Source organism: Lissotriton helveticus, chromosome 3_1, assembly GCF_964261635.1.
Source record: "Lissotriton helveticus chromosome 3_1, aLisHel1.1, whole genome shotgun sequence".
NCBI classification, from domain to species: Eukaryota; Metazoa; Chordata; class Amphibia; order Caudata; family Salamandridae; genus Lissotriton; species Lissotriton helveticus.
This window is the reverse complement of record NC_136061.1, coordinates 1,784,687,482-1,784,831,660: the sequence shown is the minus strand read 5'-3', so window position 1 is coordinate 1,784,831,660 and position 144,179 is coordinate 1,784,687,482.

Genomic DNA, 144,179 nt, shown 5'->3' with positions numbered 1-144,179 from the left:
ACGTCGGCTTATGGCGTTATAAACGGCTAAGTTTTGGTGTTTCCTCGGCCGCTGAGGTGTTCCAGAATGCGATCAAAGAAACTCTTTCTGGGCTTGCCGGTGTCATCAATTTGAGCGACGACATCCTCGTTTTTTCTAAAACACTCGAGGAACACCATGCGCATCTCAGGGCTACCCTCCAGCGCCTAACAGATCACGGCCTTACCCTGCACCGGGCCAAGTGCTCCTTTTACCAGGAGTCAGTGGAATTTTTTGGATATGTATTTTCCCGAGATGGACTGCGTGTCGACCCAAAGAAAGCGGAAGCCATACGATCTGCGCCTCGCCCCACGTCGGCCACGGAAGTCAGGAGTTTCCTTGGGATGGCAACGTATTGCGGTCGGTTTATCCCTAACTTAGCCTCCATTGCCGAACCCATGCGCGCTTTGACCAAAGCCGGCCAACCTTGGACGTGGTCAGCGAAAGAAGATGGAGCGTTCACAGCAATCAAGGATGCCCTGATTGATGATAAAGTAATGGCCTACTTTCGCACTCATCGCCGCACGGAAGTTGTAGTGGATGCAAGCCCGGTCGGACTTGGCGCAGTGCTCATGCAAGAGACAAAGGGCCACGAATGGGTTCCCACTGCCTACGCTAGTCGTGCCCTCACGGTGACTGAAATGCGTTACGCACAGATTGAGCGTGAAGCCTTAGCGATAAAATGGGCCTGTCACCATTTTCACTTGTACCTATTTGGCCATGAATTCAAGGTTGTCACGGACCACAAGCCATTAGTGCCCCTTTTTGCAGGAACGAATAGGCTTGCCCCTCCAAGGATAGAACGGTGGGCCGTCCAATTACAAACGTATCGTTTCGAAGTTATCTACCGACCAGGAGCAGACAACCCAGCGGATTTTCTGTCTCGGCACCCAAAGGTCACGTTCCCCACAACGGATCACGAGGACACGGAAGAGGTGGAGGAATTTGTGAAAATGCTGACGCAAGATGCTTGCCCAGAGGCTCTCACACTCGAAGACATAGGGAAGGTCACTGAGGAAGATGAGTGCCTTCGCCGAGCTAAGGCAACGCTGGCAGACCGGAGCTGGAAGCATTTCCTGGATGGAGCAAGCGCCCTCACAGCCGAGGAGAAGTCTTTTTGTCAACAGATCTGGCAGGCTCAAAGCGAGCTCAGTGAAGGGCCCCATGGAATAGTACTGCGTGGCACTGCCATTGTGATTCCCACAAGCCTGCAGAAAGAAGTGGTGCGGCTCGCGCATCAGGGCCATCAGGGGGTGTCAAAAACCAAAGCACGACTGCGCAGCAAGGTACGGTTCCCAGGAATGGATGCTGCAGTAGAAGAAGAGGTGCGTAACTGCCATTCGCGCAACATCACAGGCCAAGACCCTGCCCCACACCCGGTCATCATGGAGGAACCATGTACAGAACCATGGACAAAGTTGAGTATTGACTTTGGGTCCTTCCCAGATGGGAGACACACTTTGGTGATAATAGACTCGCACTCACGTTTCCCTGTGGTCGAAGTGGTGCCATCCACCGCGTTTGCCCATGTCAAGATAGCGCTGGACCGTACGTTTGCCAGGATGGGCCTGCCCGCCGAAATAAGGTCAGACAATGGCCCACCTTTTCAAGGGAAGGAATTCCAGGCGTATCTAGCAGCACGGAGCATTCGTCACAGGAAAATCACGCCGCAATGGCCTCAGGCAAATGGAGAGGTCGAGAGGTTCATGCGCACGCTGAACAAAGCCCTGCAGATTGGGGTTGAGAAAGGGGAAGCAGCAGAAGAGTGTGTGTCGAAGTTTCTGAGTGCGTACCGTCAGACGCCCCATTGCACCACCAAATTTGCACCAGCGCACCTACTGTTTAGAAAGGTTCCAAGAGACTGCGTACCGATAGGGCCCTCCTGGCACCCGCCAACACTGGACAAGAATGCTACCCAGTTAAGAAGGCAACGAACCAATGAAAGAGTAAGCCGGTCAAGGAAGGCGAGACCCAGGTCCCTGGTAGTTGGTGACAAGGTAGTTTTGAAGAATCGATACCGCAACTGGAAATATCTCACAGCGTATGAACCTGAGTTGTGGGAGGTCGTAAACGTTCGTGGCACCATGGTGTCCGCCACCAGAGACAACAGAGCTGTGACACGGAACGTATCCTGGTTTAAGCGTGTCACAAGAAGTCAAGAACTTGATGGACCCGCGTCTGCGGGCGTGGATTACGAGATGGAAGATCAGGCCCCAAGTGAGACACTGCCAAGTCAACCAAGGGAGGACACCTCACTAGCAAAATCAGGACCGGAAACGACCATGAGTAGTGAAGGCGCAACCGGCGCAGCTGGGAGTTCGGAGGAGTGTGTTGGAGAGGGGGAAGGTGCCGAGGTCCAGCGGAATCAGAGGTACAACCTCCGACCCAATCCAACTCCCAGCCAACGACTGAAGGACTATGCCTGGACACTGGGTCCTGGACAGCCGCCCCCATGAGATGGACTATAGATCTATGAGTTTGGAGGGATGTACTGACGGAGCCACCCGGCCTGTCCACACATGCACGCATGCACACACGTAAACACGCATGCACGCATTCATACACCCTGAGGGCGAGCTTGCCCGCAGGGTATCAATAAATGGGCGCGAGACCGCTCGAGGTCTTCGGCCCGTAACTACAGTTAGTGTCAGTGTGACGTTATTCACAGAGTGAAGACTAGGCCCCACTCTGTGGCATAGGCGTTCCCTTTTCCCTGTACCACAACAGTACACTGGCAAAACGGGAACGCCTGGTCACCCTACTTAAATACCCAATTTGGCCCAAGCTCGAAACTGTGCCTAGCATAGTGAGCAGGCCGACTTGTATAATGAGACCCTCGGGGGAGCAGAGCGGCAAGCAGTCTCCCCCGGGGGTTTTCAGCAGAGGGAGAGCGGGAGCGCCATTTTTGCGCGACGGCTGGGTGTCAGGAGAATTGTTGTTGCCAGGTGTTACGAGGCTGAATTCGGAGCCATGGTTTCGCAAGAAGTGCTTCAAGAGGCGCTCCGTGTCATTGCTGCTGCTGGAAGCAGTGACATACTCGACGGTGCTGGGGAGGCTCTATTAACCCCTGCCAGGCCTCCAATGAGGAATGCTTCTAGAGGAGTTCGGCGTGCTGTTGAAGCCTGCCGGCCCTCACTGAACATGCGTAGAGGTGTGCGGAGGGCGCGCTCTGCTGAAACATGGCGCCTAGTGTCTGGGAGAGGAGGCCAGCTGTCACGAAGGCAGGCACACGTGCTGACACGGTCTCCAGCTGTGAGGAGGGGGTGCAGCTGGTGTGCGGGACAGATGGGTGAGTCAGCTGAGCGCCTAGACAGGAGGACGGCGCTGGCTGTAGGAAGGGCTCAAGGGCAGCTGGGGGTGGAAAAAGGCAGAATCCCAGGTCAAACAGGATTACTTTAGAAGCCATCCCAGACTCATTGGATGATCATTCAAGTACACTAGAAGTCATTTTCACATCATCAGACATTATCAAGCTCTTGAAGTCATCAGCAGAGCTGAGAAAAGTGAGCCTGATGATTTGAGGATGACTTGAAAATGAGTATCTGATGACGCCACAAGATGTGATTATTCCTGATGAACAGAGGATAAGCAGTTGATGACTTCTCAAGATGAGATGGTTCCTGATGATTTGAGGATGCTTTAAAGATGACTATCTCTTTACTTCATAGGCACTCACAAAATTAAACTGGGCCTGGTTTTTTGAGGAGGGCTTGCTTATTACTTTCTCTGAATTGGTTTAATTTTTGTTACAAAAAATAAAGCCTTATAGATAATTTCAGAATTATTTGTTTATTAGTGAACAACGAATACTGTTTAGATATTTCCCAATAGGAAAGGGCACAGGTCCATACCAGGGCCAGTTTTTAGTGTACCTCAGAGGGTACAGAGCTTACCTGGTAGTGCAGTGGAAGGGCAAGAGGGAACTGCTATGCTTTCAGCTTCTGAGAAGCTTCCTGCTAGGGTGTTAGTTGATTATTCCAGCGGCAGCGAAGATGAGGTACATGATACAGCGCCTACATCAGAATTGGTTGCTAAGAGGGCGGGTAAACTGCCACTTCACAGGACAGGCAGGATAATGCCCCGGAGAGGTCAGAGGAATGGGAGGGTGACACTGCCCAGCAGGAGGCTATGGGTTTTCAACAGGACCCAGATCAAGAGAGTTATGCAGAATTCATGCGGGCTAATAGTTTGGAAAATACTCGTTTTACCAGAGAATACTTATTCCCTACAGCCCGAAAGGCGCCTGCAGGTTTTGGTTATGATGTTGGGGAGGCTGGAGACTGCCTAGATGGCCAATGGGTATGGGTGGAACATACAAAAATGGGGAGCTGACATCAAAGCACAGACTTTAGGAGAAACACCAGAGACAGTTCTTGTGCTAGAGGGAGGCAAGAAGACGTTATCCGGAGCAAAGAGTCTGTCTATGGTAAGAACATGAAGAAGACAGGCATTGAGGGAGCACATAGCAGAGCGGCTGCTGCGAGCAGTAGTTTTAATGTTGAATCTTCAGCGGATTCATCACAGGCGGGCAGGCTTTTAGAGCGGGGGCCTGCTTTGGACTGGAATACTTACGATGGAGGAGTGGGGGACGGCGAACGTCCAGGATGGAGTCAACAAATGATTTATTCACAACGAGAGGAGCTCAAAGATTTTGATGAGGACGGGGATTTGGAAGGGAGGGAATTTGGGGAAGTTGTTTGGAGGAAAGGGAAGTCATATCACGCAAGCAGCAGTATAAGGGGAGGGGGAGTGGGGCAACCATGTCTGCTAAATCATTACAGGTTTCACCAGATGAAGCGACACCCGTGGAACAGGAGAATCTTGAGCGGATATCTCACACCGAATTCCAGAGGAGAGAAGAACAGCTAACAAAGGGTAAGCAGGACTGGTGGGGGGCATGGAATGTCATTTCTGTTAAAGGTAAAGGATCTGAATCACGGCAGACGCCGCACGACACATTGGTGCACCCTCACGAGGTACGTTCAGCACAAAGTGGGAGGCTTGAGGTTGATGGTCAAGGTAAACAGCAGGACTTGCCTAAAGAGGGAGCTACTCTGCCGAAGAGACTACCATATATGGGTTTAGCGATGCCTTTAGGCTCCCATTTGAGTGAAAAAACAAAACAAAAGATATGGCAGCATGAGTATGTTGACGTTTTTCGTTTACTGCATCGTGACGTCCAGGCAAAAGAAGGCACCAAAGAAGAAGAAATGGAGTTAGCTAGGCGACCCAGAGTGCCCTTTAGTATAGATAACTGGACATTGGCATTTTTAATATTTGCCAGTATTTATTGTGAGAGATATCCAGAGAGGGCGGTGTCTCTATTTAAGTAAATGGATATAGTGCGGAAAGCCCACATGCATTTTGGCGGTTTTTCTTGGTTAAATTACGACGAGGAGTTTAGGGCAAGGATGAGTATTGTTGGGGATAAACACTGGGGCGACATTGACGCTGAGCTATGGCTTCAATGGATGTCCTCCTCCCACACTCCAGCAACTTCACATACAGCAGTGGTCTGCCGGTGACGTACCGGCCCTTTCTGGGGCGCGCCGCCCAGGGAGGGGGGGCGTTGGCCAGGGGATACACAAGTGGCACTGGGGCATGTTGGAATTACAACAGGGGGTACTGTATCAGACCCTAATGCTGTTTCAAACATGAGTGCTCACAATGTGGGGGTAAGCACGCACTCCCTCAATGTTTTACACCCGCACCGGGAGGGATGGGGCACAGGTTTCAAGAGCAAGGACATTCAGCAAGGGGCAGAGGGGCACCTATTCCTCCTTTATCAAAAAGCTTTTACTCCAATTAAATGGGAACTGTTTGTTCAATGGTTGAATGTTTACCCGGATGCGGAGGCATCAGCAAAATTGTACTGGGGATTCCGGGAGGGTTTCAGAATTAGTTACCAAGGTCCGAGGGTTAAAAGATGGGCAGATAACCTGCGGTCGGCAAAGGAGTTCCCAGAGGTAGTCAGGCAAAAATTGCTCGAGGAAGTGAGTTTAGGCAGGGTGGCATGCCCCTTTTGTCAGATACCGTTTGAAAATTTGATCATTTCACCGTTAGGGGTCATCCCCAAGAAAAAAACAGGTGAATACAGGACGATGGCCAGAGGGTGGGTCCATTAACGACTTAATTGCTGACGAGGACACTTCAGTGTCGTATAGTACTGTAGACGAGGAATTGAAAATGGTTAAAGGTCTGGGACAAGGGGCAGAACTTGCCAAATGTGACATCCAATCGGCATTCAGGTTGATTCCAATCCACCCTGCAGACTTTGAATTAATGGGAATGCAATTCGATGGATACTTCTTTTTTGACAAGGTGCTGCCAATGGGCTGCGCTGTGTCGTGTGCCCTTTTTGAATTATTTAGCTCTTTTTTACAATTGGTTTTTGAACAGCTATGTAGTGCAGGACGAGTTTGTCATTATTTAGATGACTTTTTATTCATGGGCACGGCATCGTCTGGAGATTGTAAGTCAGCATTATCAGCATTTGAGAATATCGCTGCTGACTTAGGCGTCCCCTTAGCGGCAGATAAAACGGACGGCCCAGCTACAAAGATTTCCTTCTTGGGCATAGAAATTGATACGACGGCTCCCACATGACAAGTTAGTGGAGATTAGAACATGTATCACAGAGGCATTACAGGTGGAAAAATTACAATTGCGGCAGGTACACCGTTTAGTTGGGTATTTAAACTTTGCCTGCCAGGTAGTCAGAGCAGGCCGAACTTTCTGCAGACAGCTAGGGATGTCCATGTCAGGTGCCATTCTGCCACACCACAGAATTAGGTTGACAAAGGGCATTAAAGAAGATTTGCGAATTTGGCTCTTATTTTTGGAAGAGTTTGATGGAGTGTCATTATATTTCATTGAGGAAAGCATGACGTGGCAGGTGCAAATTTATTCAGACGCATCAGGTGCACACGGATTTGGCATTTTTTGGGGCGGGCGTTGGTGCGCGGAAGACTGGCCAGATTCATGGAAAGCACAAGGCCGTAGCATTGCGTTCCTCGAACTCTTCCCATTGTTAGTGGCACTGACGGTGTGGGGATCTGAACTGAGCAATAGAACGATATTGTTTCACGTGGACAATATGGCAGTGGTCAACCTGGTGAATAGACAGAGAGCTAAAGACCTGAGGGTTTTGGGTTTATTGAGGGAATTCATGTTATTGATTCTCAGATTCAACATTGTGTTCAAAGCAAAACATATCCCGGGAGTAAATAACACAATTGCTGATGCGCTTTCTCGTTCCCAGTGGGAAAGATTTCGCTTGCTGGCCCCTGGAGCGGCAATCTCGAAAACGCCTATCTCTCACAGCGTCTGGGCCCTAGGGAAATGAGAAACGTCCAGTTGGTGGAACACTCTATAGCGCCTGCCACCTAACGGACTTACAGGCTTGCGTGGCAAGAATTACTAAGTTACGGCATGAATTTCAACACTGTACCGCATGATGCCGAGATCATTCCTTTTGTGCTGGATTTTGTGTTAGAGTTGATGACAAAGGTTTTTCCCATGCGACGATTGCAGGGAAGCTAGCGGGGGGTTCTTTTTATGGGAGGTTGTACTGGGGTTGACAATGACCCAATTGACAGTGTTTTAGCCAAAAAGATGTTAAAGGGTCTGCAGAGGGAACATCCCAGGTCAGAGAAGGCACGAGCCCCCATATCCTTTGAGTTGCTGCAGCAATTACTGTTGAAGCTGCCAGAAGTTTGTTATGATTTCCAGTAAGGGTGGGCGGCCAGCTACGCTCCGTGCACGGAGTGCCGTCTCCTACGCATTTTGCGTAGCGGGCGTAGCCAGGCGGCACTACGCGCGCTCCGCAGACGGTGCGTAGCCGGCTGCCACCCGCCTCCCTCCCGCCCTCCCTAAATATTTAAATAAAATGATAGAAAGCTTTTAAAAACACTTACCTTGTCTGCCGCGTCCCCGGGGCTCCCTCTCGCCGTCGCTGGATTCGCGCCGCCATTTAGGATACTAATGCGCATGCGCGGGCGGCCGCGCATGCGCATTTCTCATGAGAAATGCGCATGCGCGGGCACCCGCGCATGCGCATTAGTATCTGAAATGGCGGCGGCACGAATCCAGGGACGGCGAGAGGGAGCCCCGGGGACGCGGCGGACAAGGTAAGTGTTTTTAAAAGCTTTCTATCCTTTTATTTAAATATTTAGGGAGGGCGGGAGGGAGGCGGGCGGCGCGTAGTGGGGCTACGCGGAGTGCGCGGGTGGGCGTAGTTTTGCGCCCACTTCGTGTAGGTCCGCGGAGCCCCACTCCGCACACTACGCCCAGGGTTAATTTCCAGGCAGTTAGGTTGTTTCGTTTATGCATGAGTTGGTTATTCTTTGGGGCGTTTCGAATCTCAGAATTATTAGGTTTAAGGGCTGAGGCTGGTTTAGACAGCAAAAAAGTTTTTCTAGAAGATGACAGGTTAAGGATATGGTTAAAGAAATCAAAAACTGATCAGTTGGGGTTGGGTGCCTGGGTTCACCTAAAGGAAATTAATGTTGTAGGATGTTGTCCGGTGGGGGAATGGAGGATTTTCAAGTTTTCAAAAGAATTTTATGAAGGCCCGATCTTTGTTCACAAGTCACAAGAAAAAATGACAAGCCATCAGCTGCTGGCTGTACTGAGAAAGGCGTTGCTATTGTTGGGTCAGGACCCCTCCAGGTTTGCAACACACTCTTTTAGAATAGGGGCAGCGTCAGAAGCAGCAAAATTGGGTTTAGGTTGGGGGACAATAAAAAGAATAGGCAGATGGCGTTCAAGTTGTTGTGCGAGATATGTCAAGAACTAAAAAAAAAAAAAAAGAGCAATCTGTGCACTTAACATTTTTTTATGTGGTTCTATTTTGTTTGTTCTAATGCAGTTTTTTCTCTTGTATAGGTGACATTCGGGGATTGAGTCCTAGAAAAAAGCAAATATGGATAATAGGTCACTCGATCGTCAAGTGGGCTGTGATTTTTGCCGACCACCAGATTTATGGAAGAAACCTGGGCATTCCCACCGACGAACTTGAACTTTACTGGTGCGGTAAAGGGGGCATGCGGTGGGACACTTTGTTTCCTTTGCTCACGCGCATTCGTTATGACAGAGGTGGCCCCGAAATGTTGATACTCCACTTAGGAGAAAATGATTTAGTTTCCTTATCTGGTCTCAGTTTAATACACAAAAGCAGTTGGATTTAGCGGTAATACAAAATAATTGGTTAGGGACACGACTGGTCTGGACAGAATTTGTTTTCAGGAAGCACTGGAGGAATGCTCGAAATCAACTTGCCATGGAAAAAGCAAGAAAGAAACTTAATAGGGCAATGACATTTTTTTGTGTAAGTATGGGTATGTTGACATTAGCGCATGACAACATCACAGGCAGAGAAGGCCATTTATTCAGAGAGGATGGAGTTCATTTGACTCAATTGGGAATGGCTTACTATATTCTGGAGATACGAGATATGTTATCCAAAGAATTAAATGTGGATTTGTGGGTATCACCAGGAACTATAGATCACTGACCAGTTGCAACTCACATGAACATTTTATAGGATTTGGTGGGGTCAGGAAAAATCTGTAGTTTTTCCTGAGTGGCGGAAGAGGGGGAGGTCAATGTCTAGAGCGGACATTGATCGTCCTTCACGAGAGAGGGTGCGGGGAGGATCAGGATGGGGAAAAAGGAAAAGAAGAAGAAAGTAAGTTGAAATCTTTGGGATATGGGGTGAGTTAATAAAAAATGGAATTTATGAAAGGTTTTGGTTAAACAGTTACAAAGAAATAAGTTGAAATGAAATTAGACGGTTTTGGCATTACTTTCTAAATTGTATGGTTTCGGAAAATATATAATTAATATGTGATATTGAGTTTTGGATATTAAAATATAATTGCCTGATCTTTTAAATAAAAGTGGCCTTTTCTGCTAAAGTGGTGTTGTTTATTCTCTTGGTCTGTATCATTTTGGGCGATGAGACCCTCGGGGGAGCAGAGCGGCAAGCGGTCTCCCCCGGGGCATTTCGCCCGATTGGGATAGTCCAAGGGCTCTCGTTGGGCAGCGGGGCGGCAACGCGCGAAGGTTCCAGAGGCAGAGGGAGAGCAGGACCGCCATTTTAGCGCGACGGCTGGGTGTCAGGAGAATTGTTGTTGCAAGGCCCACCCACTCAGCCTATAAAAAAAACAAAAAAGAGAGGAACTTGTTGTTTACAATGCCACAATAGGACAGGCAATTTTTGTTATCCAAATTGTTGTTTTTAATAGCGGAAGAGGGGGAGGTCAATGTCTAGAGCGGACATTGATCGTCCTTCACGAGAGAGGGTGCGGGGAGGGTCAGGATGGGGAAAAAGGAAAGGAAGAAGGAAGTAAGTTGAAATCTTTGGGATATGGGGTGAGTTAATAAAAAAATGAATTTATGAAAGGTTTTGGTTAAACAGTTACAAAGAAATAAGTTGAAATGAAATTAGACGGTTTTGGCATAACTTTATAAATTGTATGGTTTCAGAAAATATATAATAAACATGTGATATTGAGTTTTGGATATTAAAATATAAATGCCTGATCTTATAAATAAAAGTGGCCTTTTCTGCTAAAGTGGTGTTGTTTATTCTCTTGGTCTGTATCATTTTGGGCGATGCCGTTTCTGTCATTGAATCCAGATATATGCTACAAGTCACTTCGTACCTACCCCAAATCAGCATTAATTGCTTGTAAATGGTTGTATGTTGAAGTGCTAAATAAGCATTACGTTACCGGTCTTCAGCCTACCGCACTGGCTACAGTGGCACTGGCAGCATGATCAAAGGGGAGAGGAAGGCGAAGGAAGCAATTCCACAGCACGGCCAGCCTGGCTCATAGCTGTGGCCATCTGGATCGGAATTGTTGGGGAAAGCACAGGGAGAAAAGAGCGAAGCATGACTCCGGGGGCACCCTCCAGCCACCCTGGAGTACCCCCGCGAGAACCCATGGATAGTTTGCCCCCCGCTTCCGTAATGCTCCCCTCCCTCGGCATCCGCGGCCTGCACGGGATGGAACCATGAGGCCGGCCTCACTGGGGGTTACACCAGGGAGGTAGGGGCAACTAGAAAGGCACAGAGCTAGTCCCTCGGTCGTGCTGGAAGCTACCGTCCGGCAATTAAATTAGGGGGGCGGGGGTGGAGATGCCACGAGGCTAGCTAATAAATTGCTGCCCTCAGAACGAGCCCACGCGGTCATTAGCTGTCTCGCCAGCAACAGTGGCGACCCTAGGGCCCGAGGGGGGCCGGGTTATGGACTGTCCTACAACTCTTTAGGAGCCTGGCAGAAGGAAACCCCACTCCCCATTCACCACTAAGGCAAAGGCCCAATTGAAGTATGTGGGCGTCTAAACACCCAGCATGCCGATCCGCATACCAACTCCGTCCACAACAGGACAGACACCGCGCACAATGCCCCGGGAAACGGGGCCAACCCCAGCGACCCCACAAACCTCTAATCACTCCCGGGACCATGCACATGGGGAACTCAAGGGGTGCAGGGCAGGGGCTAAGAGCACGCGAGCCTGAACTGCATGCGCTCCTGATAACATCAAATTGCGTGCGCGGTTCAAATTTCATAGATACCAACAGAAACGATGTGGGCCTGTGCTGGCCTTCTGCACCCAAATCGACAACCACGTGCCTGCATTGAACCGTGTCAGTCACGCAAGACATTTCAGAACCTGTCGTTCCTGATCCTGACCAGGTCACAGGTCCTGACATTCAGCTCTCTTGCCCCGCCCGGGACATGACATACTCTGGTGGCCACAGCTTCTGGCCCGCAACTGCTGCCACTCTGACCAGGGCAGTCTCCACCCCCATACTTTAGGGACCATTGAAATGTGCCCCCTTCAGTGGATGCGGACACGGGCATACTACCTGTGTACACGGACACGAGTCGCCATGCAGAATCACCCGCTCCACACCACAGTGTCTTGACGCCGCTCCTGCTGCTCCGCAGACGGCGCACATCAAAGGAGTATGCTGAACAAAGGGAATGGATAACCACGCCCACCGTACCCACAGAGCAATCCGACATACGAAAGTCACCGGGCCAGGTAGACACAAGGTCTCCAGCGGGGAACAAATAGACAATCCGATGGACCTACCCTACGCCGAATCACATGACCTAGCCCGGGTCCGGAGATGTCCACCCCACTACCCCGACCAAGGTGCCGGTAAATCCTGCCATGCTGCCCCACTCCAGTGCAGCGACCAAACCCCTTTAAACCCACCGGGCAAACGGGGATAGCTGGGAGAGGGCGGGCGGGTGCATCGTTGTGGGTGATCGTGCGTGAAGCCCCAAACAGGGTCAATGGCACCCTTAAAGAGAGGGGGGGCTCACTATCAAGCGCACTGAAAGCGACTCCGGACCTGATGAGCAACCGAAACAGCGAGACGGGCAGTGGTCGACCAATGTATTGAGACAGGCAGCAGTCAAGAGGCTGCTCAGTGGGTGGGGGAAGGCATATGTACACCTGTCCTCCGCCTCCCATGACCGGAACTGATGCAGCTAGCTGACCCCCCGGTCCCTGGATCTGGGAGCCTAGACTGCTGCCTCCTGTGCCTTCCTGTGGCACTAAGGCGGCCGCCCTGTTGGAGGGTCCCCTTCGTGGCCCCCCGGGCAGCCTTGGCAGTAGTTCAGCCTGGGACCAGCATGCGGCGATCACCGGGACTACCCACGCTGCAGTCACAAGTGTCTGTCACAATGATTCCAGACCACTGGGGCGGCAGAGAGGCCAGGCCGTAGAGGGGCCAAGAGGCGGAGGTGCCCGCGGGGGAGAGCTTCACCCAAGAGGTGCCACAGTGCCTCTCCCTTTGGATCAGCAGGGAAGGTAAGATTGTGGAAGATTTGTCGAGGTGAGACAGTGACTTCAGATAATATTATTACTCTCCGGGTTACAGCCCGTTCGGTCAGTGAAACTAAACTGGTCAGGTCAGACGTGAAACAAAGTACTGGGTGGGCGGTGTGGTTGGGGCAAGCGCGTAACGGCTGAATGTGGTACGTACAGTTGATTCGTGGGTTGGCGCACATCGAGGCCCTGCACTGTGCCCCCTCTTCCCAGCACTAATTGTGAGGTTAAAGGCAAAAGCAGTAAATCTCGCCCCGTGTGGAGGTGGATCTTGTTTGCGTGGCTGACTCTGCTGCCCCCCCTCTCTAAGGCAGATAGAGCAGTCTGCAGCCCACGGGGTAATGAGAGGCCGGGCAGTGGAAGATGGTGTGCAGGCCAGAGCTGCCAACTTGCGAGCTGCCGATAGAAAGAAATAATGTGGCCTTACGGTCAGAGCTGCCTTTGGTTTCGCGTGAACCAGGCTTGACCCACGGCGTTGGGCTTAGACCACCGGGGCAAATCACGTAACCCCCAGGGGTTAACAAACAGAAATGAATCCCCTCCCCTCACCCCTCTGTATAACGCTGGTGGGGCGCTTGTCTCACCAGCTGAGGTTTCGAGGCGACAGGGCTAATTACTAGGGGTCAGGGCCCCTAGGGTGACCAACCGCCCGTACATTGTACGGACAGTCCGTAATTTCGGCCATCTGTCTGTTGTCCGTGAAGCATTCTTTAACAGACGCCATTTGTCCGTAATTTTAACCGGGCACGGGTCGCACCTCCCTAAAGCCAGCACAACTTCCACTCACCTACCTTCTTGACTTGACATGACGCATTCGGGGCTGTTTGAATCTGAATAGACGCCCCTGCTCTTGAAGCTGCAGCCCCCACCCCTCACACCTCCAGCCCTTGATGAACTGTTAAGAGGTGCTTGAAGGTGACTGAGAGGGAGGGGCTGCAGCGTCAGGAATAGGGGGCATCTATTCAGATGCAAAGAGCCCTGAATGCGTCATGTTTCTGCAATTTGTGTGAGACATTCCCTTTCTGCCCAGGGCCCCAAACAACCTACAACTGGTCTGGATTACACCGAGGCTGCACGTGGTTCTCTTCACAGCACAGAGCTTAATTACTGTCACTAAATTGTAAACAAACCTTGATTCTTCAAACATGAAGTCTTTAATGTAATAAAAATAAAGAAATGGCACAATCGCACCCACACTGATTAATAAAGTAAGGAGGACAATCAGTTAAATCAGTTCTCTTGGAGTATCTCCTTTAAGTACTGTACATCACAGTGGGGGATAGCAAAAGTAACATTTTGGAAAGAGAGACTGACTTCTCATTGTCTTGTCCAGGAGGGGGTGAGGAGCCCTACCCCACCCTGGAAGAGACCAAGATGATACTAGAATACCGAATGCCCAACCCTGTGCCCACCCTGGTGGATCCTGGTCCCCCTCCTGCCCCCCCCTCCCCGGGACACTTCTGTTCTGAACAAAAGCGCTTTCAGTTTGCTCAGTTTAATGAAATCTGTTTTCAAAGTAGGTATTGAAGGCCAAGTTGAAGTTTGGGAGTTACTTTGTCTGGGTGGGAAAAGACATTTCCACAGGAAGTTACTCAGTTTGAAACAGTAAGGACATACGGTATGCCAGCTCACATTCCGAAGGAGTGCATGTTATATGGGAGCAGAAAACTGCTGTTAGAAAGCTGTGTGCATGTTGGTCTGATTGTGGGAGTTGGCATGCTTTTAAGAAAGCATGCAAGATTAGGGGCTGTAAGCTTCGAAGCTTTCTGAAGTTGGACATTCTTGCATAGTAATGAATGACTGCCATTGTGGTCGCACTTTTCACCTGTGAGAAAAACCTCTGTATCCTCTTTAAGACAGCGATCTGTAAATGGAAGAAACCACTGCTCGTGAACAAAAATGCTATGTTATATAATCATAAACAACATGACAAACAACTTTTACACCTAGCAGACACAATAACACTACGTACTGTGGGAACCGTGGCTAGCCATGTACACAAACCATGTCATGGCACCTCTGCTACACAATGCAGAATGCAGGGAGAGATGAGAGCAAAGTATGTGCGAAGGTGGCAAGTGATTCTTGATTATAAAAGTATACAATGCAAAGTGTTGAGGGGATGCGCCAGGAAACCTCTCGGTGTCAGTGAGATAAATATAAGTATCCCCTAAGATAAGATTAGATAAGATAAGATGTGTCAGACAGACTTGAGTATGCAAAGCACAGACATGTACATGTCAACATACACTGATGGTCTATTGAGTGAAGTGGACAGTGGACGCAACCATGATAGTACAGTCAGTAGCGAAGATTACGAAAACATAGCGCATAAGTGCCCCTCGCCCCCCCAAATGTTTAGCGTAGTGGGCTGGCTCGGCCTACGCAAGGCTAGCGTAGGGGTATGAATAAAAGGCACATTTCTCTGGGTGTGGTTCTGTTCCGGAATGGCAAACGTGTCTGCCAGGCTTAAACTGCCACGAGGTTGACGCCGTGAGCGAAGGTGGCTGCGTGAATGATGCTCTCAGCCTGCTGGTACTCGGATACCGCCATGGTTGCTATAATGCATATATGCCACACAGTTCAACTTTTGACACCGCCGTATGTGAAAGAGGGACCAGTACGTACCGGCGGAAGCTCTTGGGCCGAGGTCTGCGAGCTTGGAAGGCTCCTGAGATCAACACTGGCTACCGCGACACAGGCATACAGTTCCCAGCTTGAGGCCCAGCACAGTGGAGTGCTCTATATACTACTAACACAGTAGTCAAACAGGTACCAACAGTGGAACGGTGTCTTGATCCCACAATGGACGATGTTAGAACTGCAACCAACTCTAGGTGCCAACAGTGGAATAGTGTCGCTTAAGGGGACTTTTTCAAGGCTGTTAACAAAAAACCATACAGAAAAACAAGTTTGGATACAGTTACAGGGAAGAGTTGTAACACCAAATATTTGGTATATTGTATTATCTGCCTGTGCAAGAATATATATGTAGGTAGTACAATTAGACCTGTAAAAGAGAGGATACAGGAGCACATACTGGGCCATTAGAAATGTCAATACCAGTTATCCCCTTGCAGCACATTTCAATGCAACACCTGGTTCTGCTGTGCTGTCAGGTGTCAAATTTCATGGACTCGAAACCATTGAAGACAATCCGAGGGGGGGGGGGATAAAGTCCTACGCCTACAAAACCTGGAGGACTCCTGGATCTGTAAATTGCGAACGGTGGAACAAGGCCTTACTATCAATAAGGAAATGTTTGTATTTCTCAAAGATTAGACTGATAAGTGAGCAAGCTGTGTTTCCTTATATGTGGATAAAATCTTTGTTGGGAGTAATGCGAACTAGAATCTTTTGCTATGATAAGGACATGATGCTATTCGCTGTTGTTGTTGATGTACTGTATTATATATGAGGAAAGCTCTGCTATTAATGATTATGAAAATTGTAATGTACTACCTTCATTCTGCCGCTTCATTGCAGCTTTCCAGACTATGATAACATTGATTGTTGCCATAAGTTTGCTTTATATGTCAAATGGATATCATTGTGCTGAAAATGTGTGACATTGATTTTGTATATACACCTTATGCTGTGCTATTTCTGTTGTCAATCAATCAATCAATCAATCAGCAAATTTGTATAGCGCGCTACTCACCCGCTAGGGTCTCAAGGCGCTGGGGGGAGGGGGAGTCGCTACTGCTCGAACAGCCAGGTCTTGAGTTGTTTCCTGAAGGAGAGATGGTCCTGGGTCAGCCGTAGGTGGGTGGGGAGGGAGTTCCATGTCTTGGCCGCCAGGTAGGAGAAGGATCTTCCTCCGGCGGTGGTTCTGCGAATTCGTGGGACGGTGGCGAGGGCGAGGCTTGCGGATCGGAGCTGGCGGGTGGGTGTGTAGAATGCGAGGCGGCTGTTGAGGTATTTGGGGCCCATGTGGTGGAGAGCCTTGTGTGCGTGGGTGAGGAGTCTGAACGTGATCCTCTTTTTGATGGGGACCCAGTGCAGGTCTCTCAGATGGGCAGAGATATGGCTGTGACGGGGGATGTCCAGGATGAGTCATGCAGAAGCGTTCTGTATGCGCTGGAGTCTTTTCTGGAGTTTGGCTGTGTTTCCAACATAGAGGGTGTTCCCGTAGTCCAGTCGGCTGGTGACGAGGGCCTGGGTGACCGTCTTCCTTGTTTTGGTGGGGATCCACTGGAAGATCTTTCGGAGCATGCGCAGGGTGTTGAAACAGGATGACGAGACGGCGTTGACTTGCTTGGTCATCGTGAGGGAGGAGTCCAAGATGAAGCCCAGGTTGCGTGCATCGTCCGTTTGGCTTGGGGGCGGTGCCCAGGGCAGGGGGCCACCAGGAGTTGACCCAGGCAGAGGGGGATGGTCCCAGATGAGGACTTCTGTCTTGTCTGAGTTTAGTTTCAGACGGCTGAGCTTCATCCATTCCACGACGTCTTTCATCCCTTCCTGGAGGCTGGCTCTGGCGGTGGCGGGGTCGTTGGAGAGGGAGAGGATCAGCTGGGTGTCGTCAGCGTAGGAGATGATGTTAAGGTTATGTTGGTGTGCGATGGCTGCAAGGGGATCATGTAGACGTTGAAGAGGGTGGGGCTGAGCGAGGATCCTTGCGGAACGCCGTAGATGACTTCGGTGGCCGCAGATGACTTCGGTGGCCGTGGATCGGAACGGGGGGAGGCGGACTCTCTGGGTTCTTCCGGCAAGAAGCGAGAAACGAGGTGATCCACTCCAAGGCCGTTCCTTGGATTCCGATGTTGCTGAGGCGCTGTACCAGGGTGCGGTGACGAAGGCTGCTGAGAGGTCCAGGAGGATGAGGGCAGCTGTTTCCCCGTTGTCGAGCAGGGACCTGATGTCGTCATTAGCTGCGATGAGGGTGGTCTCGGTGCTGTGGTTTGCTCAGAAACCGGACTGCGAGGGGTCGAGGAATCCGTTTGTCTCAAGGAAGGCGGTGAGTTGTTTGTTGACAGTCTACTCGATGACTTTGGCAGGAAAAGGGAGGAGCGAGATGGGGCGGAAGCTCTTGAGGTCCGCGGGGTCTGTGGTGGGTTTCTTCAGGAGGGCGCTGAGCTCGGCATGTTTCCAGGTCTCCGGGAAGGTGGCGGATGCGAAGGAGCTGTAATGATGTCTCGGAGTTGGGGTGCGATGATGGAGTCGGCTTTGTTGAAGATGTGGTGTGGACAGTGGTTGGCATGGGGAGCCGGAGTGGATGGCGTTCATCGTGTGGGTGGTGTCTTCGGTGCTGACCGGGATCCAGGTGCAGAGGGTGGTGGTGGGGGGGCGCTGGTTCAGTGGTTGGGTGCGTGGTCTGTGCGCCGAAGCTGTTGTGTATGTCGGCGATTTTGCGGTGAAAGAACGAGGCGAGTCAGTCGCAGAGGTCTTGCGAGGGTGTGATGTCGTTGTTGCAGGCGTTGGGGTTGGAGAGCTCTTTAACGATGCTGAAGAGTTCCTTGCTGTTGTGGGTGTTGTTGTCCAGACGTTCTTTGAATGTTGTCCTTTTGGTGGTGCGGATCAGCTGGTGGTGTTTGCGGGTGGCGTTCTTGAGGGCTGCCATGTTGGCTGGTCGTGGCGCCAGGCTTTCTCGAGGGTGCGGCAGGTTTTCTTGGAGTTTTTGAGGTCGTTGGTGAACCACGAGGCTTTCTTGCTGCCGGGTCTGCTGGGAGGTTTCTTCAGTGGCGCCAGGTCATCGGCGCAGTTGGTGAGCCACTGTGTGAGGTTACGGGCTGCTTTGTTGGGGTCCCTTGTGTTGGTGGGAGGGTTCTGGCTGAGGGTGGTGGTGAGTTGGTCGGCGGTGATCTTGCTCCAGCTTCTGTGGGGAACCTGTTTTGGGTGGTGGTGGGTCGTGGTTCTCCTGCAGTTGAAATGGATGCAGCTGTGATCTGTCCAGTGTAGTCCGGTGGAGTGGCTGAAGGAGATGTGCTTTCTGGAGGAGAAGATGGGGTCTAGCGTGTGGCCGGCGTAGTGGGTGAGGGTGTTCACCAGTTGCTTGTGTCCGAGGTTGGCGAGGCTGTCCAGCAGGGCAGCGGTGTTGCTGTCATTGTTGTTCTCCAGGTGGATGTTGAGGTCCCCTAGGAGGATGTAGTCTGAGGAGGTTTGGGCGTGCTGGCTGACAAAGTCTGCGATGGCTTTGCTGAATTGTGTGCGTGGTCCCGGGGGTCTGTAGATGAGAGTGCCTCTGAGGGTGATCTTGGGGTCGGTGTGTATCGAAAGTGAAGGTGCTCGGCGGCGGTGAGGGTGTCGTCAGAGTTGGTCGTGATTCGGATAGTGTTTCTGTGGACGATGGCGATGCCTCCTCCGGTTTGGTTGACGCGGTCCCTCCGGGTGATCTTGTAGCCATCGGGATGGCTATGGCGATGTCAGGGGCTGAGGAGGCGTTCATCCAGGTTTCTGTGAGGAAGGCGACGTCTGGTGATGTTGTGTCGAGGAGGTTCCAGAGTTTGATGGCGTGTCTGTGGACGGAGCGGGTGTTGAGCAGGATGCACTTGAGGTGAGTGTTGCTGGTGCCTGGCTTGGCGGGAGCGGTACAGGTTCAGTGGCAGGTGAATTTGCAGGCTTGGCAGGTGAAGGGTCCGTGGGTGCTTTTCGGGATGGCTCGGTAGCAGCTGGGGTTCCGGCCAGCGTTGAGTGCATGGAGGGTGGCGGCATCGTAAGTCCATCGTGTGGGCTGGCATCGTCGGGGGCCAGGGGTCCTGGCGCTGGGCGCGGTCCAGGCGCGACGGGCGCAGAGGGGCTTGCCTTTGGCGCACCTTCGACTCGCCAGCGGCTGCCCGCTGCGCGGCCGCTTCGTGGTCTGCATAAGAGTGTTGACGGGAGGGAGGAGCAGCTGGGTGGCAGGAGCGGGGCGGCGAATGGGGTGCCAGGGGGGCGCGGCCGCAGGGAGGCAGCGGCGGGAAAAGTGCGGCAAAGGAGGCAGCAGGAGACCGGGGTGAGCAGGCGGCAGCGGCGTGGGGGCGACCTAACCTGAAGGCAGGGTCAGAGGTTATACACTTTCTTTTCATTTGTGGGATACATGTGCCCCTTAGATTACAAAGTGACTAAGTAGAGAGTACCTACTTGTAGTGAGCACTGTTCCTACTTGAAAACATTGAGTTTTCCAACAATGTGACAGAAAGACTGCTAATCACTTTATACAAATAGTAAACAATATGAAGATTTCATATACTCTTTTTTAATTTTTCAAACAGAGCACTTACTTCCAAAATATAAACATAGATACAAAATATTTGTGTATCCTGATATACACATATACTAGATGTAGATCAGTATGTCTGCCATTAGAACAAATACAATATTTACATATTCATAAACCATTAGGAAGGTATTGTACAACAATGTTCATGTATCAATATAGGTTGATTTTATGAAGATGCGATGCCCAATGCATTTCGGGACCAGAAGGTACCCTTCTTCAGGGGCGATGTCCTAGAATATACAAAAAGCTTATCAGTACTATCAAAATGACATATTGTTTATTTTAACATGATTACTACTATCTGAAACTTAGAGACACTTGTGCTCTTGATAAATACTGCTGCTGCTGTTGCGATCATAGATTAGTGAGAACTTTGTGGGCACTTTCAAGGTCTCACACAGCACAGGACACTTGTTTTTTATTTTATCAATGTGTCCTTGTGTATCGAGTAATAAGTTAGTTGTGACTATGTAAGGTAATGTCTTTTGGGATATCAGTGCAAATGCGACGGAGTATTAACTACTAGCCCCGTGTTTAACTTCTGGGTTATTCAACCATAGAAAAGCAAGATAGTGACTAGGTCGGGTGTTAGATATAAGTTTATTTGACATCTTTTTTCTTGAATGACCAGTCATGAACTTTTTAAATTTTTATGACTACAGAAAAGATGGTGTAACTTGCTGGCTTTCATCATGGCTTACTACAACTATGTGGATTAAGTGGATTTACAGATGCCATTAGACTTCTCGTGTTTGAGGTGACTACCTACCAGTTTTTCCTCTTTTGTTCTTGATCACAGTGTTGTTCAACAAAGGGTATCTTACGTGCTCTAGGGATACTCAGTATTTAACGTATCACGATTTTAATATACTTAACTTTGGGGATGTATAGCTTTGTTCATACTGTTGCTCTTGTTCGCTTAGCGAATACTCACTAACTCTAGTCGATCTACTTATGATCAAGACTATGATTTATGGACTTTATAACGTTTGGAAAATACATTTTTTGACTGCCTGCTTTGCAGTTTGAACTTGTGAATGTGCTGTGCTCTGCTATTTGATTTATGTTTATGTTATATGCATGGAATCTTATGATCGGACATTGAATGATATTGTGGGTGGCACGATATCGGCTTTAAGCACGCTGTATTGTACACAAATTAATTAAACTTTTTTGCAAACACGACAGAGGTGCTGGCCGTCCTCTTATAAACCACTGCCACCTTTTTTTTCACGCATCATTGCAAGTATCTTAGCTAACCCTGGGTGAAGCACTACGCTACGCTCGCGTAGTTTGCGAAGCTTGCGCTACTTCGCACTACGCGAATTGCACGTAGCACAGTGCAAACACGCGTAGCGTACTGCAGCGATCATTTTTTGCTTGCTCGCAGTTCTCAACGGCAAGTTGGCGACCGTGAGCGAGCAAAATGACATCCCGGCAAGGCTTTTTCCTCGTTCGCGATCAGCAACATCAAGTTGCCGATCACGAGCGTGGAAAACAAACCTCCCGGCGAGATTCTCAACGCGGGGAGGTCAGGTTTCTCATTGCGAGTGGTCGCAAATGCTAAAAAAAAACTACCAGTCTGCGTTGAGCAAGCTAATGCTCAAGTAGAAATCTACTCGAGCGACAGAAAACGACCGCTTGCACCGTGCAAGATGCGGTTTGCACTGATTGCACAATGCGGACAATCAGTGCAAACAGCATATTACACAGTGCACTACGCAGTTCGCGTAGCTATGCATAGCTCGCGTAGTGCGAAGTGCACTTTGCGTAGCTATGCGTAGCGCTACTACGTGAACTACGGCCAGGGTTAATCTTAGCCTCTTTGACTCTGGAATTCCATAATCAGCTCTGACCCATTAAAAGGGGAATACCTCCTCTATGTCAAAGATATGACCCAGGACGTGGCACTCCGAGTGGCGCCTTCGTGTAAAGCTGACGTCCCCCCATCCAAGGCCCAAACTCTGGGTTATCGAACAGTGGGGTCAAGGTCACTTGGCATTACCCTGGATAAGAACTTGTCAATGCAGGACCACATCAAGAACTCTGCAAAAAGTGCGCTTTACTCTCTAAAACACCTCAAGAAAATTAAACTGTCCATTCCTCAAGATGACTTCATGACAATTGTACAATGCCTAGCCCTTTCTAAACTGGACTATGGAAACGCCATCCTAACAGGGTCACCAAAATCTCATCTAGCCCCACTAAGGTCAGTCCTTAACATGGCAGCTCGACTCAAAACTGGTGTAAAAAGATTTGAACACATCTCACCCAGTGCCGGTCCTTCTCGGGCAACGTACACAGGATGTGGAACACCCTCCCTATTGACCTGAGATGCAACCCCTCCTTCTCTTGCTTAAAAAAGGACCTGAAAATCCTTCTCCTCAGCTAATACTTTACCGACCAAGTCAAACAACCTAGGCATGAATAACTTAATTGTCTCCCCGCTCACTCTGATCTTCAAGGATGGTGATTTAAGGACTGTGTAAACCACCTGTGTCATTCTCCTCTCACTGGATACATAAGTATTTGGTCTTTGCTTTTATCTTTATGCATCCCTATGTCCTGCGATGTTATGCAATTTTCCTTTGTGCATGTAAAGCGCTCTGATAACCTCGGGTCTAGCTAGCACTATATAAAACTTAATAAATAAATAAATGAAGGGGAAGGGAAAGGTAGTCAGGCTGTTTTTAGTGTTAGTCTGGTCCCATGCTGCCATTGTTGTTTGTGTGATGGGAGACAGGAATGGGTTCTGAGGTCTGTGTGACTTCTTAACAAAGGGAACCTTTTGCAGCGATGTACCAGCCACCACCCTGTCTGATTTGGCACTGCTCCATTCCACTAGGTATCTCAGTTGTGCTGCATAATAGTACAATTGAAGGTCAGATATCCTCAGCCCTCCCTCACTTGATAGCAGAAAGCTGAGGACTTTTTTCATCCTCGGTTTACGGCCTTGCGGATGAATAGCAGGATCTCTGTCTGTATCTTATGAATCAAACTGGGGGGTGGCTGCAAGGGAAAAGTCTGAAATAGATATAGGATTTTGGGGAAAACCATCAATTTGATTGTGGCTATTCTATAAAGCCATCAGATTGGATGGTGTTTCCACCTTTGGATATCGGAGCAAATTTGTTTGTGCAGACTGTGGTAATTAATGGCAGCGGTGGCCTGTGTTGTGGATGCTAATTGAATTCCCAGATAGGAACCAGTGTTGTGTGACCACTGTATATGGTGCTGGCTTTGGAGTTGTTCCACCATTTGGGGTGGAAGGGAAAGGTTGACTGGAACTGATTTCACTACATTCACCTAAAACTCTGAAGCCCTGGCAAAGGATTCCAATTCCATGAGCAAAGCATCTAGGGAGGTGTCAGGATTGTCCAATGTTACCAAGACATTGCCTGCATAGAGATTGATGGTGTGTTTGCCCCCCCCCCGAATTTCACGCTGGTAATGTGTGGGCTTATTTGTAGGCCTGGGTGTAAATTTTGTTCCACTGGCGGAATTTCTGATATTTTGACAATTTCACGTTCCACGGACAGTGCGGAAATGTCAAAACCTTCGCAATCTGCCGCAAAACTGAAGCATTTTCTTGTTGGCGCTTTAAAAATGCGTTCTCGTGCGCGTGGTAGTTACTTACCGGGTCCCTGCGTTCGCTGACGAGTTTTCCTCTCCGTTCGTATGCGTCACGAGATGTGGGATTGTAGGTAGCCGGTCGCGCTATCCCACGAGAGTTTGCGATCGCGAACACGTAATTCGACCCGTAACAGGGAATAAGCATCGCAAACAAGATGGCCGCACCCATTAGTGACCGCATGGGCAAGTTAGAGATAAATTCCCCCTGAGAGCACACAAAAACACATCGCGAATGGGCAGGAAAAGCAATCTCCGCTTCTTCATAAAAGTTCCGCCTGCTCGCGGAGATTTTGATAAATTGTGCGATAATTTGCTAAAGTCATTTTTTCAAATTCCGCCCACCCCTACTTATTTGCACTCTTTGTGCTAGTGGCTCTATGTATAGAGCGAAGATGAAGGGCGATAAGGGGCACCCTTGGCTTGTGCTTCTAACAATTTGAAAGGGGCCGATTGATCCTAACCGCGGCCGTGGGGAGGCGATAGCAGTTTAAAATCTGCGTTTTCATCTTTTCCCCTAGGCCAAAGTGTGCCAACACTTGTTCGAGGTAACACCGATGGACCCTGTCAAAGGCCTTTTCGGCATCTATGGTCAATAGCATGAATTTTCCAGGGGACAGGGAGGCGTTCTCTATGAGGTGAAGAACTCTCTTGGTGTTACCGCTAGTCCGTCTTTGCGGTATGAAGCCCACTTGGTCGAGATCGACCAGGGTGGGCATGTATGTGCTCAGCCTGTGGGCTAGTGTTCCTGTAAATAATTTCAGCTCTTTATTTAGAAGTGATATGGGTCAAAATTAACTGCAGCGAGTTTTGTCTTTTCCCTGGCTTAGGCATGACTAAGATTGCGGCTTCTACCATTGAAGTTGGGAGCACTCCCGGCTCTAGGAATGTATTAAAGAGCTGAGTCAGGAGGGGTGCCAACACCAGACAGAATGTGTTATAGAAAGCTGTAGTGAAGCTGTCTTGTCCAGGGGATTTTGCTAGTTTTTACTGGGAGATCGCAGCGATAACCCCCTCTATGCGAATGTCACCTTCTAGTTGCTTGGTCTGGTTCAGGGTCAGTGTGATGGACTGCACGACTAATAAATAGCTACTCCTGAAAGGCGCTAACTTTTGCAGTATCCTCCAATACTGGTTTCCCTGATGAGTCATGTATCATTTGGACCCCTTGCCTCTGTCAGCTCTCATGCAGTTTATGTGCTAGGAGGCACCCACACCTGTCACCAACTACATAAAAGGATTGACGCAGTCAAAGGGCTGCGTATTCTGCTTGATCCTGATCGATCGCCGCTAGTTGGGATCACAAGGCCGAGAGTTGGCACCAAATTCTGGGAGCCCCTGTCTTCTGATGAATTTGCTCTAATTCCTGTATTTGCCGGACAATGTCTTTCCTTTTTTTCATCTGACTTGCGTTATCGGCAGCCGATATAATCTCCCCCAGAATAACTGCATTGAGTGTCTCCCAGTGTGCTGCTGTACATGTTTTAGGAGTGTCGTTGTGTAGGTGATAGTCTTCAATAGCTTTCCAAATTTGTGTCTTTAGATCTGGGCGTTGCAGGAGTGTGTCTCTTAGGTGCCACTGTCTAAGGGGGTGTTGCATATGGGGAGTGACAGTGTGACCACCACTGCGGAATGGTCTGATAGTGATGCTGTGAGTATCTCTGTGTCTGCTACGAGTGCGTAAACGGCCCTGGATCCGATAAGATAGCTAAGCCTGGCGGATGTCTAGTGAGTATTAAAGAAAAAGGAGTATTCCCTTGATTGGGGGTGGAATGCTCTCCAAAAGTCTAACAGACCTAGGTCTCTTAACCAGGCTTGTCCCTCTGAGGACAGGGCACCTGTCTGTCCATAACATTGAGCTGACCTGTCTAAAATGTTATCAAATACTAAGCTAAGGTCTCCCATTGTAGTATTTTACGTTCTTCCGTGGCTGTAGCCCCTGTCAGTGCCAAGTGAATAAATTTCTTCTGTCCCTCATTGGGTGCGTAGATCGAGCCTACAAACGGAGTCTGGCCCCCAATATGAATTTGTGAGAAAGAAGCCTCCCTTTACAGTGGCGGCTTGCAGAGGGAGTGCTGCAGGTGGTGAGGCGGGCAGTGGAGGGGCAGGGTCGGGGGTAGTCAAGTCAGACATGTGACGGCAAGGAGTAAAGTAAGTAAATAAATAAATAAAACTATTTATCTTGTGCTTGCTGCCTCTCCGAGTTGGCAATGCAGAGAGCGCAAGGTAATTAGTTTTATTTATTTATTTACTTGCTTTACTCCTTGCCGTCATATGTCTGACTCCACTACCCCCTCACCCTGCCCCTCCCCGACCACCTACGCCTCAGCACTCCATTTGCAAGCCGTCGCTGTCCCTTTAGTTTCTGCCTTCTTTTGGCCCACTTTGCCTTTAAAGGTTTGGGACACTAAATTAGTCACCCCTGACGTCTTCATAGTGCATGAAGAAAAGAGTTGTATGGGGGACATACGCCTCTTGAGCCTATGGCAGTCCCGAGCAAGAAGGTGAGTTTCCTGCAGGAGAAAGATGTTGGCCTTTGTATTTTCTAGATATGATAGTATTGCGCTTCGTTTTACCAGGTTATTGAGTCCCCTCACATTAAGTGTGAGGATTTTAAGGTGGGTGGGGTACATTGCTAATGGTGGATAAGGTGCCTAGTGTAGGAGCCTTGGGTGCAAGCTGCTGTAACTGCTCTCCACCTCTTCGCATGGAGGATCCATATACCCCTATGAGGCACCTTGTAATGTAATGGTACAGTGAATAAAGGGCCCCAAAAGCAACCCTTGCCAACTTTAGCAAAAAATGAACTAAATTAACTAGTAAGGTATTCAAAAATAATCCTTCAGCCATTCGTGGCCGCCAGGAAGTAAGTTTGGGCTCCATAATGTGGCAAAGCTCTCGACTCCTGCTCTGCCCGCCACCCACCCTCGGTTTCTGTGTGAGGTATATGTCTGTTTAGTATGCTCATGGGTCCTTTGACTTTGCTAGAGCAGCAGAGATAGAGTCCAGTGCTTCTTGCTGTCCTTTTGCTATCTCCGCTTGTTCTGGTCTTCTTGGGGTTCGTCTACGACCCTGGTGCTGCCATTGTGTTTGCTGCCCCCCCTCGAGCAAGGGGCGAGGCCCTTTCTTCTCTGTTCTCCTCGGGCAGATCTCTTCCAAGCAGCTGACAGGCCTCAGAGGGAGATCGCAGCTGCCAGAGCTTGCCTTCCCTGCGGAAAATAAGCCTGAATGGGTGACCCCAAGAATATGGAATAGCTTGTTTGCAGAGGTGGAAGGTAACCGGGCAAAAGTCTCTTTGTTTTTGTAGTGTCGGTGAGGCAAGATCTTAGTACAGCGTCAGGGTTTGGTATATTAATGTAATGGGGTGCATAGACCGAGCCTTACACAGTATTTCCTCTTTGCTTTGAAGTCCTGCACACAGATCAGGATGTCTGCCGGGGGGCCTTATCAGAACAGGACGGACTTACTCTGGGTGCTTTGTCTAGTTTGAGCTCAATACTGGGGGATTACTGAGCACATGATTGAAAAAGTCCTGAGTGAAGGCAAAGATGTCTCCTCCCCCTGGCCTTTGCCTTCACACCCCGGATCCGAAAATTATTTCTGCGGGACCGATTTTCAAGGTCTTCTAGGGGCGATTGCAGTTCTATCTGCTGGTCCTAGAAGCAAATAACTTCCTGCTGCAGAGCTCTTTAATTCCACGTCCTCACCTTTGCCCTCCAGAGCCGCAACTCGTTCCCACAGTGCATCCACGTCTCTCCTGGTTTCTTTGATTTCCAGGGTAAGGTCTCTCTTAACTGTCTGTAAGTCCTCGTGGAGTGTTGTGAAGAGCGACTCTAGAAATGCAGGTGTCACTGCTTCCTCCACTGTTCCCTAAGTCTGTGTGTGAGATGTCTCCTCTATTGTCATGCCCTGCACCGTTGCCAGAGGGGTGCGTGAGCATGTCCTTAAGCGATCGGTCTTTATTTATGCGGGTGGAGGACATTATCAATCCCTGATGGTTGTGGTTACTTTTGTCATCTGAACTGGGGGCCCCAGGGTCATCTTCTGAGGTCAACTTTCCTGCCTGTGTTATGTCCAGTTGCGAGCGTGTGCGGGGGCCTCAGGATTTGCTGTGTCCAACCCCTGAAGGGCCTCAGATCCTGGCCTGCCCCATGCCCCAAATTTCGGGCCCCCAGGTTCTGTCTGCTCAATCGGCCGGCGGCTGCCCTGCATTCTGTAGTTGCTGTGTCTACCCCCGGGCGCTCAGGTATGCTGTATGTAAGGGCACTCTAGGCTTGCGTCTTCACTGTCGGCGGGCCGTGGGTTATATACGCTAGCTAGTTGATAGCGGTTTTGGTTAGGCCCGACTCATGCTTCAGTTCCCTCATCTTTCCAAGCCGCCCCCTCTCAAGGTTCTGGCCCACTGTCAGCAACTTCACCGAGTGTGGCCCTATCGTCACCTCATCCCATTTCAGGCTTCTTGGGGAGTCTGCCTTTCTTGGCTGGTGGTCAAGTTGAGGGCTCAGCGCAAGGGTCTACTCCCCCCAACGGATTATGAGGATGTCTTGCCTCTGGAGCGCTGGTAGCTGCGCTCGGTGCTGCGGCGGCCATGCATTTGTCTCCTTTCCTCTTGTCTATATCTGCCTAGGCCCATGAACCCAGGGGTGCATCCATTTGTGCCTTACTGTCTCTGCAAAGGGGACCCCTCACTTTGCCGCAAAAATGTGGCATGGGTGTTGCTGTCAGGCCGGCAGAGTGCTGGAGTGACAGAGCCAAGCGTCCTACCTTGCCGCCATGTTGGCCCCTCCACAACCTCATAGCATGTATAAAGAAATACACCATTAAACAACAAAATAGTGATTCCTTCGTGCAAGAAGAGCTGGCAGAAGAGGTCACTACTATGTTTTTAAGAAGAACCCTCACTCACCAACCTAGTTGGTGACATGCATCATCATTAGGTTCCCACTAGAGAGGCCGAGTGCCCCTCTGGTGTGCTACAACACCTGATTACAGCGGAGTGGGTTTTTTGGTTTTGGGAAGTACAAACACGTGCTGGTACAAATGTTAAAATTGACTTTACTTGTCCTAAAAAAGATTTATTCGTGGAGAAGTAAAGCAAGATTAAAAAATGATGAGGTAGATGTATAAAACGGGTTAAATTGGCCAGTCACATAACAAAGTGATCATAAAGAACGTGGTCTACATGTTTGAGCCTACTCATGCCAATAGCGAGGCTTTCTTCAGGACCAATGTCACTGTGGTATGCATGCGCTAAAGTGCACCCTAACCTGTGACATCAAATTCCGCACAACTCACGGTTTAGGAAGCCCTTAGGTTTTCTAAAAGCTCCATGACTCTGTAAGAAAAAACACACAAAGAGACAAACATGCCATATTGTAGATTATGTACAGGCAAGGAATTCAAGTGCCACGATGTGGGTGACTGTGCTCATGCTGCCATGTGTGCTCTTCTCTGTATACCCATAAGGTGTGCAAATGTAACCTCTGGTGGTGGTGAAGAACTAAGTGCGTCTGCATGAGGAGTAGGGACCTTCCAACTTCAGCAATCGGAAACCAACATAACATGATTTGCCCAGATGGGACTGGGTGGAGGTGAAAATTTATAGTTTGCTTTGTTCTTTAACAATTAGACGTTTTTTATCTTGGAAATCTATATCATTTTTTCCTATTGACTCCGGAGATCATATTGATGTCTGTAATCACGATATCACTGGACTCTGAAATGCAAATCAAAAGTAGGAATTCAATAGCCACCACCACATTCAACAATTATAATTATATAATTATTTTTTGTTAATATTCCCACCAATAACCATAGGAGAAAATAAAATTATGAGAAGGTTTACTGCACTCCCGCAAAATACACCGGTGATCCTCCTTATGTTGAATTTAGGCATCAAACGCATAGAGCATAGGGCTACTTGGATGACCCTTTCGTATTGGATCAGAATATGGACCACAGAGGAATTGCACGTCTACAGGCATGCTTTACGAGAACTGATTAGCCTGTGCACTTTAGTTACGTTTCCTTGCTTGGACCATATTCATAGATGGTTGTTGGACTTGGGTCTGAGCAGGTACTGGAAATATCTGGACTTGCTTACCCCTGATTCCAAAATGGAATGTAAAACCATCTTTTGGAACTTCAATGAGCTGATTGCTACAACAAACTTTAGTTATGGAACACTCACAACTCCGTTCCTGAGCCTTAAAATTAGCCCTTCCTTCGAACCTTTTTTAGATGAGGTGGAACCTTTGCTTGCTAAAATGCTGTATCTAAAATGTAGATACGGCACACTCCAAAGCAAGACATGTATATCCAGGTGGGGGCCAAAGAGTGCCGAGGTAGAAGACTGTATATGCACAGAGTGTTCCCTGGGAAGAGATGAGGATATTGCTCATATTTTATTTTTTTGTAAATTATATGAAATTCCCAGAAACAAATTGATTAAACCCTTGGGTAGGAACCTCTGTATCAGGAAATATATTGAGATGCTGCACATTCTCAGGACGGATACCTCGAGACTGGTTGTATTTGGAATAAGTAGGTTTCTATTGGCTGCCAACTTTATTACAATAAAACGAGGTTTAAGGTTTTGATAAGCATCATATTTGTCAAACTGTGATGCACAGGTTTTTTATAAGGAATGTAATTTTATATTATTGAATTTGTATACAAAGGTAGTAAATATACTTTTTTAGATGATTTGTTAACAATCACTTACTTTTTATGGAAACTGAAATTGTAACCCTAAATATTGGGCTTAATTGTTGTAAATGAGATAAGATTCCTGGTTCTTTTTAATGCTAACATTTATCTCGTGTTGCGAAATTATAACATTGCACTTTAGGTGTTCCTTGCTAGGCACTGTGCACTTTAAAATGTTTCCCTCTGCTTCTAAAAAAAGTGAGTTTTTAGATACTGTTTTTAAGCTGGAAGAAGAAATTGTTTTGTTCTTATATACATTTTCTTTTTGTTCTTCTTCGTTTAAAAAAATAATGTTTTGTTTTACTTTTTCTTTGATGATTCTGTGAATTGAATAAAGATGCTCCAACACTAAATATTCTCACCAATATTCGTGATGACGTTGGTAGTCACATCTTCCCAACGATGGCATATGAGGGGTGCACTGGCATTCGCGTTGTTGTTGCAAATGTCATGCACGAAAAAAAATTGGGACACATTACTTCTGTCACTAACACCCCCATTTCTCAAACATGGGGTCAAAGTACCTCTACTCTGACCCCTTATGTTATCTATTTCAGAAAGTTTCAGCCCCGGGAACCATTCCTGTTCAATAAAAATGGCAGGCGCGACTTTCTGTTCAGGTTCCATCCAGCCACTCAGAGTATTGCCATTAGCGTGTGCATTCGAGAGTAATCGCAAAACCGTAGTGAAATATCCCTGGCAAGGGATTTCACTATGATTTTCAGCTTATCTTTCTCAAAAACTACTGAACAGATTTACACCAAATAGGCAAAGGTACTTACTTGACCCAATATCTACCTTACCGCCAAATTTGGTGTAAGTCCGTTCAGTAGTTCTGGCTGTCGTTGTGGCTAAATTTTCCTATGGGAATTCAAAAATCACATCTGCATCCTTATTTCACTCCCCAAATTCTTGGTACCCTCTGCATGTTTCACCCCAAATTTTCCATTTCAACCAGAACCTACCATGACACTTTTTGGGGAAAATGTAATGAATAAAGGTTAAACAACGCCAAAGTTAGATGCAAGTCAAAATTTGCTTTTCCTGTGGAAACTAGGTCCTAACTATAACTAGGAAATATATATATATATATATATATATATATATATATATATATATATATATATATATATATATATATATATATATATATGATTTACCAATCCAAATTCCAAACTGACTGATATAAGGAAGGCACTGACTCCATGAATTTGACTCAAGAAAGAGTGTTTATTCCAACATGCTGCACAGACGCGTTTCGGCGGAAGCCTCCGCCTTGATCACTTACTCTGCTGATAGTGACGCCTGTATATATACTAAATCACATGCTGACACATCTATATCTTGACTGGTTGTCCGTTGCCATCGTTACCATGAGTCATAGCATATACCATTGATAGACATAGAAGAGTTTTTTCAAGAATTTTTTTCCCTTTTTAACAAAAACATTTCCATGTTGCTACCACATACCATGTTAGTTACTGTGAAAAGTAGTCAAAGAAAAAAAAAAAAAAGAAAAAAGAGAGAAGAGAAGAAAAGAAATGCATTTAGATAAATAATTCTTCATTACATCTATGGATTCGAAATGCATTTCATACTATTAACCATATCTTGCAATTTCTATAAACACAGTATTGTCTCGCACAACACTACACAATTAAGTTCATTGTGCAGGCTGCAGATATGAATCACCACCGTCATTTTTGTACAACTATACATCGTCTCCCAGTGGAGTAGGTGATCTCATTTTTCTTAGCAATACTCTCATATTCACTTACTGTTACCATGTCTATCACATATATTTATGACATATTATTGTTGGCTATGTATCCGAAAAAATTCAAATAATAACATATATAGTGCAAATGTATATACAATAATTATTGGACAGAGTTGTACATGGAATGGAATTTGTTGAGTGGGAGAAGTTTTAACCACTGGACTATAGATGTACATATATATATATATTTTTGGACAAATGGAGCAGCACATCCAGGATTTTATAAAGCTACTTTATTGAAGCTTTCACCCCACCAACGCGTTTCAGCCTCAACAGGCTTTGTTCACGGTCAGTAAGTCCTTCAACTCTTTTCACATTTATACTAGCCCATTTTAGCCATTATGAGGCATTATGGGATACGTAGTTTCACATATTTTCAAAAAGGTTAATTAACAAAAAGAAAGACTGGTGTTATTCACATTTAAACTATCTTAGGTGCATATTCAATTCATATGGGCATTTTAAACAGTTCATGAGGGATTAGTTCCCAGTCGGTTTTTGATGGTGATTGGGTATAGTACCCTGTAGAGTTCAGATATACTCAGCTGGTGTCTCTTAACAGTCACTCCAAATGTATGTGGAGGTCTTCCCCAAAGTTCATTCCTCTTGGCATTTTGGTACGAAAACGGATGATTAGCCGCGACTCCATCTGTCTCAGTTTTCTAACTGTGTCACCGCCTCTTTCCGTTTTCGTGAGCATTTTGAGTCCATAAAATCTCATGGTTTTCCAATCACCGTTCTGGCAAGCATTGATGTGTTTTGCTGTAGCGTAGAGCATGTTTTTGTTTTTCACTGCTCTAATATGTTCCAACATTCGTTTCTTCAACATGCAGGTCGTGCTGCCTATGTACTTGCTGCCACATTTACACTCGATCACATACACCACATTTTTGGATGTGCATGTGATGTGTTGGTCAATCTGCATCATCTTGCCATTGGGTTCTTCAACTGATTTCTTACTCATGCCAATCTTACAGGCCTTACAACTAGAGCAAGGCTTGAATCCTTTCCGTTGATGTGTTAGCCAGTCAGTTTGTAACTTGGCTTGAAAGTGGCTTTTCACCAAACAATCCTGAAGAGATCTGTTTTTTTTGTAGGTTATTTGTGGTTGTTTGCCTACTAGCTCTCCTATATCTGGATCCCCAGACACAAGATGCCAATATTTCTTCATTTTGTTGGCGATCACTCCACTTTCCTTATTGTATGTGGTTACAAATCTCGGCGGGTCATTTTCCACTGCTTTCTTCGGTTTTTCAGATGGCAAATTAGAGTCCACCTTGTTCCGCAAGAAGACAGCAACCAACAGTGTGCTACATGGCACAAGCTTTCACCCACAAGCACTGATAAAGAGCATCCCGTATGGGGAATATATCAGACTGAAAAGAAATTGCTCTATGCCGGACGATGCTGAAACAAAAATCAATGAAAGCATGATGAGATTCAAGTCACGAGGATATCACGATCGAGTCCTACAAAACTGTAAAAAGAAGGTTGACCAAAAAACAAGAACGGAACTACTTGTGGAAAAACCGAAGAAAGCAGTGGAAAATGACCCGCCGAGATTTGTAACCACATACAATAAGGAAAGTGGAGTGATCGCCAACAAAATGAAGAAATATTGGCATCTTGTGTCTGGGGATCCAGATATAGGAGAGCTAGTAGGCAAACAACCACAAATAACCTACAAAAAAAACAGATCTCTTCAGGATTGTTTGGTGAAAAGCCACTTTCAAGCCAAGTTACAAACTGACTGGCTAACACATCAACGGAAAGGATTCAAGCCTTGCTCTAGTTGTAAGGCCTGTAAGATTGGCATGAGTAAGAAATCAGTTGAAGAACCCAATGGCAAGATGATGCAGATTGACCAACACATCACATGCACATCCAAAAATGTGGTGTATGTGATCGAGTGTAAATGTGGCAGCAAGTACATAGGCAGCACGACCTGCATGTTGAAGAAACGAATGTTGGAACATATTAGAGCAGTGAAAAACAAAAACATGCTCTACGCTACAGCAAAACACATCAATGCTTGCCAGAACGGTGATTGGAAAACCATGAGATTTTATGGACTCAAAATGCTCACGAAAACGGAAAGAGGCGGTGACACAGTTAGAAAACTGAGACAGATGGAGTCGCGGCTAATCATCCGTTTTCGTACCAAAATGCCAAGAGGAATGAACTTTGGGGAAGACCTCCACATACATTTGGAGTGACTGTTAAGAGACACCAGCTGAGTATATCTGAACTCTACAGGGTACTATACCCAATCACCATCAAAAACCGACTGGGAACTAATCCCTCATGAACTGTTTAAAATGCCCATATGAATTGAATATGCACCTAAGATAGTTTAAATGTGAATAACACCAGTCTTTCTTTTTGTTAATTAACCTTTTTGAAAATATGTGAAACTACGTATCCCATAATGCCTCATAATGGCTAAAATGGGCTAGTATAAATGTGAAAAGAGTTGAAGGACTTACTGACCGTGAACAAAGCCTGTTGAGGCTGAAACGCGTTGGTGGGGTGAAAGCTTCAATAAAGTAGCTTTATAAAATCCTGGATGTGCTGCTCCATTTGTCCAAAAATAATAATTGGGTCTGGATCCGACCCCTGAGCAAGCACACGCTGTGGAGCGCTCTCTAACTCCTGCTGGATCACATTGTTTTTGGATATATATATATATATGCAACAGAATCCTTCCCAAAAGAAAAGGCGGAGGCCACATCGGGGACAAATGGAAAACTCTTTAATCACCAACTGCCACAGAGGGCGAATGCATTTCGGCGTCTTGCCTTCGTCAGCGCATTGTGAAATAACGGCAAGGGAAATGTCCACACCTTTAAATGTCCTGCTGCTGTTTGATTGGCTACGGTTGATCCTCCCCCGTAGGGCTTCTCCTAATATAGATCGCACAGTCGGTGCAAAGACTACGGGACCCAGAATGCAACAATTGAATTCGGGATCCCCAGGCGATGATAACAGAAGGAATTACCAGAATACAGGTCGGCATGTAACATTAACCCTTGTCCCATCTGTTGTAGATCCAGGAGTCTCCTTGTGTCCCCTACCGCATCAACCACTCTGCCCAGGATTTCAGTCCGTGGGGGCATGCAGCAAATCGACTAGCCCATCGCAAGGCACAATGTCCTCAACACCGTTTCTCTCCATCCCAGACGTCATGGTGGGCCAAACAGAGTCAATATCTTGACTGAAACAAAATGCCGAAGCGTTGTCAGGAGCAGTAAGGCCACTTGAAAATGCGGGGGCCTCCCAACACGCCTCCTGCATGTGTGAAAATATGCAACAGAATCCTTCCCAAAAGAAAAGGCAGAGGCCACATCGGGTACAAATGGAAAACTCTCTAATCACTAACTGCCACAGAAGGCGAATGCATTTCGGCGCCTTGCCTTCGTCAGCGCCATGTGAAATAACAGGAAGGGAAATGTCCACACCTTTAAATGTCCTGCTGCTGTTGGATTGGCTACGGCTGATCCTCCCCCGTAGGGCTTCGCTTAATGTAGATCGCACAGTCGGTGCAAAGACTATGGGACCCAGAATGCAACAATTCAATTTGGGATCCCCAGGCGATGATAACAGAAGGAATTACCAGAATACAGGTCGGCATGTAACATTAACCCTTGTCCCATCTGTTGTAGACCCAGGAGTCTCCTTGTGTCCCCTACCGCATCACCCACTCTGCCCAGGATTTCTGTCCGCGGGGGCATGCGGCAATCCGACTAGCCCATCGCAAGGCACAATGTCCTCAACACCGTTTCTCTCCATCCCAGACGTCATGGTGGGCCAAACAGAGTCAATATCTTGACTGAAACAAATTGCTGAAACGTTGTCAGGAACAGTAAAGCCACTTGAAAATGCGGGGGCCTCCCAACCCGCCTCCTGTAGGCGTGAAAATATGCAACAGAATCCTTCCCAAAAGAAAAGGTGGAGGCCACATCGGGGACAAATGGAAAACTCTTTAATCACCAACTGCCACAGAGGGCGAATGCATTTCAGCGTCTTGCCTTCGTCAGCGCCATGGGAAATAACGGGAAGGGAAATGTCCACACCTTTAAATGTCCTGCTGCTGTTGGATTGGCTACGGCTGATCCTTCCCCGTAGGGCTTCGCCTAATGTAGATCGCACAGTCGGTGCAAAGACTACGGGACCCAGAATGCAACAATTCAATTCGGATCCCCAGGAGATGATAACAGAAGGAATTGCCAGAATACAGGTCGGCATGTAACATTAACCCTTGTCCCATCTGCTGTAGACCCAGGAGTCTCCTTGTGCCCCCTACCGCATCAACCACTCTGCCCAGGATTTCGGTACGCAGGGGCATGCGGCAATCCGACTAGCCCATCGCAAGGCACAATGTCCTCAAAACTGTTTCTCTTCATCCCAGACGTCATGGAGGGCCAAACAGAGTCAATATCTTGACTGAAACAAATTGCCGAAGCGCTGTCAGGAACAGTAAGGCCACTTGAAAATGCGGGGGCTTCCCAACACGCCTCCTGCAGGCGTGAAAATATACAACAGAATCCTTCCCAAAAGAAAATGCAGAAGCCACATCGGGGACTAATGGAAAACTCTTTAATCACCAACTGCCACAGAGGGTGAATGCATTTCGGCGTCTTGCCTTCATCAGCGCCATGTGAAATAACGGGTAGGGAAATGTCCACACCGTTAAGTCATAATTCGGCCATAAACATTAATGACTAACAGATAAAGCCCCAATCCCACACAGTGGGAAATCACAAAGCGGCCCTCAGGGTCAGCCTTCAGCAGTGTCAGAGCCAATTTCGATTTAGGGTTAACCCAGGTCAACACGCCCCTGGAGTGTGTCGTGAAGCCTGCAGACGCTATATTGCCCAACAAACCCCTACTAAGCAACATCCTACTCGTGAGTGGCAAGTGCGTCTCCTGTAGGAGGGCCAAGTCTACCTGGTGTCTCTGCAAATAGCTCAGCACCTTCCGGAGCTTACGATAATCATTAAGGCGTGAGGGCTCGGAGCATAACAGGAGAATCACATTTAGCCGATTCAGGCATGCTAGCCATCAGTCTCATACATGTGCAGCTTAAATAACACGTAATCCTTCGGTCCCAGGACAGGCAGAGTGCGCAAACAATGAAACAGCAACCCCCCCCCCCCTCCCCACTTCGTACAACTGGCAATAGCCAAACAGTCCCACCTCCCTCCCGCAGCAGACCACCCCCAACCTGGCCATGCCGGACCCACGCCCACCCCTCCCCGCTCAATTCCCTTCCGTCAACTTTCCGAACCCCAAAGAGTCACATGGGAGCATTGTGCGCGGGGGCCGAGGTTACCATGCCACCAGTAATCTGTGCTAGCGAGCACTAAGTCGTGGTCGCCCCGCATGCCTCCCGCAGTGGTTTATCTCTTGCACCAGCAAAGCTAGAGGTGCAGGCAGCAAACGAAACTCTCCTTTGACCAGCAATGCATGAAGTCGCAAGAAGCCGCGAATACGCATAAAGACGCCATGCAGGTAGACGGCGATGGTGTGGCAGATACTGATATCAAAACTATGCTGTTGGCTATGGAGAGGGGCCTTCAAACCAGCATGTCAAATTTGGGCTCGAAGATTGACGCTCTTACCTACAATATGGACAGGATGGCGGAAAGGATTAATAAACACGCAGAGAGGCTGGATGTGTCTGAAAGGAGATTGACGGAGGTTGAAGAGGCGAAAACGGAACTGGACACAGATCATAAAAAAATCGAACAATTGATGCAGGTTCTTCAGGATAAGACTGAGGACTTCGAATTCCAATCGAAGCTCATGTTAGATGTGAAGGACATCTAACATGAGCTTCGATTGGAATTCCATAGAGCATATTATCAAACCCATTATCGCCACTTTAGCGACACTTTCCTGCCGATCAAGTGGCAATAATTTTGTCGCCCAGGCTTGATATTATGGCCCAGACTGCGTAGTGTACAGCAGCTTCTCTGTAAAATCTATAATTACCTCAGAGCAATGACAACATATAGGATACAACAATCTGACAAACAGATCCACAACCTTATTAGGCCACTTTTGAGTCACTTTTAACATGGGTAAAGTGATGCAAGGAGCTAGTAAATCTATGTCTGACATTTCAAGAAAATATCTCAACTCCAGACTCTGCGACACAGTTTAAATATTGTTTTCTCTCTTTCTTTCTCTCTCACTCTATGCGAAATCATTTATCTTTCTCTCTTAAACTTATAGAAACTGCTGTCTGCTTGTACGTGTAGAAGAATTGTTCAAAAGAAGTTGTGAACTCTACTTTCTTATGTGTTTGACCGCAAGGTTTATTCAACGGTAAGCACAGAGGCCTAGATCTACAAAGCCTTCATAGCAAAGAATTAGAAATAAGTCGGCATAACGGGCATCAGTAACGCAGTAGGCACTTCCATATAGACACCACTTGAACGCAGCACTATAACAAGTGAAATGTACCAGGTACACTACACTCGCAAAACTGTAGTGTAACCTTTATTTCTGAAAAGAGAGAGGGCCATATTATCAAGCCTTGGCAACAAAATTATCGACACTTTATCAGCAGTGGTGTGACGGTCCACAATAAAAATAATGTTGAAATACTATAGTAAGATATTCAAGACTAGGATTGAAAACTACTGAGTTCTAACTAACAGATATAATAAAAACAACGGTGAAAAACTACTAAAATGGCGGTGGACGGAGTACGTAATCAACGTTTGGCGCCTCGGCAAAACCTTTCAAATCAATATTTAAAAAATAAGATTATTAATACTGTACAAAAGTACAGCAGTGGATGACACACACGAACCGGGAAAAGAAAGCGACAGATTTACTACCTGAAATAAAGAAAGGTTTGCTTGTTGAACTTGAAGAAAAAGAAAACATGGGCTTCGAAACGACGCTGCGCATGCGTAGAGAGTACAACTGCTACACAAAAAAAAGGAAAGTTTTACATACTATCATAAAAATGAAGGAGCATATTATCAACAAAAGGCAATACATTATCGCTGCTTTTATCAACAGGAAACTGCCGATAAAGCGGCGATAATGTGCTTAATAATAGGCCCTTGTAACTCCCAGTACAAGCCCAGGTTCTGGTGTTAACCTGGGCTGCTATGGTTATTTACAAAGGCATATTATCAAGCCGATAAAAGCGACGATAATGAATCACCTTTTGTTGATAATATGGTCCATTGCTCTTTTTTTGACCAGTAAACTTAGGTTCATATTATCAAGGACCGGTGTTAAAATGATCACGTTTTATTGGCAGGAAACTGCCGATAAAACGGCAATAATGAGCTTGATAATACGGCCTTTGGTATTTCCCATAGAAGCCCATGTTAACACCAGAACATAGGCTTCTATGGGAATTAACAAGGATGTATTATCAAGCCCGGTGCTGGAAGGTCATTTTACAAATCACTACCTCAGAAAGATGCCGTTCCCCGTGACGTGTACGGGGAGAGAGAGAGAGAGAGCTCAAAACATATTTTTTTTTAAAAAGGATCCGAGGGGTGCCGCTCACCGAGACTGCGGGGAGTAGGATCGTAACCCCCCCCGCATACTAATAATTAAAACCAGAGGAGTGCCGTTCCCCAGTGCTCGGGCACCTTACAAGCCCCCATTATGCAAAAAAATTGCCCCTGTAATTTGCCCCCCCGGAACATAATGAATAAAACAAACTACTAGTTTTTTCCCACCTTTTTCACCTCGTACAAGTACTGCACGAGTACCCCGCCATTTAAAAAAATATATATAAAATTGAGCCTAAAGATCCATGTACCACCCCCTGACCAAGACTATAGGGTCAGATTGTTTCTACCCTGCCCCCTTTCCTTATTTCTCAACTTTGTTTTACAGTTTTCTTGTGACTCTGCTCTCCCGACAAACAAGATGGCTGCCAATACTTCCTGGTTTGGAGTATTGACAGCCAATCAGCATGCAGCTCTTGCTCGTAATTGTACGTATTTCCATACGCGTACACCACAATTTTCCTTTAAAAAACATAAAAATAAAAAATAGAGCCTAAACATCCATGTACGACCCCCCTGAGCAAGCCTAGAGGGTCAGAATGTTTCTAGCCTACCCCCTTCCCTTATTCCACAACTTTGTTTTACTATTGTCTTGTGACTCGGTTCTAGCGAGGCACAAGATGGCCGCCAACACTTCCTGGTTTCAAGTGTTGACAGACAGTTCACAGCCATGCAGCTCGCGCTTGTAATTGAACAGATTTCCGTACGCGTGCTGAACTCCGTCTCTAGATATCGCTATGATTTTACTTGCAATTTTCTCAGAAACTACTGAACGGATTTACAACATTTAACAAAAAGCACAATCTGCGAACAGAACTCTACCTCTGCGCCAAATTTCGTGTAATTCTGTTCAGCCATTCGGGCTGTAGCCCTACCTAAAGGTCCCTATGGACAATTGAATGGGGAAAACATGTTTTCAAACCCCCCTTTTTTCTTGGCCCGACTTGACGAATCACCCCCAAACTTTCATGGAAGGAGCGTAACCGAGCAGGCCATTTTCTTGGAGAAACTCACAAAGATTCGTCCACCGGCACCAAAGTTATTCCAAATAGATTGTTGTGGATTTCCTATGGAAACTAGGTCCTAACTATAACTACCTACTGGCGACCGCCAGTAGGTAATATATATATATATATGTGTACATTTTGCTGCAATAAAGGTTCTCCGATGTGCTCCCCCTAAGTGGCCTCAGACTTTCTTTTTGGGAAAGATTCTTGGACATATTTCGCACTACGAGCCAGCACAGTGCTACTGGGGCCCCTGCACACAAGTCGGCTTGATCTTCACTGGCAGTGTTGTACTTCGGTGCAACTTTTCTTCAAATCCGAGGTATCGGAATAGATTAAGCCCACCACTACAAACGGGAGGAATAGAAGCGGTGTTGGGGTCACTGAACTCTGCATTGGGCTCGGCGCACTGTCGCACTTGCCCCCGCGGATAACCATACCTGAATGTGGTGGTTTGCAGTTATGGGGGATGCAAGGAGTACTTTTGCTGTGGCAGGCAGTGCGGGACTTGAGGAGTAAGCTGCCTGACAGTCCTGCTATTTCCCACAAAGACATGGCGATCCTGGCATACTACTGCATGCTGGGACCAGTAGTTCCTCATCATAATGGAGAACCTGAGCAGGTGACACTGATTACGGCTTGGGGGAGGAGCTAACTGTAACATATATTTGAACTGAGTGGGGCAGTACTGTTTGAGCGGCGCATCCATCTCCTGTGCTACATGCTGGGCGCTGAGGAGGACACACAGCCGAAATGCATACGCCCACCCACGCCTTTACATTTTGCTGCAACAAAGTTTCTCCAATGTGCTCCCCCTAAGTGGCCTCAGACTTTCTTTTTGGGAAAGATTCTTGGACATATATATATATATATATATATATATATATATATATATATATATATATATATATATATATATATATATATATATATATATATATATATGTATGTATGTATATATATATATATATATATATATATATATATATATATATATATATATATATATATATTACCTAGTTATAGTTAGGACCTATTTTCCATAGCAAATCCGCAACATTCTATTCCCAATAACTTTGGCGCCAATTGACCAATCTTTGCGAAATTTTCAAAACTTATGGCCCGCTCCGGTCCGCTCCTGTCCTGAAAGTTTCACGGTGATTTGTCAAGCGGGGCCAAGAAAAAAAGGGGGTCCAAAACATGTTTTGCCCATGCAATTTCCCATAGGAAACTTTAGCCGCAGCTACAGCCCGAACTGCTGAACAGAATTACAGCAAATTTGGAAAAGAGGTAGCCCTTGGTTCAGAAAGATGCCTTTTTTTAAATCTTGTAAATCCGTTCAGTAGTTGTTAAGAAATTCAAAAGTAAAAACATATATATATCTAGGGCTGCGGATCCTCACAAGCATGAGCTTTATGCTAATTGGCTGTCAACACTCCAAACCAGGAAGTGTTGGCAGCCATCTAACCAAGGCACAAGAAAGCAGAGAAAAAAACATGCAAAACGCAAAAAGGGGGCAGGGTAGAAACACCCTGACCCTCTAGGCCTGTTTAGGTTTTTTTTTTAAATAGCGTGATGCGCATAGGATCCGCGCATCCACCCGCAGAAAAAAAACAAAGCGGGGGCTTCCGCACTTCGTTGTTAATTAGCCCACGGGGGGCCAAGTCCCGGGGCAATTTGTTTAATGTAATGGGGGGCCCAGAGGGGCTCCCCAGCCGTGGGTACCGCCACCCCTGGGGCTTTTCAGAACTATATGGGAGGGCATCCAAGCCCCCCAAAGCCCCTGCGATTGCCACCGCCATGGCTTGATAGTTAATCATGGCTGTTCCCGGCTCCGGGCTGAGTAAGAGCGGGGCAGCGCGCTAGGCGGTTACAATGTAACTATTACAATCCTCTGTGCTGGTGCTGTAATTTCATGCGTTTGACAAACACAGTTGCAATTAATTACGGGGGAGGGGGGCCGCCCTCACCAGGATGCTGTAACTGGCGGACAGAGCCACTGGCTATAATCTGGATGTGACGCTAACTTGGTCAGGTCTTGCCGTCAGTCTGCGTCACGTCCGGAGGAAGTAGTGTAAGCGAGCACACACCGTGAGGCAGAAGTGGCGGGCCACTCAAATCGAGTGGGAGTCCTCACCGGCGAGGGCTCAGTGTCAGTGAACATGACCCTGAGTGAAATGTCACTGGCAGCATCGCGGTGACAATCAAGTATGGGTGAATTTTGCGAATTCGCGGCACGTGAATTCGTGCAAAAACTTACTCGCGGTCCGCAAAATCTGCGAATTTTTGCGAGATTTCAGATTATTTATTTTTGCGTGTTCGCAGGATTTTTTTCAGCGCCACTACCGCGAAGTTACCCATGCGGTCGTACATGGGTGCGGCCATCTTTTTTTCAGTGTTCGCGTTGCGTATTTACATTTCCGGGCGCTAGTTGCATGCTCGCGTTGTGCATTTCCTACTTGCGGGGCTCGATTGCGTGTTCGCGTCTGTTTTTGCGTACTCGCGGGGGTAATGTCGCGCGAACATACCCACATGGTTGCAATGGGCGCGGCCATCTTGTTTTTCAATCATTGCTATGGTTCTGGCTAGCTTTTTCTATCCAGCTTTATTCTTTGTAATCCTTTGTTTGTTTGAACTTTTTTTTGATCTTTTTGACTCATTATCTATCTCTCCACTTTTCTACATCTATATTATGTTTTTTTCAACTTTTTGTTACTTTAATAACTACTTTTTTTTAGCTCTCTCTTTTCTATTATTTACTTTTTTTTCCCTATTCTTTCCTATTTTTCCTTTATTCGACACAGGACCATGGCAAAGGGAGCCGGCAAGTCAAAGGGGAAGAGTTCCGCACCCCGTAGCCGGATCCCTTGTGGGCGGTTAAGAGAGGAGTCAGTAAGTCCTAGGGAGATCTTTAGCGCGGTGGAGGTGGCCACACTGGTCTTCTTTGTACAGCGCCACCTCCCCAAGACCGTCGCGGCAGGCGGCAGGCCCGGTACCAGGTATGGCCTCCGGGAGCGTCGCCAGCGATGGGGTAAGGTGTGCCGGGCCATGTATCGGGAGTCTGGGGTCCGGCGCACCTACAACCAGGTGACGCAACGGTGGTCCGACATCCTGGACCTGGAACAAGACCTGCCCGACCTGCTTGGCGTCGAGATCCCTGGGCTTGGTCACTCCTAGTTTCTAAATAACTACTTTGTTTTCTTCTGCTCTGTTATATTGCAAATATAATTTTTTTCCGAAGAGCAAGAATGCTGCCGATTACATTGCAGGTAAATTTTGTTTCAAAAGCTTCTGTGATTGCAGGTGCCCGCCTGCTCAGTCAGTGGCGGTGCTACTATGCTTACTTGTTTTCAATTTTGTGCTCATTTGGCTTAAATGATTATGTATGAGTGTACTTTACAGAACTGCGTAATGCTAGAGAGACTAGAGACTCAAGTCCAGACCTTCCTTTGTACTCCTGCCACAAAGAAGAAATAGTGGTGGTGGATTGATAGGTTGAGTATAATATGACTTGTTATTTAGTAGGACATTTTTTAGTGGTCTGCAATCATGACGGACTGTGTCTGTCACTTCGCGTGCTGCTGAGTGCTTCCAGTCCTAGTAGAACCTTTTTGTAGTTGGTTTAGTGAGTATAACTTTCCAAGTAGACTGTCCGCGAATCCAGCAATACTAATATCCTAGTCGACCACACCAGATAGGTCAATAAATTTAGTACAATTGTTGTTTATTGTTTTTTTAAATGTTTGATTTCGTTGACAACAATCATCCATGTTTGTGTCTTTCTTTCATGTACATCAGCTCCTCCCAGTGGCAAGAGGACAGAGGTGGCTGTGGCGTCGCCGGCGGAGCAAGAAGGCCAGGATCGGTCCGCCGTGGGCTCTTCTGCCGGCCCCAGTAAGTTTTCCTGTTAATATTAATAATTATACTTCCCTAACTTTTACAGCACCTATTTAATCCAAACGTTCATCATAATTCTATTTTTTCCTAAATCGTCTTTGATCTTCTTCTAGACTGTTTCTAAATCCTTATCCTGCGTAGTGGCGGGCAGTGGTAAGCTATTATATTCCTTACTTATTGAGATTGCAGCGTAGGCTCGCTGCAGGGGTGTATATGTTGTACAGTACAAGTACACTTTAATGTTAAGAAGACTTACAAATTTAGACCTAAGTTTTTGTCAACCAGGCAGAAGACAGTCCCCCTTGACTTCGCATTAACAATAGCATTAGCGGCGGGAGTTGACGAGTAACCAATGGCCTCCTCTAAATTTGACTTCAACTCAGCTGTGAAAGTTTTATCGAGAAGCCAAGTCAGATCAGAGAATAACTTTATGGATGGATGAACGAAAAGGTAAAGAAGGGGGTAAGGAAGGACGAGCGACTTAAATTAATAACTGGCAAAGAATGATACATGTTTTTGAATTCAGGCACAGGTGGCTGGGAATCTGATGCGTGGCCGGTTGAAGGCTGAAGCAAGGATGGGTGGAAGGAGAAAGAAAAGAGGACTGCCTGGGTGGGTGAAACAGAAACTGTATGTGTGCGCAGTATATCCTTTGGTTCAAATTCAAATGCAAGTCAAGCATGGATTCATGGCTGGCGGTTTACAAAATAAAATAAAAAGGTTGTTTTTCAGTGAGAAAAAGTAAGGTTTGTCCAGTTGAGACATTAAGATGAATGATTGACATTTACTTTGAATGGATGGATGCCTGGATGGTATCTTCCTCATAGATAGCATACGTGTATGTAGACAGAGTAGACGGTCACTGGATGAAAAGTTTACTTTGAAGAGCATGTAACACCGCACATCCGTGCCAGAGTAGCAAAGCCAAGGAAAGTAGAAGTTGTAATTTTTCAGAATACTCCCTTGACTAACAGTAGTTTACAAGCACAGCATATTTGTGTATCTATATCGTATAGTTCACATTATCAAGTCAAGTCACAACTCACAAGTGCCTTCCTATGGTGATTACGGGGACCACTCACTACCTCTGTTAATAATTTTTTTACAACTCTGTCATTCATGTGTGGCCTATCGGTGTTCCCTCAATCAATAAAAACAAAGCACCTAAAGTCATCCCTTATATAAGCAAATATCATGTGAAGGGATAGATGATCATAATATGCATCTTCTTCATTTTCCTTTAGTAGTAGTCAGGGGCAGGGCAGGGTGAAAGTTAAATTAATTGAGCAGTAGCCCTTGTAACAGAGTATGGCCAGTGACACCCGTAATAGAAAAGTAAGAGCTTCACCACTTGCATGTACTGGACTGGTGACAGTAACGCAAGTCTGCGTCATCATGGCTTGCGTCTGTTTTTCTTGGGTGCAAGCTGACTGCACCGGCATTATGCCGACTTCCACAAGTTTACATACTAATTTCGCTAAACAAGAGAGAAGAAGAAGACTGGAGTACTGTCTGAGTCTAATGTAGTGAGTCCATATAGTGCTAGTTGAATTCCTGAAACTCGCACTAATGTTAGAGCAGAGGCAGACAAAGTGGGAGGTTAGATAGATACATGCCACAAATGTTATGTACTGTGCTTGCAAGTTGCTAGTGCTACTGTGACACAACTTTCTGCTGAATTATTTTGTGTTAATCTTAAAGAGTATTGGCTACAGTATGTTTTTCTTTCTTCATATAGATACTCCTTCTAAACTAACAAGGAAAGAGTTGGCTATCCGGGCCTGGCAACGGACGCTGGAGGCAATTGTCACCGAATATCGGCGGCTGGTGGCTCAGGAGGAGGAGCATCCTCCTCCGCTGACCTGGGTCATACAGCCAGTGCAATACTCCAGTGATACGGCGCCGTGGTCCAGCAGCCACCCGCCACAGCCAAGCACCGAAAACAACAGCTGCCCCCCACAGTACCTGCAAGGCGCGTATGCACCGATTGACCCTGCGAGTGGCCTACCTTGAGCAGGAGGTAGTGAGGCAGAAAGCCCGGCTCAAGGACCTCCGGAGAGAGCTGTCCCTTGCCCCTTTTTTAAAGACTTTTGAGGGGGTGCGAATTGGGCGTTGGGGTTTTTGGACTTTTGGGGATATTTGATTTCATGGACATTCGTTGGGGTTAGGAAGGATAGTTTATTTTTGTTAGGGTCAAAATAATTAGGGGCAGATTTATGAAGGTTCTGCGCCGCCGGTGCGTCACTTTATTTGACGCAACGGCGGCGCAAACAATGCGCCCCATTTACAACTTGATGCATCTAGGAGATGCGTCACGTTGTAAAGCCCTGCGCCATAAGGAGGCGTTCCTGCGCAGGGGGGGCGTTCCTGCGCAGGAACGCCTCCTAAAAGTGGCTGAGTGAAATCTATGAGATTTCACTCAGTCACTTTCAGGACAATGCTGCGTCAAAACCCTGCGCCTGCTTGAAGCAGGCATAGGTCTTGACGCAGCATTGTGGAGATGGGTCACCCGGAGCAGTGCTGGAGCTGTGTCGCGCTTGCGACGCAGCTCCAGCAATGCGCCACCTTTACGGCACAGATGCGTCACGCATCTGTGCCGTTTTTGCCCCATGGTGCACCGCATTGTAAATGCGGCGCACCATGGGTGGCGGAGCAGCGGCGCAGGATGACTGGCGCATCCCTGGGGATGCGCCAGTCATCCTAAATCTGCCCCTTAGTTATTTTCCACTTAAACATAGCATACATGTTTTTACTGTTTTGTGGGGGAGGCGGGGGGGTTAACTGTACGTTTGTTTTCCTGAAACCTAACTGGCTGCTTGATTCAAATTGTCTAAGTAATCGCCCAAATTTGTACAAAAGTGCCACTGACAGAGTTAGTGAATTCAATCCTACTACTTTACTAGTACTGCAGTCAAACTCTCCTCTCCTCCTACTCCATTATTCTTCCTCCTCAAAAATGCTTATCTTACCTGTGATTCGTGTTTAAAAATAGGACTAGGCACAGGGCTGGCTGCATGGCAAATGGCGATTAAGGTTGGCTATGGAATCCTGGGCGGATGAAATGTCATAGTTGTGGTGGTAGTAGTAGTGGTACACACTGGCAGTAGCAGCATATGAAAAAAAGGATTGAAACATTGAGTTGCCTGAGAGGAGCATTAGAACAGTACAATAGATAGTACAGTACACAAGAACAGTGCCATAAATTGTAGCCTAAGCAATGCTAAAGTATTCCATCAAAAGTTAACTACTAGTTGCATGGAGTATGGCTACTACAAGAAATAGTACTGAAGGACACAGCAGCGTAAGCATTAGTCACGTGTAGGAGGAGGATGTTGTTGATGATGAATCCACTCGATGGCGCACATGAAATTCTGATTTGATTTGCAAATATTCATGGGTGTGTGTCAAGCAGAATAAGAATATATCCTCGGCTTCCTTGACCTGCCTTGAAATTGATTTTCTGTTGCTTTTGACCTTATCCTCCCCAGCAAGTGGGTGGAATTATTGTTGTCATTTAGTCACACCTCAATGAAAACCACATAGCCTGGGGAAAGAGGGTTAGGGTTTGAAAATTGGATGGGAATGGGGGGTTTTGGGAAAGTTTTGTGGAGAGAGAATGAAAAACACAGCATGGACAAACAACAAATGAAGAAAAACAAATCTTTGGATATGAAGATATCCATAACTCTTTAAAGGGACATAAAGGAAGTACATACATGAAGTTGTTTGCTAAATGGATGGTTAGGTTATTGAAAAGTAGTACTTATTACAACTTACTAACTATGAATTAACAATTTGACAGTACAGGGCTGCAGTAATTACGAAATTTCACTTGCCTATCTGCCCTCAGAGAGAATAAACACTTATTAGTACACTAAATTCGTTTTAAAAATAGCAAAGTAACTTATCAAATAGCTGTAGGGATGGATTTGAAGCAGAGAGCAAACGCACAGAGTCGCACTCATAGAAGTTCACAACAATAACATTATTTAAAAGATAAGGAGAAGTGAAGAGGATACTGTAACTGTATGTTGTAGTTGTCCTGTTCAATTTGGGAAGTTGCATGCATCCAGCCATTCCTCTTATTCACGGTACTCCTCCATTCCATCTGACGCTCTGTCGATCAATCTTGGTGACCCGACACACTGTCCACTGCCTGCCTGGCGGATGCGGAATTGCGGATTGCAATGATAAGCCTGAGTTAATGTTTTTCCCATCCCACAGGGTAAAAGCCAGCCTGTAATTGTCGATGGAAAAATAGGACGGGATATTAAAACACCCCGGAGGAAAAATAAAAGGTACGGCGTGTAGTGCAAAAATAACACTTTCACATTCAGAGGTGACAGTATTACATACAAGCATCATTTCTAAAGTGCGTACTCTGAGTCTCCTTTTCAAGGATAATAATTAGCACACAGCAGGCCAGGGCCATGCAGACGGTCAAGGCAGGCACCATTGAGTGAACCAACCTCCACGTAGCATACCTCTTTGACACAGACACGCAAAGCAGATCTAATTTTAAACAGGAAGCCACATAGCCGCAATTTTACATGAACCGCTGTCTGAACTCTGGCATAACAACACTACACTGGCTCGACCACTCCATACCACGACTAGACAGACATGTAGTTCTGCTGTGGTTGTTGTTGACTTGTTTACCTGTTTGCTACTCACGAAATGGCCATAGTTCTTCCATAAACCAACGATGATGATCCATCCATCCCAGTGAGTGACTGTAAAGATATTATGTAACTTTGATCATCAAGACTCATCATTATCATCATGGTATTGTGGCAATTTCAATTTTGTTCATGCAGTCACAATCTACACACAGTGAGTCCAAGGAAATTTTCCATATTAAAAAATGCTACGTAGCGGCCCCTGCAGTACAAGTACAATTTGCATTAAACAATGTAAAAACAGTAGACTTGAGTTACATTTAGTGTGTAAATTCATTTCATGCACAACAAAGAAAACAACAATTGCTTTCATCAGAACCAGACAGCCAGTGTTGTCCACGGCATGCCATCTCATCATTCATTACCTGTTCCACTTTTTGTCAGCATCTTTATTCTTAAGTGAAGGGCCACAGGGCAGCCTCTCGTGTCAATTTCAGAAGTAACAGTCAGCATAGCGACAGTTTCTTGATTATGCGTAATCCGGCCATCTGCCGTGAGGGAAACAAATTGATAGGGGGAGTCTGGAGGAGGAGGATAGAGGAGCATGACTGAGTTGTGAACTTGTGAACTTCAGGAATGAAGACAGCGTCACCTTCAATATGGAAATAAGACAAAGACAGTGCTGCTGATGGATTTGTTGTGATTAGAGCTGTGTTGTGCTAAAAGTTGCAAAACAAAGAAAGACAAACAGAAATAAAAGTGAATAAGGATAAAAAAAGAAGTAATTATTTCAAGCCTAGGTGTCAGGGAAGTAGAGCTCATCCTCAAACTCTGTGAATTAAACCTGGAGTAGGTTAGCTAACAGAGAAGAACTTCCGTCACCTAAGTCGGTGTCCTCTTCTTCCTGCGTGGATTCACGTATTTTGTAATCTGGTGGTATGAAGTGCTGATTCATCTTGATCAGTGTTAATCCCTCCACATTTTTGGGCGAGAGGCGGGTCCTTTTTGAAGTTACAATGGCACCAGCAGCACTGAAAACACGTTCAGAAGAAACACTTGCGAGTGGGCAAGCCAAATAATTTATAGCCAGCTTGGTGATTAGTGGCCATTGAGGCCTTTTCCCATACCAATACATCAATGGGTTCTGATCAAAGAAGACCTCTGTTGGGTCATCCAGATAGGCCTGCACCATCCACTCAAGGTCCTCCATGGTTGCTCCACTTTGTGTACCATCTGTTGCCTTTGCATCAACACTGGAACGAGCAAACCCATGATGAGTTATCCAATCCGCTTCCGACAATATCATGGCTGGGCCTGGTGCAGGTGATGATGATGATACGGTTGCTGCTGTCAGTAACGGCTGTGAGGGAAAGTGACTGCCTTCATCCACAGAAGTGGACCTTGACGCCGGATGGCCTGCTGCTTCAGTAGTACTTGTGGTGGTTCCTTCAATTTCCTGCCGCTCTTTTTCGAACCGAGTGGCTGGCAGAGCTAGCCAATGTTTGTACTTGGAAACATCTGCTTCATCAAAAGGAATTCATGTATTGCTGGCCAGTGCCTATTTGTACCGTGGATCCAGAATAGTGGCACAAATGTAATGTTGTTCGGAATGTATTGCTTTAAGCCTTTCATTGTCAACTAGGCGGCTTAATAAGCTCTTCGTCAACTGATATGCGTCTTGTTTTTCAGCATCAACTCGGAACGTTGAAGACACCGCCTTCAGTTGGTGCTCTAGCATGCGCAACAATGGGGTAGCTTTGCCCAAAGTACAGTCCTCCCTGCTGACTTCACGCGTGAACACCTCAAAAGGACGAAACATGTCTGTCAGGCTTTTAACTAGGTCCCATTCATTCTCCTCTAACCGCATGTCTTTCATAGAAGCACCACGCACGTTAAAGACATACTCATTGAATACCAAGTACTGCTCAAACAGACGCTCAAGCATGTAGAAGGTTGAGTTCCAATGTGTTGCCACCTCCTGGATGAGTCCTCTGACTGACACTCTACGATCACGTTGAATGATCCTCAGCTGATTCCGGGCCTTAAAAGAATGGCTGAAATGTGTGCAGATTCTTCGGCAGGTGGTCAGTAACTTGCTGACTGTGGGTTTTTTTCAAGAAATCTTGAAAAACAATGTTAATACTGTGCGCCAAACACGGCACTCTGAAATAGCCACCATCAGACATGGCCTTAACTATATTACTGCCATTATCTGTGGAAACATAACCCATCATGCGCTTTCTTGGATGCAGCCATTCAAAGACCTTACTGTTAAACTCCTCCAAAATGTTTACTGCAGTATGAGATTTCTCCATGGCTACTGTTGCATGTTTCCGAGTAGCTTGAAAAAGTGTGACACTGTCAACACCTATTGCCATCTTCTCTCTAACCCCCGCAAAAGAGACCCAGTGTGCAGTGATGCACATGTAATCAAGGACTTGGCAACTGGTCCACATGTCTGTTGTCAGGTGGATAGTGTGAACAGCACTCTTCTGCAAAGCTGCCCCAATCACGTCCAGCACATCGTGATGTAGTGCTGGAACCGGACCGGCTAAGAACCTTCGATTTAGGGCAGACTGTTGCCACAAATTGTCGAAAACCCACCCCTTCCACGAAAGAAAAAGGGAGAAGGTCCAGCGCCAAGATTTTAGCCAGCATTGCATTATACAGACGTGCTATTGGGTGGTTGCGTACAAATGGCGCCTCCAACCAAAACATACTTTTAATGGTAGTCTGGACCATTTTCATATGTGATGATGATCCAGACTTCTTCAACACAGTTAGGCTCACTGATGTACTTTTTCACATTGGTGTCTCTATCAGACTCTTACTGTGCCTCCTAGATGTTGCTGGGGTAGAGGGTGTGGGCGCTACCACTGCAGTGCTGCTGCCAGGGGTACTGTGTGTACCAGAAAAAATGTCTCTCACTTCTTCACCTCCCCCCTGCACGATCAGCTCCTCGTAATCAGATGCAATATCAATGGATACATTTGGATTTGTACTTTTGGCTTTCTGGTTGTTACTTAGGTGCGCCTTCCACTGGATAATGTGGTGTTTTTGGAGATGACCTCTCTGGCCTCCTGTACCATAGTTGGTACCAAGCTTACCCCGACTAACTACTTGTTTACAAATCAAACAAATGACTAGGTTTTCCGCCTTTTTGCTAATACTAAAGAAGTCCCAAACTGGGGAGTTGAGATTTCCGGTGGTGCTGGAGGTGCTACTTTCAATGCCAGATGAAGTGGAGGATTGGAGTGGCGAAATTTGACTCTGTTGTGCACTTACAGCACCGCTACTTGAGGTAATGGAGGTCGAGCTGGATGGAGGTCCCTGCTGGCCCTTCTGATGAGAAAATATTGACACCGTAGGTCATGTTGGTGTAGTAGTTACCTGTGTTGGTGGTGGTACCAGTGGTGCCACGCCGCATACATCCTGCACAGCAGCATTTCGGGATAGGGTAAAAATGTCTGGCTGCTGCATGCCCGCTGGGGCTGTAGTGACGACTCTGATGACTGGGTCCTCATCATCAGACTATTCATCAGCAGCAGAATACACCACTTCTACTCTTCTTCATCATCACCCATAAGTGAAAGCCTTGCGGGAACCTTCCTTTTACCTAGCTTTGTCGGCTCATGGCGTGCCTCCCTCTCAGATTGCATTGGTGGGTGCCAATCAAGATCTAGATCATCAGAAGGAAGGGGGCTTGAAGAAGAAGTTGTACTAGCCCTCCTTGACCTTTTCCTTGCTGGGTATCTGGAAGACAATACATCATCAGGAGGAGTGTTTTGCTCGGCTGATACCTCCCCATGAATCTCGATTTCCTGATGTGCCCCAACTTCTGGAGGAACAAGCATTGTGGGCAGTTGTGCCTCTCCTTGCACCTCTCCATGTGCCTCTACATGCGCCTCTACATGCGCTCTCCATGCGCCTCTATTTGCGCCTCTACTTGCGCCTCTACTTGCGCCTCTCCATGCGCCTCTCCATGAGTCTCTCCTTGCGCCTCTCCTTGCGCTTCTCCTTGCGCCACTCCTTGCGCCTCTCCTTGCGCCTCTCCATGTTGCACCTGTGGTTGTTGGTGCGGATGTGGTTGAACACTCGTCAGATGAGTTACACCCTGCTTTGATTGGATGCTACTTTTTAATGAGTCAACGCCAACATCACTGGTCGATGGTGAAAGAGCCTTTAAGTGGCTGCTTCTGCGGCACTCATGGGCTTGGGCCTAACTTGGCGTGGTGGCAGTGAGACCAATGAAGTGGAGGTGCTGCTCCCAGGTTGGTCCCCGGCGGACACCGTTGCTGCAGGCGTAGTGTTTTTTTCCCAAAAAAGTGTCTGTCGGCACACCAGTCTCCTTGGTAAGTGGTGCCACTTGCTTCTTCTGCTCCTTCCCACTGGCAACTTTCTTGGTAGAGGAGCTACGGCCACCTTTCTTTAGGCCCATCTTCTTCAGATGTCAGAACAGCAGGACGCAGTTGCACGATGATGATGAGGATGATTCCTGGTTCTCAGTCTTTGTGCACCTAAAAGCAAAGGAAGCCAGAGGAACATCAGTTAAATAAATGTTGCATATGTCGTGCTTCAATTAATATTTGCAACTAGGCATTTATTATTATTAACACAACACAACCAAAAATGAAACGACCCAAAATAAAAGTTGCAATTCTAATCCAAAATGGATGTTTAAATTAATAGAAGAGAGACCACACAGAGATAGTTGTTCCATGCACTACTGAGTAAACGTGGGCATAATGGATGAAAGCAAGGCAGACTGGGTGCAGGCCTATGGCACAAAGCCCACTGCATGGCTTCAAAATGGCACCTAGACCCGCACCCACATGTCCAGGCCCTGGACCAGGCATGTAAATGGCCCCCACACACATGGCCAGGCCCTGGACCAGGCCCCAACAATACCCAAAAAATCGAAAAACACACAAAAATCACCACAATCCAATGCCATCCATGCCCTAAATTATGTTTAAATTCAAGAGACCCCACAGAAAGACTTGGCCCATGCACCACTGAGTATCCCTGGTCATAATGGATGAAAGCAAGGCAGACTGGGTGCAGGCCTATGGCACAAAGCACACTGCCTGGCTTCAAAATGGCCCCTAGACCCCCACCCACATGGCCAGGCCCTGGACCAGGCATCAAAATGGCCCCCACCCACAGGGCCAGGCCCTGGACCAGGCCCCAACAACACCCAAAAAATCGTAATACACACAAAAATCACCCCAATCCAATGCCATCCATGCCCTAAATGATGTTTAAATTCAAGAGACCCCATAGAAAGACATGGCCCATGCACCACTGAGGACCCCTCGGCATAATGGATGAAAAGAAGGCAGACTAGGTGCAGGCCTATGGCACAAAGCATATTGCCTGGCTTCAAAATGGCCCCTAGACCCCCACACACATGGCAAGGCCCTGGACCAGGCATCAAAATGGCCCCACCCACATGGCCAGGCCCTGGACCAGGCCCCAACAACACCCAAAAAAATCGAAATACACACAAAAATCACCCCAATCCAATGCCATCCATGCCCTAAATGATGTTTCAATTCAAGAGACCACACAGAAAGACTTGGCCCATGCACCTCCGAGTACCCCTGGGCATAATGGACGAAAGCAAGGCAGACTGGGTGCAGGCCTATGGCACAAAGCACACCGCCTGGCTTCAAAATGTCCCCTAGACCCCCACCCACATGGCCAGGCTCTGGACCAGGCCTCAAAATCACCCCCACCCACATGGCCAGGCCCTGGACCAGGCCCCAACAACACCCAAAAAATCGAAATACACACAAAAATCACCCCAATCCAATGCCATCCATGCCCTAAATGATGTTTAACCCCTTCGCTGCTAGGCCTTTTCCCCTCCTGTGCTAAGCCTTTTTTTGGCGATTTGGGGTAGTGCGCGCTTAGGCCCCTGTAACTTTTTGACCACATAAGGTATCCACGCCAAATTTGTGTCCTTTTTTCCAACATCATGTGGATTCTAAAGGTGCCCAGGGTTTGTGGATTCCCTTGGAGGGGTCCCAGAAATTAGACAAAATACAGTAAAAAATTAGTTTTTTCAGAAAAATGGGAAAATGGGTTGCAAATGAAATTCTCTGAGTTTTTCCCTGCAAATGTTATCAAAAAAGGGTTTGTGGGGCTGAAATCACCATTTTTCCAGCTTTTAGGGAATGACAGTCTTTTGTCAGAGAACCAACATTTTTCACACAGTTTTGGCATTTTTCTGGGACATTGCCTATTTTTGCTATTTTTAGTGCTTTCAACCTCCTTCCAGTTAATGGTAGAAATGAGTTTGAAAACAATAATGGATCCTGGAAAGCTATACATTTTAGAAAGTTAGACATAATTCTGAATTCAGAAAGGGGTCTTTTGTCTAAATCCATGAAGGTTTCTTTACAGAAACTAACAGTTAAATATTTGAAAAATTGAAAATTAGTTGAAAAAAACAGCCTTTTAACTCAACGTTTTCACCTGTAACTTCTTGTAATTTTGATAGCTCTTTGAAAGCAATATACTGTTACATCCGTTAGACCTTCCTGGTTGTGGTGATATACAGGACTTGTAGTTTCGCCAAGAACCCGACGAACCCAGAACCAAAAACTGAGCAGCAACTTGCAATGGCATTTTATTATGTGCCGGGTATAGAGCAATTATTCTGGGAAAATGTATACATGGAAAAATTGGTATGAAAGACACCTATGTATTTCTGAATTGGGTACAAATTATAGAGTTTAGAAACAGTATATATTTCCACATTTTCAAAATTTGGAATACTCATACTAGCATGAGAATTATTGGTCATTTTTCAAAATGATTTTTTTTTACACAATGTCTTTCATTTTGAAGGGAGAAATGCGTGAAAACTCAATAGGTAATAACAGTAAATTTACAAATCTGAATTACCCTAAGTCCCCCGATAAAAACGGTACCTCACTTGTGTGGGTAGGCCTTGTGCCTGCAACAGGAAACGGGGCAAAATGCAACGTGGTCATACCTCAATTTCGCAGTTAAAAATTTACCCTTTTTTTGCAAAGTGCCTAGCTGTAGTTTTTGCACCCTTGCTCTGCCGGCACCTAGAGAAACCTAGCAAGCCTTTACATTTTTGAAAAGTAGACACCCTGGGGAATCCATGTTGGGGTGACTTGACTGCCTCCCACCAGGTTCTGTTATCCAGAATTCCTTGCAAACCTAAAAAAGTGTACAAAAAACACATTTTATCCACATTTCTGTGGTGGAAATTTCTGGAATCTGCGTGGATCCACAAATTTCCTTACATCCTGCGTTCCCCAAAGTCTTCCGAGAAAAATGGTACCCCACTTGTGTGGGTCGGCCTAGTGCCTGCGACAGGAAACGGCGCAAAACGCAACGTGGTCACACCTCAATTTCGCAGGGAAAAATGTCCATGTTTTGGCAAAGTGAATAGCTGTAGTTTTTTAACCCTAGGTCTGCCGGCACTTAGGGAAACATAGCAAACCTATGCATTTTTGAAAACTAGACACCCAGGGAATTCAGGATGGGGTGACCCGACTGCCTCCCACCAAGTTCTGTTACACAGAATCCCTTCCAAACCTAACAAATTGACAAAAAAAACGCATTTATCTCACATTTCTGTGTTGGAAAGATCTGGAATCTGCGTGGATCAACAAATTTCCACCCGCCCTGGGTTCCCCAAAGTCTTCTGAGAAAAATGGTACCTCACTTGTGTGGGTCTGCCTAGTGCCCGCGACAGTAAACGGTGCAAAATGCAACGTGGTCTCACCTCAATTTCGCAATGAAAAATGGGCCTTTTTTGGCAAAGTGCCTACCTGTCGTTTTTTAACCCTAGCTCTGACGGACCCTAGGGAAACCTAGCAAACCTATACATTTTTTAAAACTATACACCCAGGGGAATTCAGGATGGGGTGACTTCCTCCCACCAGGTTCTGTTAACCCGGAATCCCTTGCAAACCTAAAAAATTGAAAAGAAAACACATTTTCCTCACATTTCTGTGGTGGAAAGTTCTGGAATATGCGTGGATCAACAAATTTCCACCCACCCCGCGTTTCCCCAGGTCTCCCAATAAAAATGGTACCTCACTTGCGTGGGTGGCTCACAGACCCGCAACAGGCAAGGGCCCAAAACCTAATGAGGCGACATCAAAATTAGCTATCACAAACCAACCTGGTTTTGTGACGGGGTTTCCATGAGTTTTTGGCCCGGTGCTCGGCCGCCATCTAGGGAAAGCTACCGAACCTACACATATCTGGAAACTAGACACCCAGGGGAGTCCAGCGAGGTATGGCTTGCGTGAGTCCCTCATCATTCTCCTACCCAGAATCCACTGCAAACCTCAAATGTTGTAAAACAAATCGCTTTTTTCTCACATTTCTGTGTGGTACAGTTGTGGAATCTGCGTGGATCCTCAAATTTTCTTCCACCCAGCGTTCCCCCAGGTCTCCGGATGAAAATGGGACCTCAATTGCGTGGGTGAGTCAAGGACCCGCAGCAGGCAAGGTCCCAAAACCTAATGAGGCGACATCAAAATTAGCTATCACAAACCATCTTGGTTTTGCAAGGGGAGTCCCATGAGTTTTTGGCCCGGGGCTCGGCGGCCATCTAGGGAAACCTACCTAGCCCACACATTTCTAGACACCCGCGGGAGTCCAGCGAGGTATGGCTTGCATGGGTCCCTCATCATTCTTCTACCCAGAATCCACTGCAAACCTCAAATTTCGCACAAACAATAGCTTTTTTCTCACATTTCTGTGTGGTACAGTTGTGGAATCTGCGTGGATCCTCAAATTTCCTCTGTCCCAGCGTACCCCCAGGTCTCCCGATAAAAATGGTACCTCACTTGCGTGGGTAGGCATAGTGGCTGCAAAAGGCCCAAATCATACGGTGGAGACCTAAAAATGACCTGTAGCAAAACTACCTTATTTTTAGAGGGGGGGCACCTGTGTTTTTTGCCCCAGGCTCAGGGGCCATATTGGGAAACTACCAAACCCAAACAGTTCTGAAAATTAGACACCCGGGTGAGTCCAGCGAGGTATGGCATGCGAGGGTCCCCCAACGTTTTCCTACCCATAATTCCCTGCAAACCTTCAAATTAGGTAAAAAAAACACTTTTCCATAAATGTTTGCGTGGGATCTCTGTGCCGGCACAAATGTCCTACCACCCAGTCTTACACTTGTTCACCCGAGTAAAATGATACCTCACTTGTGTGGGTGGGCCAAAGGCCTGTGTCTAGGATGACCCCATAACAGTGGTATTTACAAGAGAGCACCACGAATTCTAAACACTACAATTTCTAAAAAATAAATTTTTAGCCAGGTATCATTTTACTCGGGAGAACAAGGGGAACACTGGGTGGTAGGACATTTGTGCCGGCACGGAGATCCCACGCAAAAATGTATGCAAAAGTGGTTTTTGTACCTAATTTTAAGGTTTGTAGGGAATTCTGGGTAGGAAAACGTTGGGGGACCTACGCATGCCATACCTCGCTGGACTCCCCTGGGTGTCTAGTTTTCAGAACTGTTTGGGTTTTATAGTTTCCCAAATGGCCGCCGAGCCCGGGGCAAAAAACTCAGGTGCCCCCCCCTAAAAATAAGGTAGTTTTGCTATAGGTAATTTTTAAGTCTCCACCGTACGATTTGGGCCTTTTCGAGTTGCAGCCACTATGCCTACCCACGCAAGGGAGGTACCATTTTTATCGGGAGACCTGGGGGAACGCTGGGTGGGAGGAAATTTGAGGATCCACTCAGATTTCACAACTTTACCACAAAGAAATGTGAGAAAAAAGCGAATTTGTTTGCGAAATTTGAGGTTTGCAGTGGAATCTGGGTAGGAGAATGATGAGGGACCCACGCACGCCATACCTCGCTGGACTCCCCCGGGTGTCTAGTTTCCAGAAATGTGTGGTTTAGGTAGGTTTCCCTAGATGGCTGCCGAGCCCCGGGCCAAAAACTCATGGGAAATCCCTTGCAAAACCAGGTTGGTTTGTGATAGCTAACTTTGATGTCGCCTCATTAGGTTTTGGGCCCTTGCCTGTTGCGGGTCCTTGAGCCCCGCACGCAAGTGAGGTACCATTTTTATCGGGAGACCTGGGGAAAGCTGGGTGGGAGGAAATTTGAGGATACACGCAGATTCCACAACTTTACCACACAGAAATGTGAGAAAAAAGCATTTTCTTTGCCAAATTTGAGGTTTGCAGTGGATTCTGGGTAAGAGAATGATGAGGGACCCATGCAAGCCATACCTCGCTAGACTCCCCCGGGTGTCTAGTTTCCAGAAATGTGTGAGTTAGGTAGGTTTCCCTAGATGGACGCCGAGCCCCGGGCCAAAAACTCATGGGAACCCCCTTGCAAAACCAAGTTGGTTTGTGATAGCTAATTTTGATGTCGCCTCATTAGGTTTTGGGCCCTTGCCAGTTGCGGGTCCTTGAGCCACCCACGCAAGTGAGGTATCATTTTCATCGGGAGACCTGGGGGAACACTGGGTGGTAGGAAATTCATGTGAGCCCGGTGATGCCACACATTCCCACACAAAAATGTGTGAAAACACTAATTTTTTCAGCTAAAATTGAGGTTTGCAAGGGATTCTGGGTAAGGAAACGTTGAGGGATCCACACAAGCCATACATCCTTGAAAGCCCTCGGATGTCTACTTTTCAGAAATGTATGGGTTTGGTAGGGTTCCCTAGATGGCCATCGAGCACAGGCCAAATACCCAGGTGACCCCACTTGCACCCCCAAATTGTTTTGACCTAGTTATGTTTTCAGTTCTATAGCGTGAGCTTTTTGGCACAATATTACATGGAAATTGTGACAGACATTGTCAAGTTTGCAGGACATTGTGGATGAAAAAATAACTTGATATTCACAAGAGAGACATCACCATGTACTCCCATGGGTTAACAATAATATCTACATTTAGGAGGTTATTCTTAGATGAAATGTACACCTTGACAGCGAGACTCAAAAGACAAAGATTCCAACACAGCTATCACTTTTTCAAACACAGACATATACTGGTTGGATTTGGCACGTGGGCGAGTGATGGTTCAGTACCTTTAATTTAATTAACAAGAGATTTCACAAAAATTAAATGCACTGTCAATTACATGGACAAAAAAACTGAACCAATGACTCGCAGCTCGTGTGCTGTAAAGCCACGACAAGGCACCAACCGTTTTACAGGCCATTCACGCACCTTTCCAACCTGATACACACAATACTGTTCACAAAACCAAGACATTAAATCATTTACAAAAAGGGACAAAGTGCAACCTGCTTCAAAAAGACAAAAAAGACAATTATTAATGCACAGCCATCTACTCCTCAAGCACCCACACATACTGGTTGGATTTGGCACGAGGGTGAGTGATGATTCAGTATATACACTTGTATTAGCAAGTCATTTCACAAAAGTGAAATGCACTGTTAATAATTGAAAGGACAAGAAAATGAACCATTGACTCACAGCTCGTGAGCTGTAAAGCCACGACAAGGCACTAACCTCTTTACAGGCCATTCATACACCTTTCATATGTGTGACACATACAAAACATTCACACCGCCAGCCGCGGGCCCATCACATTACAACACTCACAGCGGCAGACAGCTCCATTCAAGGGCCCATCACTTTCACACGCCCACATTCCAGACACAGCAACTACACAAACTGATGGATTGTGCGGAGTGGCACTCAAATAGCAATGTGTGTAGTGACCACCAGCAAGTCTCTACTCACACACCGCCAGCCGAGAACCAATCCACGCACACCACCATCCATGCACCAGTCCACGCACACCGCCAGCCAAGCACCAAACCATGCACACCACAAGCCAAGCACCAATCCATGCACTTCGCCATCCAAGTGCCATTCCACGCACACCGCCAGCCAAGCGCCAGTCCACGCACACCACCAGCCAAGCACCACTCCACGCACACCGCCAGCCAAGCACCACTCCACACACACCTCCAACCAAGTGCCACTGCACGCACACCACCAGCCAAGCACCAGCCTACGCACACCGCCATCACATTATGAATTTTTTTTTTACAAAACAAACACAAACAAATTGAAAATAGATACAAATCTAGAAACACAAAATCTGTAACTAAATACATTGCACAAATACCAACCTTAAAACAGAATACAAATTTCAAAAAACACAGACCAGGCAGCTCATTTTACCACTCATGGATACTCCCAAAACTTCTTTTTGTCAAAGATATTTTAATTGATTTTTTGAAAACAACTCACGGCACAGTCCGCCCATGTTCCCACACAGGGGCGACCAGATCAAAAGCCTTCAGGCAAAGCAAACTGAGAAAGAGCCCAAAGATCTAGGTTCACGTATCCCGGTCCCAATGCACAGATCCATTGACAGGTTACAACTTCAAAGAGTAACAGGTGCGCCATTAAGTCTCTCTCAGCATCAATGTCAATAGCAGAGTACTGGGCTCCTACGGCCCTGGTGAGGAATTTGTGCGCAAATGGGTCCATCATGGGATAGAGGCTATTGTTCTTAAGCGGATAGGGATCGCCCCTTGAGGCTCAAAAGGGAGACATGAGAGAAGAAACACTAATAGCAACCATGAGGTAAACAGAGAAACTGAACTCCCTCCAAACCCCCCCCCCACTACCCCCCTCTCCCTCCCCTCCCGGTGGTGGCGTTGTCCCTGATTAGAGTCGTAGATGTAAGATTACTTAGAGTTGGAAGAGATGTAGAGCCCGAACTGTGGGGGGACAAACCGCTGAGGGCAGCCCGCGGGACAGGAAGGTGACCAGTGGACCCCACCTAAATTCAAAGTTCTTGAAGTCCTCTCGGAAGATGTCCGACATACACTCCATACTGAGTAGCTTCCAGAGGCGGGAGTGCCACAGGGACATCGCCAGGGCTTCTTTTTTCTTCCAAGTCGCCGCGATAGTGATTTTGGCAGCCCCTATACAGAGCCACATAATTCTCTTGTCTGCCCTGGTTTGATGTTCCAGCATAGGGTCTCGGACCCCTAAAAGAGTCTCAGCCATGGAGTTCGGTATAGGGTAGCCCAGTAAGTCCTTCACCTGCGCTAGAATTTCTTCCCAAAAGGGTCTAATAGAGGGACAGTCCCACCAAATGTGTTGAAAGTCGCCCAGGAGTCCACACCCTCACCAACACCTATCCAATGTCCCTGAGAAGATTCGAGCCAATTTAGAGGGGTACAGGTACCAATCAGTCATCGTCTTTAAGTGTGCTTCCCGAAGATCAGCAGATTGATTAAATTTGAAAATATCGGACCATAGATGCGACCACTCTTCCTCAGTAATGTCTCGTTGGGCCAGCCCCTCCCACAGTGTCATGTATCGCGGCCGCGGGGACGCTATGGAGGAAAGCAGGAGCTTGTAGAGGAAGGAGATGGCACCCTTCATGCTTGAAGATTTAACCAGGAAGGCTTCAAACTTGGTGAGGGATCGAGTCGCCCCATCCCGTATCTGGGGACCTAGGGCCCAGTGGTGCATCTGAGTGTAGTGGAAGTGTTCGGAGTCTCCTATCACATAGTCTCTCTTGCAATTGTCAAATGTGAGGGGGTCATAATTGTTAAACAGGTGGGTCAAGGCCAGACAGCCGCCCTCCCTCCAGGTATCAAATGGCCCTTCTCGGAGTGCAGGGGGGAAAGCCGGGTTGAAATGGATAGGGGTAAAGGGCGAAGGAAAGGAAGACCAGCCTTCCAGTGTCGCCACCGAGTCCCAGACCGTCAAAGTGGTACGAGTCGGGGTGCTAAGGTAGGCGTTCTTGGGCCTGTCCTGCTTCGAACGCCAGATAAGGTCCCAGATCGTTCTGCCCGCCACACTACGGTCCATATGGAGCCAGTGCTTCTCGGATTCCTTCTGGGACCATTCAACAAGAATTCTAAGCTGGGCTGCCCTATAGTAAAGCTGCATGTCAGGAAGACCAGCTACCCCCTCCTTCTGAGGACGTCGAAGCACATGGTAAGGGAGGCGCGCTCGCCCTCCTTGCCAAATAAAGCGCAGGATCATTGTTTTCACCTTACCAAAGAATTCCCTGTCCATCTCTATGGGAAGTGACTGGAACAAGTATAACAATCTGGGAAGGAGGGTCATCTTTACGGCGTGGATACGCCCTAACCAAGAGAGGAAAAGTGGCTTCCACCTCGTGAGCTCAGCTTGGATGCGAGTCAGAATAGGAGGGAAGTTGGCCTCGTACAATTGCTCCACCCTAGGCGTAAGCTGCACTCCCAGGTATTGTAGCGAAGAGGGCGCCCATGCCAGGGGTGACAGTGTTTTGAGGTGACAGGCCTCCATCGGGGAGAGAGTAATATTGAGTATGTAGGATTTAGTCAGATTAACTTTGAAGCCGGCCACTTTTTCAAAACGGCTCAGTTCTGTCCGTAGGTGCAGGAGAGATGTTCTTGGATTGGATAGGGACAAGAGGACATCGTCCGCGAAGAGTGATATTTTATGGGATTCACTTGTGAACGGCAGGCCCTCAATTCCTGGGTGTTCCCTGACGGCGATAGCCAAAGGCTCTATACTAAGGGCAAACAGCAAGGGGGATAGGGGACACCCTTGCCTAGTGCCCCGGGAATGATAGAAGGGAGCAGACTGGACGCCATTCACTGAGACTCTAGATCTCGGGAGTTTATAATTGGCTTGGAGCATTTGTATAAATGAAACACCGGTGTCCAGAGTTGGCCTGCAACTTTGCATTTACACTTCGGAACTTTGAAAAGCACACCCGCTTTGAGAATACTGCATTTACCATGATGCTCTTGGGGTATACCCGCTGGAATGGTGGAGTAGCGTGCGACCTATGGACCTTTTAAATGTGGGGGAGAAGCCGAACGCCTGAAGCGTGGCCATAAGGAACTTCCAATCAACACGATCGAAGTCTTTTTCCGCATCGAGCCCGACAAGGATGGCAGGGATTTTAAATCTGTTAGCTTTTTCAATGAGATGAATGATGCGCCGTGTGTTGTCGTGTGTTTGCCGTCCCGCTATAAAACCTGACTGGTCTGGGTGGATAATGAGTGGCATAAGGCCGTGTAGTCGTGTTGCTAGGATCGAAGAGTAGAGCTTGGCGTCGATGTTTAAAAGAGCAATAGGCCTGTAGGAGGCACAGAGCGTTGGGTCTTTCCCCACCTTAGGGATCACCGATATCACCGCTTCAGCCATAGATATCACCGCGTCCCCATCGGAGGCCATTTGGTTGAACAGCCGGACCAGGTGGCGACCAAGGTCGGCTGCAAAAGTTTTATAAAAAAGTGCAGTGTATCCATCGGTGCCCGGTGCCTTGTGGGGTTTCAAAGCTTTGATAGCGGAAAGCACCTCTTCTATTGTGATCGGGCCGTTAATTCATCATTCCAGGCCTGGGAGACCTGTGGAATAGGCAGGTGACGAAGAAAGTCTCGCTGAGCGTCAGGGACTAAAACTTCTGCAGAGTACAGCGCTTTATAAAAGTTCCCGAACAGATTAGCTTTGTCTTCGTCTGTGTGGGATAGCGCCCCAGAGGGGTCCCGGATACCACCTACGTACTCCCGTTCTCGTTTGTCGTGCAGTTGCCTCGCTAGGTGTTTCCCTATTTTATTGCCTTGAGTGTAGGATAGGTTCCTTAGTTTAAGGAGAGTGAATTCAGCTCGGTTATTATAAATAGCCCGCAGCTTGCCTCTGATGGCTGTGAGGCTGCGAAATGTCTGTCAGGTGGTTGTAAGTTTGTGGGCCTGTTCGACAGACGTCAGTTCCTCCTCTAACAGTTCCCTTTCCTTTGCTCTTTGCTTGTTTAGGGCGGAGTTCAGCACCATGCACTTGCCCCGGAGCACAGCTTTAAGGGTGTCCCAATAATTATATTCAGAGGTGTCTTCCGGTTTATTTAGCTCATAAAAGTCCCTTACCGTCTACCGAAGGAGGGTACACGATTCCTTGTCCCGTGCTAAGGATGCTGCGAAATACCACCGGGCCGGTGAGGGGGCATTACCAAGCCAGGTCATGCAGATTGAGTACAAGCCATGGTCGGACAAGGAGATGGGGAATTTCTTAGCCTCCCTTAGCCAGCCCTGTAGAGACTGGCTGGCGAAGATGTAATCGAGCCGAGAGTAGGGGTGGTGTATGTGGGAGAAAAAGGAGTAGTCTTTGGTGTGTGGGTAGAGGGCGCGCCAGGTGTCCAGCAGTCCCATGTCGTGAATGAGCCCCTGAGTGTCAGAATGGAAGGAGCCCAGGCCAGAGCGGTTAGTGTGCGTGCTGTCGAGGGAGGGGTGCCAAACCAAGTTGAAATCCCCCAGTAGGAATAGAGGGCCCTCAGCAAAGTCCGTCACTTTACCCAAGAGAGTGTGTAGGAAGTCCTTCTGGCCACCGTTGGGGGCGTAAATCGTAACAAAGGTGCACAGCTTCCCCTTAAGCCACCCCTTGACCATCAGCCATCAACCTCTTTGTCATTAAGTATGCCCATTGGTTGAAAGTGAGTGGAAGATCGAAATAGGAGTGCCACCCCCTTGTGCTTGGAAGGAGCGGAGGACTTATAAATAAGCGGGTACGTTTTATGTTTCAGGCGGAAGTCCTCAGTTTTCATTAGGTGAGTTTCTTGAAGTCCAAGTATGTCTATATGGTGGTCTAAGATGTACTTCCAGACTTTCTGCCTCTTCTGGGGGGAGTTGAGCCCCCTAACATTCCAGGTACCTATTGTAATAGGCATTGCAACAAGGAACCCAGGTTATCTATGTGGAATTGGGTACACAGGCCCTCAGGCACACATCTCACGTCGTGACTCCCCACCTCTCCCCAGGGGCCGACCATCCAGAGCTATATCCGTCCACCCCCTCGTGCTGCAGTGAAAGGCTCTGCGACTCCCCAGCCAGTCCATCTTCCCCCATCATTCTGCCCATGTGGATCATCCCGCACAGATGAAAGTGGGCTGCCACCACCGGTTCCCCCCCTCCCTCTTCCCCTGAACTAGAAAACCTCTCCCCACTACCCCCCAACTCTCTCACCCACCCCACAATCCCCCCCAGAACTGTCCCTCAAAACTTTCCCTGTAGTCATGGAAGTTCAACGTGGAGGAGCGCGGCAACAATAGCCCCCATGGCCCCCCGGCCCCTCCCCCCTCTTGCGAATTTGATGCATTAAATCAACCCCCAAACCTCATTCCGTCAGTCCGAGCTCGTCGTGTCTTTAACCACCTCCAGGATAGCCGCAGCCTGTTCTAGGGCTACTGTTTCAGGGTCTGGTTTGAGGCCTTTCTTGGGGTGGCATCATCTCCTTACTTGCTGCCATCCATCAGCTTGCGATGAGGAGGGACCCTCGTATCGCCGCCTCTGCGACAGTCCTCCAGGCGGCTCATCCTCCTCTGCGTCGATGCCCAGCAAGGTGCAAGTGTCACGGAAGGATCTCATCTGGTGCAGGGCACCCTACCATTTGAAGATTATTCGAAAAGGGTGGCCCCATGAATATGGTATCCCTTTCTCTTGGAGAAAGGTCGTGACAGTTCGGAAGGATTTCCGCTTCTGTAGCGTGATGGCCGAGAGGTCCTGAAATAAGGCCACCGAATGGCCTTGGAAGTTGAGATGTTGCTTCAGACGCGCCTCCCTCAGGATACGTTCTTTCAACAGGAAATCGAGAAGGAAAGCCAGAATGTCTGGTGGAGGGGCAGGGGCCCGTCTGGTCAGACCCACTCTGTGCGCCCGGTCTATGCGGACCTCGAAGTCGACTGGTCCCCCAAGGATCTCCCTGAAGAGCTCTTGTAGGTAGTATGACACGCTGTTCCCCTCGGCTTTTAAAGGAACTCCCCGCACGCGGATGTTGTTCCTTCGGGAACGTTTTTCAAGGTTCTCCGCGTGCGCCTGAAGGTCTACCTGCTGTTCCCAGAGCTGGAGTACCTCTTGCCGCAAGAATTCGACCTCTTCGCTGCGTGCCTGGACTGCGGTCTCCACTGCCGCCACTCGCTCACCCAGACCCTCCACGTCTCTGCGCAGTTCTCGTTGTTCCCCGGCCAGATCCTGTTTCAAGGCCGTGAAGTCGTCCCGTAGGGTATCAAATAGGGTTTCCAGGAACACCTTCGTGATTGGGGCATTCCCGTCATCCTGCGGTGCAGTGGTGGCCTGGGTGGTAGGCGATGGGGGCGTGCGGCCTTATCTCCCTTCGTGGCGCTCTTGGCCAGCATGTCCGGTATTGTGCGGCCTGCCCTGCGGCCCGCGTTTGCCATAACCCCTGGGCACCGGGGTGGGGCGGGAGGGCTCCTCAGGAAGAACGTTACCCAGGGTCCCAGCGAGAGAAGCCGGGAGCTAGGGAGTGCAGGAGCGACGCCCAGGTGGGACTAATTCAGCCAGTTCAAGATGGTGCTGAGCAGCGGGGTAGTAGCTGAGGCGTCCTCCCCACACCACCAAGTCCGGTGTGTCTTAGGGTGCTACGTGTGTCTGCAGGCGGCGGGAATTGGAGGGGCTGTTGTATCAGGTACTCGTGTGTCTCCCCCTCTTATGGTGCTGGCCTCTCCAGGTGTCGGGGCCGAGTCTTCGTTACCAGCACAGCCGGGCCAGACCCGGCAGGGTCAGTTCACTAATGGTGGGACACCGGGCAAGGCGCAGCTCACTCAGATGCCCCGAGTCAATCCCTGTGGTTGCTGCTGTGTAGGCCCGAGGCCGGAGTCTCTGGTGTCCGGCCAGCCGCTCCCTGCGCGGTCCTCTCCAGGCCGCTTAGGGGCAGGCTCCCAAAGCCGCGCTTCTAGCGTTATCGGGTGCGCGCCAAGGTGCTTCTGCGCCATCCTGAGCTGGGGGGCATCAGATGCTGGGGCCAGACTTCACCAGGCCCAGCCCCCGACAGCACACCCGATCTTCGCCAGACCGGTAGCCACCGCCAGTCGTGGGCGCCCGTGGTGTAGCGCTAGTTCCCAGGTGCAGGCCCGTATGCGCACTCAGGTACAGCCGGAGGCCGCCCAATCGTCTATGGCCTCCCGCCGCCAGATCAGGCCCGGCGCCGGGGTCTCAATTGGCGGCCCCTTGTTGGGAGGGCCGGCAGCGGGTGTGCGATATACGGCCTTCCAGATCCGGCCTCTCCATCAGTGTCCGGGCACGGCCCAAGATCCGGGGCAGTCCGCGGACCGCGTCCGCCCAGGAGTGCAGCGTGAGGGCTCCGGCTTGGTGCTCTCCCCAGGACCAGCTCCCGCAAGTGTCTAGGCTAGGCCCAACGCCGGGGCCTCAGGTAGCGGAGGCCGGCCGGGGCAGCAGGAGGCTTTCGGGCCCGACAGACCCGCAGATCGTCCTGTGGAAAATTAGTACGGTTTGGTAAACATTATCTGCGCCATCGTGCCTTTTCCCCTGATGCCACACTTTTTGTTGTGCGCACCCGCCATTTTAGGTGCCTCGATCAGAACCACCCTCTGCACGCCGCTGGCCCCCAGCACAGCCCTTCGTCCTCACAAACCCCCCCCCACTCTCGCATGCCTTGGGTCATAAACCCCTCTTCAGCGCAGCTCTGCCTCAGTACCCCATCCTGTTCCCAGCGCGACACCTCCCTTCATTCCTTTCATGGTCCCAGGCCCTTTGATACAAACCCCCTTTCCTGTGTGCCCGTTTGTCTTCCTCGTTCCCAGGCCGCCACCTAGCTCTGCGGATACTGTTTATTGCCCCCCCCCCGTACAGTAGGAAGCTTCTCCCAATTAAAGGACCCTCGAATTGATCAAAGCCCCCACCCTATGATATCCGATCAACCCCACACATTCCGTGAATCGGCGGAATGTCCAGCTGCGCGATAATCATCACCTATTGTGACCGGGGTAGGGACTTCAACTGTAAATGCGTGTGGGAACGGGCCTGAAGGGGAGATTCCGAGGATGTCCTTTCATACTTCAAAGCATTACAAGAATGTGTTACCTGCAATAAAATTCATAAACTGTGTATAAGAGGCCAGGCCTCAGAGATGCGGTTAGAGCACCTCGTGACGATACTTGCTGTCCGAACTGATGTGTTCTCCTCCGGAGAGAATAAACCTTTGTTTCCTGCCTTCCAGTCTCCAGCGCCTGCCTCTTCATTGGTTAATATCTTGTGGGTTTAAGAGGCGACACCGCCGGGCAATACTTAAGGATCTTTTATTCTGGTTGGTAGCCTGACCTTTTTACAGTCCAGATTCGTCTTCTCCGCTGTGTCGGCGGTCTAGCTGCCCCTCAAGGTCTCCGGCAAGGCAGGCTCCCACGTCGGCAATGATTCGTCAGGCCGCGGGCTCCGCTGGGGAGTTAGGGCCGCCATTGCACCAGTCCCGCAAGTCCCGGCCTCCACGAGGTAACGGAATCCGCCGCCGCTGCAGAGCGCGATCAGGAGTGCGTCGCTTTGTGGCACAGCCCCGACGTAGCAGTGTGGGGCAATTTCAGGGGGGTTTTGCAGCTAATACTAGGGTTTTACGGAGTTAGGGCCGGGGAGCCATGCGAAACACGTCCGCTCAAGCCGCCATCCTAGCCACGCCCCCCAAAACTTCTTTTGTGTGTGATAAGCTCTATAACAAGCAGGCACACACGGCCCAGGGTTAGAAGGACAACCAGGGCACGAAATACGAGTCTCCTTCCGCAAACCTCTTCGCCAACAGACTGTACATCTCCTAGTGGGAAAGTCTTTTGTAGATGTGGGAGGAATGTAATCAGGTAAGTGGCGATCTTTCAATCGAGCCACATACTCCACCACTCCAAATCTAGGAACACTTACTTGTTCCACAACAACAAGGCTAGATATCACAGTGCTGAAACTGAAGAAATGTCAACTTGGACGCAGGAGAACACTCCTTGAACACAATGAAAGCATTGAAAGTTGCTAAGTTGAAAAGATGGATGGCCAACTTCCTATACCAAACATAACCCTACCGAATAGCTGTGTAAGGTTCCAACCTCTGATCTACTCAGTCAACACCACCCATGTACTTATTGTAGTCCACAACGCACACAGGTTTGTACACATCAGCAGCCTGAATCCAAACAGACACAGGTGAAGTACTCTCATCATGGATTTTAGTCAGCATGTACACATCCCTCCTGTCCACAATTGTCACTGCTAGTAGTTCTTCACTATGCAAGGAACTGCACTGACCCCTTTGAAGTTTCTTGCAAACAAGCTCTTTCAGAAAACCTTTGCGGTTAGAGCGGATTGTTCCAAATGCAAATGTGTCCACTTTAAACAACTCCTTAAACAATTGCACAGCAGTGTAGAAGTTATCAAGGTACAAATGGTGACCTCTGTTGAACAGTCTTCTAGCAAGATCCCACACAATTTTCTCTGACACTCCAAAAGTGGACGGACAACCAGGGGGGTCAATAGTGGAATCTCTACCAGTGTACACACGAAAATTAAAAACATATCGGGTCTTACTCTCAGACATATATACAGTTTAATTCCATAGCGTGCCCTCTTGCTAGGAATGTACTGCCTAAACACCAAATGACCCTTGAACAATACCAAAGACTCATCAATAGATATTTCTTTCCCTGGAATGTAAATCTTTGAAAAACGATCAACAAAGTGATCAAGAACAGGCCGAATCTTAAAAAGACGGTCACAGTCAGGGTGACTACGTGGCAACGCCAAAGAATTATCCACAAAATGCAACATGCGTAGCAAAAGTAAATACCGATCACCAGTCATAACTGCTGGAAATATGTCTGTTGCCATCAAGGGACTGGAAGACCAATATGAAGCCAGGTTCGGCTTCCTTACTAAACCCATCAAAAAAGTCAAACCCAAAAACTTCTTCAGCTCTTCCAGATTTGTGGGACTCCACCTTGTAGCTCTAGAGTGGGGCCTAAGTGTGTCACTGTTGTCCCTCAAAACCTGTTCAGCATACAAATTGGTCTGCTCAACAATCTCACCCAAAAATACATCATCCATAAATAACTGAAAATACTGTATGGGCAAAAAACTTTCACAATCCACTCTACACCCTCCTCACCGCTAAAGGCAGGCAACACCGGCTGCACCATGTTAGGATTAACCCAGAGTCCAGCACTTCCAGTAGGAAGGCGAGCAGCCTCAGGCTGCAATCCAGATGCCTCTTGCACCATCGGCACAGCAGTGTCCTCCTCTGAAACAGGCCCTTCATCTGCACTCAGAGTACCTTCATCATGCGATGATTCCATGTGGAGAGAAAACTCACTGTGAGAATCTTCCCCTCCCTCCTCTCCCTCAGACGCACTGTCAGTGTCATAATCTGGCTCAGAGGAAGATTCAAGAAGCATACCTACCACCTGCCTAGCAGTAATTCTACGGCTAGCCATAATGATTACTAATAAAGGTAACTTGACACACAAGTCAACAACAACAATCACTATGTAAAATAAGCAATGAACAAAATTCACCTTTATCAAAAATACCTATACTCTGCAAAACGATACCACTCACTTGCAAGAAGCAGTTACACCACGTACTCTGCATAGACACTGTATGGATCAACAATAACCCACTAAACAAATAAGAGAAAAAAATGCATTAGACAATGCAAAACCCATCACAAAGATTTTCTTGCTCGAAACTCTAACTAAATATGCTGCCACTATGAGACCACTTACAAAAAAATTAATTCCTACATTACAATATTACTCATTTGGAGGAAATACAACACAAATATTTCACTTACCCTAAAGCTGCAAGTACGCAAAACTGCACAACAACCACTGTCGAAACCAGAAACCGAAATCAAAAGCTTTACACTGGAATAAAAAGGAGAAAAACACATTACAATCACATATGCATACAGTGCACCAAACCACCATCAAAGCTAAGGGGTCGGTGGGCCTAAGAGTATAAATTAAATATTCACCCCCATAAAAGGGGAGCAACCCTTGCCCTTGAGTCCACCCCCAAAACAAAAATTAAAAAAAACTCTGGTGTCTAATGGCTTCTGCCCCCCTTGGGAGCAGATGAACCTAAAAACTTACTGCTACTCTGCCACCCAAAGAGGGCAGAAATGGTCACAATCATCCTCCCATAAAGACGAATAACCCATGTCCAAAGGCGGCAACTCACCAAACTGCCCCTCAATCAATCAATCAATCAATCAGCAATTTGTATAGCGCGCTACTCACCCAGTAGGGTCTCATGGCGCTGGGGGGAGGGGTCCGTTACTGCTCGAAAAACCAGGGGCCTTATTTATGAAGGCCTTGCGCCGCCGGTGCGCCACTTTTAAAATGGGAAAAAGTGACGCACCGGCGGCGCAAGGCCTTCATAAATAAGGCCCCAGGTCTTGAGTTGTTTCCTGAAGGAGAGGTGGTCCTGGGTCAGCCGTAGGTGGATGGGGAGGGAGTTTCATGTCTTGGCCGCCAGGTACGAGAAGGATCTTCCTCCAGCGGTGGCTCTGCGAATGCGTGGGAGAGGCTGGCCGATCGTAGCTGGCGGGTGGGTGTGTAGAAAGTGAGGCGGCTGTTGAGGTACTTCGGGCCCATGTCGTGTAGAGCCTTGTGTGCGTGGGTGAGGAGTCTGAATGTGATCCTCTTGTTGACGGGGAGCCAGTGCAGGTCTCTCAGGTGGGTCGAGATGTGGCTGTGGCGAGGGATGTCCAGGATTACCCGTGCGAAGGTGTTCTATATGCGCTGGAGTCTTTTCTGTAGTTTGGCAGTGGTTCCCGCGTAGAGGGCGTTTCCGTATTCCAGTCGGCTGGTGACGAGTGCTTGGGTGACTGTCATCCTGGTTTTGGTGGGGATCCATCGGAAGATCTTACGGAGCATGCGCAGGGTTTTGAAGCACGATGACGATACGGCGTTGACTTGTCTGGTCATCGAGAGGGAGGAGTCCAGGATGAAGGCCAGGTTTCGTGCGTGGTCCGTTGGCTTGGGGGTGGTGCCCAGGGCAGGGGGCAACCAGGAGTCGTCCCAGGCGAAGGGCGATGAGGACTTCCGTCTTGTCTGAGTTCAGTTTCAGGCATCTGTTCTTCATCCACTCGGCGACGTCTTTCATCCCTTCGTGTAGGCTGGCTCTGGCGGTGGCGGGGTCGTTGGTGAGGGAGAGGATCAGATGGGTGTCGTCGGCGTAGGAGATGATGTTGAGGTTGTGTTGGCGTGCGATGGCTGCGAGGGGGTTCATGTAGACGTTGAAGAGGGTGGGGCTGAGTGAGGATCCTTGTGGTACACCACAGATTACTTCGGTGGCCTCGGATCTGAACGGGGGGAGGCGGACTCTCTGGGTTCTTCCGGCGAGGAAGGAGATGATCCACTCCAGGGCCTTCCCTTGGATTCCGATGTTGTTGAGGCGTTGTACTAGGGTGCGGTGGCAGATAGTGTTGAACGCCGCAGATAGGTCCAGGAGGATGAGGGCCGCTGTTTCCCCGTTGTTGAGCAGGGATCTGATGTCATCGGTGGCTGCGATGAGGGCGGTCTCGGTGCTGTAGTTGGCTCGGAAGCCGGACTGCGAAGGGTCGAGGGATCCGCTTGTATCAAGGAAGGCGGCGAGCTGTCTGTTGACGGTCTTCTCGATGACTTTGGCAGAAAAAGGGAGGAGCGAGATGGGGCGGAAGTTCTTGAAGTCGCTGGGGTCCGCTGTTGGTTTCTTCAGGAGGGCGCTGAGCTCGGCGTGCTTCCAGCTCTCCGGGAAGGTGGCGGTGTTGAAGGAGATGTTGATGATGTCCCGGAGTTGGGGTGCGATGATGGAGTCGGCCTTGTTGAATACTTGGTGGGGGCAGGGGTGGGTTGGTGATCCGGAGTGGATGGTGTTCATCGTGCGGGTGGTGTCTTTGGTGCTGACAGGGGTCCAGGTGCAGAGGGTGGTGGTGGGGGGCGTTGGTTCGGTGGTTGGGTGCGTGGTTTGTGCGCCGAAGCTGTTGTGTATGTCGGCGATCTTGCGGTGGAAGAAAGTGGCGAGTGAGTCGCAGAGGTCTTGTGAGGGTGTGATGTCGTTGTTTCCGGCGTTGGGGTTGGAGAACTCTTTGACGATGCTGAAGAGTTCCTTGCTGTTGTGGGTGCTGTTGTCCAGTCGTTCTTTGAATGTTGTCCTTTTTGTGGTGCGGATCAGCTGGTGGTGTTTGTGGGTGGCGTTATTGAGGGCAGTCATGTTTTCTGTGGTCTGGTCGTGGCGCCAGACTTTTTCAACAGTGCGGCAGTTTTTCTTGGATGTTTTGAGTTCGTCGGTGAACCACGAGGCTTTCTTGCTGCCGGGTCTGCTGGGAGGGTTCTTCAGTGGTGTGAGGTCGTCAGTGCAGTTGATGAGCCACTGTGTGGAGGTGCGGGCTGCTTCGTTGGGTCTGTTGCGCTGGCGGGAAGGTTCAGGCTGAAGGAGGTGGTGAGCTGGTCGGCGGTGATCTTGCTCCAGCTCCTGCGAGGAACCTGTTGCGGGTGGTGGTGGGTTGTGGATCTTCTGAAGCTGAAGGGACGCAGCTGTGATCCCTCCAATGAAGTCCGGTGGAGTGGTTGAAGGAGATGTGCTTGCTGGAGGAGAAGACGGGGTCAAGCGTGTGGCCGGCGTAGTGGGTGGGGGTGTTCACCAGTTGCTTGAGTCCGAGGTTGGTGAGGTTGTCCAGCAGGGTGGTGGTGTTGGTGTCGTTGTTTTTCTCCAGGTGGAAGTTGAGGTCCCCTGGGAGGATGTAGTCAGCGGAGGGGAGGGCGTGTGGGCTGATGAAGTCTGCGATGTCTTCGCTGCATTGGGTGCGTGGTCCCGGGTGTCTGTAGATGAGGGTGCCTCTGAGGGTGGTCTTGGGGTCGGTGTGTATCTGGAAGTGGAGGTGCTCGGCGGCGGTGAAGGTGTCGTCGGAGTTGGTCGTGATGCAGATGGTGTTCCTGTGGACGATGGTGATGCCTCCTCCGGTCTGGTTGACGCGGTCCCTCCGGGTGATCTTGTATCCGTCCGGGATGGCTATGGCGATGTCGGGCGCTGAGGAGGCATTCATCCAGGTTTCCGTGAGGAAGGCGACGTCAGGTGATGTTGTGTCGAGCAGGTTCCAGATTTCGACGGTGTGTCTTTGGACAGAGCGGGTGTTGAGCAGGATGCACTTTGAAGTGGTTGTTGCTGGTGCCTGGTCTTTTGGGTGCTGTGCAGGTCCGGAGTAGGGTGAACTTGCAGGCTTGGCAGCTGAAGGGTCCATGGGTGCGTTTCGGGGTGGCTCGGTAGCAGGCGGGGTTCCGGTCGGGATTGAGTGCGTTGAGGGTGGCGGCGTCGTAGGTCCGTCGTGTGGGCTGGCATCGTCGGGGGCAAGGGGTCCTGGCACTGGGCGCGGTCCAGGCGCAGACGGGCACAGACGGGCTTGCCTTTGGCGCACAATCGGCGCGCCCGTGTGGGGCTGAGGGAGGGAGGAGCAGCTGGGAGGCGGGAGTGGGGTGGCGAATGGGAACAGCAGGGGGGCGGGGCCGCAGGGAGCAGCGGCGGGAAGCAGAGGGCGAGGCGGGAATCTGGGGCACAGAAGGCAAACGGGGAATGGGGGGTAAATGACTAATAAAACAAGCACAAGTTACAAAAAGGCAAAAAAGGGGAACGAAGTTACAAAAGGCAAAAAGGGGAACGAGGGGTGCAACTACAGAAAACAAGCACAAGTTACAGAAGGCAAAAGGGAAAAAAACGAAAGAGATACAACAGGTTACAGGTACAAGCTCGCCGAATGGCGGAAGAGCGTAGCAGCACAGCACGGGGAGGACCACGCAGTGGCTAGGGGGGGCGACCTACCTGGTGACAGGGTCAAGGGTCACCCCTCAGGGTGATATCAAAGGGATGATGGACAGAGCGTTTCAGCAAATCTAACTCTCACCCCCATCAACTAATCTGGGTTTAATCCATCATCATTCTTTATCTCACTCCACCACCCGAGTTCTACACATTTAAATCAGCCCCCCCCCCCGGGGGGGCAAATACAGAAAAATTATGGGCCACCAAAAGGGGAGCAACCCTTGCATAAGGAGTGACTCCCCAAAACTAGATTTGATAAACTGGGCTCCCTAAGATGGTCCCCATGGAAGTGACCCTTGCCCAAGGGGCCACTCCCCAGCACATTGTCCAAATTAAAAAAAAAAAAATTCTGCACCCACCGGGGGCAGACAAAGCGAATTAAAATGCCTCCAAAACTACATATTAAACAATAGGCTACCTAAAATGGCCCCCCATGGGAGTGACCCTTGCCCAAGGGGCCACTCCCCAGCACCAATTTTAACATTTACAAATAATAATTAAATTTCTGCTGCCCCAGAGAGGGCAGACAAAACGAAATACATTGCCCCGAAAAGGGGAGCGACCCTTGCCCAAGGGGTCTCTCCCCAAGACTAAATATTTAGGCACGCTTGCCTAATTTGGCCCCCATGGGAATGGCCCTTACCCAAGGGGCCACTCCCCAAAATAATGCCCAATTTTGTGCCGATTTTTTAAATAAGAATGTATTTTTCTGCCCCCTCCCGGATGGCAGACATTGTCACATTATGTGCGCCCTAGAGCGGAGCAACCCGTGCCCAAGGGGTCGCTCCTCAAGACTCAAATGGCCCCCATAGGAGTGGCCCTTGCCCAAGGTGCCACTCCCCAAAACAATGCCCGTTTTTGCGGCGATTTAAAAAAAATAATAATAATTCTGCCCCTCCCGGGTGGCAGACATGCCGATTTATTGTGCCCCCTCTTGGGAGTGACCTTAAGCCAAGGGGCTGCTCCCCAAACCAACAAACATTGCCAAATTAAAAAAAAGAAATGAATCCCTGGTGTCTAGTGGGCATTGCTGCTGCACGATCGCACGATCGTGCAGCAGGATTGCTCTAAAGAGGCATCGAGGGTAAGGAAAACCCTTTCCTTTCCCCCGATGCATCTTTAATTTAAATCCCCCCCACCCCAGCCCCCAAACATACCTGTTTCTCCTACAACGCGAAGGAAGCAAATGTCTTCCCTGGGCGTCAGAGGAGAAAGGGAACCTCCAATGACGCCTGCGTGCCTCGCACGCTGACGTCATTGATGATGCGGGTGGGGGGGGGGGGAGGCAGGGGAATGTCTTCCACTGCCTTCCTCAGACAAAGGAAGGAGATCGGGCACCCACGTGGGGAGCGCCAGTGCTCCCCCGTGGGTAGGGGCTCATGACAAGCTGAGCTCGTCATGAGCACCCGACAGGTGTATGCCATGACGAGCTCAGCTAGTCATGAGGGTTAAATTCAAGAAACCCGTCAGAAAGACTTGGCCCATGCACCACCGAGCACCCCTGGGCATAATGGATGAAAGCAAGGCAGACTGGGTGCAGGCCTATGGCACAAAGCACATCGCCTGGCTTCAAAATGGTCCGTAGAGTAGACCCCCACCCACATGGCCAGGCCCTGGACCAGGCCTCAAAATCGCCCCCAACCACATGGCCAGGCCCTGGACCAGGCCCCAACAACACCCAAAAAATCTAAATACACACAAAAATCACCCCAATCCAATGCCATCCATGCCCTAAATGATTTTTAAATTCAAGAAACCTCACAGAAAGACATGGCCCATGCACCACTGAGAACCCCTCGGCATAATGGATGAAAGCAAGGCAGACTAGTTGCAGGCCTATGGCACAAAGCACATTGCCTGGCTTCAAAATGGCCCCTAGACCCCCACCCACATTGCCAGGCCCTGGACCAGGCATCAAAATGGCCCACCCACATGGCCAGGCCCTGGACCAGGCCCCAACAACACCCAAAAAATCGAAATTTCCCCCAAAAAATCACCTCAATCCAATGACATCCATGCCCTAAATGATGTTTAAATTTAAGAGACCCCACAGAAAAACTTGGCCCATGCACCACCGAGTACCCCTGCGCATAATGGATGAAAGCAAGGCAGACTGGGTGCAGGCCTATGGCACAAAGCACACTGCCTGGCTTCAAAATGGCCCCTAGACCCCCACCTACATGGCCAGGCCCTGGACCAGGCCTCAAAACCACCACCACCCACATGGCCAGGCCCCAACAACACCCAAAAAATCGAAATATACACATAAATCACCCCAATCCAATGCTATCCATGACCTAAATGATGTTTAAATTCAAGAGACCCCACAGAAAGACATGGCCCATGCACCACTGAGTACCCCTGGGCATAATGGATGAAAGCAAGGCAGACTGGGTGCAGGCCTATGGCAAGAAAGCACACTGCCTGGCTTCAAAATGGCCCCTAGACCCCCACCCACAGACCAGGTTTCAAAATGGCCCCCACCCACATGGCCAGGCCCTGGACCAGGCCCCAACAACACCCAAAAAAACAAAATACACACATAAATCACTCCAATCTGAAGTACTGGGTTTTTCGGAACCCAGCGGTGCCAGGGGTACACTCTAAGACTTCGGGTACTTCCTGTTTCAGACTACAGAAACTCAGAGTCTTCTAGGTGAAGTCAAAGATCGAATTTATTGGCGGCAACCAAGTAACAGGTATCCTAGAAGTACAACACGGTGTATATTCTCAGGAGACTGCTCAATCTTACAAAGCCAGTCTTCTTTTTTTATACAAAATATTACGCTTTAGGCAAACATTCTTTGTTTTACAGTTGACCATTCACATATTTTCACTACAAAGAAAAAGCAGAGTCATGATGACAAACCCATATTTCAGTTTGTCCAGCCCACAATCAATTATCCGGCAAGGTCCAGTATTTTCATCAGATATCAACGGACCCCCAATAAAAACGGGCACCTCCTCCTCGTAAAGTAAGTCATAAAGTAGGAAACAGGGACAGGTGTGTGCAAGATTAGGCGTGGTTTGTGTGCGATAAAAGGTTTATGGCATGTTGTGCCTTGATACTATCTCGTTCGGCCACTGGGAGAGGAACTGACCGAACAGGTTTGGCCTTGGGCAGTGGAGTCAGATTGCCCAGGTCGCAGAGAAGTCAGCAAAGGTGTACGTGTCCTTCAGAATCGTGTTTGGCCTTAGTCATCTGCCTATGTGAGGGCAACTCACAAAATGGCTGCCGTACACAAAATGGAACCCGAGGGTTCAGGACGAAAACTACGATTTCAGGGTGAATTCGTCACTCGAATATGACGAAAATGCTTGTGCATAGGCTACTAGCCATTCTCGGTCTGCTGATATCGAATTCGTCATGATACGACGATGTTTATAACATGGGTCCAGAATTTTAAGTACTACAGACCCTCCTTTTGCCCTTACATAGGCAATAACCTAAACTCACGCTAATCTGAGTCCAGGTCTGTATTCATAAAGTCATTGAGATGTTGCTGTAGCATCATCCTATTACTTAGCTCGTCCTTTGATACAGGTTTCCTTACACACCACAGGCCACATATTGCAGGGGCACACTGTACGCACAGAGAGAACAGGAAAAGAATGGCTAAGATCATCCCAATGACCATCAGAATTTTCCATCCCCAGGCGGATATCAGTTCCCAGAACCATCCCATCAACGACCAATCTCCTTTATCCACATGAATAGATTCGGAAATCTTATGCAGTTTGGAGATGGCCTGGTACACTGTTGGAGCGTTATCTGGAATGAAAACACAGCAACTCGATTGGATCACTCTACATACCCCACCTCGGTCTGCGAGTATGACGTCTAACGCGACCCTGTTCTGAAGGGTCATAAGACGATCCGACTGGAGCTCAGCAGTCAAGTTACTAAGGGCACCGGCAGTTTCAACTACGGTGGATTCGACCACCATTGTCAATTGCCTAATGTTCCTGCTGTTAACCATGGGTCCCCAGAACGGCAGAAAACCCTTCATGAAGTCCCCAAATTCTTGTCCTGCAGTGTCTTCTTTACTGAGGACACCTCTAACTATCCTTGTCTTATGGTAATCTTCCGCAGCTGTGTAGGAGGGAGGCAACAGGAACGAAACAAAGCATGTGCCCGAAAAGTCAGGGGGCAACCATGTATAGGCTCTATCATGGCAGATGAAATAGGTACCCTTAGCTGCTAGGAACGAAGGGGAAGTCTGGGACGCAAAAACATACGTTTCAGTGCAGATACTCTTCCCTAACTGAGCTCTGGGATTCTTGCCATTACCTTGCAGACATAAGTGACCCTGATGGGGTACAATCCAAATCGGGGAAGATCTCTTGGCTTGCTGTTTCTCACTCAGAGTAACTCCATATCCGGTCACGTTCCATCCTATATACACTAGTGTCTCATCTCTCGGGATAGTCTCATAGGAAATATCTTCCCTGATCATATCTACTATACCCTTAACTAGAGCACTATTCTTAGGATTGTCTTTTACAGAACGTAGGGGGTAGACTTCATGTGCGTAGATGAACATTGTTCTGTATGCCCACACAGAACCATTGTGACTGAATGGCAGGACCAGATAAGGAATACCTTTATCCGTTGTGTGCGGCATAAGACCACACACCCAACAGCTAGTCGTATTCATTACTAGTTGGTGTTGGTGCAAAAGCTGAACGAAGGAGTTATTAATAAACTCTAATCTTCTAGCGGATTCATGTTCAGGAAGAGGTTGAAAAGAATGTGAGGAAACAGTAGAAGGAGGAGGCATGGGCGATGTAGTGGGTGCAAATGTCACTCTAAAAGAGAATAAAACATATCCTATTAAAAACATCATTACACTGAACAACATAAAAATGCATAATATCAAAAATCGTTTCTTGGTCATCATTCTACATATTCTGGCTTTAAAATTCATTGTTTTGGCAGGCCTCTCCATCTCGAAAAACTCCATCCTCTCTAAAATGCTGCTCGCGATGGTAGGGTGTTCTATGCTAAGGAATGCTTCTGTCAGTCCAGGGCAACTCCCTTAGACCAACCAGAACTGTCGACCTATTGTCTCCAGCTGCACCCCAAAGACTTGGGCAACCGCGACCCTACAGCGGAACCCGGATGGTGGTTCGAAAAACAAAAATAAAAAAGTTTCTCAGATGAGAGGGCTGCACTTTCAAAAATAGCAAAGAAAAGGAATATTTTTTAGTTCTCGGCCTCAGATTATATATTTTCTTTCCAGGTATTGTCTGGTCTTGGAAAAGGAGTTCAGGCTCTGTAGTGTCCAATCGAGTTGACAGCGGCACAGCTTCTTGCAAGAGATTGTCACTTTCTTTCTCAGAAATTGTTCCTTTTACCCGTGCATCACTGAAAGGCAGAAATCGAGGCACAGTTTCAGTCTCTGAGTCAGCGACACCCTCCTGGACCCACCGGTCATACGGCAGAGGCGAAGGTACCCTCTTGCAGTGTACACCGTGGATCCAGTGCTTCTTTCCTTCCACTCGAACAGCTGATCTCGTTGACAGAAGGACTAGATGAGGGCCGGTCAACCGGGGCTGGTCATTCTTTGTTCGCTGGAAATTCTTGACCAGCACCCAGGATCCAGGATCGATCTGGTGTCCTGGAGCTTCAGAGACCTGAGGCAGAGTATTGTGAACCTGTTGGTGTAAAACACGCAATTTAGCCGTCAATTCATACAAATAGTCGAGCAAAACAGGGTGTTCGATTTCACTGAATTTTGTCGGCCTTGGCACTCCCCATATGTTGGCCGGACGGCCGAACACTATTTCATACGGACTAAGTCCCACTCACGAATGCACAGTCATTCTGGTTGATAGGAGTGCTAAAGGCAGAGCGTCAGGCCATTTAAGACCAGAGCTCGCTTGGATCTTGGCTAATTTTAGCTTTAGTGTGCCATTATAGCATTCTACTAGTCCAGCTGATTGGGGGTGATTTGCAGCGTGAAATTTCTGTTGGATGCCTAGCCCTTCACATACTTTCTTCATCACTCGACCCACAAATTCACTCCCATTGTCACTCCAGACCATTCTCGGCATTCCAAATCTAGGGAAAAACTCTTTCACAAGGGCTTTAGCTGTGGATAAGGCAGTGTTGTCTTTTAGGGGGTATGCTTCTACCCATCTTGAAAAGGCACAAACAACAACGAGTACGTATTTCAGATTGTTGCACCTTTCCATGTGGATGAAATCTAGCTGCAAAACCTCGAACGGATACGTTGGAGGCGCAAAATGACCAGCTGGAGTTGGGGTTCCCCTACCAGAATTGTATTTCAGACACACCATGCAATTCTTGACAACATTCTCTGCACACTTAGGAATTCCAGCATTTTGCCATACCGGAGCCAACAACTTACAAATCCCTTTCACACTGATATGAGCCATTCCATGGGCCATTGTAACCACTGCAAGCACATACGCATCGGGTAACAACCATCTCTGATGCTCTGACAATTCAATCCAACAACCATTGGCATCCAATGTACCCGTACTTTCTCTCCACACACTCAATTCTTTCTCTGTAGCTTCAGCTTGAATAGACTTCACACTCTCTATCGTATCTTCACACATTCCAACGTCACCAACCCATCTTGCAGGGCCTGCAACATACATTCGACTCATCACATCCCTTGCTGTTTCTTTTGCGACTTCGTCAGCAAATGCATTTCCACGACCAACATCATCCGTCACCTTCTTGTGTGCACTGCATTTTACAATCGCAACTTGCAGCGGCAAGGTCAGTGACTCAAGAAGCTCATTCACCAACTTACCATGCTGAATCTTAGCTCCATGCGAAGTCAGAAATCCACGTTCTTTCCACAATCGTCCAAAACTATGGGCCACACCAAATGCATACTGGCTGTCGGTATATATGGTCACTTTCATTCCTTTCGACAACACACATGCTCTCGTAAGTGCAATCAACTCTGCTGCTTGAGCTGAATTATGTGGCATACGTGCAGCTTCAACAATCGTATGCAAAGTCGTGACAGCATACGCTGCAGTCGTGTCACCATTCGGAAGCTTGAAGCATGAACCATCCACCCATAATGTACCATCACACTTCATAAGAGGAGTGTCCTGAAGGTCTATTCTCCCTTTCTTCTTCTGTTCTGAGAAAACAATCATGCTCTTCAGAAGCATCTGTCTCTGCTACAATCAGCAACAACGTAGCTGGATTCAGCGTGTTGCATCTTTTTATGTGCACATGACTCGCTAACAGTGTCAACTCGTAACCTGACAACCGAGCACTAGTTAAGTGCTGTGTCTTGGTCCTGTTTAACAACGTGTCCACTGCATGTGGAACCATCACAATCAATGCATTATTCATCACTAAACCAGCAGACTGTCGAACAGAAACAGCTGCTGCCGCTGGGGCTCTTAAGCAACTCGGCAATGCTTTAGCTACCGGGTCCAAAGTCGACGAAAAATACGCACATGGACGCTGCTTGTTTCCGAACAACTGTGTCAATACTGACAATGCACAACCTTCTTTCTCATGGACATACAATGTAAAGGGCTTACTGTAGTCTGGGGTACCCAACACAGAAGCCGAACATAATGCATTGCGCAATTCGGAAAAACTTTTCTGACACTCTTCCGACCATGGAAGGGGATTCGGTGTATCTTTACAGGTTAATGCCACCAGAGGTTTGGCCAACAAAGAAAAATTTGGTATCCATTGTCTGAAATATGATGTAATGCCCAAGAAAGCACGCACTTCTCTCTGTGTCCTTGGCACACTCACTTTCGCTATTGCCTGAATTCTTTCTGGGGTCAGTTTCCTTCCCTCCTTCGATAAGAGATGACCTAGGTAGGTCACTTCTTGTCGACAATATTGCAATTTGGAAAGGGACACTTTGTGATGCAAATCAGACAAATGTCGCAACAATGACAACGTGGCTTCTTTACAGATTTCCTCAGTATCTGCAGCAACGAGCAAATCATCAACGTACTGAATAAGGGTAGCGCCATCAGGTAAAACAATCGTATCAAGCTGTGTTTTTAAAGCTTGACTATATATCGATGGACTTTCACAGTAGCCCTGGGGGGCGCGTTTGAAGCGGAAGCTTCGTCCTCCTAGACTGAAGCCAAAAATATCCCTACTGTCCTCGGCAATCGGGATGCTGAAGAAAGCATTCTTCAAGTCAATCACCGAGAACCAGGTCGCAGAAGCTGGAATCATAATCAATAGGGCAGTGATATCAGGAACAACTGGAAATTGTGGCACAACGATTTTATTGACCTCTCTAAGATCAATCACAAACCTGTAAACAGGTGGCTGGGAAGGATCAGTACGTTTCAAAACAGGCAGAACAGGACTATTGCAAACGTTGCCTCTTGTCTCTTCAATTACATCTTTTTCAATCAAATCGTAAATGATCGCTAGCAATGCTTTTTCACCTTCACTAGAGATCTTGTATTGGGGAATGCGCGGCATTTTCACATTGGCTTTCAATGTCACAACATATGGCGGTATTTCCAAAAGACCCACATCATTAGGACCAGTAGCCCAAAGAATATCAGGAAGAAACGACAATTCTGTCGGAAGTTTGTCCTTCGACAAATACATTGGAGAGATCACTTTCTTACCCAGTGTAAGTTGTACTCCCGAAGGAGAACAATACAAAGTCGCATACAATCTTTTCAACAGATCCAATCCTAACAAGTTTTCACCACAACCTGTCGTTAAAATAAGGGGTGCTTCGAATTCGCAAGGTCCAACAGAAAGGGACATAGGACTAGAAACTGGGTTTCTAACCGGGGCGCCAGAAAAACCTACTGAAACATTCGTTTCGCCAGACAAAGGTGCGCCAGGGAGTTTAGAATGCATAATAGAACTCTTTGTAGCACCAGTATCCAACAGAAAAGGCTCTGACACACCTGATGTAATCACCTCAACATAAGGCCCACTCTGATCTACTGGAACTGAAACAACTCCCTCTCTTTGTCTATGGCTGTCCTAGCAATCATTACCTTTCATATGCTCATCTTCTGCATAGTAGTCATCAGCATAGTACTGAGCTGTCCTACCAGACGCGTTATTCTGCTGATCAAAACTATTCATTGAATTTTGAGGTGGAAGGGAACGTGCGTTCTGGGGGAAATTTCCACGTCCTCTACCTCTAGGCGCTTGTTGAACACCTCGACCTCGTGCACCAGAAGCACCATTCATACGCTGTAACAAAATAGGACAACTATACTTGAAATGACCCTCTTCCTTACAATATGAATACTGATTAGGACCTACAGGAACACGTGGTTGAGATAACTCGACCCTTTGCAAGTTTCTCTGATACTGTTGAGGTTGCTGATAGTTATTCTGACCACCACGTGGCGGATACGCTTGCTGTAACAGAACATTCGTCTTTAACTCTTTAGTTTTCTTGTCTGCTCTATCCTTCTCATCTTTATCTCGATTTTCATAATACTGTGCAGTAGCCAATATTTGTGCAGAAGAGGAAACAGCCCAAGAACTTTCTGAATCTTTTAATTTCTTACATAACTAGGGTAACAAATTGTGCACAAACTTGTCAACAAACAACCGTTGACCACCTTCTGTACTCATATCTTGACCACTGTGGTCGACAAACGTCTCTTCAAACCTGGTGAAGAAATCCAACACTGTTTCATCTTTCTTCTGCTTCCACGGAGACAATTTATCCCAATTCACACGCATCGCAGGCATTAAAGTTTTCATTTAATTAATGATCCTACCAGGGAGGTCTACTACTAAAGGCTCGGGTTTAGCACCACCAACTTGTCGGCCATCTGCAGCAGTAATATTAGCCCATGTGTCACCTAACTCTTGCAATGCCGCCCCCTGGCTAGGGGGAAGCTTCCCAAAGCACAACGTGGGATGACTCAAAGGTCTCATTCCATAAGTGAAGGTAATCCAAACAACATTCTGGAGTTTAAAGTTTCACGTTTTATTCAACGTATCCTGAATTCAAAATAAATCTTAACTAAGCATTTAGTGCTTCATGCTTGAATGCAAAGTCAATTGCAATGTTCTAATAATCCCACAGTTATACTGATTCCCGATGCATTTCGGGCTCCGCCCTTCCTCAGGGGATAACTCTACAAACAAAATGAAAGAATCGCCATATCAGAAAGAACTATGTCCACATGACATCCTTAACACTCACTCTGCAATAAATGAAAAAAGCCTTTACAAGGGTGCCAAACATTCCAAAATATTAATCACCGAAATCATTATGTGAAAGAAATGATAAACCAACAATAAAAAAACTCCCAGGAAACCACGATCTCAAACCGCGAATTGAATAAGGTGTACCAAGTAATTAACATGCAAGAGAATTAGTCACGCGGTGTTTATAGCCAAAGTGCTGTCGTCACCTAATCATAACAACAACTCAGTGCATCGATAGTGCCACAGTGAAACATACACGCCGCTTTAAGCTTCAAGGTGTTCAGCGCTTCCAGACGCCAGTCTGGTACTCACATGGGTGTGACTACACTCGGGCTCCAAAGAGTTCCTCCCGCTGATCACCATTCAAACGTCTAAGTGAAAGTTATATCCGCGTGTGGCGGAAGCTAAACAGAGACGACGGCTTGGCGTCTCCAGGGTCATGCCGGTGAATAAACATAATGGGCGCCATCTTGGAGTGTGTTAAAAGACGGGGTGAGATGGGAAACCCACTCAAGTTAATGTGTTGGATAAGTGATACTCGAATTAGAGGTGCAATGGTAAAAAATAATAAAACGTGCAATAGTAAACACAAAATGTGAATCAAAATAAATGTAAATGAAATGTGAATATGAAAAAAAAAGTGCACTAATGCAGTGACAATAAAAAAGTGTGAGTTATAACATGCACATGCATATGAAGTCATCATAGGTAACATTGAAATTCAATCCGGTCGTTAAGACCATACGGTGCCATGGTGGACAAATAACGGTGGGATTATTAGAACATTGCAATTGACTTTGCATTCAAGCATGAAGCACTAAATGCTTAGTTAAGATTTATTTTGAATTCAGGATACGTTGAATAAAACGTGAAACTTTAAACTCCAGAATGTTGTTTGGATTACCTTCACTTATGGAATGAGACCTTTGAGTCATCCCACGTTGTGCTTTGGGAAGCTTCCCCCTAGCCAGGGGGCGGCATTGCATTAGTTACTGTTGAGTTGTCGCTGTCAGGCCAGGCAGCGTCGTTCTCAGAGCACACCACAATTCATTACCTGCACAACCTTTTTTGGTTCATCTTTTCAGCTGTGCGAGTTCCACCACACATTAGTATTCACCTAACTCTTGATCATGATCTGCATGACGAATCTTTCCCCATAAAGGCTGTGGAACAACATTCCCAAACAACATGTCTATATCAGCTAAATTCATAATGCATGAACCTGCAGTCTGCGATAACTCCTTGTAATACCCTGCAGGATTTTTACGGGGGTCAGGCAATGTCTGCTTAAGGGCCAAAACTTCAGCTCGCTTCCAAGGAACATGTACCCAAACACGCTGAAAGTGTGCTGGTATAGCTAGGGGAACTTCTTCCTTCCATATTGGAGGAACTTCTCTCATGGGATATTGTCTCACCTTCTTTTTAACAGAGGAATCAGACTCAAACAACGACCGAGAAACACCTTCACTCCTGAATGATAACAATGTCGCAACTGCTTTCTCAACATCTGAACCCACAATTGCGCCTTTCCCAAACTCGAACCGTACACGACATAATTCAGGTGGATTGGGCTCCAAATCATTTTCCTCTAAATCCTCACAAAGGAAAGTACACATTTTCTCAAAGACGTATCTCTGCTTTGGTGCTTCCCACTGATGGCAGACATCAATAACAGACTCCAGCTCATATCTTGTCAGGTCAGTAACCCATTTATGTGCCAAATAATTCAATGTTTCTTTCTCCCTAGAATCAGGCAGTTGGCTACGTAACTGTTTACGCTCTGAGACAGGGGTTACACTTGTTGCTCCAAAGAGAGCATATAGAAGGCTAGCAACAGTGTTAGTCATTCTCTGGCGAACAGAGGGAGAAGTCGATGAAAGGACAGGCGGAAAAGCAGAGTGAGGCAAGGCAGACACAGAGGTAGTGTCAGGAGGAATACCAGGAGTGGTAGTCGATATAGTGGACAAAGTCGTAGGAAGTAAAGGCAGAGCAGATGTCAAAGTCGGTGGCCCTTGAGGAGGCTGCACCGGAGGAATAGGAGCCAACTGGAGAACAGCTGGTGGCTGTGGAGGAGAAGGAGGCAAAACAGCCAAAGGTTGCGCAGCTAAAGGAGGTGCCGTAGCACTCTGTGCATAAGGGGGTAGCGAACTCAATAAATGCGACATTAGGGGGTCTTTTTCAAGTTCTTTTGCTGCATCTTGCTGAAGAGGCGGCAAAACTGGATAACATTTATTGAATACCATTTTACGTTGCTTGTGCAACTGCTCACCCATCTGTTCCTCTTCGTTATCTTTAAACTGCATAGCAGCTTGCATTATCGAGATACCCCTTTCTCTCTTATTTTTCTTTGCTAATTTAATTTCTTTCTGTTTGGCTTCCTTACGCAATAGGCGGAAAGAGTCAAACATCGCCGGCCGGGCTTTCTTCTTAAAAAGTTTAACCTCGAGATTATCTAGAATTTCCGTGTCAAAGCTACCATATTGGGGCCATTTTAAAACACCATCCTTTCTGGTGTATTTGATCCATACTTCATTATATCTGATAGGGCCCACTCCATGTTTCACATACAGTTCATAGGTTGGAGTTCCAATCGGAGGAACCGGACATGAGTCCTCCAATCGGGAATCCCTATTACAACCAAGACAAAACAGGTTTCCAAGTCTGCTAAGACCAGGCATCTTCGCTCTCTAGTCTAGCGTCAAACTTCAAAGGACTATCGAATACGATATTCTCATGAATACACGAGTCCTTCGGCTTTGGTACTTGCAAGTTCCAAATCAAAGATCCCAAGGGGATACCCAAAACTAGGAACCAAACTAAGGACTGGGAGACACTCCACTTATACTTAACTGAGGTATCGATGACGTCACCAGAAGACTCGTCTATCGTTTCGCTCTACCAAACATCAAAGGTCCAAAACATGGGCGATAGTCAGGGCAGCAGTCCTTCGTAGCCGTCGGGAAGCGGGGAACCTCGCAGCAAAGACTTTCAGACCACGTCGACATGCAGGGGTCGATGAAGTGGCTGCCTTCCTCCAGAATTTTCACACGAAGCTCCTCACGAACCTCTGGCTTGGACCGGTACCGCTGATATCGCCCCACGTTGGGCACCAGATGAAGTACTGGGTTTTTCGGAAACCCAGCGGTGCCAGGGGTACACCCTAAGACTTCGGGTACTTCCTGTTTCAGACTACAGAAACTCAGAGTCTTCTAGGTGAAGTCAAAGATCAAATTTATTGGCTGCAACCAAGTAACAGGTATCCTAGAAGTACAACACGGTGTATATTCTCAGGAGACTGCTCAATCTTACAAAGCCAGTCTTCTCTTTTTATACAAAATATTACGCTTTAGGCAAACATTCTTTGTTTTACAGTTGACCATTCACATATTTTCACTACAAAGAAAAAGCGGAGTCATGATGACAAGCCCATATTTCAGTTTGTCCAGCCCACAATCAATTATCCGGCAAGGCCCAGTATTTTCATCAGATATCAATGGACCCCCAATAAAAACGGGCACCTCCTCCTCGTAAAGTAAGTCATAAAGTAGGAAACAGGGACAGGTGTGTGCAATATTAGGCGTGGTTTGTGTGCGATGAAAGGTTTATGGCATGTTGTGCCTTGATACTATCTCGTTCGGCCACTGGGAGAGGAACTGACCGAACAGGTTTGGCCTTGGGCAGTGGAGTCAGCTTGCCCAGGTTGCAGAGAAGTCAACAAAGGTGTACGTGTCCTTCAGAATCGTGTTTGGCCTTAGTCATCTGCCTATGTGAGGGAAACTCACAAAATGGCTGCTGCACACAAAATGGAACCCGAGGGTTCAGGACGAAAACTACGATTTCAAGGTGAAATCGTCACTCGAATATGACGAAAATGCTTGTGCATAGGCTGCTAGCCATTCTCGGTCTGCTGATATCAAATTCGTCATGATACGACGATGTTTATAACACGGGTCCAGAATTTTAGGTACTACAAATCCAGTGCCATCCATGCTCTAAATCAGGGGTACTCAAAGTACGACCCGCGGGCCAGTAGCGGCCCGGCAAGCCTTCAGTGGCGGCCCGCGGAGCTTGAGACATCCCACCTGTGTGTGTGCTGTTTTTTTTAACTACAGCAAACACCTCGGGGAGCAGCAGTGCGAGTCAGAGACACTGCTCTGTGGGGGCCCGGGCGATTCCAGCCACAGTCAAGAGTGGAGCTGCAGGGGCGCTAAGGGGTGAACAAAGCCTCATTAACAAACAAATGGTCGTTTAAAGACCTGTGAAGTACTGGGGTGCCCGGGAGGCTGTGTCAGCCAGGCTGACGCACAGGAGAGAGGGGGTGGGAGGGGGGAGGACAGCATGGAGTGAGAGCCTGGGTGAGGGGGTGGAGGGCAACAGGGAGTGAGAGCCCTGTGAGGTGGGAGGGCAGAGCAGGGAGTGAGAGGCTGGGTGAGGGAGGTGGAGGGCAGAGCAGTGAGTGAGAGCCCAGGTGAGGGAGGTGGAGGGCAGAGCAGGGAGTGAGAGCCCGGGCGAGGGAGGTGGAGGGCAGAGCAAGGAGTGAGAGCCGGGTGAGGGAGGTGGAGGGCAGAGCAGGGAGTGAGAGACCGGGTGAGGGAGGTGGAGGGCAACAGGGAGTGAGAGCCCGGGTGAGGGAGGTGGAGGGCAGCAGGGAGTGAGAGCTGGGTGAGGGAGGTGGAGGGCAGCAGGGAGTGAGAGCCCGGGTGAGGGAGGTGGACGGCAACAGGGAGTGAGAGCCCAGGTGAGGGAGGTGGAGGGCAGCAGGGAGTGAGAGCTGGGTGAGGGAGGTGGAGGGCAGCAGGGAGTGAGAGCCCGGGTGAGGCAGAGGGAGGGAGACAGACAGACAGAGGGAGGGAGACAGACAGACAGAGGGAGGGAGACAGACAGACAGAGGGAGGGAGACAGACAGACAGAGGGAGGGAGACAGACAGACAGAGGGAGGGAGACAGACAGACAGACAGAGGGAGGGAGACAGACAGAGGGAGGGAGACAGACAGAGGGAGGGAGACAGACAGACAGACAGACAGAGGGAGGGAGACAGACAGACAGAGGGAGGGAGACAGACAGACAGAGGGAGGGAGACAGACAGACAGAGGGAGGGAGGCAGACAGAGGGAGGGAGACCGACAGACAGAGGGAGGGAGACAGACAGACAGAGGGAGGGAGACAGACAGACAGACAGAGGGAGACAGACAGACAGACAGACAGAGGGAGGGAGACAGACAGACAGACAGAGGGAGGGAGACAGACAGAGGGAGACAGACAGACAGACAGAGGGAGGGAGGGAGGGAGACAGACAGACAGAGGGAGGGAGACAGACAGACAGAGGGAGGGAGACAGACAGAGGGAGGGAGACCGACAGACAGAGGGAGGGAGACAGACAGACAGAGGGAGGGAGACAGACAGAGGGAGGGAGACAGACAGACAGACAGAGGGAGACAGGCAGAGGGAGAGAGGTAGACAGACAGAGGGAGACAGACAAAGGGAGGGAGACAGACAGACAGAGAGAGGGACACGACAGAGGGAGATAGACAGAGATAGACAGAGGGAGGGAGACAGACAGAGGGAGACAGACAGACAGAGGGAGGGATGGAGACAGGCAGAGGGAGGCAGACAGAGGGAGGGAGGCAGAGGGAGACAGACAGAGGGAGTCAGAGGGAGAGAGGGAGACAGACGGAGGGAGGGAGACAGAGGGAGGGAGACAGACAGAGGGAGGGAGACAGACAGAGGGAGGGAGACAGACAGAGGGAGGGAGACAGACAGAGGGAGGGAAACAGACAGAGGGAGGGAGACAGACAGAGGGAGGGAGACAGAGGGAGGGAGACAGACAGACAGAGGGAGGGAGACAGACAGATAGAGGGAGGGAGACAGACAGACAGAGGGAGGGAGACAGACAGAGGGAGGGATGGAGACAGGCAGAGGGAGGCAGACAGAGGGAGGGAGGCAGAGGGAGACAGACAGAGGGAGTCAGAGGGAGGGAGACAGACAGAGGGAGGGAGGGAGACAGACAGAGGGAGGGAGACAGACAGACAGACAGAGGGAGACAGACAGAGGGAGAGAGGTAGACAGACAGAGGGAGACAGACAAAGGGAGGGAGACAGACAGACAGAGAGAGGGACACGACAGAGGGAGATAGACAGAGATAGACAGAGGGAGGGAGACAGACAGAGGGAGACAGACAGACAGAGGGAGGGATGGAGACAGGCAGAGGGAGGCAGACAGAGGGAGGGAGGCAGAGGGAGACAGACAGAGGGAGTCAGAGGGAGAGAGGGAGACAGACGGAGGGAGGGAGACAGAGGGAGGGAGACAGACAGAGGGAGGGAGACAGACAGAGGGAGGGAGACAGACAGAGGGAGGGAGACAGACAGAGGGAGGGAGACAGACAGAGGGAGGGAAACAGACAGAGGGAGGGAGACAGACAGAGGGAGGGAGACAGACAGACAGAGGGAGGGAGACAGACAGACAGAGGGAGGGAGACAGACAGATAGAGGGAGGGAGACAGACAGACAGAGGGAGGGAGACAGACAGAGGGAGGGATGGAGACAGGCAGAGGGAGGCAGACAGAGGGAGGGAGGCAGAGGGAGACAGACAGAGGGAGTCAGAGGGAGGGAGACAGACAGAGGGAGGGAGACAGACAGAGGGAGGGAGACAGACAGACAGACAGAGGGAGGGAGACAGACAGACAGAGGGAGGGAGACAGACAGACAGAGGGAGGGAGACAGACAGACAGAGGGAGGGAGACAGACAGAGGGAGGGAGACCGACAGACAGAGGGAGGGAGACAGACAGACAGAGGGAGGGAGACAGACAGAGGGAGGGAGACAGACAGAGGGAGGGAGACAGACGGAGACAGACAGAGGGAGGGAGACAGACAGAAGGAAGGAGGGAGGGAGGCGGAGGGAGGGAGGGAGACAGAGGGAGGGAGGCAGAGGGATAGAGGGAGACAGACAGAGGGAGATAGATAGAGGGAGGGAGACAGAGGGAGAGAGGGAGGAAGACGGAGAGAGACAGACAGGGAGATAGACAGAGGGAGAGAGGGAGACAGACAGGGAGACAGACACAGACAGACAGACAGACAGAGGGAGGGAGACAGACAGACAGGGAGGGAGACAGAAAGACAGAGGAAGACAGACAAACAGAGGGAGGGAGGGAGACAGAGGGAGGGAGACCGACAGAGGGAGGTAGACAGAAAGACAGAGTGAGACAGACAGACAGAGGGAGGGAGACAGACAGAGGAGGAAGGGAGACAGAGGGAGGGAGGGATGGAAACAGAGGGAGGGAGACAGAGGGAGAGATGGAGACGGACAGAGGGAGGGAGACATGCAGAGGGCAGACGGAGAGAGGGAGGCAGAGGGAGATGGACAGTGGGACACAGATAGAGGGAGACAGACGGAGGGAGACGGAGAGAGGGAAGGAAAGAGAGGTAGGAAGACAGAGAGAGAAAGAGAGGTAAGACAGAGAGAGACAGAGGGAGAGAGACAGAGGGAGACAGAGAGGGAAGGAGGGAGCGAGAGAGAGAGAGATAGGAGGGAGACGGAGGGAGAGATAGAAGGAGAGAGAGAAAGAGAAAGAGAGATGTGTGTGTATGCTGGTCTGTTGGCTCAGTGGATGAACGCATCAGCTGTAGGGGCCTGTGTTCAACTTCATGGTCACAGTTTTTTTCTTTCTAGCCCCTTCCCCCTCCCCCACTGACCCCGCCTCCACCGGTGCGGCCCTCGGCCACAAACCACACTGTAAATTTGGCCCCCGAGAGAAAGTTTGTGAGTACCCATGCTCTAAATGATGTTTAAATTCAAGAAACCCCACAGAAAGACTTGGTCCAGGCACCACTGACTACCCCTGGGCCTACTGGCTAGTATGGCTTTAACACGCACCACAAAATTACAAAAAACTTCCACATAGATATAACTGTGAGCTATTCAGTTCCATGCCATCCATGCCGTAAATTATATTTAAGTTCAACAAAACTCACAGAAACAGTTGTATCATGCACCCATGACTAACCCTGGGCCTACTGGATACTGTGGCTACCCACAATATATTTTTTAAAAAGCTGTGAAAAAGTTTATTAATTGTAGTTGCAGCAACTGCAATGCCCCAAACAAACACCACCAACTTACTTGTAAAATCTCAACTCCAAAAGTGATCCAAACAAAAAGTCCTCAAATACAAATATCCAGCAGCAGCCACAAAGAGTAATCCTTCCAGCTACAGATCCAAATGAAAAGCGACCAGGACATGGACAAAGCACTGGGAGGAGCCTGCTGGACTGGAACAGTAGGTTGGGGCACTTCTTTCCTCCCAACCCCCCAAAAATGCACTCCTTGCACAAAAAAGTGCAGCCAAATGTCAATCTGAGGAGTTATTCTGATCCAAATCATCAATTTCAGAAGGTTTATGCTGCCAGCGATAGATTTCTTGTGCAGAATTGCAATTTTTGCGATTTCGGGAAAGCGAGCTGTTCAAATCTCCGCTGGATGTCAGCTGCGCGTCGCATCTACGTGTTCGCAATTGTTTACTCCCGCAATGTGTGATCGTGGGCCCTTATGACGTATTCGCATTCTCAAAGTCTCCCAGTGCAAGATGGCGGGACGCTATGACGTACTCGCGGTTGAAAAGTCTCGCGCGATCACGCAGCAATCAAAAATGGCGCAGCGCACGCAAACCGGGAGGAAAACAACTCGGCGAACTCAGAATCACGGTAAGTCAACGCCGCGCGCCCGAGATTGTATCTTTGAAGCGCGACCAAGCAAAAAAATTTCGCCAACTCGTGAATTGCGAATTCTTTGACAATTTCGCGCGATTCACGGACCGCGACATTGCCAAAAATTCGCAAATTCCGCGAGCGGAACGGATTTTCAGCCCATGCTTAGCGACAATAGTGCCTGGTCAGGGAGGCAAAGTAACGTTGCAGCGCGGCTGCCAGGACTCTGTCACTGCCTGGACTCAGTCACCGAGAAGCCTCGAGGGAAAACCGAATGCTCGTGATTCGGAGTCTTGCGTGAGCCTGCCCTCATAAGTTCCATGTTGAAGTAAGTGAGTCTCTAGTCAGTGCTTTATGGGTGCAGTGCACCCTAGTGTGTGTTGTTTGTAGGAGAGTAGGGTTTCCTTCCTATGTCACACCCACTTTTTGCTGTGATTTTCTGGTTTTTCGACTTTAGTGTGGCTGTGGGCCTGCTAATCATACCTACAGCCCAGCTGTTCTCTCTCTAAATTGATACCATGTACTTTAGGTACATACCCGATTGGGTTTTGGGTCACCTTTGTGAGCCCCTGTATAGTGTACCATAGGTACCCAGGGCATAGGTGCACCCAAGGCCTATCAGGGGCTGCAGCATGTAATATGCCACCCCTGGCTGGCCATCCAAACTGACACCACAGGCTGATCACTCAGCTTGGGTAAGGTGGTTTAATCACCCCTTACTTAGATATAGTATACCTATATCTACCTTTATATATAGACACATATGCACCTATAAGTCACTTCTATGGTAGGCCTAGACAATCCTGGAGACAGAGTGCTTGGTTTTATGTGAGAGGGTGCCCTAGCATGAGCTGAGCCCCTCTGCAGCTTTCGGAACCATGTTCTTATAGCTGTTCCATGATATAGCCATACCATATACTCTTAAGTGCATTTTAATCCTCGTGGTTAATGCTAACTTTGGTTTGGCTTTATCAAAACATGTCGTGTAAGGTGTCAAACACTTTGGAATACTACCCACCCCACCAATTCTGGCGGCTGGGGCAGCATTCCACCCTTCTAGAGGGAAAAGACATGTATGTTACTGCTTTACCCGGTTAAAGTTAAACAGAGCCTCAGCATCACAAAATGGATGCTGCTGCCACAGACACGAGTCTGACCTCCTGCTGCTGGACGAAACTCCAGCAAGGGAGGCCTGGAGAATAGCTTTCCTGTCGAGGGAGGTGCTAGCTCCTCCCCAGACAGCCTGTAGTGTATTGGGGCAGGGTGGGTTGAATGGAAAGATGCTTTTCCAGACACTGCCTGAGGCACACAAGGTGCTCCATGCTTAGCCCGGTTCAAACCAGCTGCTGGGGCACTCCAGCCCCGCTCTGGCATGAAACTGGACAAAGGGAAAGGGGTGTAACCACCCCCTTCCCAGGTCCACCCATAGGAGGGACCTAGCAGGTAATCCAGCCCATTTTCCTAGTATAAAGATAGGTGCTGTGTCCCAGGACATTAGATTATCCTGGAACGAAACTATGAAATTAAACTCTTGGACCTTCGACATTCTATACCGACTAGAAGACTGAAGACATCTCCCTTGTGGTCAAGGAGTGACCACCCTGTGCAAACAGGCATCACCAGTAACTTGCTGGTCTGCTTTGTCAACGCTCCCGATGGATCCCGAAGACTCAGCAACTCAGGAACTGGACTGTCAGACTTCTCTGACTCCGACCCATATCCACAGCAAAGCTGAGACCCATGGCAGACACGAGAGACGTAGGACCGGACACCCTGGATATCCTGCATTTTTCTAACTGTGCAACTATCAAAGCACCCTCGCAGTTGTGCTTTGGGGTACAAGAAGCCCCAGACTGGAGCGCCATTTGCGCTGAAGCTCAGCCCTCCACACTCCACGCGTGCCCTGTGGGGCCCACTCTGGCATTTCAGCTCAACACGTCTTCCGGGTTGCTAACCTGTTGCCTAGTGAGCCCTCCGAAGACGAACCTTTGAAACTAAACTGCTTTCCTGGTTGCTTCAGACTTACTCCAGCTTCCCTGCAAAGGAGAAGCACTCCAGATCTTGCTGGTGTGACCTGAAGCCAATCTTCACTTCCTGCATGGATTGTGTTTGCCAAGGCTTGTTGGGTCCAATCCAGATACCAACACCGCAGTCAACTAGGTCCTTTGTGGGACAGCTCGAATCTAGCTCCTGGTTGTCGTTGACACCTCCTGGTCCTCGTGGCTGCAGAGACAAGCTTCACCTCTTCACCTGAGATCATCGCAACATCACCTGGTTCCTTCCTTCTTCATTCCTGGTCACTGGCTCGTGACCCAGACTCTGCCCCCTCTGCTTTCAGGTTCTTCAGTTCTTTGATCCACCCTTGGATCCACCCGTACACTCTTCCTTTGGCCACCTGCAGCACTTCTTTTGCAGATCTCCATTGAAAGTATCGACGAAACCTGACACGAAAAGACACCTATGCACCCGGCTTCCCTGGGTGAGGTAACTCGAGTACTCCGGTACTCCCGTGGGTATTGACTCTCCAAGTGTCCTAGTTTAAAGGGGTTTTGTGTTAGTCCATCCGGAAGTGCCCTAAAACAGTAACTTTGTAACTCCTTCGTTCTCCATTATAAGCCAAAGGTAACTCGCGGCTGTGTTTAGAAACTGCACGCGTCTCCCGTGGGTCTCCTACTTCCTAACCTTTGGTTGTTCAGTATAGCCCCAGCGATTCCCTAGGCCCTAGGCCTATTCACTATTCCTGAAGTGGTTCTTATACCACTTACTTAGTATATGGTTTGTGAGGCCTCTAGGGCAGAACTGTATTTGTGCAACTTATAGTATGCTAATTGAGTAGCTTGTGATGTACTTCGATCTCTGACCTCATAAAGAGTGCAGAGGGGTTGTGTTAGAAATAAATACATATATATTTGATATATACCTTGTGTGGTGTCCTTTCATTTGGTATTCAAGGGATTATAATTGGTAAAACAGCTTGCTCTCTGAAGTTTTAGCCTATGACTGCTGGTCCATGCTACCTCTAGGATAGCTTGTCTATAAGGTTGACTTTACAACCATCATCAATAAGGGTCGTTTACACTGGTGCAAGGTGCCCACTAGAATATGCCAGGCTAACTTCTCACATTTTTAAATAATAATTCCTTTAAAAGCCGCGCGCGAGCAGGCAGCTGTCTGCAGTCAGTGGGTGCCGGGCGTGTTACAGTACTGTTGCTCAGAAGCCCTGCATAAGACGTCAGCGAGCACATTATGCATTGAGTATTAGGTGCTCCTAGGCAGAGTTGTGTCTGTGCCTCTCTGGCCGGTCTCGATGAGCACCTAGATTGTTCTAGCCTCAGCCTGTAAGAACTAGAGGGACAGCTCTCGTAATCCGTCCTTACATTTGCTGACAGGCTCAGCCACTGACCCTTCTCTACAGACCATCTCCTTTACATCATTCTCTGATTGTATACACTTAACTGGTTTACATACACATTTTCAATTTGGTGAAATTAATATTAAAATATCACATTTGAAGTGCGGTATAGATCATACAAGTAATATGTTATATGAGAAGACATGCGCATCCTGGTATCTAGGTATGCTATATTCGAACAATGTGGACCATTATAGTTTCACAGTTTCGAGTCATTGCAAAGGTTTCATACTCATTTGATCTACATTGGCATGTTGTTAATTGATTTCCACAACTGGGATTCGATTCGGCAAGGGCCACAGGTCCTGGGGATCAGTGTCATGCGGTGCTTAGAAGTGCATTCACACCTGTAGCACAACTCTGCACCTCTGCCTGCAGCCTGGGCATCCTCTTACAAGTTCAAGGGGCATGGTAGGGCAGACGGAGCACCTCGGAAGCCAAGAACGGCTACAGGTCTTGGGGGTAGTAGTGTGTTTAGAAGCAGAGCTCCTCGCACATTCACACATGTGGCAAGACCCTACATTTGTTCTAAAGTGTGTCTGCAGTCTCAATGTCCTGGTGCATGATAGAGTCACGATAGGGTTGAGGGAGTGTCCCAGAGCACAGGGAGGGTTGGAGATCCTGGGGGGCACTGGTGCAGGTGCTTAGAAGCCAAGCTCCTAATGCACTCAAAACTAAGTGATCTTCAATGTTTGATGCTTTGCACCAGTTTTAAGATCTTCTTAGAGTTTCTCCTTGCTCAAATGGTTTTAATTTCTGATTTTTATATATTTCCCTCGTATTCATTATTTGAGTTTGATCGTGAGAAAGTGTCACTCATAGTCGATGAAATGTCACTTCATCATCATTCGATCTTTATTTCGGCCATTGGCCATCAAAGATATACAATAAATGGTCTACATGGCCGAAATAAAGAATTGGTTATACAATAAAACATATATAAATCACTATAAAATCGACATGCATAATCAATCAATGCATACTTATACAATATAAAACCTTAGAATTGCGTGCTAATAAAATTACATTTAAAACTATAGACCTTAACGTTAGGAGGGAGCCTGCGTCTTCAAAATACGGGTGCGAGTGTGCCAGACATTGGTAAGAAATTTTGCTATTACAAACACAGTTAGGCTTGAAGCATCAGTTTTTAAAATTCTGTACATTGGGAGGTACTCCCTACAACCCAGGTTTCTAATCAATGGTAGGAGCCAATATTTCCTTGCTGCCTTATACACTGGGCAAAACAGAACCACGTGAAGATCGCTTTCCTCCGCACCTGCGCAGGCCGGGCACTGCTTTGTGGAAGGGGGTGCTGACCAGGAGCTGGTAAAGGATCGTAGGGGCAGTGTGCCATATCTCCATTGGAGAAACAGCTTCCTGGCCAGCACGGGGGAAATAACGTCTAAAACCCTCTCCAACCTGTACGAATCCTTGCTTTGCGCAAATACAGAGGTTAGTGACCCTTCACCCTGGCTGTCTAGGGCCATGGCTAGTTTTTGTTCATGATAAGCGATGGCCAAAGCTCTCTTTGAGATGTTTAATGAGGCATTAGTGGGGTTGGACCAAAGGTCAGGAAACCCCAGGATCATACAGGATTTCTGGATATATTTTATCCAGGGGATCAATAGCGCTTTCGGTGGGTTAATAGCTCCATCAATTCCGCCCTATAGGCAAGAAGTTCTTCGCTACTCCATAGCCTTCGCCAGAAGGCTATGGGTCTCAAACCTAGTTCGTCAGCTATTGGTCGCAGACCCAGATCTAGCCTCAGGGGGAGGAGTGGGGTGCTGGGCGGAAGTGCAACTATCTGCCTGATGAAATTATTCTCAGTTAAGGACAAACTGCGGCAAGATGTATGTCCCCACAGTTCCGCACCATACATGGTAGCACCCCTGGCCTGTGCCTTATAGATCTGGATGAGCGGCCCCAGCGGACGGTATGTGGAGCCGTTCATCATCCGCGTGATACCCCCTGTGGTCTGTACCAATTTGAGGTTGGCCCTGCTCTGATGTGATCCCCAAGACATAGTTTCATTGAGAGTTACACCAAGATATTCAAAGGTGGAGACTCTCTCGAGCCGTGAGGCTCCCAATAGTGGATTCGGCCGCAGTTTTTGCCTTGGGTTCAGGACCATAAACTTGGTTTTAGCCGCGTTAATTTCTAAGCCCCTGTCAGTGCAAAAGGACACGAATGAATCAAGGATCCTCTGTATCCCCATTGGGGTTTTGGACAGCAGCAGGGTGTCGTCTGCAAACATGATTGCAGGCACCCTGCTGCCGTTCAATTTGGGGGCGTCAGTATATTCAGTGGCATTTAGATGGGCGATTACCCCGTTGACAAAGAGGCAGAACAGGGTTGGTGCCAGCACACAACCCTGCCTAACCCCTCGGTCAACGGGGAATCTATCCGTCAGTGCCCCGGACCTCCCGCACCTCACTCGGGCATAGTTGTTGTGGTGTAATCTCTGCAAGATTATCAGGATATCCGGTGGAACGCCCATCTCAGCCAAAACGCTCCAAAGTTTCCCTCTGGGCACCAGGTCGAAGGCGGCCCGCAGATCCACAAAAATTGTGTATAGGCTGCCGCCCTCGAATATCGCTGCCCTCCAGTAAATAATATTCAATCGAAAAACCTGGTCCACTGTGGAGACTCCCTTTCTAAATCCCGCCTGATACGGGCTAAGAACACCCAGCTCTTCTGCCCAATCCTGAAGCCGGTTCAACAATACCCTACCAAACAGATTCTGCGACACATCGATTAGACTGATTGGTCTGTAGTTGGCTGGAAGAAGAGGCGAGCCCTTTTTGAATATGGGGACCACCTCCGCCCCCAGCCAAGTACTGGGGATTTCCATGCCGCTGAGAACTCCATTGAACAGGGTAACAAGGTAGGGGGCCCAGATGTTGGGCTCCTGCTTGAACAGGTCCCCGGGTAGGCCGTCCAATCCTGGCGCCTTTCCCGAGGTAAGTCCTGCAATTGCAACCTTGACCTCGTCCAATCTTATTGGATCCCCCTCATAATCAGGCCAACCAACTCCGGAGTCGTTAGTAGGTTCTCCCGGCTCAGAGCTATAAAGGGATTGAAAGTGTGCCTGCCACACCTCTGGTGCAATATTTGGCTCAATTGCCGAAAGGAGATTCCCCGACCCCCCATTTACTATTCTCCAGAACATTCGATGATCCTTTGTTACTAAGGACTTAGTGAGCTCTTCCCATTGATTCTCCTCCCATTCGGTTTTAGCGTGGGCAATTAGTTTTTTATATGCCCGTCTCCTTTCTCTTAACTGCTCTCCACCTAGACCCTCCTTGATGGATCTAAGGAGTTCCCCCTTTGCCCTTCTATAGGCTGTGTTATACCATGAGGATTTGTATGGCTGCCCCCTCCTCAGATTCTGTGCATTGCTGAAGAGGGTGGGGGCCGCAGCCTTTATAAGGTCCTCATGGGCCTGATATAATTTGGCCTGTGAGTCTTTATTGCCCACCCCGGTGGCTAGATCTCCCACAGTTTCTAGAGTGGAAATCAACCCTGCGTAAAGCCTCGGAAGTTTCTCCTCACTCGAGGCCAGTTGTTCCCACCTGATTCTTCTCCTGTTGTTTTCCAGTAGAAGTTCAGGTATGTTCCCCTCCCCAGACATTATACAGGTTTGAAGACCGGGGTGAATGAGGTCAAGTTCGAGGGCATTGTGATCGCTATCTAGCCTTTCCATAACCCTAAAATCCCGAATAGCTGGCCAGTTCGCTATCTGTACCAGGACATAATCCAAGCGAGATTCTCTTCCCACTCTGTTATAGGTGGTTCTGCTTGGTATGTCAGATCTAATACGCCCGTTACAGGCTCTAATTCCGAACTTTAGGGTAAGAGCTGTGATCTGCAATGCTACAGGAGTCCATGCCTTCGGAGGGGGAGCTTCTACCGAAGGCACTGACCACCTGACCTCTTCTTCTATTGGAAAGCCCTCTAAAAGGCCTGGCAGTGGCTCAAAATGGGAGTTTAGATCCCCTCCCACTACATAGGGTAGATCTCTTGGTATTTCGGACAAATAATCCGTGAGTTTGTCTATGGTGGACGATTCCCTGGCAATTCCAACTGGCCTAGAGTAGATGTTTATTAGGGCGAGTTTCGCTTGATTTGGCCAGGACAGTAGAACCACAAGGATATCGTCGGAGGGGGTCGGTAACCGTGTGGCCTCACAGCCTAGGTGGGACGCCACCCAGGTTGTGAGCCCGCCAGAAGGGCGTCCTTTGCCCTTCCACCTGGCCGGGATGTAAAATGACTGATAGCCTTGGTGCCCATAGTCTTCCCTTGCCCAGGTTTCCTGGAACATACAAACGTCCCCAGTCTCAATATAAGTTCCCCAATCTTGAGCAGCCAGCTTATTAGCTAATCCGGCCACATTCCACCAGATTAGTCTCAAATGCTCAATGACGGGAGTTGCCGGGATGGAAGAGTAAGAGGGGACAATTCCAGGTGTTACGCCAGTTGTTACATCGGAGACATTGTCAACGGTGAATCCAGATGGCTCAGGGGGATCACAGGGGCCATTGTCCTGGGTCGCAAGATTATTGGAGGACAGTCAATCAACCCCATCAAGCCCGCTCAAGCAGTTAAAGCGATTGAAGTGGAAATAGGGTGTTTCAGGTAGCTGGTGGTTTGAACGTCGGACATATTCTTTGTGTCTGGGTCTCCGTTCCACCCTTGTCCAATTGCCTTGCGGCGGGTCATAGTACATGCGAATGGGTGGAAAAAAGAAGGAGACTGGCAGGGTCTGTATGGTGGAGTCCAATGATCTATTTGACCCTGCGCAAATATGGAAAACAGTACCAGGGTCCCTGAAGGTCACCATTATGCAGTCCCCTGTTATTGTTTTCCTCGTATTCCCCAACCATGGCACCCTTCTGACCATAATAATCTCATTATTAAAGTGTGGTGGTAGGGGTCTATTCCAATTCAGCCATTTAATGACTTTCTTCTTAAGAGATTGGAAATCTTCGTTTTCACCCCTTTGTAAAGGGGGGGCACCCGCTAAGACCCCCATAAGGCTGTTGGCCTCCGGTGGCAGATCTGGTCTCCGTGGTCTTTGGACGGGCTGGCCAGGAGGGGAAGAGGAATTACTAGCAGTAGGAGGGAACCCAGGATTTATGCCTGGCTCTAGACTGTGGGGGGCAGGGTCTATTATCTGAGGAGGCATAATATTTAAGGTGCTACGTGGGGTTCGAACAGGGATAGCCATAAGTGGCTGCAAGGGGGGGGCAGTGGCAGTGCCCTTCAGAGGTCCTACATTAGGGCCCCGTAAATCTCCTATTTTAGAGGGAGGGTTTTGTTTGTTGGGGAGGTTTCCTAGGGGTGGATTGGGCCCCATATTTCTGGTCTGCTTACTAACCGAGGTGTTCAGAGTGGTTAGAGGTGCCTCTAGGATAGTAAGCCTGATCTCGACTTTTTTCAAGCTTTCGCTAATGGGCAGCAAGAGTGAACGGAGTAAGAATTCTATACTCCCTGAAGATGTAATGGGGGGAGCTGTATTGGACGGGTTAACCCCTAAATCACTGTTAGTAACAACAGTGATAGTGCTTATATCCTTGGGAAGGGTATCGATGTGCACATTCTCTCTGGCCCTGACGGGGGTGGATGCAGGCTTGTGTTTTTTGCCAAAGTCTAAATGGGATATTTTGGTTTTCCCCTGTCCCCCCCTCGTCTTCCTTCTGCGCTTGTTTGGTGGGGGGCCATGCAGTTCCGCCACTACAATTTGCTTGGGCTTAGTTTTCTTGATTTTATCTGGGGGAGGAGTTTGGGTGACCAAATCAACAGTCATATTGGTAGAGATTGAGGGTGGAATGGCCTCCATGATCTGTTCGGACAATGTACCGGGGATGGTAATGCTATCTCTTAATAATAGGGGGACACCATCTTGAGTTGATGGGTCCTGACTATCATTAAGGGTGCCTTCCTCTTGGGAGATGGGGTAAGGAATTATCTCGCTGAGGGGTCTACTTTTCATAGTTTCTATAGAGCGGCAACGCTCTGCCCTTCGCTTCTCTGAGGAGCTTTCTTTTCCCCCTTCGACCTTTGCCGATTTAAAATAGTTGTCCAGAGTCCCAGTGTTACTTCCCCCCACCCTTGATGGAGTTTCAGATGGTGCCGGTGAGGGCATGGCCCAGGCCTATTCCTTTCTTCAATTAGTATCGATAGGGTGCAGGCGAAAGAAAGTGGGCCCAGCCCGGCCTCCTTCGGCCTCTGACGGCCACAGACGGTCCCGCCCTTGTCCCGGGCTTCTCCCGGGCGCGCTCCCGCGCGCTCCCGCGCAGCGGCAAGGGCTACTCCTATTATAGAGAGAAGGTATTCCAGGGCGGGGCAAACAGGGAGAGCGACCAGGTGGAGGTGGTTACAGCGCAGGGACTCCTGGGCAATGGAGTCCCTGTCCCTCACCTGGCGCTCGCAGCCCTGTGCTTCCTCCTCCTGCCCCCGGTGTTGAAATCCACAAGGAAAGCGCCTCGACACGCTAACGAAGCGGGACCCGCACAGCGGGTACCGCGAGGTGTCCCCTTCAAAAATACTCAATCCAGCAGAGGGAAAGCTGCACACAAGGGTTCTCCTCCTTTCAGTCCCGCAAAGCATCTCCCACAGAAGCAGCAACTCACTGGCGCCTTTCACTCGGCGTTCAGGGCGGGGCAAACAGGGAGAGCGACCAGGTGGAGGTGGTTACAGCGCAGGGACTCCTGGGCAATGGAGTCCCTGTCCCTCACCTGGCGCTCGCAGCCCTGTGCTTCCTCCTCCTGCCCCCGGTGTTGAAATCCACAAGGAAAGCGCCTCGACGCGCTAACGAAGCGGGACCCGCGCAGCGGGTACCGCGAGGTGTCCCCTTCAAAAATACTCAATCCAGCAGAGGGAAAGCTGCACACAAGGGTTCTCCTCCTTTCAGTCCCGCAAAGCATCTCCCACAGAAGCAGCAACTCACTGGCGCCTTTCACTCAGCGTTCAGGGCGGGGCAAACAGGGAGAGCGACCAGGTGGAGGTGGTTACAGCGCAGGGACTCCTGGGCAATGGAGTCCCTGTCCCTCACCTGGCGCTCGCAGCCCTGTGCTTCCTCCTCCTGCCCCCGGTGTTGAAATCCACAAGGAAAGCGCCTCGACGTGCTAACGAAGGGGACCCGCGCAGCGGGTACCGCGTGGTGTCCCCTTCAAAAATACTCAATCCAGCAGAGGGAAAGCTGCACACAAGGGTTCTCCTCCTTTCAGTCCCGCAAAGCGTCTCCCACAGAAGCAGCAACTCACTGGCGCCTTTCACTCGGCGTTCAGGGCGGGGCAAACAGGGAGAGCAACGAGGTGGAGGTGGTTACAGCGCAGGGACTCCTGGGCAATGGAGTCCCTGTCCCTCACCTGGCGCTCGCAGCCCTGTGCTTCCTCCTCCTGCCCCCGGTGTTGAAATCCACAAGGAAAGTGACTCGACGCGCTAACGAAGCGGGACCCGCGCAGCGGGTACCGCGAGGTGTCCCCTTCAAAAATACTCAATCCAGCAGAGGGAAAGCTGCACACAAGGGTTCTCCTCCTTTCAGTCCCGCAAAGCGTCTCCCACAGAAGCAGCAACTCACTGGCGCCTTTCACTCGGCGTTCAGGGCGGGGCAAACAGGGAGAGCGACCAGGTGGAGGAGGTTACAGCGCAGGGACTCGTGGGCAATGGAGTCCCTGTCCCTCACCTGGCGCTCGCAGCCCTGTGCTTCCTCCTCCTGCCCCCGGTGTTGAAATCCACAAGGAAAGCGCCTCGACGCGCTAACGAAGCGGGACCCGCGCAGCGGGTACCGCGAGGTGTACCCTTCAAAAATACTCAATCCAGCAGAGGGAAAGCTGCACACAAGGGTTCTCCTCCTTTCAGTCCCGCAAAGCGTCACTTATAATTGCACTGATTTTATGAACATGTCACACAAAGCAATTTGAAACCTTGGCAGGTACGTTGATGACTATATATGCGGGGGCTCACGGCCCCCCTGCAGCCCCGGGGACCGCCACCCCAGGGCTTTAAATTTTAACATAGGGGGGCATCCAAGCCCCCTAAGCCCCGGGGACCGCTTCCCCTGGGGCTTTAAGAAAATAAATGTTTAGCGGGGACACACGGCCCCCGCTGCCCTGGGGACCGCCACCCGGGTCTTTTTTAAATAAAAATAAAAACCTGTGTGGGAGGGGCTTGAGCCCCCCCCACATGCCCTGGGGACCGACACCTCCCCGGGCACTAATTTCTTTTATTGGGGGTCCACCACCCCCCCTGGGAATTTGAAAATGTTGGAGTCCTTGATGGACTTGGGACTGACACCCCCACGGCTGGCTCCTGCAGTGTCCCGGGGTGCCCACCCCTGGGACACTGCAGTTTTCTATGGCAGGGAGGGAACCTCGCAGGCTCCCGCCCTGCCATAACAGACTTGGTTTGGATTTTGGAAGAGAGAGCAGGGAAACCTGCTCTCTCTTCCAAAATGCAAACCCGATTGCTTTTCCACATGGGGAGCTGCATCTTTACAGCTCCCAATGTGGAAAAGCATTGCCGGCTCCTGAGGGATGCGGATAGCCAGCGGGACGTGGGGGGATTAGGGACCCCCCCCTACGGCCCACAATGGAGAGGGAAAGCCCAGGGTGATGGGGTCCCCGGGGCTACAAGTTGCCCGCGAGGGGAGCCACATGGCCCCCTCCTCAAAAGTTAAAAAAAATATATATATACATTTTTTTAAAAGCTGGCCCTGGGGAATGGGGTGCCGGGCCATAAGTGGCCTGAGGAGGGGAAGGCAGCCCACCTCCTAAAGATTTTAAACAAAAAAAAGACCATGCCCCGGGAGATGTGGTCCCCGGGGCAGATTAGAGCCTCAGGAGGGGGGGCACGCGGCCCCCTTCAACATTTTTCAATTAAAAATAAATAAATAGGGGGCAAGCCCTGGGGGATGTGGTCCCCAGGGCCAATAAAATAGAAAAAGAAGGGGGGCCACACAGCCACCTTCTTAAAAATTGAAGAAAAAAAAAGACCAGCATCTTCCCGGAGGTTACATACCCTCCTTTCAGCACTCTGAAAACACGCCCCCTGGCGTAGCTGATTGGCTAGTTGCACCCCAGGGACCCTCAGGATTCAAGAGGACTTAATCCCTCAACTTAAAACATGCCACGGGGCGCGTTTGCACAGTGGTGAAGGGAGGGGGCGGGGCCTGAGGTGACATGTGTGGAAACACGCCCTGTTACCCGTTTTAAGTTGAGGAATTAATACCTCTTCAATCCTGAGGGTCCCTGGGGGCCAACTAGCCCACCAGTTACCTTCAGTAAGCACCACGGAGCTGCATTGCGGAGTTTTGTAAAAACGGGCATGGCCTCCGAACACCTCTCTGCAACGCAGCTCTCTGGCGCATAGGGGAGGCACCTGGTGGGCTAGTTGGCCCCCAGGGACCCTCAGGATTGAGGAGGAATTAATTTTCCAACTTAAAATGTGCTATGGGCGTATTTGCCGACATGTCACCTCAGGCCATGCCCCCTTCCTTCACAATTTTGCAAACGCGCCCCGTGGCGAGTTGTAAGTTGGGGAATTAATTCTCTTTCAATACTGAGGGTCCCTGACGGCCAACTAGCCCACCAGGTACCTCCAGTATGCGCCACGGAGCTGCGTTGCAGACAGGTGTTCAGAGACCACGCCTCTTTTTACACCTCTCTGCAATGCAGCTCTGTGGCTCTTGCTGGAGGTACCTAGTGGGCTAGTTTGAACCTAGGGAAACTCAGGATTCAAGGGGACTTAATCTCCCAACCGAAAATGGCCACAGGGTGCATTTACACAGTGGTAAAGGGAGGGGATGGGGCCTGAGGTGAAGTGTGAAAACACACCCTGTGGCGTGTTTTAAATTGGTGAAATGATTGACCTGCAAGCCAGAGAACCCCCAGGGGCCCACTAGCCCACCAGGTGCTTCCAGTAAGCACCACTGCACTGTGTTTCAGAGAGGTGGCCCAGGCCGTGCCCCTTTTTACACATCTCTGCAACGCAGCTCTGTGGCGCTTACTGGAGGTACCTAAGGCCCGATGTAGGTAGCCCTTTACCGATCGGAATCGGCCGAAAATACCGATTTTCGGCCGTTTCCGATCGGAAAAGGGCCATGGAGATGTAGGGGCACATTTTCGGTAATTTTACCGATTCGTTATCATTACCGAATAGGTAAATTTACCGAGTCGGTAATATTTACCGATTCGGTAATGATAACGATTCGGTAAAATTACCGAAAATGTGATGTAGGTAGCCTATGTTCCGGCTGCACATGGCTTACAGAATCGGTATTTTACCATGGAATACAAATCCATGGTAAAAAACCGATTCCTGTGTACATGCACATCTGTGCATGTACACATGTGCCATGTGACAGACAGACGTGCCCTTAGGGCATGTCTGTGTGCCACATTGCACACATGGCCGTTTTGGGGGTGCTAGAGGGTGTCAAAGTGACACCCCCTGCACCCTTGTGAATTCCTTAAATACCGATTGGGTAAATACCGAATCGGTAATGCCTAATCATTCCTATGGGCTTCAAAGCCCATAGGAAAGAATGGGCATTACCGATTCGGTATTTACCCAATCGGTAATTAATGAATTGTTAAGGATTCGGAAACGAATCCAGATGTTGGGACCTACATCCCATTTACCGATTTTAAAATACCGAATCGGTAAGATTCGGTATTTCAAAATCGGTAAATGGGATTTACCTACATCGGGCCCCTAGTGGGTTAGTTTGCTAGTTGGACCCAAGGGACACTCAGGATTCAAGGGGACTATATCTCTCAACTTAATACGGCCACAGGGTGTGTTTACACAGTGGTGAAGGGAGGGGATGGGGCCTGAGGTGACGTGTAAAAACACGCCCTGTGGCGCGTTTTTAGTTGGGGAAATAATTCCCCTTCAATCCTGAGGGCCCTTGGGGGCCAACTAGTCCACCAGGTGCTTCCATTAAGTGCACCTGTACTGCTTTGCAGAGAGGTGGTCCAGGCCGTGCCACTTTTTACACCTCTCTGCAACACAGCTCTTTGACGCTAACTGCAGATACCTGGTGGGCTAGTTGGACCCAAGGGACACTCAGGATTGAAGAGGACTTTATCCCCCAAAATAAAATGGCCACAGGGCGTGTTTGCACACGTCAGCTTAGCCCCTCCTCCCTTCAAAAGTGTGCAAATGCGCCCTGTGGCACGTTTTAAGAGGTAGTTTTAATCTCCCGCCCTATTATATACTAGGGGCTTACAGAGGAGGTCATTCTAATCCCAGGGGTACCCAACCACTTATAAATTCACCCAGACACTCTCCTTGCAGTACTCTAATCATTCAGTAAGTAACCAAGTACTCATGCAGTGAGCCAGGCCTTAGCACTTGGACTGCTTCAAACCCCTATCCACTATGCATGCAGTCCTCTAACCACCTTCACACTGCGGATTTGGCGGTTTCGCTTGGCTACCTGGGGAGAGCTCGGACCGATATCAGAGGCTATTAACGGATGCCGGGTCTGGGATGTGTATACAACTCACTTCTCTAATACATTTTTGGGAAAATAACCGCAAACAAAAGGAATATTATTGCCGCTTAAAATTGTATGGACCAATTGCATAAAGAACCGATGAAATAAGGAAAAAAGTAAAACATAACGGAATTGGATCTAACTCTTCCAGAATAATATGGAAGGACCACATGAAGTATGGGGATCTTCTTTTTGTGCATCTACAGAGGAAATAACATTACTGTATAGCCGCAATTTGCGAGAAAGAACAATATACGCCCTGAACAAGTTCTGGTTTCAGAACGAAACGCTTTGGCTGCAATTGAACAAATAAAAAGAAGAAAAACATACAGGAGAAAGAATTCATATTCATTGAATGAACTATATTGATTAGATTGTGCAAACCGAGTTAGGTGGTGGTGCAACTTTAATACATTTTGTAAAATACTTCCAGCAAACAACCTGTCACTCTCCTTGCACTCCTCCAGTGACCCATTCAGCACCATGTACTAATCCATTCACTGTGCCAAAACCCAAACACTTATTAATTCACCCAGGCACGCCTCCCTGCAGTACTCTAATCAATTAGAGAGTACCCAAAAATGTATGCAGTGAGTCAGGCATTAGCACATGGACTGCTTCAAACCCCTATCCACTATGCATGAAGTCCTCTAACCACCTACACACTTGTCTTTCACACCTTCAATTCCCCAGTCAGTATCCATACACTTCCAGCAAACACCCTGTCACTCCCCTTGCACTCCTCTAGTGACCCATTCAGCAAAATGTACTAATCCATTCACTGCACCAAAACACAGCCATTTATAAATTCACCCAGGCACCCTTCTTGCAGTACTCTAATCATCCAGTCAATACCCAAGTATTCATGCAGTGAGCCGGGCATTAGCACATGGACTGCTTCAAACCCCTATCCACTATGCATGAAGTCCTCTAACCACCTACAAACTTGTCTTTCACAACTTCAATTCCCCAGTCAGTATCCATACACTTACGCAAACAACCTGTAACTCTCCTTGCACTCCTCTAGTGACCCATTGCGCCAAAAGCCAACCATTTATAATTTCACCCAGGCACTTTCCTTGAAGTACTCTAATCATTCAGTCAGTACCCAAGTACTCATGCAGTGAACCAGGCCTTAGCACATGGACTGCTTCAAATGTCTATCCACTATGCATGCATGTAGTCCTCTAACCACCTAGACACTTGTCTTTCACACCTTCAATTCCCCAGTCAGTATTTGTTAGACCTGTCAGCCTTAGGGTGGTCTCCCCTACATTTTTGCCCTTTTTGCCTCCCATTTTTATCCTATGTTTTGTTGGACTTAGGACTCTGGGCGCCTCACCACTGCTAAACAGTGCTGAGGTGCAGGTGCTCTCCCCTAAAACCTTGTGAGGCTGGCATATCTGCCACAAGCCACTGCTACCGCAGTAAGGTTTAATCCTCCATAGGCTAACATTGGGAACCTCCCCTTGTGGAATAACTTCTGACAGGGACCTAATAAGTCTATCATGTTCGGTCTTGTTGGACTCGGGGCGGGGAACCCTTTCCAATGATATATAGGGTTTGGGCATTACTACGCTAGGGATCCCACTTTTATAAAGGGGACCTTTTCCTGCCTACACTTAGATTAGGCTGCAGACTCCCCCCTCCCCTCTGCATACTGATAGCCTGCCTGGGTTGGGAGGTGGGAGTGGTGATTCACACCTTCTTCCCTGGGATGAGCTGTGATGGGCTGCCCACTGTAGCCTTAACGGCCTGTCTCTCGTCACTGTGACAGCTAGGTCAGGGAAGGCAGGGAACATACCAGAACTCCCTGGACTCTTCCAGAAGCCCCTGCCCCCAGGCCCTTCCAGAGACTTCCACCACTTTCTAGCCCCTAGACTAAAAAGATATATAAGGAAGGGTCCTGGCCTCACATTCTTGTTACACTGCTGGACCTGGAAGAATCCCTGTTGGAGTGAGGACTGCTGCGCAAGAGGATTGCCACTGGGAAGGAGGCTGACTGCTCCAAGGAACTGCTGCCCCACAACCTGCTGAGCTGCCCTACTGTCTGCTGATCCTGCCCTGCATGGGAGACTGCAACATCACCACCAGAGTGTCTCCACAACATCCCAAAGGAACTACTTTTCTTTGGACAACATTTTAAAGAGTCTTCAACCTTTGAAAGATTGCCTTTTTGGGACTGCACACTTTTTAAGCTAAAGGAAACTACCTGTCCTTGAACCACAGCGTTTTAAAGACTGCCCTTTGGAACAGCAACAACACTCTCAAGATTTGCCCTGCAACGCTGTGCCTGCCCTCAGCACTGCTTGCCCCGTGATCCTCCCGAGGGCTCTGTGATTGCCTCTGCTTCTGGCGCAAGCCGACTGAAACAGGCCCTGAGGTCACCGCCACTGGGACAGGATCACGCTTGTAGCGCTGAGAAGCCAAGCGCTGTGTGGCAGGAGGCTCCGTCGTTGCCCCGGACTTGGAGGCACTGTTAAGCGCTGTGCTAAAGGAGCGCTGTGTGGCCGTGACCCCCACCCGTGCAGCGCCTGCTGAGCCCGAGGCCCCAGGGGGAGAGGAGCCTCGCACCCGCGCCCGCAACCACCACCCCAGGTAACGCCTCAGTGCAACCAGGCTGCTGAGAGGGGGCTGGGTGCGGTTGGCCGGGTACCTGGAGTGTAAGCTTTGTGCTTGGCTGGGAACCGTCCTTCACTGACCGGCCTACGGGGGCATAATTACTTGGTAATTGACACTGGGGCATTATTTAGCATTACCAGCAGCGCCTGGGCAGCCGCACTTCCTACGCTGGGAGCATCATTTCTATGAGAGGCACACTTATTACGCTACAAGGGAACTTTGGCCTAAGAACCTTCCCCCAGTGAATTTTGACCATAAGAACCTACCTCAAGTGTACTTTTACCATCCAAGGACACTGTGAGAAAGACATTATCAGCAAGAGCCCTTGGCACACATGAACTTTTGGTGATTTGATCAGGCCTGGGAACTGGATTCATTCTTATTGATTATTGATCTTGCTTGGAAACTGGAATCCTTTTTTGTTATTGATCAAGCCTGGGAACTGGATTCATTCTTATTGATTATTGATCTTGCTTGGAAACTGGAATCCTTTTTTATTATTGATCTTGCCTGGAGCTGGATTTACCTGCTTTTGGTTCTCGCATAATTTTCAGATAAAGAAATTCCTATTCTTATACAAAACTGGTGTGGTGTTCCTTTTGTGAGTGTTTTTACTGTGTCATCGTCGTTGTGTGTTGCACAAATACTTTACACATTGCCTCTGAAGTTACGCCTTTGCTGCTCTGCGCCAAGCTACCAGGTGGGAAGCGGTGATCCCTACTTGGACTAGGGTGCATACCCCTGCCAACTAGAGACCCCGGTTCTAACATTGGTGATCGAGCGGTGGGATAGGACTTGTGCTTGTGTAACACCACGCAGCGACGCAGTGTACACCGCAACCCTACACCTGACTCTACTGAATTTTTGTCTACCCTCTCCAATTGGCATTTTTGAATTGTTTTAAATTCTCCCTGACTGGCTGCTCTTTTTAAAAGTCCTTTTGCCTAAGTCTCATTTGGTTTTCTCTACAAACGTCTGAGGCCCCACCTAGCAACATGGAATTCGAGCTGGCCAATCTGGAAGTTTACACAGTGGCGCAACTCAAAGAGTTCTGCGAGGAGAAAGGGGTGCCCTTCAAGCGAAGCGCCAAGAAGGCAGAGCTTCAGAAAGCTTTGAGAGCATGGGTAACAGCCCACTCAGAAGGAGATGGGGACGAGCAAGGACCAGAGCATGACGCCACAGGAAACCTTGACCTACTGCACTTGGCGGGAAATGGTAATTTGTTACCAGGTACAAGGGTACCTTCCAGGGCAGGCAGTAGTGTGTCAGTGAAGAGCCTGTCCGTAGAGGACCTGGAGGACAGGAGGGAGGAGAGACAGCTCAAGTTGGAGCTTGCCAAGCTGGAGAAAGAGCGGGAAAGAGAAAGGTGGGCCATGGAGCAGGATCGCGAGAACAAGCGACTGGCTATGCGAGAAAAAGAACTTGCCCATGAGCTCAGCCTGAGGGAACTGGAAATCCGGGCCCTAGAAGTAGGGGCCAACAGCAACAAGAATGGTGGCAGCGTACCTACGGAAGCTTCACGTGAGTCCAGGGTCTTTATGCCTAAAGATGTGATGGCCAGTTTTAAGGTGGGGGATAATATTGATAAGTGGTTAGCCGCCTATGAGGTATCTTTAAGAGCCCATGGGGTCCCAGAGAGTTATTGGGGGGGTGGTTTGTATAAGTACCTACCTCCAGATGTTAGGGACACCCTCCTTTACCTAGATAAGGAAGACCAGACTAACTATTCTGTCATGAAAGCCGCATTGCTTAAGAGGTTCGGTCTTACCCCTGAGAGGTATAGGCAGAGGTTTAGGAATAGCCACAAACTTCCCACACAGAACTGGGTAGACTTCCTGGACTACGCTAGTAAAGCTTTAGATGGTTGGGTGCGGGGCAGCAATGTGCATGACTATGAAGGGTTGTATGACTTGTTTTTAAGAGAGCATCTTCTAGAGAAATGTTTTCCAGAGCTGCGCCAACACCTGGTTGACCGCAAGTTGACCAATTCTAGGAAGCTTGCGGAGGAGGCGGACACCTGGGTCAGTACCAGGGTGTCCAACAAGGGTTCTGGGGGGGACTCCCAAAGGGGTGGTCATGGTTCCCACCAGAGGAAAGAGGGGAGACAAAAAGAAAGAGTTCTCCAAAGGCCCCCAAAATAATTCACAAGGGAAAGGGTCTGGGTTCCAGCCCCAATCTGGCCACCAGAAGCCCACTTATCCTGACAAAGGTCAGCAGCCCAGAATTGTCCGGTGCTACGAGTGTGGTGAACTTGGACACTACAAGGGGGATCCCAAGTGTAGCAAGAGAGCACCACAGCCCACAGGAGGTAAAAACCCCGGGGTGGCTAGTGTAGCGCTTGGGGAGGAGCTGTCCCTAGATGATGGGAGTGAGGGGGCAGGGCTTGTCCTAGTGTCTCTGGGAGACAGTGAGATGGTTCCTATGGTCCATGTGCCCTCAAATACTACCAAGTATAGGCAGTGGGTCACCCTCAATGGTCGGGGGGTGGAGGCCCTGAGGGACACAGGTGCCAGCATGACTATGGTAAGGAGTCAGCTGGTGTCCCCAGAGCAAATAATTCCCGATGCAGTCCATCCAGTTGTGATGGCTGACAACAGGGGGGTCACTATCCCATAGCACAGGTTCCATTTGAGTGGGGAGGGGTTTCAGGCCTTTTAAGAGTTGCTGTGAGACCTGCCATGCCAGTGGACTGTCTGTTAGGGAATGACCTAGAGCATACTGCCTGGAAGGAGGTAGAGCTCAAAGCGCATGTGGAGATGCTGGGGTTACCGGAGTGGATTTGTGCTACCACACGGTCTATGGCTGCCCGGAAAGGGAGTCAGCCAGGGCTGGAGCCTGGAAAAATGGCCCAGCCAGCTGCTAAGAAGGGAGGAGCCCGAGGGCGTGGGAAGCCCGCCCCGTGGCAGTCACCCCGTGAGATGGATGGGGCACCTGAGGAGGTTGCACCGGAGTCCACGGAGGGGGACGTTGCTCCCTTGGGGGACATACCTACCCCTGCAGGGTGGCAGGTGGAAGGAGGGCCCACCAGGGAGGAGTTTTGCCGGGCACAGAAGGAGTGTCCTACCCTTGAGGGCATGAGGCGACAGGCCGAAGCCCAAGCAGCAGGCAATGCCTCCGCGAAGTATCATATTTACTGGGAGGATGGGCTCCTTTACAGTGAGCCCAAGGCTCCTGTGCATGGGTCTCAAGGGCCTTAGTGGTCCCCCAGTGCTACAGGGCCTTTCTTTTGGAACTGGCTCATGAGATCCCATTGGCAGGACACTTGGGCCAAGACAAGAACTTTGCTAGGCTTGTCCCACATTTTTATTGGCCGCAGATGAGGATCTCCTCAGATACATTCTGCAGGACCTGTCTGACCTGCCAAGCTAGTGGGAAAACAGGGACTAAGCTGAAGGCTCCCCTGGAACCGCTGCCTGTCGTTAGCACCCCCTTTGAGAGGGTAGGCATCAACATTGTTGGGCCCATGGATCCACTGACTTCTTCTGGTCACAGGTTTATCCTGGTTCTGGTGGACCACGCCACCCGGTACCCAGAGGCTATTCCTCTGAGATCCATCACTGCACCTGCAGTGGCACGGGCCCTGATGGGTATTTTTACCAGAGTGGGTTTTCCCAAAGAGGTGGTGTCCGACAGGGGTACCAACTTTATGTCTGCCTACATGCAAGCCATGTGGAAGGAGTGTGGGGTTACTTATAAGTTCTCCACCCCTTACCACCCACAAACCAATGGTCTCGTGGAGAGATTTAACAAGACCCTAAAAGGCATGATCAGGAGTCTGCCTGAGGGCCTGAGGAAAAAGTGGGACATCCTCTTGCCCTGTTTGCTGTTTTCCTACAGGGAGGTACCGCAGAAGGGGGTGGGTTTCAGCCCCTTTGAGCTTTTGTACGGTCACCCTGTTAGGGGGCCTCTCAGTTTAGTGAAGGATGGGTGGGAGAAGACTCCAAGGAGGCTTCCCCAGGATGTAGTGAGCTACATGCTGGCCTTCCGTAGCCAAATGGCTAAGTTGTGGAAACAAGCTTCTGACAACTTAGAGGCCAGCCAGGCGGTAATGAAGGAATGGTACGACCAGAATTCTCACCTTGTGGAGCTAAAACCTGGACAGAAGGTGTGGGTCATGGAGCCTGGAGAGCTTAGTGCCCTCCAGGATCGCTGGACAGGCCCTTATGAGATATTGGAGAAGAAGGGCAAGGCCACTTACCTAGTGGACCTTAAAACCCCCAGGCAGCCCCACAGGGTGCTACACGCCAACCGCCTCAAACCCCACCATGAGAGGTCTGAGCTTACCTTACTGATGGTAACTGATGGGGCCGAGGAAGAGGAAAGTGAACCTCTCCCGGACCTCTTTGCTTCCAAAGAGAAGGATGGATCGGTGGAGGGAGTGGTCCTCTCCCCATCCTTGACTCCTGAGCAACAGAGGGACTGCCGCCAGGTCCTGGGGCAGTTCTCCTCAGTGTTCTCCCTTATCCCTGGGATTACCCACCTGTGTACCCCTGATGTGGACACAGGAGACAGCCCCCCTGTCAAGTCCAAGTCTTACAGGTTGTCAGATAAGGTGAAGGCCAGCATCCAGAGTGAGGTCACTAAGATGCTGGAGTTGGGGGTGATAGAGCCCTCCAACAGCCCTTGGTCCAGTCCGGTGGTTCTGGTACCAAAAGCTGCCCCACCGGGCACCACACCAGAACTTAGGTTCTGTGTGGATTACAGGGGACTGAACTCTATGACCAAGACTGACGCTCATCCTATCCCGAGGGCGGATGAGCTCATTGACAGGCTGGGGGCTGCCCGATACCTGAGTACCTTTGACCTCACGTCAGGGTACTGGCAGATCGCCCTAACAGATGGAGCTAAAGAGAGGTCCGCCTTTTCCACCCCAGAGTGCCACTACCAGTTTAGAGTGATGCCCTTTGGACTGAAAAACGCTCCTGCCACCTTCCAGCAGCTGGTGAACCGGGTCCTCTCCGGTTTAGAGGCCTTCTCTGCTGCCTACCTGGACGACATAGCTGTCTTCAGTAGCAGCTGGGAGGACCATTTGGGTCACCTCCAGGAAGTGCTTCAGGCTCTGCAGCAGGCAGGCCTGACTATCAAAGCTAGCAAATGCCAGATAGGGCAGGGGTCGGTAGTCTACCTAGGACACTTGGTAGGCGGGGGCAAGGTGCAGCCCCTACAGGCCAAGATAGAAACCATCCTGGCCTGGGAGCCTCCCAAAACACAGACTGAGGTCAGGGCATTCCTGGGCCTCACAGGTTACTACCGCAGATTTGTCAAGGGTTATGGAACCATTGTGGCCCCCTTGACTGAGCTAACCTCTAAGAAGTACCCTAGAAAAGTCATTTGGACAGAGGCTTGCCAAAAAGCCTTTGACTCTCTAAAGCAGGCCATGTGCACAGCTCCTGTGCTCAGGGCCCCTGACTTCTCCAAAGAGTTCATTGTCCAAACGGACGCATCAGAGCATGGCATAGGGGCGGTACTTTCGCAACTCAATGAGGAGGGAAGGGACCAACCAGTAGCCTTCATCTCCAGGAGGCTGCTCCCCCGAGAACAGCGGTGGAGTGCGATAGAGAGAGAAGCCTTTGCGGTGGTCTGGGCTGTGAAGAAGCTGAGGCCATACTTGTTTGGTTCCCACTTCCTGATTCAGACTGACCACCGGCCCCTCAGGTGGCTCATGCAAATGAGGGGCAAGAATCCCAAATTGTTGAGGTGGTCCATTTCTCTACAGGGGATGGACTTCAGGGTGGAACACAGACCCGGAGTAGACCACGCCAATGCTGACGGTCTCTCTCGGTTTTTCCGCCTTAGTGATGAGAACTCCCTAGAGGTTGGGTAGTTCTCCCCACTTTCAGCTGGGGGGGACACGTGTTAGACCTGTCAGCCTTAGGGTGGTCTCCCCTACATTTTTGCCCTTTTTGCCTCCCATTTTTGTCCTATGTTTTGTTGGACTTAGGACTCTGGGCGCCTCACCACTGCTAAACAGTGCTGAGGTGCAGGTGCTCTCCCCTAAAACCTTGTGAGGCTGGCATATCTGCCACAAGCCACTGTTACCGCAGTAAGGTTTAATCCTCCATAGGCTAACATTGGGAACCTCCCCTTGTGGAATAACTTCTGACAGGGACCTAATAAGTCTATCATGTTTGGTCTTGTTGGACTCGGGGCGGGGAACCCTTTCCAATGATATATAGGGTTTGGGCATTACTACGCTAGGGATCCCACTTTTATAAAGGGGACCTTTTCCTGCCTACACTTAGATTAGGCTGCAGACTCCCCCCTCCCCTCTGCATACTGATAGCCTGCCTGGGTTGGGAGGTGGGAGTGGTGATTCACACCTTCTTCCCTGGGATGAGCTGTGATGGGCTGTCCACTGTAGCCTTAACGGCCTGTCTCTCGTCACTGTGACAGCTAGGTCAGGGAAGGCAGGGAACATACCAGAACTCCCTGGACTCTTCCAGAAGCCCCTGCACCCAGACCCTTCCAGAGACTTCCACCACTTTCTAGCCCCTAGACTAAAAAGATATATAAGGGAGGGTCCTGGCCTCACATTCTTGTTACACTGCTGGACCTGGAAGAATCCCTGCTGGAGTGAGGACTGCTGCGCAAGAGGATTGCCACTGGGAAGGAGGCTGACTGCTCCAAGGAACTGCTGCCCCACAACCTGCTGAGCTGCCCTACTGTCTGCTGATCCTGCCCTGCATAGGAGACTGCAACATCACCACCAGAGTGTCCCCACAACATCCCAAAGGAACTACTTTTCTTTGGACAACATTTTAAAGAGTCTTCAACCTTTGAAAGATTGCCTTTTTGGGACTGCTAAAGGAAACTACCTGTCCTTGAACCACAGCGTTTTAAAGACTGCCCTTTGGAACAGCAACAACACTCTCAAGATTTGCCCTGCAACGCTGTGCCTGCCCTCAGCACTGCTTGCCCCGTGATCCTCCCGAGGGCTCTGTGATTGCCTCTGCTTCTGGCGCAAGCCGACTGAAACAGGCCCTGAGGTCACCGCCACTGGGACAGGATCACGCTTGTAGCGCTGAGAAGCCAAGCGCTGTGTGGCAGGAGGCTCCGTCGTTGCCCCGGACTTGGAGGCACTGTTAAGCGCTGTGCTAAAGGAGCGCTGTGTGGCCGTGACCCCCACCCGTGCAGCGCCTGCTGAGCCCGAGGCCCCAGGGGGAGAGGAGCCTCGCACCCGCGCCCGCAACCACCACCCCAGGTAACGCCTCAGTGCAACCAGGTTGCTGAGAGAGGGCTGGCTGCGGGTTGGCCGGGTACCTGGAGTGTAAGCTTTGTGCTTGGCTGGGAACCGTCCTTCACTGACCGGCCTACGGGGGCATAATTACTTGGTAATTGACACTGGGGCATTATTTAGCATTACCAGCAGCGCCTGGGCAGCCGCACTTCCTATGCTGGGAGCATCATTTCTATGAGAGGCACACTTATTACGCTACAAGGGAACTTTGGCCTAAGAACCTTCCCCCAGTGAATTTTGACCATAAGAACCTACCTCAAGTGTACTTTTACCATCCAAGGACACTGTGAGAAAGACATTACCAGCAAGAGCCCTTGGCACACATGAGCTTTTGGTGATTTGATCAGGCCTGGGAACTGGATTCATTCTTATTGATTATTGATCTTGCTTGGAAACTGGAATCCTTTTTTGTTATTGATCAAGCCTGGGAACTGGATTCATTCTTATTGATTATTGATCTTGCTTGGAAACTGGAATCCTTTTTATTATTGATCTTGCCTGGAGCTGGATTTAACTGCTTTTGGTTCTCGCATAATTTTCAGATAAAGAAATTCTCATTCTTATACAAAACTGGTGTGGTGTTCCTTTTGTGAGTGTTTTTACTGTGTCATCGTCGTTGTGTGTTGCACAAATACTTTACACATTGCCTCTGAAGTTACGCCTTTGCTGCTCTGCGCCAAGCTACCAGGTCGGAAGCGGTGATCCCTACTTGGACTAGGGTGCATACCCCTGCCAACTAGAGACCCCGGTTCTAACAGTATTCATACACTTCCAGCAAACACCCTGTCACTCCTCTCGCTCTCCTCTAGTGACCCATTCAGCACCATGCACTAATCCATTCACTGCGCCGAAACACAAACACTTATAAATTCACCCAGGCACTCTCCTTGCAGTACTCTAATCATTCAGTGAGTACCCAAAAACCCATGCAGTGAGCCCGGCATTAGCACATGGACTGCTTCAAACCGCTATCCAACATGCATGCAGTCCTCTAACCACCTACACACTTGTCTTTCACACTTTTAATTCCCCAGTCAGTATCCATACACTTCCAGCAAACACCCTGTCACTCCCCTTGCACTCCTCTAGTGACCCATTCAGCACCATGTACTAATCCATTCACTGCGCCAAAAGCCAACCACATATAAATTCACCCAGGACCTCTCCTTGCAGAACTCTAATCATCCACTCAGTACCCAAGTATTCATGCAGTGAACCAGGCATTAGCACATGGACTCCAACATACCCCTATCCACTATGCATTCAATCCTCTAACACCTCCACACTTGTGTTTCACACCTTCAATTCCCCAGTCAGTATCCATACACTTCCAGCAAACACCCTGTCACTCCCCTTGCACGCCTCTAGTGACCCATTCAGCACCATGTACTATTTTATTCACTGCGCCAAAAGCCAACCACGTATGAATTCACCCAGGCACTCTCCTTGAAGTACTCTAATCATTCAGTCAGTACCCAAGTACTCATGCAGTGAGCCAAGCCTTAGCACATGGACTGCAACAAACCCCTATCCACTGTCCATGAAATCCTCTAAACACCTACACACTTGTGTTTCACACCTTCAATTCCCCAGTCAGTATCCATGCACTTCCAGCAAACAACCTGTCACTCTCCTTGCACGCCTCTAGTGACCCATTCAGCACAATGTACTAATCCATTCACTGCGCCAAAAGCCAACCACTTATATATTCACCCAGGCACTCTCCTTGAAGTACTCTAATCATTCAGTCAGTACCCAAGTACTCATGCAGTGAGCAAGGCCTTAGCACATGAACTGCTTCAAACGCCTATCCACTATGCATGCAGTCCTCTAACCACCTACACACTTGTCTTTCACAACTTCAATTCCCCAGACAGTATTCACACACTTCGAGCAAACACCCTGTCACTCCCCTTGCACTCCTCTAGTGACCCATTCAGCATCATGTACTAATCCATTCACTGCACCAAAATGCAAACACTTATCAATTCACCCAGGCACTCTCCTTGCAGTACTCTAATCATCCAGTCAGTACCCAAGTATTCATGCAGTGAGCCAAGCCTTAGCACATGGACTGCAACAAACCCCTATCCACTATCCATGAAATCCTCTAAACACCTACACACTTGTGTATCACACCTTCAATTCCCCAGTCAGTATCCATGCACTTCCAGCAAACAACCTGTCACTCTCCTTGCACTCCTCTAGTGACCCATTCAGCACCATGTACTAATCCATTCACTGCGCCAAAACCCAACCACTTATAAATTCACCCAGGCACTCTCCTTGCAGTACTCTAATCATCTAGTCAGTACCCAAGTACTCATGCAGTGAACCAGGCATTAGCACATGGACTGCAACATACCCCTATCCATTATGCATTCAATCCTCTAAACACCTCCACACTTGTGTTTCACACCTTCAATTCCCCAGTCAGCATCCATACACTTCCAGAAAACACCCTGTCCCTCCCCTTGCACGCCTCTAGTGACCCATTCAGCACCATGTACTAATTGATTCACTGCGCCAAAAGCCAACCACTTATAAATTCACCCAGGCACTTTCCTTGAAGTACTCTAATTATACAGTCAGTAGCCAAGTACTCATGCAGTGAGCCAGGCCTTAGCACATGGACTGCTTCAAATGCATATCCACTATGCATGCATGTAGTCCTCTAACCACCTACACACTTGTCTATCACTTCTTCAATTCCCCAGTCAGTATTCATACACTTCCAGCAAACACCCTGTCACTCCTCTCGCTCTCCTTTAGTGACCCATTCAGCACCATGCACTAATCCATTCACTGCGCCAAAACACAAAGACTTATGAATTCACCTAGGCACTCTCCTTGCAGTACTCTAATCATCCAGTCAGTAACCAAGTATTCATTCAGTGAGCCAGGCCTTAACACATTGACTGCAACAAAGCCCTATCCACTATGCATGCAATCCTCAAAACACCTACAAACTTGTCTTTCACACCTTCAATTCGCCAGTCAGTATCCATACACTTCCAGCAAACAACCTGTCACTCCCCTTGCACTCCTCTAGTGACCCATTCAGCACCATGTACTAATCCATTCACTGCGCCAAAAACCAACCACTTATATATTCACCCAGGCACTCTCCTTGAAGTACTCTAATCATTCAGTCAGTACCCAAGTACTCATGCAGTGAGCCAGGCCTTAGCACATGGACTGCTTCAAACGACTATCCACTATGCATGCAGTCCTCTAACCACCTACACACTTGTCTTTCACAACTTCAATTGCCCAGTCAGTATTTATACACTTCCAGCAAACACACTGTCACTCTCCTTGCACTCCTCTAGTGACCCATTCAGCATCATGTACTAATCCATTCACTGCACCAAAACGGGAAACATCCTTTACAACGCAACTTTTACCACGCAGTGCTTTTACATCGCAACTTTTACAACACAAACCATTACAACGCATTGCGCTGGGGGGCGCTCTAGGATAGGGAATAGATTTAATTTACTATCCAACACCTTCCCTACTATCCACGGGGACTGGAGTTGGAATAGTAAATTAAACTATTCACTATCCAGCACCACAAAGCGCTATGCATTGTAATGGTATGCGTTGTAAAAACTGCGATGTAAAAGCATGCGTGGTAAAAGCATGCGTTGTAATGTCAAACATCCCACCAAAACACAACCACTTATAAATTCACCCAGGCACTCTCGTTGCAGTACTCTAATCATTCAGTCAGTACCCAAAAAATCATGCAGTAAGCCAGCCTTAGCACATGGACTGCTTCAAACCCTTATCCACTATGTATGCAGTACTCTAACCACCTACACACTTATCTTTCACACCTTCAATTCTCCAGTCAGTATACATACATTCCATCAAACACCCTGTCACTCCCCTTGCACTCCTCCAGTCACCCATTCAGCACCATGTACTAATCCATTCTCTGTGCCAAAAGCCAACCACTTATAAATTCACCCACGCAATCTCCTTGCAGTACTCTAATCATTCAGTCAGTACCCAAGTACTCATGCAGTGAGCCAGGCCTTAGCACATGGACTGCTTCAAACGCCTATCCACAATGCATGCAGTCCCCTAACCACCTACACACCTGTCTTTCACACCTTCAATTCCCCAGTCAGTAACCATACACTCCAGCAAACAACCTGTCACTCCCCTTGCACTCCTCCATTGACCCATTCAGCATCATATACTAATCCATTCACTGTGCTGAAACCTAAACACCTATAAATTCACCCAGGCACTCTCCTTGCAGTACTCTAATCATTCAGTCAGTACCCAAGTACTTATGCAGTGAGCCAGGCCTTCGCACATGGACTGCTTCAAATGCCTATCCACTATGCATACACTCCTCTAACCACCTACACACTTGTTTTTCACACCTTCAATTCCCCAGTCAGCATCCAAAATCTTCCAGCAAACACCCTCTCTCTCTTCTCGCTCTCCTCTAGTGACCCATTCAGAACCATGTACTAATCCATTCACTGTGCCAAAACCCAAACACTTATAAATTCACCCATGCACTCTCCTTGCAGTAGTCTAATCATTCATTGAGTAGCCAAAAACTCATGAAGTGAGCCAGGCCTTAGCACATGGACTGCTTCAAACCCCTATCCACTATGCATGCAGCCCTCTAACCACCTACACACTTGTCTTTCACACCTTCAATTCCCCAGTCAGTATCCATACACTTCCAGCAAACACACTGTCACTCCCCTTGCACACCTCTAGTGACCCATTCAGCACCATGTACTAATTCATTCACTGTGCCAAAAGCCAACCACTTATAAATTCACCCAGGCACTCTCCATGCTGTACTCTAGTCATTCAGTAATTACCCAAGTACTCATGCAGTGAGCCAGGTCTTGGCACACGGACTGCTTCAAATGCCTATCCACTGTGCATGTAGTCCTCTAACCACCTACACACTTGTCTTTCACACCTTAATTTCCCCAGTCAGTATTCATACATTTCCAGCAAATACCCTGTCACTCCCCTTGCACTCCTCTAGTGACCCATTTAGCACCATGTACTAATCCATTCACTGCGCCAAAACTCAACCACTTATAAATTCACCCAGACTCTCTCCTTGCATTACTCTAATCATTCAGTCAGTACCCAAGTACTCATCCAGTGACTCAGGCCTTAGCACATGGACTGCTTCAAACCCCTATCCACTATGCATGCAGTCCTCTAACTACCTACACACTTGTCTTTCACACCTTCAATTCCCTAGTCAGTATCCATACACTCCAGCAAACACCCTGTCACTCCCCTTGCACTCCTCCAGTGACCCATTCAGCACCATGTACTAATCCATTAACTGCGCCAAAACCCAAACACTTATAAATTCACCCAGGCATTCTCCTTGCAGTACTCTAAACATTCAGTCAGTACCCAAGTACTCATGCAGTGAGCCAGGCCTTAGCACACGGACAGCTTCAAACTCCTATCCACTAGGCATGCAGTCTTCTAACCACCTACACACTTGTATTTCACACCTTCAATTCCCCATTCAGTATCCACACCCTTCCAGCAAACACCCTGTCACTCTTCTCGCTCTGCTCTAGTGACCCATTCAGCACCATGTACTAATCCATTCACTGGGCCAAAACCCAAACACTTATAAATTCACCCTGGGTCTCTCCTTGCAGTACTCTATTCATTTAGAGAGTACCCAAAAACTCATCGAGTGAGCCAGGCCTTAGCACATGGACTTCTTCAAACCCCTATCCACTATGCATGAAGTCCTCTAACCGCCTACACACTTGTCTTTCACACCTTCAATTCCCTAGTCAGTTTCCAAACACTTCCAGCAAACACCCTGTCACTCCCCTTGCACTCCTCTAGTGACCCATTCAGCAAAATGTACTAATCCAGTCACTGCGCCAAAAGCCAATCACTTATAAATTCACCCAGGCACTCTCCTTGCAGTACTCTAAGCATTCAGTCAGTACCCAAGTACTCATGCAGTGAGCCAGGCCTTAGCACATGGACTACTTCAAATGCCTTTTCACTATGCATGTAGTCCTCTAACCACCTACACACTTGTCTTTCACAACTTCAATTCCCCAGTCAGTATTCATACACTTCCAGCAAACACTCTGTCACTCCCCTTGCACTCCTCTAGTGATCCATTCAGCATCATGTACTATTCCATTCACTGCACCAAAACGCAAACACTTATCAATTCACCCAGGCACTCTCCTTGCAGTACTCTAATCATCCAGTCAGTACCCAAGTATTCATGCAGTGAGCCAGGCCTTAGCACATGTACTGCAACACACACCTATCCACTATGTATGAAATACTCTACACACCTACACACTTGTGTTTCACACCTTCAATTCCCCGGTCAGTATCCATACACTTCCAGCAAACAACCTGTCACTCTCCTTGCACTCTTCTAGTGACCCATTCAGCACCATGTACTAATCCATTCACTGCGCCAAAACCCAACCACTTATAAATTCACCCAGGCTCTCTCGTTGCAGTACTCTAATCATTCAGTCAGTACCCAAAAAATCATGCAGTAAGCCAGCCTTAGCACATGGACTGCTTCAAACCCCTATCCACTATGCATGCAGTACTCTAACCAACAAAACACTTGTCTTTCACACCTTCAATTCCCCAGTCAGTATACATACACTCCATCAAACATTCTGTCACTCCCCTTGCACTCCTCCAGTCACCCATTCAGCACCATGTACTAATCCATTCACTGTGCCAAAAGCCAACCACTTATAAATTCACCCACACAATCTCCTTGCAGTAATCTAATCATTCAGTCAGTACCCAAGTACTTATGCAGTGAGCCAGGCCTTAGCATATAGACTGCTTCAAATGCCTATCCACTATGCATGCAGTCCCTTAACCACCTACACACTTGTCTTTCACACCTTCAATTCCCCAGTCAATATCCATACACTCCAGCAAACAACCTGTCACTCCCCTTGCACTCCTCTAGTGACCATTCAGCACCATGTACTAATCCATTCACTGGGCCAAACCCCAAACACTTATAAATTCACCCAGGCACTCTCCTTGCAGTACTCTAATCATTTAGAGAGTACCCAAAAACTCATGCAGTGAGCCAGGCCTTAGCACATGGAATGCCTCAAACCCATATCCACTATGCATGAAGTCCTCTAACCACCTACACACTTGTCTTTCACACCTTCAATTCCCCAGTCAGTATCCAAACACTTCCAGCAAACACCCTGTCACTCCCCTTGCACTCCTCTAGTGACCCATTCAGCAAAATGTACTAATCCATTCACTGCGCCAAAAGCGAATCACTTATAAATTCACCCAGGCACTCTCCTTGCAGTACTCTAATCATTCAGTCAGTACCCAAGTACTCATGCAGTGAGCCAGGCCTTAGCACATGGACTACTTCAAATGCCTATCCACTATGCATGTAGTCCTCTAACCACCTACACACTTGTCTTTCACAACTTTAATTCCCCAGTCAGTATTCATACACTTCCAGCAAACACCCTGCCACTCCCCTTGTACTCCTCTAGTGACCCATTCAGCATCATGTGCTAATCCATTCACTGCACCAAAACGCAAACACTTATCAATTCACCCAGGCACTCTCCTTGCAGTACTCTAATCATCCAGTCAGTACCCAAGTATTCATGCAGTGAGCCAGGCCTTAGCACATGTACTGCAACACACCCCTATCCACTATGTATGAAATACTCTACACACCTACACACTTGTGTTTCACACCTTCAATTCCCCGGTCAGTATCCATACACTTCCAGCAAACAACCTGTCACTCTCCTTGCACTCTTCTAGTGACCCATTCAGCACCATGTACTAATCCATTCACTGCGCCAAAACCCAACCACTTATAAATTCACCCGGGCACTCTCGTTGCAGTACTCTAATCATTCGGTCAGTACTAAAAAAATCATGCAGTAAGCCAGCCTTAGCACATGGACTTCTTCAAACCCCTATCCACTATGCATGCAGTACTCTAACCACTTACACACTTGTCTTTCACACCTTCAATTCCCCAGTCAGTATACATACACTCCATCAAACACCCTGTCACTCCCCTTGCACTCCTCCAGTCACCCATTCAGCACCGTGTACTAATCAATTCACTGTGCCAAAAGCCAACCACTTATAAATTCACCCACGCAATCTCCTTGCAGTACTCTAATCATTCAGTCAGTACCCAAGTACTCATGCAGTGAGCCAGGCCTTAGCACATGGACTACTTCAAATGCCTATCCACTATGCATGTAGTCCTCTAACCACCTACACACTTGACTTTCACAACTTTAATTCCCCAGTCAGTATCCCTACACTTCCTGCAAACACCCTGTCACTCCCCTTGCATTCCTCTAGTGACCTATTCAGCACCATGTACTAATCCATTCACTGCGCCAAAAACCAACCACTTATATATTCACCCAGGCACTCTCCTTGAAGTACTCTAATCATTCAGTCAGTACCCAAGTACTCATGCAGTGAGCCAGGCCTTAGCACATGGACTGCTTCAAACGACTATCCACTATGCATGCAGTCCTCTAACCACCTACACACTTGTCTTTCACAGCTTCAATTGCCCAGTCAGTATTCATACACTTCCAGCAAACACACTGTCACTCCCCTTGCACTCCTCTAGTGACCCATTCAGCATCATGTACTAATCCATTCCCTGCACCAAAACGGGAAACATCCTCTCCAACGCAACTTTTACCACGCAGTGCTTTTACATCGCAACTTTTACAACGCAAACCATTACAACGCATTGCGCTGGGGGGCGCTCTAGGATAGGGAATAGATTTAATTTACTATCCAACACCTTCCCTACTATCCACGGGGACTGGAGTTGGAATAGTAAATTAAACTATTCACTATCCAGCACCCCAAAGCGCTATGCGTTGTAATGGTATGCGTTGTAAAAACTGCGATGTAAAAGCATGCGTGGTAAAAGCATGCGTTGTAATGTCAAACATCCCACCAAAACACAACCACTTATAAATTCACCCAGGCACTCTCGTTGCAGTACTCTAATCATTCAGTCAGTACCCAAAAATCATGCCGTAAGCCAGCCTTAGCACATGGACTGCTTCAAACCCTTATCCACTATGCATGCAGTACTCTAACCACCTACACACTTGTCTTTCACACCTTCGATTCTCCAGTCAGTATACATACATTCCATCAAACACCCTGTCACTCCCCTTGCACTCCTCCAATCACCCATTAAGCACCATGTACTATTCCATTCACAGTGCCAAAAGCCAACCACTCATAAATTCACCCACGCAATCTCCTTGCAGTACTCTAATCATTCAGTCAGTACCCAAGTACTCATGCAGTGAGCCAGGCCTTAGCACATGGACTGCTTCAAATGCCTATCCACTATGCATGCAGTCCCCTAACCACCTACACACTTGTCTTTCACACCTTCAATTCCCCAGTCAGTAACCATACACTCCAGCAAACAACCTGTCACTCCCCTTGCACTCCTCCATTGACCCATTCAGCATCATATACTAATCCATTCACTGTGCTGAAACCTAAACACCTATAAATTCACCCAGGCACTCTCCTTGCAGTACTCTAATCATTCAGTCAGTACCCAAGTACTTATGCAGTGAGCCAGGCCTTCGCACATGGACTGCTTCAAATGCCTATCCACTATGCATACACTCCTCTAACCACCTACACACTTGTTTTTCACACCTTCAATTCCCCAGTCAGTATCCAAAATCTTCCAGCAAACACCCCCTCTCTCTTCTCGCTCTCCTCTAGTGACCCATTCAGAACCATGTACTAATCCATTCACTGTGCCAAAACCCAAACACTTATGAATTCACCCAGGCACTCTCCTTGCAGTAGTCTAATCATTCATTGAGTAGCCAAAAACTCATGAATTGAGCCAGGCCTTAGCACATGGACTGCTTCAAACGCCTATCCACTATGCATGCAGCCCTCTAACCACCTACACACTTGTCTTTCACACCTTAAAGTCCCCAGTCAGTATCCATACACTTCCAGCAAACACCCTGTCACTCACCTTGCACACCTCTAGTGACCAATTCAGCACAATGTACTAATTCATTCACTGTGCCAAAAGCCAACCACTTATAAATTCACCCAGGTACTCTCCATGCTGTACTCTAGTCATTCAGTAATTACCCAAGTACTCATGTAGTGAGCCAGGTCTTGGCACACGGACTGCTTCAAATGCCTATCCACTGTGCATGTAGTCCTCTAACCAACTACACACTTGTCTTTCACACCTTCATTTCCCCAGTCAGTATTCATACATTTCCAGCAAATACCCTGTCACTCCCCTTGCACTCCTCTAGTGACCCATTTAGCACCATGTACTAATCCATTCACTGCGCCAAAACTCAACCACTTATAAATTCACCCAGACTCTCTCCTTGCATTACTCTAATCATTCAGTCAGTACCCAAGTACTCATCCAGTGACTCAGGCCTTAGCACATGGACTGCTTAAAACCCCTATCCACTATGCATGCAGTCCTCTAACTACCTACACACTTGTCTTTCACACCTTCAATTCCCTAGTCAGTATCCATACACTCCAGCAAATACCCTGTCACTCCCCTTGCACTCTTCCAGTGACCGATTCAGCACCATGTACTAATCCATTCACTGCCCCAAAACCCAAACACTTATAAATTCACCCAGGCACTCCCCTTGCAGTACTCTAAACATTCAGTCAGTACCCAAGTACTTATGCAGTGAACCAGGCCTTAGCACATGGACAGCTTCAAACTCCTATCCACTATGCATGCAGTCTTCTAACCACCTACACACTTGTATTTCACACCTTCAATTCCCCATTCAGTATCCACACCCTTCCAGCAAACACCCTGTCACTCTTCTCGCTCTGCTCTAGTGACCCATTCAGCACCATGTAGTAATCCATTCACTGGGCCAAAACCCAAACACTTATAAATTTACCCTGGATCTCTCCTTGCAGTATTCTATTCATTTAAAGAGTACCCAAAAACTCATGCAGTGAGCCAGGCCTTAGCACATGGACTGCTTCAAACCCCTATCCACTATGCATGAAGTCCTCTAACCACTGCGCCAAAAGGCAACCACTTATAAATTCACCCAGGCACTCTCCTTGCAGTACTCTAATCATTGAGTCAGTACCCAAGTATTCATGCAGTGAGCTGGGCCTTAGCACATGGACTGCAACAAACCCCTATCCACTATCCATGAAATCCTCTAAACACCTACACACTTGTGTTTCACACCTTCAGTTCCCCAGTCAGTATCCATACACTTCCAGCAAACATCCTGTCACTCTCCTTGCACGCCTCTAGTGACCCATTCAGCACAATGTACTAATCCATTCACTGTGCCAAAAGCCAACCACTTAAAAATTCACCCACGCAATCTCCTTGCAGTACTCTAATCATTCAGTCAGTACCCAAGTACTCATCCAGTGACCCAAGCCTTAGCACATGGACTGCTTTAAATCCCTATCCACTATGCATGCAATTCTCTAACTACCTACACACTTGTCTTTCACAACTTCAATTCCCTAGTCAGTATCCATATACTCCAGCAAATACCCTGTCACTCCCCTTGCACTCTTCCAGTGACCGATTCAGCACCATGAACTAATCTATTCACTGCCCCAAAACCCAAACACTTATAAATTCACAAAGGCACTCTCCATGCAGGACTCTAATTATTCAGTCAGTACCCAAGTGCTTATGCAGTGAGCCAGGCCTTAGCACATGGACTGCTTCAAACGCTTATCCACCATGTATGCAGTCCTCTAACCACCTACACACTTGTCGTTCACAGCTTCAGGTCCCCATTCAGTATCCACAAACTTCCAGCAAACACCCTGTCACTCCTCTCACGCTCCTCTAGTGACCCATTCAGCACCATATACTAATCCATTCACAGCGCCAAAACCGACACAGTTATAAATTTACCCAGGCACTCTCCTTGCAGTACTCTAATCATTCAGTGAGTACCCAAAAACCCATGCAGTGAGCCATGCCTTAGCACATGGACTGCTTCAAACGCCTATCCACTATGCATGCAGTCTTCTAACCACCTATACACTTGTATTTCGCACCTTCAATTCCCCATTCAGTGTCCACACCCTTCCAGCAAACACACTGTCACTCTTCTCGCTCTGCTCTAGAGACCATTCAGCACCATGTACTAATCCATTCACTGGGCCAAAACCCAAACACTTATAAATTCACCCAGGCGCTCTCCTTGCAGTACTCTAATCATTTAGAGAGTACCCAAAAACTCATACAGTGAGCCAGGCCTTAGCACATGGACTTCTTCAAACCCCTATCCACTATGCATGAAGTCCTCTAACCGCCTACACACTTGTCTTTCACACCTTCAATTCCCTAGTCAGTTTCCAAACACTTCCAGCAAACACCCTGTCACTCCCCTTGCACTCCTCTAGTGACCCATTCAGCAAAATTTACTAATCCATTCACTGCGCCAAAAGCCAATCACTTATAAATTCACCCAGGCACTCTCCTTGCAGTACTCTAATCATTCAGTCAGTACCCAAGTACTCATGCAGTGAGCCAGGCCTTAGCACATGGACTACTTCAAATGCCTTTTCACCATGCATGTAGTCCTCTAACCACCTACACACTTGTCTTTCACAACTTCAATTCCCCAGTCAGTATTCATACACTTCCAGCAAACACTCTGTCACTCCCCTTGCACTCCCCTAGTGATCCATTCAGCATCATGTACTATTCCATTCACTGCACCAAAACGCAAACACTTATCAATTCACCCAGGCACTCTCCTTGCAGTACTCTAATCATCCAGTCAGTACCCAAGTATTCATGCAGTGAGCCAGGCCTTAGCACCTGTACTGCAACACACACCTATCCACTATGTATGAAATACTCTACACACCTACACACTTGTGTTTCACACCTTCAATTCCCCGGTCAGTATCCATACACTTCCAGCAAACAACCTGTCACTCTCCTTGCACTCTTCTAGTGACCCATTCAGCACCATGTACTAATCCATTCACTGCGCCAAAACCCAACCACTTATAAATTCCCCCAGGCTCTCTCGTTGCAGTACTCTAATCATTCAGTCAGTACCCAAAAAATCATGCAGTAAGCCAGCCTTAGCACATGGACTGCTTCAAACCCCTATCCACTATGCATGAAGTCCTCTAACCACTGCGCCAAAAGGCAACCACTTATAAATTCACCCAGGCACTCTCCTTGCAGTACTCTAATCATTGAGTCAGTACCCAAGTATTGATGCAGTGAGCCGGGCCTTAGCACATGGACTGCAACAAACCCCTATCCACTATCCATGAAATCTTCTAAACACCTACACACTTGTGTTTCACACCTTCAGTTCCCCAGTCAGTATCCATGCACTTCCAGCAAACAACCTGTCACTCTCCTTGCACGCCTCTAGTGACCCATTCAGCACAATGTACTAATCCATTCACTGTGCCAAAAGCCAACCACTTATAAATTCACCCATGCAATCTCCTTGCAGTACTCTAATCATTCACCACTTCCCAACCCGCCCTGCTGACTCCGCCCACCCCCCTCGTCATCAGCCTACTTAGGCTCCACTCCCCTTCCATTTCAGTGTCTGCAAGCAACCCGGTGGCAGAGGGCTTGCGCGCGGCTAGCACTGCAATTATTTTTTAAATACCTTGTCTTCTCTGCTGATTACGAGCAGCACAGCCTCCCTGTCCCGCTGACCACGAGCGGCCGACTTGACTTTTTTAAAACCACTTCCCAACCCGCCCTGCTGACTCCGCCCACCCCCCTCGTCATCAGCCTACTTAAACGTCCCTCATGCGTCAGCGCAGCGGACGAGCGCAGCGGGCGCGACGTAGGCGCGCCGGAGTCACGCCAGAGTCCTGCCCGTCTGGGCCCGTCCGCGGCTGGACGGGCCCAGGGGCCAGGGATGCCGCCACTGCTATTTCTTACTCCCCCTCTGCTCTTATGAAACTACAAGCCTCTGCTTGCCCCCTATCTCCCGATACCTGGGCCAGGATCACCTCACTGGGGATTGCAGGGTACTCCCCCCCTCATCTGGGGCCGGCATTACCTCTCATTGCTCCTGCTCTTGTTGAGTCGCAGCTCCGGGTACTATACCTAAACACTCTTTCTTTGGTCAGGCATCAAGCCGATATTTTCCATCTTCTCATGACGGAGAGGCCAGACGTTCTCTTACTATCTGAGACCTGGCTCACCGACGACTCCCTCCCTGACATCCTCGCTGCGTTACCCCCAGATTACTTTCTGTTGAACACCAACCGTCCTGGGGGCCGCTCCGGAGGAGGGGTGGCAGCGGTAATACGCAAGAATCTTAAGATTATTGCCTCCGCCACTATGACCCTCCCTGAAGTGGATAACCTGGTCCTCCGTCTTGGGACCGAGGTAGGTGCAGTTACCCTAATGGTACTTTATCGCCCCCCCCCCACCCCATGCCTTCCTTCCCCTCCTCTTTTATTAAACAGTTGACTAACCTTGCTACCTTCTCCCCCCGCACTGTCATTGTTGGTGACTTCAACTACTGGTTTCAGAATGAGGACGCTGGCCCCCATGCCATCGAACTGTTCGAGGCCCTCTCGAGCCTGAACTTCACTCAATTAGTCAGGTCCGCCACTCACAATGGCGGCCACATCCTTGACCACATTTGGGTCCATGGGGTAAAGTCCTCCTGTCCGCTTATAACATCTTGTGTGTGGTCCGATCACTTTTTGATTGACACCACTCTCTCGGCTGTCGGCCAGATCAGGATCCCACTGCAGGAGGGCGGCACCGCCCGCAAGTGGAGAGCCGCCGACTCCACTAAACTTCTATCTCACCTCTCTCTAACCCGTCCCCTGCTCCCCAACGATTTAAGCTCCAACGAGCTTCAGGGGCATATTTCTGACTGGCTCACGACAGCCAGCGATATTTTTGCCCCTCTAACTAAGTTCCCCCGATCCCGACATTGCCACTCCCACAAATGGTTCACCCCCCACCTCAAGACCCTGCAATTGGAACTCCGCCGATCTGAGCGCAGGTGGAGGAGAGACTACTGCTCGTCTAGTAGAGGCGTATATGTGGCCGCGCGCAACAAGTACAAAACAGCCATCTCCGCAGCCAAAAAAGCTTACGCCTCAGAAAAAATCTTATCCGCCCCTTGCAAGTCCAAAGAGATTTTTAAAGTCCTTAACGAATTCACTTCCGACCCCAGGACACTTCCGACTCAGGCCCCCACACAGGAATCTTGTAACGTGCTAAGTACTTTCTTTATTCAGAAAATTGCTTTAATTAAAGACACCATCCCGGCTACCCCCCCTGGCGCGGGCTCCGTCTCTCCCCCCACAATGCCCTCTCTTTCACTCAGTTTTCTCCCTTAGACCCCACTTCCTTGGCCACATTGGCTACCCGTATCAAGTCTGGATCTCCAGACGACTGTTGTCCCCCCACCATACTACGAGACATCTGCCATTCTCTACCCGACTGCATCCTTCCCCTGCTGAATTCCTCTCTCTCGTCCGGTACGGTACCCTGCTCCTTCAAGGAGGCCGTTCTGGTGCCTCTACTGAAGAAGCCAGGGGCTGATCCCGCCGTTCCGGCGAACTACCGCCCCATCTCTCTCTTGCCTTTCTTCTCTAAAATCCTGGAAGCCCACGCCACCGCCTGTCTCTCACAGTTCATCGAGAGCTCCAACTTTCTCGAGGCCAATCAGGCCGGCTTCAGACCCGGCCACTCCACGGAGACTGTGATCTTGGCCGTGCTGGATGCCTTGAGAGACGGCGCTGACAAGGGTACCCCCCAGGCCCTGGTTTTATTAGATCTGTCAGCCGCTTTCGACACGGTGGACCACAACATCCTCCTCCACCGTGTCGAGCAGGCTGGCATCCAGGGCCTGGCGCTGGCATGGGTCAAATCCTTCCTGACCGGGAGGTTTCAAACCCTCAGCCTGGGCACTCTTAGAGCTCCTAGGGAACACTTGCCCTGCGGGGTCCCCCAGGGCTCCTCTTTATCCCCTCTTCTCTTCAACCTCTATCTTCGACCCCTCCTTTTTTCTCTGAGGCAGTGGGACGTCACCGTTTTTAACTACGCGGACGACCTGCAACTCATCTTTCCTCTCGATTCCCCCTCTGCTATTCCTAACTTCCAGGCAGCTATGTCCCACATCCTACAGTGGATGTGTCAAAACCAGCTCAAATTGAATCCCGGAAAGACGGAGCTTCTTCTTCCTGGCAGGAGCTCTACCCACTGGGGTCCGCACTTTTGGCCGGCAGAACTTGCCCCCCCCCACCCCTGTGGCCTCGGTAAAAAGTCTCGGGGTCACTATTGACTCCGGCCTCTCCCTCGGGCCCCAAGTGGGGACGGTTGTCTCCTCCTGTATGTTCCAGCTGCGCAGGATCAGGAAGGTGGCCTATCTCCTCACTCCTGAAGCTCTTCTGCAAGTAATTATGGCCCTTGTCCTCTCCCGCTTAGATTTTTCGAACTCTATTTACCACGGTCTGCCTAAAACATCTCTCTCCAGACTACAATCTGTTCAAAATCAAGCGGCGAGACTGGCCCTTGGGATTCCGAAATGGCAATCCGCCAAACCCCTTCTTTCTAAACTGCACTGGCTCCCTGTCATCTCGAGGGCAGCCTTTAAGATCGGCTGCCTCACTTTTAAATCTTTATCTGGCTCCTGTCCCGTCTTTCTGAAATCCCTTATCAGGCCCTATTGTCCTTCACGGAACCTGAGATCTTCCCACCTTCACTTCCTACTCATCCCCCCCATCAAACTCGGCAGATCTGGAGGCCGGAGATTCGCATTCCTGGCCCCTAAACTCTGGAACTCCTTTCCCCTCTCTCTCAAAACCTCTAATTCTCTCATTCTTTTCCGTAAATCCCTAAAAACATGGCTCTTCCCTCAATCTGGCTAAATCCCTCTGGTCCTTCAGCATTCAACCAGCGCCAGGAAACCCACGGTGTCAGTGCGCTTTACAAGCTCCCCTTACAATACAATACAATTCAGTCAGTACCCAAGTACTCATCCAGTGACCCAGGCCTTACCACATGGACTGCTTTAAATCCCTATCCACTATGCATGCAATTCTCTAACTACCTACACACTTGTCTTTCACAACTTCAATTCCCTAGTCAGTATCCATATACTCCAGCAAATACCCTGTCACTCCCCTTGCACTCTTCCAGTGACCGATTCAGCACCATGTACTAATCCATTCACTGCCCCAAAACCCAAACACTTATAAATTCACCAAGGCACTCTCTATGCAGGACTCTAATTATTCAGTCAGTACCCAAGTGCTTATGCAGTGAGCCAGGCCTTAGCACATGGACTGCTTCAAACGCTTATCCACCATGCATGCAGTCCTCTAACCACCTACACACTTGTCGTTCACAGCTTCAAGTCCCCATTCAGTATCCACAAACTTCCAGCAAACACCCTGTCACTCCTCTCACGCTCCTCTAGTGACCCATTCAGCACCATATACTAATCCATTCACAGCGCCAAAACCGACACAGTTATAAATTTACCCAGGCACTCTCCTTGCAGTACTCTAATCATTCAGTGAGTACCCAAAAACCCATGCAGTGAGCCAGGCCTTAGCACATGGACTGCTTCAAACGCCTATCCACTATGCATGCAGTCTTCTAACCACCTACACACTTGTATTTCGCACCTTCAATTTCCCATTCAGTGTCCACACCCTTCCAGCAAACACACTGTCACTCTTCTCGCTCTGCTCTAGAGACCATTCAGCACCATGTACTAATCCATTCACTGGGCCAAAACCCAAACACTTATAAATTCACCCAGGCACTCTCCTTGCAGTACTCTAATCATTTAGAGAGTACCCAAAAACTCATACAGTGAGCCAGGCCTTAGCACATGGACTTCTTCAAACCCCTATCCACTATGCATGAAGTCCTCTAACCGCCTACACACTTGTCTTTCACACCTTCAATTCCCTAGTCAGTTTCCAAACACTTCCAGCAAACACCCTGTCACTCCCCTTGCACTCCTCTAGTGACCCATTCAGCAAAATGTACTAATCCATTCACTGCGCCAAAAGCCAATCACTTATAAATTCACCCAGGCACTCTCCTTGCAGTACTCTAATCATTCAGTCAGTACCCAAGTACTCATGCAGTGAGCCAGGCCTTAGCACATGGACTACTTCAAATGCCTTTTCACTATGCATGTAGTCCTCTAACCACCTACACACTTGTCTTTCACAACTTCAATTCCCCAGTCAGTATTCATACACTTCCAGCAAACACTCTGTCACTCCCCTTGCACTCCTCTAGTGATCCATTCAGCATCATGTACTATTCCATTCACTGCACCAAAACGCAAACACTTATCAATTCACCCAGGCACTCTCCTTGCAGTACTCTAATCATCCAGTCAGTACCCAAGTATTCATGCAGTGAGGCAGGCCTTAGCACATGTACTGCAACACACCCCTATCCACTATGTATGAAATACTCTACACACCTACACACTTGTGTTTCACACCTTCAATTCCCCGGTCAGTATCCATACACTTCCAGCAAACAACCTGTCACTCTCCTTGCACTCTTCTAGTGACCCATTCAGCACCATGTACTAATCCATTCACTGCGCCAAAACCCAACCACTTATAAATTCACCCAGGCTCTCTCGTTGCAGTACTCTAATCATTCAGTCAGTACCCAAAAAATCATGCAGTAAGCCAGCCTTAGCACATGGACTGCTTCAAACCCCTATCCACTATGCATGCAGTACTCTAACCAACAAAACACTTGTCTTTCACACCTTCAATTCCCCAGTCAGTATACATACACTCCATCAAACATTCTGTCACTCCCCTTGCACTCCTCCAGTCACCCATTCAGCACCATGTACTAATCCATTCACTGTGCCAAAAGCCAACCACTTATAAATTCACCCACGCAATCTCCTTGCAGTAATCTAATCATTCAGTCAGTACCCAAGTACTTATGCAGTGAGCCAGGCCTTAGCATATGGACTGCTTCAAATGCCTATCCACTATGCATGCAGTCCCTTAACCACCTACACACTTGTCTTTCACACCTTCAATTCCCCAGTCAATATCCATACACTCCAGCAAACAACCTGTCACTCCCCTTGCACTCCTCTAGTGACCATTCAGCACCATGTACTAATCCATTCACTGGGCCAAACCCCAAACACTTATAAATTCACCCAGGCACTCTCCTTGCAGTACTCTAATCATTTAGAGAGTACCCAAAAACTCATGCAGTGAGCCAGGCCTTAGCACATGGAATGCCTCAAACCCCTATCCACTATGCATGAAGTCCTCTAACCACCTACACACTTGTCTTTCACACCTTCAATTCCCAAGTCAGTATCCAAACACTTCCAGCAAACACCCTGTCACTCCCCTTGTACTCCTCTAGTGACTCATTCAGCAAAATGTACTAATCCATTCACTGCGCCAAAAGCCAATCACTTATAAATTCACCCAGGCACTCTCCTTGCAGTACTCTAATCATTCAGTCAGTACCCAAGTACTCATGCAGTGAGCCAGGCCTTAGCACATGGACTACTTCAAATGCCTATCCACTATGCATGTAGTCCTCTAACCACCTACACTCTTGTCTTTCACAACTTTAATTCCCCAGTCAGTATTCATACACTTCCTGCAAACACCCTGTCACTCCCCTTGCACTCCTCTAGTGACCCATTCAGCATCATGTACTAATCCATTCACTGCACCAAAACGCAAACACTTATCAATTCACCCAGGCACTCTCCTTGCAGTACTCTAATCATCCAGTCAGTACCCAAGTATTCATGCAGTGAGTCAGGCCTTAGCACATGGACTGCAACACACCCCTATCCACTATGTATGAAATACTCTACACACCTACACACTTGTGTTTCACACCTTCAATTCCCCGGTCAGTATCCATACACTTCCAGCAAACAACCTGTCACTCTCCTTGCACTCTTCTAGTGACCCATTCAGCACCATGTACTAATCCATTCACTGCGCCAAAACCCAACCACTTATAAATTCACCCGGGCACTCTCGTTGCAGTACTCTAATCATTCGGTCAGTACCCAAAAAATCATGCAGTAAGCCAGCCTTAGCACATGGACTGCTTCAAACCCCTATCCATTATGCATGCAGTACTCTAATCACCTACACACTTGTCTTTCACACCTTCAATTCCCCAGTCAGTATACATACACTCCATCAAACACCCTGTCACTCCCCTTGCACTCCTCCAGTCACCCATTCAGCACCGTGTACTAATCCATTCACTGTGCCAAAAGCCAACCACTTATAAATTCACCCACGCAATCTCCTTGCAGTACTCTAATCATTCAGTCAGTACCTAAGTACTCATGCAGTGAGCCAGGCCTTAGCACATGGACTACTTCAAATGCCTATCCACTATGCATGTAGTCCTCTAACCACCTACACACTTGTCTTTCACAACTTTAATTCCCCAGTCAGTATCCCTACACTTCCTGCAAACACCCTGTCACTCCCCTTGCACTCCTCTAGTGACCCATTCAGCATCATGTACTAATCCATTAACTGCACCAAAATGCAAACACTTATCAATTCACCCAGGCACTCTCCTTGCAGTACTCTAATCATCCAGTCAGTACCTAAGTATTCATGCAGTGAGCCAGGCCTTAGCACATGTACTGCAACACACCCCTATCCACTATGTATGAAATACTCTACACACCTACACACTTGTGTTTCACACCTTCAATTCCCCGGTAAGTATCCATACACTTCCAGCAAACAACCTGTCACTCCCCTTGCACTCCTCTAGTGACCCATTCAGTACCATGTACTAATCCATTCACTGCGCCAAAACCAAAACACCAATGAATTCACCCAGGCACTCTCCTTGCAGTACTCAAATAATTCAGTCAGTACCCAAGTATTCATGCAATGAGCTAGGCCTTATCACATGGACTGCTTCAAACCCCTATCCACTATGCATGCAGTCCTCTAACCACATTCACACTTGTCTCTCACACCTTGAATTCCCCAGTCAGTATCCATACACTCCAGCAAAAATCCTGTCATTCCCCTTGCACTCCTCCATTGACCCATTCAGCATCATGTACTAATCGATTCACTGTGCTGAAACCTAAACACTTATAAATTCACCCAGGCACTCTCCTTGCAGTACTCTAATCATTCAGTCAGTACCCAAGTACTCATGCAGTGAGCCAGGCCTTCGCACATGGACTGCTTCAAACGCCTATCCACTATGCATGCAGTCCTCTAAGCACCTACACACTTGTCACTCACACCTTCAATTCCCCAGTCAGTATCCCTACACTTCCTGCAAACACCCTGTCACTACCCTTGCATTCCTCTAGTGACCCGTTCAGCATCATGTACTAATCCATTCACTGCACCAAAACGCAACCACTTGTAAATTCTCCCAGGCACTCTCCTTGCAGTACTCTAATCATTCAATTCAGTACCCTAGTACTTATGCAGTGAGCAGGCCTTAGCACATGGACTGCTTCAAACGCCTATCCACTATGCATACAGTCCTCTAACCACCTACACACTTGTCTTTCACACCTTCAATTCCCCAGTCAGTATTCAAAAACTTCCAGCAAACACCCTCTCGCTCTTCTCGCTCTCCTCTAGTGACCCATTCAGAACCATGTACTAATCCATTCACTGTGCCCCAACCCAAACACTTATAAATTCACCCAGGCACTCTCCTTTCAGTACTCTAATCATTCATTGAGTAGCCAAAAACTCATGAAGTGAGCCAGGCCTTAGCACATGGACTGCTTCAAACCCCTATCCACTATGCATGCAGTTGTCTAACCACCTACACACTTGTCTTTCACACCTTCAATTCCACAGTCAGTATCCATACACTCCAGCAAACACTCTGTCACTCCCCTTGCACTCCTCCAGTGACCCATTCTGCACCATGTACTAATCCATTTACTGCGCCAAACCCCAAACACTTATAAATTCACCCAGCCACTCTCCTTGCAGTACTCTAATCATTCAGTCAGTACCCAAGTACTTATGCAGTGAGACAGGCCTTAGCACATGGACTGCTTCAAACCCCCATCCACTATGCATGCAGTCCTCTAACTGCCTACACACTTGTCTTTCACACCTTGAATTCCCTAGTCAGTAGCCATACACTCCAGCAAAAATCCTGTCATTCCCCTTGCACTCCTCCAGGGACCCATTCAGCATCTTGTACTAATCCATTCACTTCACCAAACCCCAAACACTTATAAATTCTCCCAGGTACTCTCCTTGCAGTACTCTAATCGGATCACTGACATAATATCGAGGGACAGTATATCGAGTAGCAAAAATATCGATGACAAAATATCGACAGACAGAATATCGAGTTTGTATCTACAAACAGGTAAGTACAAAAATATCGAGTACAAAATATCGTTTACAAAAATATAGTTTATAAAAATATCGACTTTATTAAAAACAGTGTTAAATTAAATTAATATTAAAAATTAATTACTAAAATATACTTAAAAATACTTAAATTAATTTATAATAATTAAATAATTAATGAAAGTTATAAAAAAAATGTTACAATCATATTTGTTAAAACATATCTATATAGTAACATAATATAATTAAATAATATCCAACATTATTACCGTACGATAGCAGAAGTGTAAAAAATACTATTCCCACTCCAGAGAGTGCAACAGTAGGTAAAGCGTTGGATAGCGTAGGGGTAAAAATTACGATTCCCAATCAAGTGAGTGCAACAGTAGGGAAAGCGTTGGATAGCGTAGAGGTAAAAATTACTATTCCCACTCCAGTGGGTGCAACAGTGGGGAAAGCGTTGGATAGCGTAGGGGTAAAAATTACTATTCCCACTCCAGTGAGTGCAACAGTAGGGAAAGCGTTGGATAGCGTAGGGGTAAAATTACTATTCCCACTCCAGTGGGTGCAACAGTAGGGAAAGCGTTGGATAGCGTAGGGGTAAAAATTACTATTCCAACTCCAAAGAGTGCAACAGTAGAAAAAGCGTTGGATAGCATAGGGGTAAAAATTACTATTCCCACTCCAATGAGTGCAACAGTAGGGAAAGCGTTGGATAGCGTAGGGGTAAAATTTACTATTCCCACTCCAGTGAGTGCAACAGTAGAGAAAGCGTTGGATAGCGTAGGGGTAAAAATTACTATTCCCACTCCAGTGAGTGCAACAGTAGGGAAAGCATTGGATAGCGTAGGGGTAAAAATTACTATTCCCACTCCAGTGGGTGCAACAGTAGGGAAAGCATTGGATAGCGTAGGGGTAAAAATTACTATTCCAACTCCGAAGAGTGCAACAGTAGGGAAAGCGTTGGATAGCGTAGGGGTTAAAATTCCTATTCCCACTCCAAAGAGTGCAACAGTAGGGAAAGCGTTGGATAGCGTAGGGGTAAAAATTACTATTCCCACTCCAGTGATTGCAACAGTAAAGAAAGCGTTGGATAGCATAGAGGTAAAAATTACTATTCCCACTCCAGTGGGTGCAACAGTAGGAAAAGTGTTGGATAGCGTAGAGGTAAAAATTACTATTCCCACTCCAGTGGGTGCAACAGTGGGGAAAGCGTTGGATAGCGTAGGGGTAAAAATTACTATACCCACTCCAAAGAGTGCAACAGTAGAGAAAGCATTGGATAGCGTAGGGGTTAAAATTACTATTCCCACTCCAAAGAGTGCAACAGTAGGGAAAGCGTTGGATAGCATAGTAGTAAAAATTACTATTCCCACTCCAGAGAGTGCAACAGTAGGAAAATTAAATACTTCATATATTATTTCAATAAATATAAATTAATATCTATAAAAAATTAATTAAAAGTAATTACCAATTTAATATAATATAATAATTAATCAATTAAAAATACAAATTAAAATTATTTATTACAATTATTTACCTATTAATAAAAATTAATTACAAATTAACAATTAATAATTTAACATTTAAAAATTAATTAACAATTATTTCAAATTAAATACAATTAAATAAATTGATTTATTTAATTAATTATAAATAAATTACTTCCCACCCTATTCCCCTATAAACCCACAACCCACTACAAAAAATAAATTAGTAAAATTCACAAAATTAGCAATTAATCAATTAATTAAAATTAATTGCCAATTAAAATTTAAATAATTACCAAATATAAATTAATTAACTATTAATTAAAAATAAATACCAATAAATAAATTTACATATTTAATTAATTAAAATTAAATTACTTCCCACCCTATTCCCCTATAAACCCACAACCCGCTACAAAATTAAATTACGCAAAAATTTAAAAAACAAAATTCATTAATTAAAATAAATTATAACATGAATACAAACTTTTAACACATATAATAACATAAAAAACACTATAAAACATTCGATATTATTAAAAATTCAATCATTTTAATAACCTATATTATATACTTCGATATTTTAACTGTCTATATTTTTAACATTCGATCTTACATTACTTACCTTTAAAACAATATTTTTGATGTCTATATTCCGTCCATTCGATATTTTGTCCATTCTATATTTTAAACTCGATATTATGTCCATTCGATATTTTGTAGCCGATATCTTGACTGTTTACCACTCTAATAATTTAGTCAGTAC